This window comes from Megalobrama amblycephala, linkage group LG1 (assembly GCF_018812025.1).
Source record: "Megalobrama amblycephala isolate DHTTF-2021 linkage group LG1, ASM1881202v1, whole genome shotgun sequence".
In the NCBI taxonomy this organism is placed as follows: Eukaryota; Metazoa; Chordata; class Actinopteri; order Cypriniformes; family Xenocyprididae; genus Megalobrama; species Megalobrama amblycephala.
The window spans coordinates 44,040,853-44,185,031 of record NC_063044.1 but is presented as its reverse complement, the minus strand read 5'-3'; the positions used below and the strand labels follow the sequence as shown (position 1 = coordinate 44,185,031).

At 37.8% G+C, this 144,179-nt stretch overlaps 4 protein-coding genes across 9 annotated transcripts; 1 reads left to right on the top strand and 3 right to left on the bottom strand.

The window, feature by feature from the left end:
- The first annotated feature begins 25,334 nt into the window (after positions 1 to 25,334).
- tnrc6c1 (trinucleotide repeat containing adaptor 6C1) lies at positions 25,335 to 89,748 on the top strand. The gene is given in 23 exon segments (XM_048194967.1): positions 25,335 to 26,028; positions 39,881 to 39,983; positions 40,473 to 40,494; positions 62,452 to 62,769; positions 70,746 to 72,971; positions 72,974 to 73,132; positions 73,832 to 74,026; positions 74,312 to 74,475; positions 74,570 to 74,647; positions 74,869 to 74,926; positions 75,010 to 75,158; positions 75,283 to 75,414; positions 76,817 to 76,960; positions 77,083 to 77,202; positions 77,338 to 77,421; positions 77,563 to 77,809; positions 78,145 to 78,309; positions 78,416 to 78,604; positions 79,393 to 79,542; positions 80,526 to 80,741; positions 82,533 to 82,603; positions 82,694 to 82,833; positions 82,956 to 89,748. Coding segments are annotated over 22 exon segments (5,469 nt in total). The 5' UTR covers positions 25,335 to 26,028; positions 39,881 to 39,920; the 3' UTR covers positions 83,335 to 89,748.
- Positions 89,749 to 91,570: 1,822 nt separating this feature from the next.
- On the bottom strand, positions 91,571 to 96,631 carry LOC125271021. Its single transcript, XM_048194955.1, has 4 exons — positions 94,803 to 96,631; positions 94,037 to 94,384; positions 92,411 to 92,511; positions 91,571 to 92,123 (listed from the first exon to the last, which is right to left on the bottom strand). The coding sequence occupies exons 1-4, from the start codon at positions 94,846 to 94,848 to the stop codon at positions 91,953 to 91,955; spliced, it is 666 nt and encodes a 221-aa protein (XP_048050912.1). The 5' UTR covers positions 94,849 to 96,631; the 3' UTR covers positions 91,571 to 91,952.
- A 5,704-nt stretch (positions 96,632 to 102,335) lies between these two features.
- On the bottom strand, positions 102,336 to 112,811 carry znf207a (zinc finger protein 207, a). 3 transcript variants are annotated; one of them, XM_048194936.1, is made up of 12 exons: positions 112,642 to 112,811; positions 111,366 to 111,492; positions 111,135 to 111,273; positions 110,867 to 111,046; positions 110,703 to 110,778; positions 110,541 to 110,611; positions 110,054 to 110,199; positions 108,182 to 108,262; positions 105,971 to 106,192; positions 104,790 to 104,946; positions 102,858 to 103,042; positions 102,336 to 102,659 (listed from the first exon to the last, which is right to left on the bottom strand). In XM_048194936.1, the coding sequence occupies exons 1-11, from the start codon at positions 112,680 to 112,682 to the stop codon at positions 102,882 to 102,884; spliced, it is 1,401 nt and encodes a 466-aa protein (XP_048050893.1). In that variant the 5' UTR covers positions 112,683 to 112,811; the 3' UTR covers positions 102,336 to 102,659; positions 102,858 to 102,881. The 3 variants fall into 3 exon arrangements, with proteins under 3 accessions (XP_048050893.1, XP_048050884.1, XP_048050902.1); XM_048194927.1 differs by having other exon boundaries at positions 102,336 to 103,042; positions 112,642 to 112,810; XM_048194945.1 differs by lacking the exon at positions 108,182 to 108,262 and having other exon boundaries at positions 102,336 to 103,042; positions 112,642 to 112,808.
- A 1,430-nt stretch (positions 112,812 to 114,241) lies between these two features.
- On the bottom strand, positions 114,242 to 126,417 carry slc25a23b (solute carrier family 25 member 23b). 4 transcript variants are annotated; one of them, XM_048194918.1, is made up of 11 exons: positions 125,364 to 125,490; positions 123,142 to 123,253; positions 122,689 to 122,812; positions 121,598 to 121,685; positions 121,286 to 121,397; positions 121,020 to 121,178; positions 118,659 to 118,805; positions 118,439 to 118,552; positions 117,239 to 117,406; positions 115,904 to 116,054; positions 114,242 to 115,772 (listed from the first exon to the last, which is right to left on the bottom strand). In XM_048194918.1, exons 3-11 carry the CDS (start codon positions 122,717 to 122,719, stop codon positions 115,591 to 115,593), a joined length of 1,152 nt encoding a protein of 383 aa, XP_048050875.1. In that variant the 5' UTR covers positions 122,720 to 122,812; positions 123,142 to 123,253; positions 125,364 to 125,490; the 3' UTR covers positions 114,242 to 115,590. The 4 variants fall into 4 exon arrangements, with proteins under 4 accessions (XP_048050875.1, XP_048050876.1, XP_048050874.1 ...); XM_048194919.1 differs by having other exon boundaries at positions 123,142 to 123,250; positions 125,364 to 125,484; XM_048194917.1 differs by lacking the exon at positions 123,142 to 123,253 and having other exon boundaries at positions 125,364 to 126,417.
- Positions 126,418 to 144,179: the final 17,762 nt, after the last annotated feature.

The following is a 144,179-nucleotide window of genomic DNA, read 5'->3' as shown; positions in this document are numbered from 1 at the left end:
CAAGTCCCTAGATGGTTTGTAGGAGAAGGCCTGGAATACAGTACATCATCTCTCCTCTCAAGTCCCTCGAGAGGTTACAGCCTGCATCTCATTGTCTGCATTGATCTACAGACTGCACAAGGATGATGATCAATATCTGGATTAGTGGAGGCAGGTGTATCTTTGTCTGTCTCTTCTTGGCTTTAACCTCATCACCAAAATGCCAATCCAGTCACAGGCTGGAGAAGAGAGGACTGAGCACATACTGATGTCTTTGTGTTAGACAAGGCAGACAGTCCTTTACTCTTTCTGTCATTGCTGAATGCTATGATTTGCTCTTGTCTAATGCCAGGACATCAACAGATCTTAACAGAACTGAATGTGTCTCTGCTCACAGCCACTACACTACATCTACATATCTGTGTTAATTGACGTTTGCCAGGTTGTGTAGCTCCTGCCTGCCGTTGCTATGGCAGCAATCACAGGGCCTCAGCTGGCGAGTTAGTGCTGCCCTATAGGCTGTCTATCTCGGCGCTCGTTTCTCTAAACCTGACAGCCACCACAGCAGGTTCTTTAAGGGATATTTAATAAGGCAAATAATAATCCCAACATTCTTACTTATTAAACATTTTCTAAAGTTAATGTTTTATTTTATTTGATTTAATTTTAATTGAGGCATTTTTAACATCAACTACAATTAATGCTTTTATTTTATTATTTAAATTGATGCATTTGGGCATTCCCTAAAATCTATGATTTTTTTTTTATTTAATTAATTTAAATGGAAGAGTTTTGGGCCTAAAATGAATGCTCATTTATTTAATTTAATTTAATTTAATTTAATTTAATTTAATTTAATTTAATTTATTTTATTTTATTTAATTATTTTATTTTATTTTATTTTATTTTATTTTATTTTATTTTATTTTATTTTATTTTATTTTATTTTATTTTATTTTATTTTATTTTGTTTTGTTTTGTTTTGTTTTGTTTTGTTATTTTTTTATTTGTTTTTTTATTAAGTCCTTTATTATGATTTCACTTTTTTAACTTTAGTTGGTGTGTAATGTTGCTGTTTGAGCATAAACAACTTCTGCAAAGTTACAAAGCTCAGTTCAATGCAAAGGGAGATATTTTCTTTTAGAGAAATTGCTTTCTAAGGACTACAACAAATGGCAAACTACAACAAGCTTCTTCCCTGTCCTCGGGAACACACAACAAAGGGGGGCAAGGCCATGTTAGGCTGCTTTAGAGAAGAGGAAGAGTTGTTGTAGTAGAGTGTTTGTTACCATGCCATCACGAGGGTCAATTAAATGCTTGATTTGCACAAAAGATTAACATGATGGCACATGCTAGTCGATGAGTTGAATCAACTCCACAGCAACTACATAAATTTATCCACTAACTATTCAGAAATGTCCAGTTTCATTCTAAAAGATGTAACTTCTTCCTGAGTCTCTCCATCAGTGTCCAACTCCAGTTTGAACAATGTAAGGCTGAACACCATTACCGACAATTGTCATTTTGGCTGCGTGAGATTCTCCGACTTTGTTGTTGTTGAGCAACCGAAGCACGAGCTGTTAAAGCTCCGCCCTCTTCTGGAAAGGGGGCTGGGAGCAGTTCATTTGCATTTAAAGGGGCACACACAAAAATGGTGTGTTTTTGCTCACACCCAAATAGGGGCAAATTTGCCAAGCTATAATAAATGATCTGTGGAGTATTTTGAGCTGAAACTTCACAGACACATTCTGGGGACACCAGAGACTTACATTACATCTTGTGAAAAGGGGCATAATAAGTCCCTGTTAAATTGATGCATTTGGACATTCCCTAAAATCTATGATTTTTTATTATTATTTAATTAATTTAAATTGAAGTGTTTTGGGTCAAAAATGAATGAATGTTCATTTATTTTATTTTATATTTTTACATTCCCTAAATTTACTATTTTATTTTACTTAACTTTACTTTTTTTAATTGATGCATTTGGGCATTCCCTAAAATCTATTATTTTTTTTTAATTATTATTATTTATTTAATTTCATTTGAAACATTTTGGGCATTCCCTTAAATTAATTTTTTTATTTTTTAAATCAAATTAAAATGTATTCAAATTGAGCCATGTTTTAGTATTGTTTATTGTTAAAGTTTTATTTATTTTTATTTTATTTTTGGCAGTGAGGCCCCCCGGTTGCTCTGTCTGACTGGGGAACAACACTGTCAAGCCTCTATTTCTCTCTCTCTCAATTAGAGACTAATGTACTCTCACCTTCCCAGCTGATGAGTTCAGGGTGCAATCGCACAAGGTGAAAACCATTAATACCATGTTGAGTTAATAGGTGTTTTTCTGAAGAGGGTGTGAAAAAAAAAAAAGTGATATGTGAAGTTCAGAGTATTTCTCATTTATCAGAGATGAATTCACACACTTTTCATAAGATCTGCAGTTTTGTCATTGTACTTTATTCTGAATTGAATAAAAATTGTTAGAATTACTGAAAATATACACAATTGCATACAGTGCGATTAGTATTTAAAAATATAAAGATGTTTTATCTGTGAAGATTGTTTGAAAGTTCTGGTTTTCCTATATTTAGGAGATTAAAAGTTCCTCCCCCCCTCTCTCCCTCTCACACACAATGCCCAAAAGCCTAATTTGCCATCTGATTATCTAGTAGGGAGAGCTGTTCAAGCGGAGTCCCACACAGAGAGAGCCCGAGGCCTGGGAGGGGCAGAGACGGGCCTCATCTCTGCCAGCATATGGCCAACTAAACGCTCCTGTGACCTAAAATGACCTCAGATTAGAGCACACAGGCTCAAACCTCCAGCCAAACCTGAAACCTCCTGACTGCTAATGCAATAATTACCACAGTCTCTCTGCATCTAATGCAGGAGACTATATAATTGAATATTAATGTAATACATTTCCATCATGTAAATATTTGTAAAAGTGGTAATTTCCAAGAAATGTACTTTTTTTGTACTTATTTATTTTTTTTCCCTCAAAATGGCATTGATGATGTGTGTAAAGCTGAATATGTCTGATAAATAATTTTATGAATTATGAAGTCATATTTGCTACTTGGAAACTATAACTATAGTTAGTTACATCTAAAAGTGGGCTTTGTATTTAGCTTGGGCCACGTCCAGTTTAAGCTCCGCCCATGTCAGTATTATTTTTGTATTATTAATACAATTATAGTATTTATTAATATTTTCTAAGTTAGCTTTTATTTTTCTATTTTCAGTTTTCATTTTAAGTAATTTTGTTATGTGTTTTTGTCATTCTTATTAGCGGTTGTTTTTTCAATATTTCTATATAGATTTATTGAATTACCTTTAATTCTATTATTTCAATTAAATACAGATTTAGATCATTTTGTCATTGCAATAGGTACAGGTCTTTTACCACAGATAATGGCTGTGCTGTAACTCTTAAACATTGCTGCTATCATAATTATATGTCAACTTTTACACAAAGGTTTAAAGTATTCATGTCGATAGCGTGTCCTTGCGGTTACCCTCACTTTGGCACATCTTTCACCAACTAGTTTGGTTGCAGTAATTGGTTAACATATCGAGTAACCGTCGAGGCCTGAAGGGAAGAAAAGAAAGAGAGGGAAGGAGACAAGCGAGTTGAAATGCTTCACATGGGACTAGTGGCGAAAGATGCTGCTCATTAGCCCAGTGCTTTTTTGGAGGTTGAGCTCTCCTCTCTGCCTAAACACTCAGAGGAAGGCAGAGGAGGCCGTCCTGTCCCTCATCCTCCGCTGTGTTGATGTGCAATTACGAGCTGGAGCGCTCATCAGCCACACAAAGACATGCTCTGCCTATCTGCTGCCCATTTTAATAGGACACTTTTCTTTATTCAGCACTCCCCCTTCAAATAGAGACATCAAAGATGGACAAATAGAGAAATAAGCAGAGATTTTATGGGTGTGAGGACAGCCTTTGCTTCTATGAGAAGAGGATGAAATTGGCTGACATTTTCACTTCTGGAAAGGTTGATATGAATTCTTTGTCATGGATACTCACCCTGTGAGTGCTTGAAGGGGTAGTTCACCCAAAAATGAATATTCTCTACTAGGGGTGGGTGATATACTGGTAGACATGATAAATCGGTAGAAATTTGTCAATCGGTAGAGATTTCTATGGTCTCTATCACACTCATGTGACATTGCCGGGCTCTGCCTTCAAGTAAGCGTATCATTTGAATGAGTTTATAATCCTTGGGGTTTATAAACAAGTGTTTATAAACCGTTTAAATACAGTAAGCAGCAAAAGAACTCATTTCAGTATATGCACAAGCTGTTTGAGAGACTGTTTCTTAGCGCACGCACCTGAAACACATGCACAAAAAGCTGCTGCTCATACAGCATGCAAGTACTGAAATAAGTTTTATTTTTAATTTAGTTTTTTTTTTGTTATTATAGGATAACCTTATTTAAAGCAAAAATAACTATATCATGATATATATATATATTGTTATTGTTAAAATTATTCACATCGTGATATAAGATTTTGGTCAAATCTCCCACCCCTATTCTCAACTTTGATTATATAAACAAACACAGTTAAAATATATTGAAAAAAAAAAAAAACATTTTTTGTGGCAGTCTCTCATCCAACCATAAACCTTTGTGAAAGACTGAGGTAGATGCTTGAGGTTTGTTTGTTCTGTAATCACATTCCACTCACTGTCTAAGACAATTACTCTGTTTAACGTTTTATGCTTTGAAACTGCGAAATCAATCAAATGCCTAATTAAGAAAATCAATTAAGAACTATTTGGGATAACTTTAACTTGATATTGAATAAGAAATTCTGTTCAGTATCCATCATCTTAAAGGCCCCATCAAATCAGAATTGTAGTTTTGTGGCTTTCGTTCGTCTTTGTTTTCAACTATTTTCTTTAACCTATAATCAAAGTAACATAATTGCATTTTGCCACTTCATTCCCATGAATTTGGAAAAATCAAAATGCAATTATGTTTTTTTTTATTTATTTTTTAATTATTTATTCATTATTTTGATTTTTGATTATTTGAAATGATTTTTTTGTGTATGTTTGAAGGGCTGCATGATTTGGTGAAAAAAAATAGCGATTTTATATATAAATATGACTATAAAATAATCATAATAATTATTACTTTTAAAAAACACACGCTATATTTATATAATTAAATCACAGTCTAAGCCATATCACGATTTCGGTTTTAATTCAATTAATCGTGCAGCCCTACAAGAAATACACATCATAGCTTATTTAGCCCCTTCACTTTTTAAAGTGATTTTTTTCCCCTGCATATTTTCTCCCTTATTTAAAAGAGCACAGAGGAAGACGATTGTTTCAAAGTGCTAACAGTAGAATGCACACCTCTGGACCTCCACCCCTCATACGCTGTCATGCTAATTAGATGCACATTAAATCAAAGCAGCATTGGTGTTAATTGATTTTATCCAGTGCCTCTGTAACTAAATTGTTGTTTTTAAGTGGTTAAACCTCCCTTGTGTCACTGAGTGGTGCACAGACCCCAGTATCACAGAGCCAGACCAGGATCCTGTACTCAGCGTGGCTTTTCAAGAGTGTTATTAACTGAATGGGAGGTGGAGGGGGATTGCATTGCAACGCCACTGTAATCAAACTCATAGATGCCTTCATTAAAGTATAATTGCTTTGTCAAAGGGCTGCTATTCATATTGTGCTTTTCATTACAAACCTCATGGAATTAAAATTCAAGTTTTGTGGCTTGAGCTCAATGTCTATTAGATTCAAAGGCGTCAATATGATTGTGCTGACGTACGCCAGATATTTTGTTGCAATTATGTAGTGCATCAAAATGTACATACACAGTGTGTACACAAAAAGTGGGACAGAACTATGTGCAAAAGTGAACATCAGTGAAAACCAAGTAAATTAAATAATTTAAATAGGGCTTACACATATAAGACTTACATTTAAAATAAACTAATACATTTAAATAAATATTATAAACACATACCTCATAGAGAGCAGATCTTTAGTAGACATGCGAGTTTGGTTAATGTACTGATGAATTGCCCAGATTTTTGCATCTTTGTGTTAAGAGTCTTTGAATTCATTGTCCAGATTATTCTTGAGAAAATGTGCCTTTGGCAACAGAAATGCTGTTTGTGACATCTTTTTTGTCATTTCTATTCCCTTAGGTTTAAAAAACAAAGTAAACTAATATTATATTGCAGTAATATAAAACATTAAAGGCACAATATGTAAGATATTTGGATTAAAATATCCAAAAGCCATTAGAACAGCATTCTATATTTTGTTGACTTGTGTACTTACATCATCCCAAATGTTTCCAAAAATGTTTAAATCCAGAGAAATAAGCAATTTTAACCAGGACACGGACCGTGTCCGTGCGTCGCCTATCAATGACATCATACCTGCGTTATCCTCGATTTCTGTTTTTTGTAGAAAATACGAAAACACTAAAGACGCTTTAATATATTATGTTTTATTAGACAGGTGAGCAACTGTTTGGATACATTCATCAACAGAAAACTAATCATTGTTATATAGCTCAACACATTAAGTCTTATTGTTTAAATCTCGTTTTCTTGATCTACTGCGAATACCATGTGTTACCATGCCTAATATCGTTCTATCTTACTGCAGTGAGTAACAATGTCTCAGCAGCCGCCGAGTGAACGCACAGGGTAGTATTATAACAACTTTCAACACGCAAATGTATCGAATATGATAAAACAGTGCTGCGTTACCCCACATACGCATGACCAGAAGAAGCGGAAACGCTCGTCTGCGGCATAATAAAAGCTCCACTGCTCTCAAGACGAGTGTCACGCTCGTCTCTCATTAGCAATCGCTTCAATGGCCTCGTTCAATTCCAACGGCTTTCAGCCACACCCTGCTTCATACGACAGTAATGTTAATACATCTTTAATACATTAGCTCATCCATTAATGTGATTTCTACCCGAGCCCTGTCGGATTCTTCTCCACCGGCTGTAGATGTGAAGACAACACCTCCCATGATTCCGCAAAATCAAGGCATCTTCAAGCTACGCCTTTGTCTTGAATAAGCGACCTTGGAAAAAAACTATATGCTTTTTAACATTAATGTCCCACTGGACAGGACATAACAAGATTGACTCAACCAATGATGTGAACATACTACCTATTTATTCATAAGTATATATAGTCAAAAAAAAAAAAAAAGGTGCTGTTAGTGGCAGGAAATTACACACTTCACCTCTGAGGATAAAAGATGTGAGTCTGTTACAGTTTTTTTTTTTTAAATAGCTTTGGTGCAATTTTGCAAGCAATTGGTAAATTTTCAAAACTCTTAGTACTAATATCACAACAGATCATCAAAAGTTAACTTTTTTTCAAACAGTTCAGCATATTTTCAATTGTTTTCAAAAGTATCCTTTTCACTACACAAAATAAGTTTTTCATCTATATAAATGTTTCATTCACAGTAACTGCCTTACATAATGCTATTATTGATTTGCATATCTTTTTGTTCAGTTTAATACATTTGTCTATTATTTAATCCAAATGATCTTAATGGTTAATCAGTGAATCATCTGGTACACCTATAGATTTCTATAGATACAGATTCTATATATATAGTTTTTACTTTGTTTGCAATTGACCCTTCGCAAAGACCCGACCCCCTCAGTTACTATTGCTTTGTCCAACAAGCGGCGCTGTCACGCCACACAGAGTGAAAAATACATCGCAGAGCAAAGAGGACACTGACAACATGTCGACAGACAAGACAAAGCAGGTTAATTATGATATGAAACAAAGTCCCAGCTTTCAAATTGTGTAATTTTTTAAGAAATTCAATAAAAACCATTTTGTGGCTCTTTAATGTGTCGTGACAGATTGCTGTAGCGCCTCAGATCAAGCAGCTCGTGAACCGATCACTAGTTCATTTATAGCATCAAATAAATGTGAATGAACATCAGAAGGAATGTTGCTTCAAACGCAGAAAGACGTAAATACACACCATTTTTCAAGTTCAAGTCCACCGAGGTTAATCTCATAACTCCTGACTGCTTTGTCGGACAAAATGCCAGATTCTGCGTTTTGATTGGTTAGATTGCTTGTCAATCAAACTCCCAGCGAAGGGTCAATTTCCGATACAGATAACCAAGAGTAATGAATTCTTTTTACATTATAAGCAAGTTATCTTAGATTATAACCACTATGTTCAAAGTGTGTGTGGTCATGGTATTCCCTACGTTATGGGCAAATGTCCTAACAAGTATAGTAATATCAGTAAATTCTGACCTCATGTGGACATTTTTTTTTTTTTTTTTTTTTTGGTCCCCATGAGAATACAAGCTTATAAATCATACATAATTATGTTTTTTGAAAACTAAAATATCAGAAAGTTTTCTGTGATGGGTAGGTTTAGGGTTAGGGGAGAGAATATACAGTTTGTACAGTATAAAAACAATTACATCTATGAAATATCCCTATAAAACATGGAAACTGTAAACAGATTACCATGATAGAGACTGCCACATTACTGTAAGTCACCCTTATAAAGGTCAACTACAGTATAGATTCAGTCATATGGTTCAGTGAGAACATTTACTGTATTGGCAGCAAACTGTTCTAGCACAGAACATCATGGCTGTTTCATACTTCATCACACCTTTTGATAATACACTGAATACTATTACAAAACATTACAGATTTTATTCCAATTATGTAATTTAGGTAAAGTGTATCTTCTAATGTGGCATCTGTAGCCTGTGTTACAGTATAGGCTAATTATTTCAGCAACAAGGGTGGTTTGAAACATGTATCTTGCATTGTTTGCTATTGAATTAACTGATTGTTAAAAGTACTAAACTGAAAGAAGATCATACTGTTGTGTTTCGGTGATTAAACCAAATGTTCTCATTACATATCACAATGATCTTGTGTTTTGAAACAGTGATTATGTAGAATGAAAATATGTACAACTAGAACGAAAGCATGAGATCAAGTTTTGAAACAATGACTAGCTGTGTTACAAGTGTGATCAGTCTGAATTTTTGTACAAAGAGTTTTGAAAATCTACCTTAGATGTGAAAATAGTACCAAAGCAAATAAAAAAAAAAAAAACTGTATAATTGCAGATGAATGTATGCCATTGAGTGGTACTATAACAAACCCTCGTGTTCTTGATGGATGTGGAGAGGTGGATGAGCAGAAGGAGAGGGGATGTGAGTGCAGTTTCTCTGGTGATAGTGATTCATATCTACAAGCACTGAATGATGGCCAGCACTTCAACTCAGTAATTGTGAGGAGTGTGCACTTTTTTCTTCCCTCTCTCTCTTTGACATGCACTTTTTTGCCACTTTCTTAGCACTCTCTCAATGCACACACACACACTTCTTACCCATACTGTTCCCGCTTTATGCACATTTTCTCTCATAAGGTATGAAAAACATACAGATATATGCTAATTTACGATAAGCATGGTTATAGCTGATGTTTTATAGGGTATAGTGCAATGCAGGAATTGGCTGACATCCTAAATTTAATTTAAAGGTCCCGTTCTTCGTGATCCCATGTTTCAAAATTTAGTTAGTGTGTAATGTTGTTGTTAGAGTATAAATAAAATCTGTAAAATTTTAAAGCTCAAAGTTCAATGCCAAGCGAGATATTTTATTTAACAGAAGTTGCCTACATCGAACGGCCAGTTTGGACTACATCCCTCTACTTCCTTCTTTAATGACGTCACTAAAACAGTTTTTTGACTAACCTCCGCCCACAGGAATACACAAGAGTTGCGTTTGTAGAGTGTGTTTGTCGCCATGTCGTCGAAACGCTGTTATTTTCATCCCACAGTCCAATCACCGGGTCTGACTCCGGCTCAAATTGATAGGGTAAAATTAAAGACATGTTTACAATAACACTGCGCGCGTGCATCTCCACGTTATGGTAAGAGGCGTGACCTTTCCGGGAAAGATGCGCTAAGCTGCTGTCGAATCACAACACAGGAACCGCTGGCACAATCAGAACTCGTTACGTATTTCTGAAGGAGGGACTTCATAGAACAAGGAAGTCATCAGCCCGTTTTTATGACAGTGGAAACAGCGGTATACAGATAAGTAAATTATGTGAAAAATACTGTGTTTTTTTACATGCGAAACATGAACACATGTTATATTGCACACTATAAACACAATCAAAGCTTCAAAAAAACACGAAAAACGGGACCTTTAAATTTTACTGTGAGAGAGGGAAAGGGAGAAGAAACACGTTATGTGAGGGAGGACAGTAGACATTAAAATGAATAACTATCAGACTATAAGCATTAAAGTGAGAGAAAGAGAGAATATAGAATTGTAAGAATTGAAAATATCTAAAGATATTTTAAAATGAACAAAGACATTTGCTTTACTGTTTCAACACCCTCTCTCTTGTTACAAGGGCCATTTGGAAGGCACAAAGGTGCTGATAGTGATCAAGCCCTGTAGGCCAAGATGTGTGTACATCGGGGGTCAACAAATGGTCACACCTTTAGTACAGTGGGGGAAGTTTTAATCTTCTGATTGGTCAGTTTGAATGTCTCACATTTGAGTAACTTTTTACATACATGCTGTGTACAATTAATGGTAGGCCTATATGATTTTATCATCTCATACATCTATTTTGTAATTATTTTAAGTGTAACCATAATCAGATATTGTCATTAAACCCTTTCAATTACAAATGATGTGCTAACTAGTTTTGATTTAGTATTAACATTAATGTGCTCCCTATTGCAATACAATATTGTCACACTATAGCAACGCTCTCCCACATATTTTGCTATTATACAGTAACTGCACTTATTTCCGCCATTGGTATAAGTTGCAGTGGGTGGTAATAGACAAGAAATTTACAGTATTCTAACATCTTACTGATGAAGTTTCTTTAGTCGCTCGGCAAACCTTACAGCCTGAACCGCTGTAGGAGTTCCACCCTTACAGAATAAAAGGGAAGTCTGATATAATGACTAATTCTTCCACTTTCAATGTATTGTTATCTCAGATAAAGACAAATCGAGAGCTCAGAGATTAAGATTCATCAGCTGCTGATCTCTGAACTGTCACTTCACTGTTTTAGTCTTCTGCTTCCCACCTTCATCTCCATCACCTCGTTGCTAGTCAACCAGACACTCCCCAGTTTCCCAACTCAGCAGCTGCTATTACTGAAACACACAAACATATCAAATATACATTTGTATTCATGTTTTTAGCATAAAACAGAATGTAATTTTTTTTTTTCATTATTGCATACACAGTGTGATCCAAACGTCTGACACGTCTAATAAAAATGCTTTTATTTTTTTAATTTAATGCATTTTTTATTTTTATTTGAATAGTTTGGTTTTAGTATTTTGTAATCTGTAATTAATTTATGTGCTATATTAAATCAGTCTACTTATTCCTCATTCCTGACTGCAGGAAAAAACAAGCTCAAGACTGCAAATGCCACAGTCCAGAAGCCGTCACACATTAAAATTCTGTCCTGTTCCTGCAATGCAATTTGAATTATGCAGTCATTGAATACTCATTAGAGGAAATGCACAGACCCGCTCTTGACATTTTGAGCTGAACTGCATTTAACATAAAAAAATTAATATAGAGAAGATGTAATCGTGTTTGCTAATTGTTAGACTTAAAGTGTCCCTTGGCTTAATAGCACATACACACAAGAGCCGTGACCTGGCATTTTGTCATATAATTTCTATCTCGCCAAAGAAGAAAGAACACAGTTTAGGTCTATTGGAGATGTTTGGACTCAGTGAAACATAACAAATGTGTGGTTTATTACATCAAGACACTAATGACATGTAACACTTCAGCTGCAGGGAATGAAGTGGAAAGCACCGGACTCACAAAGGGTATATTTTATTCCGCAAAGACAACAAAGGACAGGACGGACAATGTGGCAGAATTTACCGAGAATTCGCATTATACATCAGACTGCTTAGTCAGATAGTTGTTACATTACTAAATCAGGGCTTTAAGCTTAAAATAGATTATAGATCAGCTAAAAATGAAAATTTTTCCATTTCTCTCCCTCGTTTGTCTTTCTTATGTGGAAGATATTTCAAAGAACTGTTTTTGTGTATACAATGAAAGTCAATGGGGTCCAAAAACAAAATGGGATCGAATTGATTTTCATTGTATACACAAAAACAGTTCTTTGAAATATCTTCCATTTCATAGCCAACATATTTCTAAATATCTTCTTTTGAGTTCCACAGAAGAAAGAGTCATACAGTTTTGGAAACGACAGGAGGGTGAGGAAATGATGACAAAACTTTCATTATCTGATTCACTGGAAGTCCAATGCTCTGCATGTTAGGTCGTCACAGCTGGAAATCATTTGTTTTTGTTCTGCCGAGAACATCCTCTCAATTGCAGGCTGTGCTATTATTTGAAACTGATCTACAAAGTGACAGTCCTCAAACTCTGTGACTCAAGGAGTCTATGAGAATCGTTAATTAGTAGGAAGGGAATGCGGGCTGTTTTGAGAATGAGACTTGTAGCAGTAATGGTTAGTAGAAGAGATGCTGCAATGGTGTTTCTCTCTCTCTCTCTGTGTGTGTGTCTGGAGGTCAGCAGCCTGTTTTCAGAGGAAGACTGCAGCCGTGAGCTGTTCTGCCTTATGTTTGACTAACTCAGTGTAACGCTCATTGGGAGGAGGCTGAGAAACAGAGTGTTTGTCAGAGACGTGCTGCGCTGATTTGGCAGAACTCTGCAGGTCAACACAGCAAGCCGAACACACACACATTACAAACACACACAACTAAAATGCAAAGAAACACTGGAAATTGATTCATTCGGGGTTTCTCTCTCATGCAATTCAAATATCTTTTCAGGAATTGATAGTTAGATAGCTTAGCTTCAGTGAGTTGTGGTGTTTGTGAAGTTGCTAAAGACTTGATAGTGCTGAACGATTTATTCTGTCCCTTTTGTGCTATGGACATGAATGATACCTCAAATCATGTGGTTTGTTAAGGAGAGGTGTGTTATTACTTATGTAAATGATTAGACTGATGATTAGATTTTTTTTTTCCCGGCATATAATAAAATAAAAAAATAAAAAATAAAAAAATTCTAAATAGCCGTTTATGCTTTATAAACAAAATATCGCCTTGAACGTACTTTCCGCTTCCGTATTCTTCATAACGCTTACGCTGAATGTCCTACGCCTTACCTATTCAAGTTACGGAAAAAAACGAAACTGGCGCCGCGTTCTTTCCGTAACTTGAATAGGGAAGGCGTAGAACATTCAGCGTAAGCGTTATGAATAATGCGGAAGCGGAAAGTACGTTCAAGGCGATATTTTGTTTATAAAGCATAAACGGTTGTTTTTTTCCGAAAATGACCGATCGTTTCGCTAGATAAGACCCTTATTACTCATCTGGTATCATTTAAAGCCCTTGAAGCTGCACTGAAACTGTAATTTTGACCTTCAATCTGTTGGTAGCCATTGAAATCCACTGTAAGGAGAAAAATCCTGGAATGTTTTCCTCAAAAACCTTCATTTCTTTTCGACTGACGAAAGAAAGACATGAACATCTTGGATGACATGGGGGTGAGTAAATTTATCAGGAAAAGTATTAAAGGAAAGTCATTTATAGACAAACCAGGTAGTTTTTTTTTTGTTTTTTTTTTGGATTATGTGGACCCACTGGACCCTTCAAATTATTTATTGCTCTCTGTAGAATATATGTCTTGACTAGAAAAGGGGAGAAGAGAAAGAGTGGTTGAGTAAAAGTGAAAGTGACATGATGTGTAGTCAAGTATGGTATCCCATACATACTCAGAATTTGTGCTCTGCATTTCACCTATCCAAGGGTTTCCATTACAGATCTGTGCAAAACTTTTGTGATATTTTCTAAATGTTGATTAAAAAAAAAACTGTTGTGAATGTTAGTAGGTTTAAGTATATCGTAGCCACTGAAGTAGTTGTTATTTTTAATCAAAGGAGACGTAGGCGTGTTATCCAAGCATTTATGGCAAGGAAACTTGCCACTTTTTGCTGAAGCGCCCAGGGAGCGATTGGGACTTAGGTGCTTTGCTCAAATACACCTCACTTGTGGGTAATGAGAGTGGAAGAGAACCCCCCACCTACATTTCCTGCCAGTACTGAGTTTCGAACTCACAACCTTCAGGTTACAAGTCAGACTCTCTAACCATTAGGCCACAACTGCCCTGAGTGAGTGAAGAATAAAGACCGCTAGAAATACATTGCGTTTTTGTGGGGAGGCTGAATTCACAAAACAGTTTTGCCACTTTGGTGAGGTAGTTTAGGGCAAAAACCTTATTTACTAAGCACCCGCAATCCTGTTTAAAGTCTGTGTAAAGCAATAATAAAATATGTGCTCTGATTTTGTCACACCTCAGAAAAAAATCTGTTATTAACCTACCAGCCAAATTTGAATGATTAAAATGAAATAGAGTACCTCAGGGATGACGTGTTTTTGTAGGCCAGTCCAGAAGTTAGCGGCGCACGGGTTCCTTCAATCGAAAGCCAGTGAATTTTTCCCATAGACTTTTGGAATTTTTTTTTACTAAGGGTTATGACACTTACACGTTTTGTCTATCAAGATAATCTTTACAAGTGAACACAACATTTATAGATTTTGAAGCCTAAATAAAGTCGTCAGATATAAAAGGCTAACAGTAGGTTATAAACGGACTACAGCACACCATGGATCAACGTCGTCACCACCAAGCTTCCTCAAACTTTATTTAGAAAACAACTTTATTTAAAAACATGCTCACTGATTATGATCTGTGATGTGTATGAATACTTATCCACTTTTTCATGAGAAACACTGTCCAAATGTCCTGTTTGTCATGATGACGTCTAAAGTCCCCGCCAAAGGAAGTAGTTACTTTTAGCAACTTGTTAGCAACCGCCGTTTTTAAGACACAATAAAGGTTTAAAAAAAATCACAAGCGGGTTATAACTGGTGTGATTTTATGTCATAGATCAAAACATGAAAATATTTAGAGGCTTTGTTAACCACAGACCACAGGTGATGGAACCGGAAGTCCTAAAATGCTTAACTCGCTTCCGGGTTTTGCATACAAAATCACGTCATCTCCTGAGGTACTCTATAAGTTATCAAAATCTTGAAAAAATAAGCAGTATTCTCTGCTCTCAAAGGCTGAGGGCATGTCCGCTGGCAGCTTTGAAACCACGCCCACTTGCGAGAAAGGTGTCGTCTCTCTCAACTTACTTGTCTAATGAGTCAAACATACTGATGCATATAAACAAAAGAATCACCTTAAAGGGTTGAAAAATTTAGTTAGAGTTACTGTGGACTACCTAATTATAACATAAGCACATAAGGCATCTTACTCTCATTGGTGGACACGTACTGCCGACTGTGGCACCAGATGTCGGTGCCGCGAAACGGGAGGATGAAGGCCGGGGCGGGAGAGACTCTGTCCGGCCCCATGCTATCGATTGTCAGTGGGACGAGAGGATTAAGGCTGAGGCGGGAGATTATCGGTTCAGACCCATTCACCAATAACAATGAATTATCAGTGAATCCCAGCTGTTTCTGATGAAAGTTTGTAAAACTGTCTGGTGTAAAATTATCACTGCAGAGGCGGGTGTTGGTGATGATTGTCAGCTCTCCATCAAGATGGCTTTTCACAAAATTGAATCCACCTCTTCTTCATATCACTGTTTTTAAGAAATTTAAATTTCCAAGCTGTTTTGTATATAATTGCAACCAGGTAATATGCATTTGCGTGACGAAGGCACAGCTATAGCTAGCAAAATGTGGGCTGTAGTAACAGTAATGACAGTAACCCGTGATGCTAATACACTGTAGTTATAATAGCGTTAGGGGCGGGGCCATGCTCAGTGGCTCTAGTGCATCATTGAGCCACCGTTTTAGCACTGCCCAAAAAAATCCTGAACACAGAATTGGTGAAAAACTGTTTAACAGTGTATTTTCTAACAATCATTTTCACTCGTCATTACAAACGTGTACTTTCTGTGCTAGTAGGTTCATTATAGATGGCTTTCTCACAAAACCTACTTTTTTTCATCTCTTCTTAATGATGTAAACCCTCTGAAAATCTATCTGCACACAGTCCCATCTGTTGCTTATGACTGTATCTCCTATTCCTGTGCACAGTTCTGCAGTCTCATGTTCACCTTCTTGTTACTGTTTGAATGTAGACAGTTTAAAATAGCCTGAAGACATAATTGACGACATGATTAACCCCAGCTGAACTGAGCAAATGATGGTGCTTCTATGAGACTGAATCATTTCTGATTGTTAATCTGAATTCATAGGCCCTACGTCTGCAGAATCAGTGTCTATTGAAAGGTTGACCTTTTTGGCCTCTGACTCTAGGCAACTGACCAAAGATGCATGGTTATTGTTTTCATACGATTATGAGGTAATTGATTATATTGCAAGGAATTCACTAGGAATAAATTGCATTCTCTGATAGCACTGTGGAAGATGGAGCAGACCTCCACAATCTGGCAGACTTCATGGGACTGTATACAGCATCACTCTACCACTGTGGTTCGGATACCCGATTTAGCTCTTTTATAGAGAAAGTGTGCATGGCTGGATATATGCCCGATTATAATGCCCTTCTCCATCATTTAATGAATTATTGCTTCTATGTTCATTAGAAAATTAAAAAAAAAAAAAAAAACTTAAAGCTGTTTACCACCTGCTTTTGGTGTTTTTAATAGTAATTGTTTGTCAAGTTGTGATGAGTTTTTTAATAGTTTTTGCAATCTATAGCAAGCCTATTTTCAAAGAAATAACTTTTTTATTTATCTGTTCAAAAGTTTGGATAGGATTTTTTCATTCTTTTTTCAGTCTTTTATGGTTACCAAGGTTGCATTTATTTGATTTAAAAAAATACAGTAAAACACTAATATTGTGAAATATTATTGGGTCATTCCGTGTCAAATCAACCAAATTTCGGAAATTTTCTCCGGCTTAAATTTTTGATTTTGTTAATATTTTTTCTGTAGAAAGACAAACATAAATATTGATGAAAGCCAAAATATTAAATGTCACAGATGTATATTTATGCAAAGTGACCCACCATTTTTCTTTCTTTTTTTTTTTATTTCTGAAAATGTGTACAATTGACCAATTTACTCATGGAGCCGCATTAAGATCTCCATATCTCTGGGATTAAACCATCGAGGGCCTTTAACATGCAGATACCAAAAGGAAAGTTTGTTAAGAACCAGAATATATAAGGATATTAAGATATCTTTAATACTTCTTGACTCACAGGCATGCAAACTTTAGGCAAAAAACACAAGAAGTGATTTTTGCCATTTTTGAACTGTCACTGTTGGCATATAATGAAACAAAGATTGCTAAAGTCAACAAATTTTACTAATAGACCTTCCAATCTCTGTGTAAAAATAAAATAATGATGCTGCCATCTTTCTAAAGTCATTTTTACACCCCTTTATTTTGGCTCCAAATCTCAGGTCAAAATTGTCATTTTGACCCTCCTCTACAAAATAGTGGATTACTCAGTAAATATACATCTGTGACATTTAATATTTTGGCTTTCATCACTATTTATGCTTGTCTTTCTACAGAAAAAAATGTTAACAAAATCAAAATCATTTGAGCCGAGGACCTCTGGTTGATTTGACACGGAATGACCCTATTGCAATGTAAAATGCAATGTAAAACTTTCTATTTGATTATATTTTAAAGTGTTTATTCCTGTGTTGGCAATGTCACATCACCCTTCAGAAATTGTTCTAAAACGCTGATTTGATGCCCAAGAAACATAATTTTTTTTATGTTGAAAACAGTCGTGTTTCTTAATATTTTTGTGGAAACTATGATACATTTTTACCTCAGGATTCTCTGAATAGAAAGTTCAAAAGAACCGCATTTATTTTATATATAACATTATGAATGTGTTCACTGTCACTTTTGATCAAATTAATGTAGTCTTGCTTGAATAAAAGTATGTATTTCTTTAAAAAAATACCTCAAATTTTCAAATTATAGTTTAACTACAGTGCAGGATTATTTCAGTACACTTACTCCCTGTTAAACTGAATTTGAGCTGGTTATTTAAAAAAGGTTTTTATGCTGATATACTATACACGAAAGTGACGCAACTGTTTGGATCCTCTACTTTGTTTTTTATGAAGTTCTCAAGTCCATGGACTCAGTAATAATAGGTTCCCAAAACCCTGCCTCCGTTAGTTTCCAGGACCAGGGTAGCATCAACCTTTGTTTCCTGCCTGGCCCATTTTCTTCCCATCACAGTCAGTCAAGCTATTGTGCTCCTGTTGTCAGCTCATTAATATACAGTCTTGTTCTCCTCCCATCCCTACCTCCCTCCCTCCCTCCTCCACTTCCATAAGTCAAGGTCAGACGATTTTACCTTTGGTTTTTCAAATGCGAAAACAGATTCATATCACCCCTCCCCCCAATTCCATTTCTCTGGCCATTGGCATTGAAGAGAGGGAGTGTGTGCATGTCCTCTTATGTGCCCAGTGGAGAAGTTTAATAAATGTGGTGTCACTCTGCAGTGTGGCATGTGAGATTGCTTGGCCTGCAGTCTGTGACACGCGGGGAATGCTTTTGAATGGCAGACTTCTGTAATAAGGCTGCAGAGGGTCTGAGAACAAAACAGCATGGCATATGGAAACTTCTAATGACCTACCCTGAAAAGCTTGTTTTCATTCAGATAGTAAGATATTGTTTCCACTGACTCATCTAACCCTTAAATTTAGTTTTGTTGGTGTAACATAAAATATTTAGGAAAACTCATGAATTAAACAATTTGTGACTTAATTTATATCAGTTAATTTGGAGGTTTTCACATGAACATTTTTAAGTTAACATTTTGGCGTCTGATGGGTGTTGCACTTATTTAATTAAAAAAATAATTAACAATTTTATTATTTATTTTATTAAATTTAAATTGGCAAATATGGCTGATAGTAAATACAGTTTTTCAGTACAAATTAGATTGTTAGCATAACTGGTTACAAGTGAAAAGTTGAACTTTTTTTAAAATGACTTTGGTTAGTCTATCTTTTTTGCTTTAATGACAGCTCCACTCGAGCTGCATGAACTCCACAAAACCTAATGATTATATTCTCCAGCATGATTTGAGAACAATGCAGAGCATCCTGAGCTTCATTGGAAGAGCATCTGACTGTCTGTTCAAAGAGTCACATGATCATTGCTACTACCTTATATATTTGATTAAGCCTAGACATATAAATAGGAAATATAGCTGCAAGCAGCGACGACGGGCCCAATCCCTGGCTCCACCAACACCCCGGTGGCTTTAGGGTAACTCTGCATGGCGGGCAATATGCATTTACAGCAGGGTAAATATAAAAGGACTACTTAATTTTGTTCATTTTACATTATAACTTTTTACATTAAAATGTCTAAACTCCTACAACTTTCTGTTTATTTCAAGGTTTATATGAAAACATCCCTGATATTTGTATTCTCAAACTTTTGGGCCTTCTGTATATGTCCTTCAATCTTTACAATACACTGCAGCTTGAGCACATTGCATTAAAGCCAGTTTGATTACATTTGAGATTAAATGTAGGTGGGAGTGTGAGCCTGATGTTTGTCGGTGAGAGTGAGTTATGCTGTTATTACCTGAGTGGGCTGGGAACATGTCGCATGGTGCAGTGGCTCTACTTCACTATACTCTGTTCCTGTGACCTTGAGGGTCATTGACCGGAGGGATGCATTCATCACTATGATGCTGGGGATGGGGGAAGGGAGAAAAGGGGAGCTGTAGGCATGCAACTGTGGCATGCTCATTACCACCCTACACCTAGCGCACTGTTTCTCTCTGAGCATCTATGTAAGTGTGTTTATATATTGGAGAAGTTGTTTGATATTAGCCTTTGTTTCTGGTTCTAGTGTTTTTAGAGATTTATTTATTTATTTGACACAATAATTATACAAGCTTCTTACTGTCACAGCCTTAGCGCAAGGCGAAAGCATTATTAATAAAGCAGTCTTTAATGATAACACAGGGAGAATACAAAACAATGTAATACAACAGACGAGAACCGACTAGGGAATGAACATAACAGGGAACTTAAATACAAGGTGAACACAATGACTGACAGGTGTAAATAATACATAATCAGACACAAACGAGTAGATAATCATTAACCAGTGAAACCGGAACTAAATGGAGTAGGTCAAACAGGAATTAACAGAACAGAATAACAAAACAGAAGTCTATAGATCACATTAGATCAGATAAAGTGGGGTTCAAAGTCCACATGGGATTCAAAGTCTCGAAAAAATACATTATTAAATGTTTTCAAAATTTTGAAAAAAACCCCCAAATAAATTATGTAAAACGAAAAAAATCTGCACTTCTTTTAAGTCACTAAAAACGTATTATGAAAATGTATCATATGCGTAATAAAGGTAATGTTAAAAAAGAGCAGAGGTCCTAAAATTAAACCCTGTGGGACTAAAAATTGTATTTATTTCTAAAATAACAGAAAACGGTCTGTTCTGTATTTTCTAAAATGAAATGCCCAGTTAAACACCATCACTATCAAGTTGAAGCACAAGATGCTTTTTTTATATCATACTGAAATCTTGATAGAGAACATGATCATCAGCTTTAACTTATGAAATCATTAAAGTAACAGAGGAGCAAACCTCTATATACAAACCTAAATATTGTATAATTTGTAATGGTATGTTGCATTTAATTACAAAAATGCAAAAAGCATTTTCAATACACTCCTTTGGACCCCACTGTATATCCCAGCATGCCTCTCTCTGCATCACATTACACATATACACACTATCCTCCATCTATCTCCATCAATAAAATGTAATGAATAAGAAATGGCAAAGAGGATGCCCCCTCCCCTTTTACTACATCAGACAGAGTATTGATCAGGAAGATCTAAGGTCATGCTCTTTTTCTGTTTATGGTCTGCCTTTTGAGCTCAAAGATATCATCCTTTCTTGTACATAAAAACAGCTAAATAACGACAGAGATAAGGAATTATGCGATAAAAGTAACCAATTGTTCCTAATGCTGAGCAAAAGCTTCATCAACATTTCAAGTGTGACTGAGCAAAATGTATTCAAAGATTTCCTTTTCATTTTGGTTTCAAGAGCTACTGTGGTTAATCTTTGCTCTCAGTGTAGACTGTTTCCTTCCTGAAAGCCTGAAAGCTTGTGCTGATTTCAGTCAACATGCTCTTATGGCAGACTCCAGTCCCATGGAAACACATTATCTGAGCTACATGTATCTAAATGAAGTTTCCCTTGACACATGCATGCATCATAAACAAAGCACGACAGCTGTCACTACAGCTCATGTCAGTTCACGGCTGAGGTCTTTTCACTACCATGTGCTTTTGGTCAGAGCACTTCATCATTTTATTGACGATTGTGACCAGAGGGTTTGATTTCGTCATTTATTGTCTAGGACCAAATTTGAGGTAGTTAAGATGAACAGATTAGTTTTGATTGCTGATGCAAGTTCTACTTGTAGAGAAACTTAATGCATCTTAGAATTTGATTTGATTTTTGAGCATGGCATTGTGGTTTTATATTTGAAAGTAGCACAAGTACAATGTACAATGACCCGTCTGATAAATACCATTTCCATGGTATATATGAAACTGCTGAATGCTATGGACTAATCAGAATTAAGTATTCCAAATAGCCAAGTCTTCGCAGGCTTAAGAGGAAGCTCTGATTACCTCTGTGGGCTTCTTCACAAAACTATTATGGCAGCACATTCTCAGGTTTCCAATGGAAGTGCAACACAGGCGGCTTGTAGTTAATTGCTCATTTGAATCTATAAAGGCAGCCAATTATGGTTATGTGTGCTGTAAATCTGATTAACCTTTCTACACTGCTCTCCTAATGCCATGGAGACCACAAAGATCTTAATGCTTGTTCAACAAGCGTGCATGATTATAAGCATGATTATAAGTAAAGCTAACCAATGGTGATGTATCTCAAATAAACATCAACATATGAGCTGAAGAACTGAGATGGATTTTTTTGTTAGCTGGACGGTTATGGACAGGCCCAAATGGATTTCTGGAGGAAAATCTTTAATAATATAATTATAATTTTATAATTATATTATAATTTTATAACCTTTATGCACAATAATATGTATTTTATCTATGTAAATGGTGAAATATGCTAAACAGAGCTGCAAATGCTACATTTTTATTGGACATTTAAATTAAGAAGAAAACGGGTGCAAAGGATGTGAACTTTCTGAATGATGGACGTGATTGTCATTACAAATTAGTGTTATTTATTAAATAAAACTATTTAAAATTTGTTAATTCAAGTAAAGCTGAAATAAAATAAAATATGTTTGATGAAAATGTAATTTATTAAAAGTGCTAAAAATGACTAAAACTGAAATAAAAAATAAAGCTAAATAGAAATATTAAACAAAAAATAAAAATGACAAAGGCACATAACAAGATTACTAAATAAAATATGAAAACTGAAAACAAAAAATAAAAGCTAATTCAAAATATTAATAAATACTATAAATCAATTCTAATTCTGTTATTCTATATTGACTTGATTATGTATTAGTTATGTATCTGATTATAGCTATATCAGAGAATGCTCTCATTTCAACATTTCACTTGGACATTGTAATTTTTGATGCAGCATGGGAAGCCTGGTCCTGCTCCATCTCCTTACCTTGTCCAGTACATGATCTCAAGGGAAATTAATAAAACTCAGCCATAATTGTGGCAACCTGCACACATCATTGGTCTGTAAATCAACACACATTCCCGATGCATGCGCACACTAAATGTAATTATATTATTGTCTTAAGATGCTCCCGCAAGACAAGACTTGATGCTTCTTCTCAGTGCCTGGGTGAAGTCTGAGTTGCCTCCTTTGCAGCTCTGAGATGTTGCTCCTGTGCTGAAGAGGTGACATGGTGAATAATGAACCTGAATTATCACGACAAGCAAGATTAATTGCCATGAGCTGTGATTAGCCCTCCCTGCCAAGCTGATCTTTTATGCCTCTATACATACTTCATCATTAAACGCACTCAGTAATCACGTTTCTCCTCTGCCACCGCATTACATATCTCAGCCGTAATCCATATGCAGATGACATTAGGGCGGATTGTTATTTAATTGGCCCCTTGAAGGTCTGTCAGCACGTCTTTATCGGCGAGCCCTTGTCTTTTAACTACCTAAAGCGACCCAGCCATCCTCTCAGATTCATCTGGCCAACAGAAGCGCTCTGGCTGTCATTGGGTGGATGAATGCTAATGAGAGCGAGAGAGATGAGTCCTTAGTGAGATCGGGTTTTGGCTCATTGCTCAGCGAAACGTTTGGTCAGCTCTCTGATCATATTTGCCTTCCACAGTCCATGCTGTGATAAAGCTGTAAGCTGGAATGGGACAGAGGGGGATCAGTGTTGCAATGTGAAAATGTCCCCATGGGTGGAGACCATACTTACATGCCCAAATTCTTTTAAGCCTATATTTCAGTGTCCCAAATTGTGGAATCACATAGCTTCTATGAGGAAACTTTCTTTGAGGCATCTCAATTAAAAACAAGCTCAGCAGACAAATAACATTTCAGAGATGTAAAAACAACTGGGTTGCAGACCAAATGTGTTAAAACAGTCCATGTTCTCACATATTTAATTTATAATTACTAAAGTGGTGTGAATAAATACAAAAATTCTCATACACAAAATTACAAATACACAAAATACAATATTTACAATGATCAAACTCTGCAAATCACTATGGAGCACACCACATTTTAAAACAGTAATTGTTTTAGTTTTATGTTTGTTAGAGAAAAATGTGCTTTCAATGCAAATAACCAGACGCTTTTTGCTGTCCACTTAAAGGGATAGTTCACACAAAAATGAAAATTATCCCACGATTTACCAAAGACTATAGAATAACACAAGACGCATCACTCGTATTGTTTTGAATGGGAGAAAGTGCAACAATAAGGCGGAATAAATCCCGCCTTCTAAATAAGAGCCAATTGCAGATTGGTAAAGTCATCGCATCACTGCAGCGGCCGTTAGAAGCTCCGGTTCCTATAGAAACAGTCAGACGCGTGCCTCCGAATTGAGGCACAAGAGACGCACACTTGGGACTGCACATGCGCATTAGCTTGATCCAGCCTGAAAAACACAGATTCAAATCATGATTCAGATCGCGTGTCAAACTGCCAACTGCTGAAATCACGTGACTTTGGCGCTCTGAACCGCTGATTCGATACACTGATCCGAAGCTTCCTGAAGCAGTGTTTTGAAATCGCCCATCACTATGTAAGTCGTTATTTTGTTTTTTTGGCGCACCAAAAATATTCTCATCACTTTATAATATTAATATTGAACCACTGTACTCACATGAACTGATTTAAATATGTTTTTAGTACCTTAATGGATCTTGAGAGAGGAAATGTCATTGCTGGCTATGCAGGCCTCACTGAGCCATCGGATTTCATCAAAAATATCTTAATTTGAGTTCCGAAGATTAACTGAGGTCTTACAGGTGTGGAACGGCATGAGGGTGAGTAATAAATGACAGAATTTTCATTTTTGGGTGAACTAACCCTTTAAGGGTATTTTTAAATATATCTCCGATTGTGTTCATCTGAAGGAAGATAGTCATACACTTGAGGATAGTAAATCAGGGTATAATTTTCATTTTTGGGTGAACTAACCCTTTAGCTTGTGAGCCATAGGATAACTTGTGTCAAGATGTGTCTTGGTCATTTTAGCAGCCCCAAAAAACAGGAATGACTGAACAAAGCTTTAAGTACCACATTCTCTGTCAGTGAGGGATAAATAAATCGGGAATACACAGAATGTTTGCCTTTAATTTGTTTGTAGTTTTCAGTTAATAAGTAGTCATCATTAAGAGATGATTTTCAAGCGTCTAACGTTAGTGGTTTGTTGAAACTGCGCCCTCTGCCAGTGGAACGATGTCAAAAAAACATATTTGATGCGGTACGTAAAAACCTCATTACTAAAATGGATGCAAGAGCTCTCTGGAACAACCATGGTTTTATATATATATATATATATATATATATATATATATATATATATATATATATATATATATATATATATATATATATATATATATATATATATATATATAGTATTGCTGAGAAAGCCCGATTAATGATTAAACAAACGAGAGAGACTCGAGAGATGGCTGGCGGTACGTCAGTCTGTGTTGTTGGGGGAGGGAGGTGGTTCCTCGACCCTCGTTGTCATAGCAACAGTAAAGGTGGAGCGATATTTTAACAGAGGGGTTGGATTGTTTGTTAGTTGAAGTCACGTGGCGTGCCGCTGGGGAATGGGGGCACTTCCTGTTTTACTCTATTGAGACTTGAGCCGCTGTTGTCAGTTTCAACAAAATGGCTGCTGGAGCGCCACAAACGAAAACCCAGTGAACGCTTCACGTCAGTGCAGTATCATTTTAAATGGATGCATTGGAATTTCCCTACCTTCTGAGCATCGGGACATTTACTCGTGTGGACTCGTTTACATATGTACTAGCGAACTGAAGGCATGCTGAAATATTTCCCTTTACGCACTTTATATACACCCAAAAGCATACAAAAGCTCAAACTGCCAGTGTGCGCGCGTCTGTGTGGGTGCGCGCGTGTGTAGCTGCTCCTGAAATCGTCGTAATGTTGACGCTTATCAACCTTAAGCTTTCTTGCTTACGTGGAAAATTGTCGTTTAATGTTATTTTTTGACTTTTTTGCACTGGCATCTTTTGAGGTTTTTTCTCCGCATCTGGATAAATTCCACTGCATATTGAGAGGTGAATTCCTCAACTGGAAAGTCAGCCTCGCCATTGCAGCTCACTGCAAGAGCGAGTGTCCCGACTGCGACTGAATAATATCTGATCTGTGTCAGTACGGGTATCGACAACATCCTCCTTCACCATGCAGCTCATGCATCACATTTGAACAGCAGACCGCAGCAGTTGCTCCTTGTGCAAAATAAAGGTAAGATGAGACATTTTTAAAACGGGTATAATATTTAGGTGGGCGGGGTGTGATAATTTTTGGTATACAGTGATAATAATGCGTCATTTTTGGGATTTCTTCTGAGCTGTTTGGTTTCTGACTGACATTGACATTGAAAGGGACGCAGAATTAGTGAAATCACTAAACCCCAAGGCTCGCCGATAAGCTTATTTAATAACATGTGCGCTCTTTTCTGTTTTGGTGGTTAGAAATGGCTTGCGTGTGCAAATGTTTACTCCCCCGAACATCAACATTGGCCCATTTTCTAAACAGATGCGAGATAAGCCTCCTTTCTTATCGGATGCCAGTCGTATTTAAGATTCATATACGTCTGGAAATGTGACCAATTTTGTGATTTGCGTTTACTTAAAGCCAGAGTTTGGCGCTCGAATGGTGTGTTGTTGTGTAAATACGTTACATGTGTCCATGGGAGTCCCGTCACGTCGTTTTGATGATAAAATGCTGTCTAGGAAGGCAACTCACTAGTTTTTTTAAAGATTATATTGTTATGGAGAATCATGTTACAGTCTGTCCAATAACCCTGGGCGATGAACGATAGAGAAAGAACCGCTGTGGTGTTTATATTTTCATGGAGTTTGGATTAGAAATATCGCTGCTATTATTTCTGGTTGAAGCCCTGTCTGCTCATGACTGAAAGATTCAGATTGAAACGAAACAATTTCGGTTTTAATACTGTTTAAGCTTGTTTAGGTTCCTGTTTTATTGGCAAAATCATGTTTTCTTTAGTTGAGAGTAACTATTTGTTTACTAAAATTGGTGATATGCTAGTTTCCGTCAAAATGTCAGTTATTGTTACTACTTTGAAATCAGTAAATTCATAAGAAATGACATTCAAACATCGTAAGCTGCCAGAATCTTGCTGTCACTGTTTATTTTCCTTCTTTTTAACGATAGTACTACCAAATTACCATCGTTTTGTTGTAGCAGCGATAACTGATGTTTAGACTGACACTGTGGTTACCATGGTAAAATTTCGTAAGCGCATTGAATACTGCTTTTGGTTGTGCGGGATAACGCTAACGTGCTTACCGTCTGAGGACAGCACCAATGTCAAACGTCCCCATGACTGTTCCTGTGGTGGTGCAGTTGCTAATTTGGCAGGGAGAGTTTCAGCTCCCCTCACAGGGTCAGGGTCCCCCTGTCAGAGCCAGACCTTTTGAAAAGGGCTGTGTGTTCTCCAGGAGTGAAAAGGGTCAGACAAAAAGAGGCCACTTAATGCTCAGATTACCATAAAGCTTAGGTCACATTGCCCCTCTCAGCTTGTTCTTATAAAGCCTTACCAGCATTACTGTGGCTTGGGATTTGCACCATGTGGCTTCATGTTTGGTGATTTGTAGCTGTTGGTTATTGAAGTGGAATCATTGTTGCCGAGTCTGGTGTGTGATTTCCTTATGAAACTTAGTTTCTGTATAGAAACTGTGGTATTTTGAACAAGACCATAGTAACCACTGATAAAACCACGGATTGCTTGTCATTTCCATTGTTAGATCAATGATAGGGTTAACTGGCCAAAAATCATGATATGTTACAAAAATAGAAGGAAAGTATAACTAATGCTAAAATGTTTAACAACTTCTCCATCCAGTTACAACTGTAGAGAGTTTTGCTGAAATAAAATGGCAATGATTTTACTTTCCAAACAAATTACTGTGAATGTAGCGTTACATGCAGGTGTTTATCTCTTTGCCTGCGAACAACTATTGTTTGTCAGTTTTGTGTGTGTGCATGTGTTTAATTCTCTGGTTTACACATTTTACATCTGCAGCTATGTTGCTATTTTCTACACTTGGTGATGTGGCACTTTGCACTTTTGGCACATGTATCAGTTTAGCATCTGTATTCTGGTCTAAAATAGAGGCTCCCATCTGAGCTCCTCACAGTCACTGGTGTGAGACTCGTAACGCTTATAGCTCAGCAAATATGTCCTATTAATTCCCACATTCCTTCCTGAGCCACTTCGAAACATTTTTTAATGTTTTTCTAGATATGCGTTTTTGGTTTTTACTGTCTTTGGGTGCTTCTCAATATCCCACCTCGCTCCTCCGTCCTCCATCCTTTGACCCGGAAACCGATCAAACATCTTGAAGGACATCTCAATTCTCTAATTGCACCGTGAGGAGTGAGGAAGCTTCCTGAGGAGTCATGCGCGAGGATACACAGGTGTATCCTTTGCGGAAGTCTTTCTCGTCGAGAAACCTGACGCACGTATACATTCTCCTCCCCCTTCACATCTGTCACAATAATTTAAATGTATTCTTTACTTTTGCAGTTTAAATAAACCTTACATCTCACATATTTCATCGGAGCATCTTGCGTTATTAATATTTATTATTAATTTTTTAAATAACCAAACTTCAACAACATGAGGGCAGATCCCTCGAGCGCAGCTGATGACGCTTTGAAGTGACGCTCGGGTGAACAAGAACGTTCCAATATACAAATAACATTTCCTTCGATTCCTCCTTCCTTGTTTTCTTGCCTTGCATCCTCCCCTCACATCCTACGGGGTGGAGCTGAGACGTGAGGAAAGGAAACGAGGATGCACAAAAAAGAAATGAGAAGCACCCTTTGGCTATGTTTTGCACAGTGCAGATCTTGGTGTCTTCTCAAGCTTTGACATCAGTGCCTTGAATCAATCAACCTGGCTCATCAATAGCATAATCATTTTATTTGTTTGGACAGAAGACACTAACCAACAGCTGTCATTCCCAAAGTGAGATGTATGCTGATCTCTCAAGATTGTGACTGGATCTGTGTCCCACTGACTTGTTCATCATAATAGATGATATTAATGTACTAGAGATACTTTAATGTTTTGCATGCTTTATTCTATGCTGTTTTCTCCATTCATGCAGATCTGATGAAAGGAAGTTGAGTTTTTGAACCTTCAGGATGTGTTTTTGGCATAAGCTTTACATTCTTTTTTTTTATTGGTTAAAAACCGCCAGCCAAAGGGCTGCTCCGATGAGTCTTTCAAGGGCAAGTTTGCCTTTCTGAGACACGCTTGTAGCAGTTATCTTAATTCATTAACCTTTTGAAAGACATGTTTTATTCGTAGAATGCAACATTTCACCTGCTCGCCTTGTCTGCAAAATGGCAGTCCTCAGTTACAGGAGTACAGTCCTTCTTGTTCATCAAACCTATCAGGATGTCTTAATATCATAAATTTTAATAACACATATAGCTGGGAGTCTATAACTATAATGTCCATAATGGAGTCTGTAATTCATACACTATTCTAGAGCAATTGTGATGTGCTGAAAGTAACATTTATTTGATAGTTCATCTGGAATTTATGTTTTATTTAGAATATTTGTGGCTTATTCTGCCCACTTAGACAGGAAGAGGCTCTCTGCCCGACATGTAAAGCGAGCCACAGTTTGTGGTGTTTAGGAGTGGGTAAATCTGAAATGGATGAATACCACAATAATAGACTGGCACAGATAAATCTTATTCAGAGTAAGCCATGATGACAGTCTCCATGAACTGTTGAAATGCATTTAGACTTCACTATCTATGTTTTTGTTTCCTCAAAAGTAGTTAATATTGATTATTTCACAGGCAGAAAAAAAAGCTAGATATCTAATTTGCTTGCTATTAAGTGCCTTAAAACTCTAAATATCTTGTGCTTTTATATTTTTTTATGTTTTTGAAAGAAGTCTCTTAGGCTCACCAAGGCAGTATTTATTTGATATGTTAATGTTTTTTTAAAATGTAATTAATTCCTGTGATGTTAAAGCTGAATTACTACTGTCTTCAGTGTCACATGATACTTCAGAAATCATTCTAATATGCCGATTTGCGGCTCAAGAAACATTTCTTATTAGGGCTGGGCGATATATCGCATGCGATTGTCACGCGCATTTCGTCAGTAAAGCCGGTTCCCTGATTACCGCTAAAGCGCCATCACCTGCTTTAAAAAGGAGCGGCATTTAATAGACAGAGCCGTAGATCACTGATAAGCTACACAATATCGCGTTCATTATCGCAGATGAATCGCCTTCGATAATGAACGCGATATTGCACAGCTTGTCAGTGATCTACGGCTCTGTGTATTAAATGCCGCTCCATTTGAAAGCAGGTGATGGCGATTTAGCGGTAATCAGGGAACCGGCTTTACTGACGAAATGCGCGTGACAGTCGCATGCGATATATCGCCCAGCCCTATTTCTTGTTATTATCAGTGTTGAAAATTGCTGCGATTGATATTTTTGTTCAAACCGTAATAGGTTTTTTTTTTTTTTCAGGATTTCAGTCTGATTAGAGCTTATAATTTAGAGCTAGTAATTTTTAAAGTATTGTGTGCATCATGCATTAGATGCATTAGATTGGACAGTTTGTGGGCATGTCTGGTCTCTTTAAGCCTTAAAGAGATATTTCACCCATTTATATTGTGAACAAATTCAAAACAACATTAGACCCCACTGACTTTCATTGAATAGACAAAAACACTTGAGACAATCTTCACAATATCTTTTTTTGTGTTACATGTTTGGAATGACATGAGGGTGAAGTAATAATGACAATTTAAATTTTTGGATGAACTATCCCTTTAAGGTTTCATAGGTCCAGTGTAAAGCTCTCTGAAGACTGAGAGAATGAAGAATGAAAGGCCATGGCTAAGTACAGGGTTTGTACTAATGTCACTAAAATTCATTTGACAACTTTTTTTTTCCCCCTTGATGCATCACTAATAACCTCAGAACTGATCACTCTTAATTTAGTCCCCCGTTACATGAGTTTCCCCTTATGCTAAGTCCATTAGTGTGCTGAACTGTTGGATGTTTTGCATTTTATTGAGACAAATGTGCAATCGCTGAAAGACCTACGTGATTTGAGTATAATGACAGGGGTCTTTATGGAAGGCATTTGTGTGATCTATTAGGGCAATAAATTGTCAGCAGAGCTTGTGTGAAAGTGCTTTCATTAGTGACTTTGGAGGAAGATGAAAGTCACTGGACTGCTATGACTGCGAGTCAATCCACCAAAAAGCTATTTTTAGCGGCTGTTTGCCCGCCTGCAACTGAACGTATGAAAAATCACCTTTTGCTGTTTTTTCATTGGCATTCAGGCTGGTAGGAAGTTTCCTTCTGCTGAATTAAAAAAGGTGTCTACACATGGTCTGGAATTCATAAAACAGGATTTCACACTGCACTTTCACCGCTATATAGTTGCCTGCGGAAATAAAATCGGACTCCAAAGGTTCTTTCACCCTGTCTTTTGTCTGTTATTTGTTGAGTGTGGCTGGGTGACTAAAGGAGATTTTCGTGTTATCCAGGGGTTTACTGGAATGTCAGGTCTGGTCTTCTCAAATGGCTTGGAAGTTATGGGTTTCTAATGCCTGATTGTGTCTGATGGAGAGGCTACAGATTTCTTCTTCTGTAGGCTGCTGTTGCTAGCCAGCAGGTTCCCGAGAGCTTTCGACTCTCTTGTTTGTCTTGCAGCGCTGCATTTTTTGGCTCTGTGCCCAGAGAGCGTCTAGTCCCCCCCCCCCCCCCTTTCGCCGCATCTCCACCGTCTCTTCAACTTGCTCATTTCCCCTCCTTCCTCCACCTACCGCTATTTCCTACAGTGCTTCATACTGACTGTGACTTGGATCGCATCACTTATAAATACAGAAGAGACCAACAATGGAGGCAGTTATGTTGTGGGATGTGTTTATCTTGTTAATTTTTCCCATGACCTCATACACAGGTAATGCTGATGCAAAGGTCATTAGACATTTAAGTCATTTACACTGATAATTGTTTTCATGTTTTAGCAGATAACCAATAAATAGCCGGTATCAAATTCTATACTATTATATTTAAATAAATAATTAAAAATGAATCTCTTAAACCAATGGTCAAATGCTACAAGTGAATTTATGCATCACACAATTAGTGTTGTCAAAAGTACCGGCACTTCAGTACCAAGTCGGTACTGAAATTTTTAAAATGTGACGATACCAGCTAGGGCTGCACGATATTGGAAAAAACTGACTTTGCGATATTTTGTTTTTCTGCGATTATATATTGCGATACGAAAAAAATTCACCAGATGATTTGAATGGCTCTATTTCGAAAGAATAAATCATTCTAGAATCATTGGGATGATTTTGTAGGTGAGTGAATACACAGAAAGTAATGAAGAAATTACAAGATTTGTACAGAAATTAAATAATCAAATGTAAAATAACACTGCATAGTCTTCACTGTATAAATTAAATAATCTGTGTTAAAGCTACAAAAGTGATTTTTCTTTGTCTTTTGTTTGATTAACATTCATGACAGAAAGCAGCAGGGGCTTCTGTCACTTTAAGACCGAATGCGCGGCGCGGATCCAAAATACTGTTACACATCCGGTTTTCTTTCTCGGTTGTTTCGTTAACCTAAGCCATAATCAGTGGTGTTTATGAGGATAGTCTATCTTTTACATGCATTTTAACTATTTTTCTGCGTGTATGTGTTTGTTCAGGCACAAATAGACGTGGAAGAGAATGAATGTGCTTTTGTGTGTTTACGTGCGTCTGCGCGGCTCTCTGTGTGTTCGGTTTCACGTCTCCGTGCACTCAAATGATTTCAAAATCGCTTGAATGTTTAAACTGGCAGGACCTAAAACATGTTGAAACATGGAAACATTTTGGTTCATGCCAAGTGAGAGAGGTACGCGAGTCCATAAAGCTTTGTCGACTTTGTATTCTTTTTTGCGAATCGCGATCTGGTCACCTGATTATCTTTTTTTAATCTTTAATTTAACTTTCTTATTGTTTAGGTTACCATTATTTGCTGATATTTATTTCATAGTTTTACAGGCTGTAGTGTGTCGCTTCACTGTCAGAATAGATCAAATAAATATGCACATCTGTTACAAAATGGATGTTTGAGCATTTGTTTATTTATTTTTTTATATTTCAAAATGTGTTTCTTTGAGGTGTATATATACTCACACAAACATACACACACATGCTCCAAATATTTATATGTATGATTACCATCATATTTATTGTTTTTAAAATAGGCTAGTTAAATAAAGTAGTAAAATAGTTACAATAGATTTTCCTGTGGTACCAAGAACCGTAAAATTTTAATGGTATTGTTACCGGCTACTTTTGTTACCGTGACAACACTACACACAATTATAATGTGCGGTTTGAAAAATTATGTTTTTTAGATTTGTGTTATTAAATTATCAGGATTTATTATAAAGGAACTAAATAATCTGTTTATTTATTTATTGCATTCACACAGCGACAAGAAAATATTTGTCAGTGACGCTCAGGATCTGTTGCACTTTGATCTTTAACATTAGATTTTTACATCTTTCCCTTTCTTTGAACAAAATGAATGCTTGAATCCTCCGCAGTCGTCTTGTCAGTCACCCTTACCTACTCTTATCACAAGCGAAATCTGACTTCTGTGTAAGACACTTGCAGTTTATAATTGTAGTTTTCTTTGCCCAACTGATCTAAATGGTTTTTATTTAGATAAAATAGCAAAATGGCAGTGGGGGCGGTGCCACGGTGGGCAAGTAATGTAATCATGTACGACTGAACACCATGCAATGCCGGTAACACCAACCACCACAGCAAGCCTACTTTATAAAATTAAAATTTTGATTCCTCTTATCGATTCCTTTGTGTGCATTTTAATGACTTTAAACCATTCAAGCTCAAGAAGACCCATGCTGTTTTCTGTGCTGCGCACACAAAAAAAGTGATTTTAATGGGATTTTAAACACACATCCAAAACGCTCACAGAAAGCCACCTCTCGTAGTGAAAAGTGCGAGTTTTCTTCCACGCCTTTTTGCACTTGAACAGACTAATACACGCACAAATATGTCAAAATGCAGTCGGAACACAGTCGGTTATCTCTTAGGGTGCGTTCACACTTGTAGTTCGGTTCATTTGGTTCATTTGGTCCGGACCAAAGAAGAAAAAAAAACATTTAGTCCTGGTCCGATTAGCGTTCAGATTGGCAATTTTATCACCGAACCAAAAGATACCGAACCTTAAGGCATAGGAATACATTCATAACGTGATTGGTCGGATTTTATGACGTATTGCCTATTTTGAGACGGAACTTACCGAACATCCAAAACAATGCTGTGTGCTGAGATAAATGCGCTTGTTGTGTGTGTGTAGCGGTGCGTAGCCTGCATGTGATAGTATTTTGGCCAGCTGGAAACTCGTGAAGAGCTTATAAAATGTGTAAAGGAGTCAAAACAGCGGCGGGAATCCATCCGTCACACACACAAACGATCTGCTGCGTGGAGACACGCGTCCGATGCCTGTGATGGGCAAACTCACGACTATGACAAGAAAAACCGACATGCGTGAGGATTCTGTCCTTTTTAGGGTCTCGTCTTCCTGTTTTTGGTTCGGTTACATGTCTTTGGTCCGTGTTGCGTTCATATATCATTCGAACCGCACCAGAGTTAGTTTGGAAGTGGACCGAGATCCATCTTTTCAGCGGTCTCGGTCTGCTTGTTCGGATGGCAGCGTTCACATATGTTCAAATGAACCACACTAACCAAGCAATCGCACCAGGGTTCGTTTTAATCAAACCAAACATGACAAGTGTGAACGCACCCTTAAGTGAATGTAAACAGTTGACAAATGAAAACGCATAACAGTATATTGGATCAGTGCAGTTCTTAAAGTGACATCAATAATATTCCTGTTGGCGTCTCTATAATAACGTTAATCAAACAACAAAAGACAGAAAATTCTGTTGCTGTTTTTGTAACTATATTTGTAATGTGTATTTTATCTATAAAGTGCAATGTTATTTTACATTTGATTAGTATCAGTACCTGAATACCTGAAAATCTTAGTTTATTTCAGTCGTATCTTTGTTCAGTTTCTAATTTGTTTATTTTTTCTTTTTTTAATTACTGAATACTGAGTGTTTACTCGTCTTTAATTATGCTTGAAGGCAAAAGTTCTTTGTGTAAGTGCTCTTTAGCCTGTTGATTTTTGTTCATGGTATTCAGCTACAACGAAATGTTTTGCAATAAGACTTAGAATAAATGTGAATGATATCTAAGTTTTTTTTTTTTTTTTTTTTTTTAAACCTGGAATTGAAATTAGGAATCGATAAGAATCTGAATTTTTAAAATTCAAATGATACCCAACCCTAATCACAGGAATAAATTACATTTTAAAATATATGTGACCCGATCTGGCGAAATGAGTCGGAAGTCGCAACGTTCTATTTTAAGATATGGGCCGATAATGTGGAAAAACAATGAAAAAAAAATTATTTTTTTTTTTTTTAAGCTAATTTCAAAGAACAGACTTTCAAAAATAATCTCCCAAAGTTTCGTAGTCCAGATAATTGAGTAAAGGTATTTAAATGGCTATTAAATTTGACATGGTTTTACTAAATTCGCTGGAAATGAACTTCTCAACTCCTCTCGTCACTTATGAGCATTTCCCAGTATCCCCTGAAACGTCATTATCTCTGCTCTACAAATATGGTGTTACACGTTGTATAGAACCAATCAAAAAGCTTAGAAATGTAAACATACTGACCTAAATGCTGATTTTTAACAATGGGAAGCCCCGTTTCGACTGACAGGCACGCGATCGGTCCAGCCATCCTCCTGTCAGACTAGCGCGCCTTATAAAATAAAACTCCCATTTGCGTGTCTCTCTTTAAAAGCCAATAAAAATTGAATCCATATAGGTAGCACAAAAATTCTTTTTGCATACAAAACCAAAGACTTTAAACTTTCATATCAAGCCTCCAACATGCTTCTGTTGTGTTGTTTTCACCCTCTGATGAGTCTGAGTAATATGCGTTTACAACAAAAATAGCACAGCAGCTAACTGAATACAAGTATGTATATTTCACATGCTCATAACTTCATGAAAAATGCACAGATCATAAAAATGGCACATCAATATTTAAAGCAGACTCTCAAGATTAAAACGAATCCAAAATCAATATAATATATTGCGTTGATCACAAGATATTACTCACGAAATTATTTAACATACTTGGCTAAAAACATGTCTCTCATCTCTCCGGGATGCAGTGTGTATCCAATGTTCCCGGACCCATCCATGTTTGTTTTCCAACGTGGAATAACACATAATAGATATCATTTTAAAGCTTAGAATCTCATCTTTTTAACTCCTAAGGAGTGCTGAGAAGCACCTCTAAACCGGAGTTTACCGCCCGTTGGCGCCACCTGGCTGCGGAAAAAATGAACAACAGTTTTTCAAACTATTCTTTATGCTATCACCAAGAAATTTGAACCAGATGCAGCACACATATAGGAGAGCATCACCAAAAAAAGAATTTTTTAGCGATCTTATTGTGTTCCTGAGTTATTCCATGTCAAATAAAAAAAAGAAAAATTATTTTAAAAAAAGTATATATATTTGTGTCTTTTATCAGCTGTTTCTCAGCAAGACAATTTCCAAATGTAATGTAATTTATATTTTCTTAAAATTTAAAATGTTTTCTATCAAATGATACCTACCTTTTGACTCTCCTTGCTAGAGTTTTGGAGTTATGAGTCTTTACTTTTGTGTGTGTCGCTCAGGAAAAAAAAAAAAAAAACAAAAAAAAAAATAACTAAAAAAGCCTTCAGGTCTTAAAGTGTTAATTCAAATAAATACTTTCAAATAATTTGAGCTTCAGCCTGGTTTAGCATTTATATATATAAAAATGTCTTTGGTCATATTAAGCTGTAAAATAAATAGTTTATCCCTTTTAATGCAATGGATTTTGAAAGATATCACCAAAAAAAAAAAAAACGGGCAAAAAACTTTAAAAGCGTTTTTCTCAGGTTTTCAATTTGAAAAAGAGGGCAGACGACCATAATTCAAATGGGTATATCTTTAAAACTATTCAAGGTATGACTTTGACTAGGATATCATTTTAAAGCTTATTGTCTCATCTTTCCATTGATACCAAAATCTCAATTTTGAAATTTGGGTCACTGTGACTCATTTTGCTGGATCAGGTCACATATTAAAATAGAAATCTGTAATTTTAAATTGTAATAATATTTCACAATATTGCTCTGTATTTTGAGCAAATAAATCCAGCCTCGGTGAACATGAGACTTCTTTCAAAAATATTTCCAAAAATTAGTTTGAACTGTATGTATCAGTCAGTATCTGGCGACCACCGGTGTGGCACCAATATATCGTGCATCTCTAGTTTAAAGTAATTATTTAGTGATTATTAGAGAAGAGCATTCATATGCTTCCATCAGTCTTGGTTTTGTGCATCTGGTTCATGTCACATTTGTTTATCTCGGATTCATTCACTCAGGCAGAGTCTACTGAAAACAGGTGGTATAAAATGAACAAAGTTCAAAGTCAATGTTTTTATTCCTAAAAGAAATGTTCCTCTGAATCCCAAGTACATCCTTTTTTCCTGTGAATTTCTTGTTGACATTCCTTTCTGACTATTGTTAACATAAGCACAAAGATTCAGACCAGCTCTTATACCACTGAACTTGGTTCACAGATGTTGTTTTTTTTCACCTAAGCCATAATCAGTGGTGTTTATGAGGATAGTTGATCTTTTACATGCATTTGACCTATTTTTCTGCATGTATGTGTTCGTTCAGGCACAAATAGACGTGGAAGAGAATAGCCTGCTGGTGTTCACGTGCGTCTGCGCGGCTCTGTGCGGCTCTGTGTGTGTGTGTGTGTGTGTGTGTGTGTGTGTGTGTGTGTGTGTGTGTGTGTGAATGTGATTTCAACATTTTTGTTGATCCTGGAACAACATTCCAATCAACCAATCAGATTTGAGGGACAAGTTTACTGTATTTCAAGTTTAGGCTTGCAACCAGGGTTAGGTGCTTCTACATCAATGAGTCCATAAATTTTATTTTTTTCAGCTTTGTATTCGGTTTTGCGAATCGTGATCTGGTCACCCGATTATCAGAGGATTTAACAATATTCCATTAGTTATTCACTGAACATGAAATCTCTTTCTTTTTCAAATCTTCACTCACTCAGGGGATTATAAACGTTTCTTCCTTTGGTTTGCTTTTAGGCCTATCATATTCACATTCTTTACTGTGGTAAAATAGAAAAAACACTGTAGGACAGTGAACTTGGTTCACAGATGTTTTTTGTTTTTTTTTTAAAACTAGAACTTGATGCTTTCATTTTTTTTTTTTTCAAGTCCAGTTTGAATCAGTTGATTTCTGCTCTTGTTTTTGTCTTCAGTCAGGTTGGTCTGTATTATCTAATGAATGTGCTGGTGAGAGAACTTTTTCTGTTTTGGGCTGTTGGTGTTTTTCTCAGTACTAAAGGAGAGCATGTCTTTTGTTGAAGTGTTGTAGCTTTTGTGGCTCAGTCTTATTATCGATGGTAAACCAGACTTTGTTTTAGCCTACTGTGAAAAGCCACACTAAGTTGATTACATTTGTGGGTTCTAGGGGTGTAACGATACGCTCAGGTCACGATACGGTACGTATCTCGATACAGAGTTCACGATACGATACGTATCACGATATTTTGAACAAAATATTATTTGAATTTCAGTTTCATTTATTTTAAAAACATTAACAAATTTCAATACTTTTCCTTGTTGTACATACAAGATCACATTTCAGGTTTAATAAAAACCTTCTGTATTCAAATTAACAGCTGAATAGGGCTGTCTGTCACTGAAAAAAGTTAAATTTAACATGAACTTAGAATTAAGAATCCTAAGGGACCGTTCTCATATCACGTCTAAAACGCATGGAAGGCGCGGCAGCACCGCTTCTCCTTTCTAAAGCGCTTGCGCTCCCGTGGCGTCTGTTGTTGCTATGCAACCATGAACTGCGCTTGCCAAGAGGATCAGGAAGTTTCAGCAAAGGATAAATTGATTTCTAGCCCTTGCATTACCTTTACTACTATATATATTTATCGAGATAAGATATAAAAACCACCCTGTCCAGCTATGATCAGCTGTTCGGCTGAGGTTTTGATGTTTTGTTACGGAAAGGCCGAAGCTGATCGGTTGGTTCATGTCACATGACCTGCGGCATTATGAACAGTTGATCATTTTTCATCTCGATTCGCCTGGAAAACGCACCGCATGCCCGTCGCGACCGCGTTGCTTCCATTATGAGCGCGACTGCCGCGTGGCTTCATTTGAAATAACTGACTTGCACGCGGGAAAGATGCAATATGTGAAGGCCCCCAACTTCTTAAAGCAAAGCATCGCAAGCATCTTTTGCTTTTCTGTGAGCACAGCTGTTGCTGTGGCACTGTGGTGAAAGAAAGCCACGACTTTTCTCACGCGACCAAGCAAGAGACTGGACGCGAGAAACGTTTAAACCTTTAAAAGTTTAAACACTTACTGAACTAGAGAGCTGATTGAGACACACCCTTAATATGCAGCGACAACCCGGCTTCTCTCACTGCCACCTCCATGTTGCAGATTAGGTCACGTCGGTAGCTCAACCAATAAGATTAGACTGCCGTCATATCGTAAAAGTATCGACATCACTCTATGATACATATCGTAACATTTTTGCATCGCGAAATATCGTACTGCGATATATCGTTACACCCCTAGTGGGTTCCCTTCTTTTCATCAACAAACATAGAATATAAAGTTTGTTCTGTCTTTTTTAGTTTTAGTTTTTTTTTTTGTTCTCTTTTTTTTTTTATCAGCTGCTGTATAAAGTAAAAAAAATATGCATACTTAGGTTCTTTTAGATTTTAGGTCATATTCCAATTAGAAAAAAAAAATCATATTTAAACATATTTTTTGTCTTAAAATGATCTATTAGAGTTTTAAATACAACATATTATTTGTTTTAAAGATTGGGACCAAAGTAACTCACAACTGATCTTTTTCACAGCCTTGGGACAAAACACGTCACACAAGAGGAGAACCATTTGATGGAAGAAAAGAAAAAGAAAAAGCAAGAGGAAAAGAAAAAGAAGGAAGCTGCTCAGAAAAAGGTGAGGGCTTCTTTCCTATGACCTACAAGCTTTCACGTAGAATCTTTTGCTTGCGTCCTCCTTATAAAAGCTGCTTAACGGACCTTACCGAGTCCGTCATAAGCTTCTGAGACATCTTTACCAACGTGAAACACGGGTACCAAACTGAAGACTTGACAACCTGTTTAATGTCTGCCTGTGAAACTCTGTTCAAACACAGATAGATATTATGGTGCTCACTTCTTAGACATCATCATGGAGTTCCCGTCTTGTGTATACTAACGTAACATTCACTGATGTTACACAGCTCTTTGGATTGATTTAGAACATCCAGCTTGATCTCTATTTAGGCAAAATACTGAACATCTTATGTGTTCCAAGATTTATGGTCCACTTGTCATTTTTACTGTTTTTTTTTTTTTTTGTGACACATTCTTTGTTATAAAGCTTTTGTACACTAGACCTGTGAAAGTGTTCATCTCTCAGTCTACCTTTGTTCTTCCTTTACAGGCTGCTGAACAGAAAACCAAAGGTCAGTTATGATTCCCTTTGCAGTGCTGCACTAAACCAAGAAGTTAAAAAGTGTTACTTTTTTTTAAGTATCTTCTCCATACAGATATGTTCATACCACATATATATCATCAAACACCTCTAGAGTGGCAACTTAAGTTGCATATGATGCAGAAAGTTTTAAGTGCTATTGTCAGAATCAACACAAACACAATACCATCCACTATAACAGAGGTTTCATGTGGGACTCAGTACATTTGATCAGATTCATGTGGGTAAATTGAATGACTGGCACAAGACGGCGCAACAGTTGGTAAAGACAAATCAACCATGACTGGTAACTTCCGAGAGATTCAGATGTTTGCTTTTTTTAAACGATTGAAATTTGAATGTTATTGAGTGGCTCAAAAATATGATCAGGATTATATCTCTTAATGTAATGTCTAAGGAATTATTCACAAACATTTTACATACATTGTTTGCAGTTTTTTTTTTTATCATGTAAATCTGGCAAGATTGTAAACCGGTGGCATGAAACAATTTTAAGAAGCATTTCTTCAACTATGGTCACTTTTGGTGGAAATGGCATTTAAAATATTTTAAATGAAAATCTCAATTTAGAAAGACTGACTTTTTTTGTCTTGCTAAGACTAATTTCATAGCTAACATTTGATTGGTCCTAAATACACATAATTAAATTACATTTTTTACATTTTCATTTTAAAACTTTTTATTATTGATTTTAGTTTTTTTTTTTTTTTTTTATGTACATGACAACTGAAGGACTTTTGTAGTTTGTGTAAAGATTGGCATAATTTTCACACAGTAAATATTAAAATGTTTATTTATTTTGCGTTATTTGTAGATTATCATAGTTGTAAAAATGTAATAAAATTATGAATTTTCATATTTTTAAATTAAGCATCTGTGACTGGGACAAGTGTGAAACGATTAGAATCTGTATAGTACATAAATGGTGTTTGCAAAGTAGCAACTTAAATGGAGATATAGAGAAAAGCCTAACAATAAAAAAAAAAAAAACTAGACAAAAAAGTGCTTGTAGTTGAAGAAACACAATTTAAAAGAATCTGTTCTGTGTTAGTCTGGTTGCTAGTAGGTCCTGTTTAAATCAGTGTTAAGCAGCAGATCTTAGAATGACAGGAGAAGTGAGAGTGACAGCACTGAAAGGGAGACAGTGGGAGCAGGAGAGGAAGGTATGTGCTGACGTGTTTGGTTCTGGTCTCCTCGCCCCATAGGTCACGCCGCCTTCATTGAGAGGGGTGAGGTATGAGGCAGTAAATTTTAGACGACAGAAAAGGCTTTTTGAGGGTTGTCATGGGGCAGATGGGAGAGGGGCTTATGTCATGTGAGGGACAGACAGTCATAAATCTCATTAGAGCATCTGCTAATGCTGTAACTCTCAAACATCAGACTTAACGCAGGAGGGAGTGCTGGTTTAGTGCACACAAGGAACTTCCATTGCAAAATATTCTGGAGAATTGAGTCGCAAAGCTCTTTCTTTCACACTTTCATCCCCTGAATCTCTGTATCACTGCGTGAGTCAATGTTGAGGATCTCTTGTTTCTTTAATCGGAATGCACTAGGGGCATTCGTGGAGCTTTGCTAATTAGATCTAATCTGGTTTTGCTTTGTTTCACATCTTTCTTTATCCCCTCTTGAGCCATGGTACCTAAGGACACACATTATCTGCTGCTGATAAGGATATGTCTGTTCCTTCCGCCTCTTAGATCTTCTTGAATTTGGCTGACCTGTTTCTGGGTGGCTCGACATGTGTGTTAGATTGCTTCGGTGTAAAGTAAGGTGGACCATAGTGCTTGTTTTTTGGAAAAGGGTTTGTTGAAGGTGATGGTGTAGCTTAACCCTCTTGGATCAGTGTTGACCTTTTTGTGCTTAAGCCTTAAATGCTTTACCCAAGATACTGTCTGTGTGACGGATCTTTTATAGTCCAACAAATGTGATGCAATCATAGATACATCTGTTTGATGTTCCTTGTAATTCAGGTTTTGTTGAAGTTGTATGTTAATGATAAGGATGTTGCAAAAATACACAGTTTAGTGTGTTGTTTGAACAACTAGTTGGTCTTAAAGGGATAGTTCACACAAAAATGAAAATTCGGTCATCATTTAGTTACTTATGGAGTTGTTCCAAAACTGTATGCCAAACTTTCTTCTGTGGAACATAAAAGAATTATTTAAAAAAAAAAAAAAAAAATGTCTTGGTGTTTTTTCTGTCCATACAGTGGAAGTAAATGGTCTTAAACTGTTTGGTTACCAACATACTGTCCCTTTAAGGTAGCCATTTATAACTAGAATGGTTTAGGGTGTCCATCAAATGCCAGATGTGTTTTTAACAATGTTTAGATGCTAGATGCAGTTCTTCAGTGGAGTAATTTACAGGTATTCATCAACCAAAATGATTAAATGATGTAACCTTTAGTGCACAAAATCGTCAGTCATCATAAAAACAGAGACCTACGCATAAACGTAAGAGCAAGCGATTTGAAGACTGACAATTATTGTCTTGGAATCTGAAATTTGATGGCTCAACACAACTTCTGTTAGTCTTTTAGCGTGCTAAAATGCTCTCTGAAAAGTTATGTCCCCTTTAAAGCCCTTCCACTATAAATATTAGTTAAATAAAAAGAAAAAAATGAGTTGACCTGACTTATAACCAAAAATTCGCTTAAAATTATTTGAGCTTTCCGTGCCCTAGTAACAAGTATATTGAATATGCGATATCCTGTGATTGCTGAAAGGACATTTTAAATTTAGCATGATGTAACCTAAAGATCATTTGTATCATTAGAGGAAGGTGAAGGTGAGCTCTAAGGCATGAATCTCTAAAGAGACTTCTGGAGGAAGCAGCGCAGTGCTCTGGTACTAGGTGAGCAGTGACGGCCGCAAGGCCATCTTTCTCTTTTCAAGAGAGGCCCAGGAGGGGCATACACACACACACACACACACACACACACAACCTGGAGAGATTCACATGGAAGCGCTTTTGCCAAACCGACAGTGTTTTTGTGGAATGAAGGGAGAGAGAGAGAGAGAAAAAAGAAGAACAGAAAAAAAAGTTGGAAAACGCTGTGGGTGTCTGTCTGTGTCAATGGAGGAAGAGAGCAGTAGAACTGTGTGAAAGAAAGAGTGAGAACCTGCTTAAGTTTCCTGTCAGCTCAAGTCTTTTGGTTTTGGCCGCAGAGAAGCTCAAAGGCCTCAGAAGATTTTGAGGCAACTGAAAAAACAACCATCCCCCCTTTCACCTCTCCTTTTTTCCTCCAAATCTCTTTTTTTCCCTTTCACTTTCTAACTCATTCTCTTAAACTTCATTTCCATATGTTCACACATAGACACAAACCTCACTGACTAATCAGATTTGCTGCTGATTGTTAATGTGCTAAACCAGATTCCTCAGTTGTTTTTGCTCTTGTTTCGATACAGGCACTTTTTTCCACTTCAGCCACAGGTACTTTCTGTCTTGATCACTTACTGTATTCTTTGCTCCCAGTTGCCCTTAACATAGTGTCAACCCCAGAAAGAACGTCTATGACCCATTTAACTGTGTATGCATATTGCATATAAAATTGTTAGCAGTAATTGCAATCAGTAGTTCCAGTTAGACTGTGCCAATACAATCATATACTTTTCCCCATGATATTGCATGAATTATTTTGATCCTGGTATCAAATTTTTTTGTTTAATTATGCATAAACTCTGAGTCTGCTTCACAGGTCAGTTTTGGTTTAAATTCAATAATGATATTGAGATGCATTGCAATGTATTGAATCATTACATGTGTATCGTATTGTGAGGTAGTTGGCTATATTTTATATATATATATATATATAAAAGATGGTCTCCACTTCCTTCCACTGTAGAAAAATTACGCCTGAATATCACAAAAACGGTTGTTGCCAGTTATGTTATTTAGAGCCTGAGTCTGCTCAGTAGTGATCCTTAGGTGAATCCACTGTCAAGGTCCCGCCCATACTCCCACTTAGCAGACTCAATCGCAAGCACAGCTGTCAATCATGACGTTACACCCTGTTTTTATAGCAACTACCTAAAATGACAGAAACCATCTTTGGAAAAAAGTTATTTGATGTGTAATTGGATTATTATTTTTTTCTTCGTTTGGCTCGTGTGAGTCGTGTCCTATTCGATTACATAGAGAGGGTGGGGTCTATGACCTATACTGCAGCCAGCCACCAGGGGGGCGATCAAAATTCTTTGGCTTCACTTTTCAGGACCTGTGCAGCACACCAGTGTGATTTGAGTGGGTCCCGTTCAGTTTCTAAAGGAAGGACTAGTTGCTGTATTTTGCACTGTTCGGGTCATCAAATCTTGAAAGATACAACAGTGTATATTATACTTTTTCCGTAGAGTAATATCCATAAAAAATATTTACTTTTGGTTGGACCATTAGAATCATATTTTCTACGAATTGTACCTCAACTAGAGAAACACCTAGGTCAAGGGTCCTATTCTCAAGGAGCTCATATACTGTTAAAAATAAATGCTGTAGTTATTGAGAGTTGCCAAATAAATATCATTTTGTCAATTATTCTTTTCAGTATTTTACTGAGACTGCTGCTGTATTTTATTGTAGTGTCATTGATTTCAGATTGTCTTGCTCCTAAACATGAGGAAAGCATCTATCAGAAACTGTAGTTCAGACAGCCCTGCTCAACTTAACGCCCTTTTCACAGTAACTGCAACTTTGAAGTTTTAATAACGATAATGACACAGAGGAACAATATTGTTAGAATCACTTTCAGAATGATTCTTTTTTTAAGCAGATGAATTATAAAAACATTAACAGCCAATCAGAATCCACCTGATTCTAAAGAGCGTGAGCATTTAAAGGGACAGATGATGTAACCGCAGCACACAATTATCGTCTGTTGGTGTGGATGTTAAAATAGTTATTGTTATTCAACCCTCTATGCACATCTTGGCAAAAGATTTGCCATTGGCTAGTAAAATTTAAGTCACTTTTGATACAAAAAGATATTTTTGTAAAAATTCAGTAAATTGTGCTATACATTCTCACACTCAATACGTGTAACAATGCTTACAAGAAAGACTCAGAGAAAAGAAAGCAGGCCGCATCAGCATATCGATGTGGGATTGCATCACCATTTGTGGGATGTTATAAAATAAAAGTTACCAATGAAAAAGTGCACCAATTGAACCACAGTGTGTTTGGATCTCTATGCAAATCAACAGGGATTCTTTTGAGAGCCTGCTGCTCCTCAGAGAGATACTGAGTTGGAAGAGTTTCTTTATGAAATTCATATTGTGTCTGCTATTACAAAGAAGAGACTTTGACGGTGACAAAAGTTGGCACGGCACACGTTTTACAGGACTTCAACACGCTCGGCACATTTTTCATGATCTGAATGCACAAGACAACAAACATATTCACAAACTCTTTCTATTGGAAGCCAGGCAATGAGGTCAAAGCAAACCACAAACTACATGAAGGTGAGGTTCAAATAAACAAATTTGACAGAATTTAAAGGAGAATATTAGATACATTTTCCATTTCCAAATTTCCATACTTTTCCAGACTCAAATTTGAAATTTCTAAACCTCTGTAGATTTTTTTTTCAGACCATATTTAATGTAAATGGTTCATACAGTATTATTTTATTAGTTTCAGATGGGATACTAGCTATAGTACCAGCACCCTGTCGGGGGGAAAAGGGACTCTTGATTTGGTGCCTGTGTTACTGCCAAGAGACGTTTTAGTAACAACAAAGTACATTTCTAAAAAGCAAGTTCAGAGTAAGAAAAAACATCCAAAAAACTATGCTTCATTAGGCCATGAGTCATCCTTCTGCTCGCTGCCCTGCATGCACACAGTGGGTTGCGGCTGCCCTCTCAGATAGGCTGTCTGGGTAAGGACTCATGGAGCAGCAGCTTGTACTCTCAGTGCTCATACAGCGGATGCCAAGGTCTCAGGGGATCAAAATCCTCCCTTACAAACAGAAGAACTCAAGGACGAACAGCCAGACTGAGTCATTAGTAGTAATTAACAATGGCCTAACTTGGCAAATATGGCATTGGAAGGCGCTGTAATGAGCAGGTCCTTAAAGTAGAGCAGGTGATAACTGACAAACAACCTGCGTGAGCTATTCAGCCTGATGTAGGTAACAGACCCCTCAAGAACTGCCCCTAACTACCATACCAAAAACTACAGGATATGTTTTTAACACTTGCTCTGCTCAAAAGAATCCCCTTTGATTTGCATAGAGAACCAAACACACTGTGGTTCAATTGGTGCAATTTTTCATTGGTAACTATTTTTAAAACATCCCACAAATGGTGATGCAAATCCACTTCGATATGCTGATGCCGGCCTGCTTTCTTGCCTTTGAGGCTTTCTTGTAAGCTTTGTTGCATGTATTTGTGTGTGAAAATGGATAGCGCAATTTCCTGAATTTTTACAAATGCTCTTTTTGTATCAAAAGTGACTAAAAAAAAAATGTACTAGCCAATGGCAATTTGTGCCATAGAGGGTTGAATAACGAAAACATCTTAATGGCTAAAAACACATCTGCATTTGATGGACATGCTCTAAACCAGCCTGGTTATAAATGGCTACCTTAAAAGGACAGTACCAAAGGTTGCAGACTTAACACTTACTACAAGGAGGGTAACAAAGAGCCACTAAACAAATGGCCAATCTGACAAATGTACGTTTTGTTTGATTTTTCATCAAAATAATTTTCTTCATGTTCACGTCTTGTCAGGATCGAAGTTGTGGCTGGTGGATGAGTAAATGAATCCAGCACTGTGCAAAAAGTACTTTACTTGATTTTAGACCAATGAGATTTCACTATGGGTGGGGCTACCCAGTGCAACAACACCGAAATGGAAAGCAAGCATTCGACAAAATGCTGTGTGGCTTGTCGCACACTGGTCAACACAGAAGAAAAAATTTTTTCGCATGTTGCTGTTGTTTTATCGTGTTGTGCCTGGTTAGGACACTGTTTGAGACAGGCTGCTGCTGTTGAATTTCTCGCATGGTTGAAAAGGCTTTGGTGGTCGAAGCAAGTGTGTGTTTGAACCGCTGAAGGTGGTGGTGTGTGTGTGGAGAGACAGAAGCGTTCTCTGACTGGGTCAGTATTTATAGCCTCCCTCAGGCAGTGCAGCCTACCGCCATCTTGTCTTTTTGCCTGCCGTGTGTGTGTGTGTGTGTGTGTGTGTGTGTGTGTGTATTCACACTAGCTCAATCTCCCTTTAAAAATGACTCCTTTATAAATGTGCTGTGCTTGAGTGTGTGTTTTGAAGTGTGGTCCATCACTTTCTGAGTAAAAGAACCACCATAGTAGTAATAGTAGAATAAAGGGATGGTGGGAGAAGCACATAATGGCTTGTAATAGAGCTGTCTGTCTTCATAACGGTCCTGCCTGAATGTCAAACAGTTTGGTAGAACGTGGAGCGAAAGAACGCTGGCAGATGGGTACTGGTAGCGCAAGTCAGGTGAGCCAATCTCTGGAATCTGCTCCGCAGGCTGTACCTGCTCGTCTTCACGCATGTTCCTTTGATCATAAAGCTCCTGCTCATAAGACCCGGCCTGGACTAATTCCAGCCTAGGGTGTCAGACACGGCAGGTTACTGTGTGGTTCCTCTGTGTTTAGTAGTTAGCGGTGCTTCATCCCAGATTAGAGGCTTGTGCAAATTGCTTTAGTTTAAGAAGTGGCCTCAGTCCAGAGATAGCAGATTCCCCAGTGAAATTTGTGGCCTCATTGCTATGACGCAATGTTGGGAAAGTTACTTTGAGACTAAGCTAACCATAATTTAAAGTGTTTAAACTATAGTCTACGTCTTTATGAAGTAGCTAGCTGCACTACAAGCTTTTAACGGCTTTTTGTTTTTAGCTAACTACATTTAAGCTGTTTAAGAGGGAAATACTATTTAATTTTTTTAACTATTAGAGGAAATCAAAAGAGCAGAAATTCTGCCACAAAAGCAATGAGGAACTTAAATACAGCTAATACAATAAAAGAAACTGCAAAAGAATATACAAATAAAATAAAGATGCACTACCATTCAAAAGTTTGGGGTTGGTAAGTTTTTTTTTTTTTAATTTTTATTTAATTGATCAAAAAATACAGTAAAAACGGTAATATTGTGAAATATTAATGCAATATTTCTATTTGAATAAATATTTAAAATGTAATTAATTCCTGTGTTGCAACACGGAGCATTCATTATTCCAGTGTCACATGATCCTTCAAAAATCATCCTAATATGCTGATTTGGTGAATAGAATGTTCAAAGGAATGGCATTTATTTGAAATATTTTTTGTAACATTATAAATGTTAACTGTCACTTTTGATCAGTTTAATGCATGCTTGCAGAATAAAGGTATTTGTTAAATCTTTTCCCACTTATTTGAGCTGTAGGGTATATTTTTAAACGGCAGTATTTAAAGGTGCCGTAGAACGTCTTTTTAAAAGATGTAATATAAGTCTAAGGTGTCCCCTGAATGTGTCTGTGAAGTTTCAGCTCAAAATACCCCATAGATTTTTTTTTTTTTATTCATTTTTTTAACTGCCTATTTTGGGGCATCATTAGAAATGCGCCGATTTAGGCTGCGGCCCCTTTAAAGGTCCTGTTTTTCGTGGTTTTTTGAAGCTTTGATTGTGTTTATAGTGTGCAATATAACATGTGTTCATGTTTCGCGTGTAAAAAAAACACAGTATTTTTCACATAATTTACTTATCTGTATACCGCTGTTTCCACTGTCATAAAAACGGGCTGATGACTTCCTTGTTCTATGAAGTCCCTCCTTCAGAAATACGTAACGAGTTCTGATTGTGCCAGCGGTTCCTGTGTTGTGATTCGACAGCTCTGAGCGCACCGTGCCCGGAAAAGTCACGCCTCTTACCATAACGTGGAGATGCATGCGCTCAGTGTTATTGTAAACATATCTTTAATTTTACCCTATCAATTTGAGCCGGAGTCAGACCCGGTGATTGGACTGCGGGATGAAAATAACAGCGTTTCGACGACATGGCGACAAACACACTCTACAAACGCAACTCTTGTGTATTCCTGTGGGCGGAGGTTAGTCAAAAAACTGTTTTAGTGACGTCATTAAAGAAGGAAGTAGAGGGATGTAGTCCAAACTGGCCGTTCGATGTAGGCGACTTCTGTTAAATAAAATATCTCGCTTGGCATTGAACTTTGAGCTTTAAAATTTTACAGATTTTATTTATACTCTAACAACAACATTACACACTAACTAAAGTTTGAAACATGGGATCACGAAGAACGGGACCTTTAAATGCTCGCGCTCTCCGCCCCCGGAGCTCGCGTTTGCCTTTAACAGCATAAACAAAGTTCACACAGCTAATATAACCCTCAAAATGGATCTTTACAAAGTGTTCGTCATGCAACATGTCTAATCGCGTAAGTATGGTATTTATTTGGATGTTTACATTTGATTCTGAATGAGTTTGATAGTGCTCCGTGGCTAAAGCTAACATTACACACTGTTGGAGAGATTTATAAAAAAATAACGACAGTCTTGTCTCCGTGAATACAGTAGAAACGATGGTAACTTTAACCACATTTAACAGTACATTAGCAACATGCTAACGAAACATTCAGAAAGACAATTTACAAATATCATTAAAAATATCATGAATCATGTCAGTTATTATTGCTCCATCTGCCATTTTTCGCTGTTTTCCTTGCTTGCTTACCTAGTCTGATGATTCAGCTGTGCACATCCAGACATCCTGCCCTTGTCTAACGCTTGAACATGAGCTGGCATATGCAAATATTGGGGCGTACATATTAATGATCCCGACTGTTACGTAACAGTCGGTGTTATGTTGAGATTCGCCTCTTCGTCTGAGGTCTTTTAAACAAATGAGATTTATATAAGAAGGAGGAAACAATAGTGTTTGAGACTCACTGTGTGTCATTTCCATGTACTGAACTCTTGTTATTTAACTATGCCAAGATAAATTCAATTCACCTTTAAATAAATATTAAAATTCTCCTTCCAGAAGTTCCTGTCCAGTGTGATGACTCAAATGAGTTAGTCAATCTTTTTGTGAACCAATTCATTAAAATTAACCATCTGAATTAACCATTTCACTAAAATGATTTGGACTTTCCAGCGTTTCTTTAGAGAAATGAAGGCTACTGTTGGAAAGTCCCTTTGAGTATTGATTCAGTTTGCTGATGTGTAATACAGAGTGATATTTGACATTGTTACGTTATACTGCCACTTTTAACTGGAACGACTACAACATTTTGAACATCTGCTATCATGCTGGAAAACATAAAGTTGCATAACTAAAAAAATTTAACCTTATTGTTATTGAAACACATCATTTTGGAAATGAATCATTATATTGTGTAATTAATTAAGAAACGGACAATATTAATGCATTTTGTACAGTGTCAGTGTTATGACGATCCTATCATGTTATTACTCTTTGTATGTGCCAGAGAGGGTGTTCATATGAAGTGCTGTTAATTGAGGGTGATTATGGGAAGGATTCTTCTCTGCTCTGTGCTCATCCCATGAGGCACGTCCCCATACGCTCCAGCTTTCATGTAGAGCAGCTCCCAGTCTCCTTCTCCTCCTCATGCACGTCTTTTCATCTCTCCATGAGAAACCTCAGGCCTTAAATACAGCTACATATTTAAACGCTGCTAATTAAGATCTCCAGACTCTTCTTGTTCGTGCAAGGTTAAACATGGAAGACGATGAGATTAGCATGATAGGCGAGCATTATCATTTCCCTGCAATGTCTTTCACTGATTAATGATCTTATGTGTGAAGCCTCTGAAACATGTCCATTGGCAGGGTGGGGTCACACGTCACTCTCGGTTGTGTAGATCGTATTAGAGCTAATCTCACTGCTGCAGGGTATTGAACTCACTGACCACAAGCTGGCTGTTTTTTTGACATCTAGAGTTTGATACTGTAAAAACAAAAGATTACTAGTCAACGCTGACAAAGCACACACACAGATCTCAAGCCATTTGTAAGACCCCGATATACTTCAAACAAAGTTCTTTTTTGTTCTTCGTTTAGAGGTAAAACGAAGTTCAAAATGCACGACCAGCGATATACTGTAATCGAACATCTGACGCCACCCACATCGCTGAGAGCAACGGTTTCTCTCAGTAATAAAATAAGCACAACAAAAATGAGAACTGCTAGCATTTTTATAGAAAGCATTAGCACGAGCTCTGCAAATTAGCCCTCCAGTCACGTCACTTTTATTTATATAGCACTTTATTCAATAGATTGCTTAAAAGCAAGCAGCTTTACAGTATCAAACATGAAAAACTGTAGGTGCCTCATTTCATCAGAAGCACAACTTCTTTTTGTACTATAAAGCGGCTATCCATTGTGTTCATGTTTTCACCCGCGGAGCTCTTACCTCAACAAACTCTACAGAAATGAGTCAGAGAACAGTTCCACGCAAATGAAGGCGGAGCCTCGGCGCTCACTTCCTATTACGTTATCGTCACGGACCAGTGGTGGTACGAAGGTGTTTTGCAACTTTTCCTGAAAGTTCGCTTTGGCAAGTTGTTTCAAACTTCCAAAAAGAACACAAAACAAACTTTGTTTTGGCCTGATTTTGTTCGAAATGTCACATCAGTTTGTTCTTTGATTTCATTTGAAGTATATCGGGGCCTTTATGATGCTTGATGCTGAGATTGTTACATTTATACTTTGGTATATCTGAGGCCCTGTTTACACCTGGTATTAAGATGCAATCTGATCACAAGTGGTCGACACTAAATACAGGTATAAACAGGGTCTAAAACGTTTCGCGCTTGTCCACTTTCGACCACTTCCAGATGTAGTCAAAAACGCATTCGACCAGATTGCTTTCATAGTGTAGACGCTCATGACGTTGAATGTGTTCGAACAGACACAAGAGACTACCTACTGACCTAATGCGTAAACATTATGAGAAGCGTGAAAGCAAGATGGGATTTAAACTTTGTCGGCTGGAGACCCAAGTTTGGTTAGAAGATGAAAAACGCACCAAGCACAATGTTATCTCACCATTCCTGATTTCTAACAGGCACTCATCGCTTTTGCCATGGTCTTGCAGCTTTTCCGTTGTCTCTGGGCATGTTCATATGTAAAATGGAAAAAAAAAATAATATTTTTTTTTAAAAAGCTTATTTTATCCATTCGAACCCATACATGTACCCGCCCATAGACCCTCTCTTCAAAGAAATCATGACAAGAAGTGGTTGAAAGTGGACAAAAGAGACATATAAAACACCAAGTGTAAACATGAATTTGTCTCCCTCGTCTACTTGTGAGCCGATCGACCAAAATGCATCTTAATGCCAGGTGTACTGTAAACAGGGCCTGACACCTTAGCAGAAAATTTGGTTTGCTCATATAGAATATTTTACGATTGTTAGTCATACTTCTAATTTATTATTATTTTGAGTCTTTTGATTTGAACTGATGCTGCATAATGTGAATCTGCATTAATACTACACATATCTTTAATTTGTTATAAATAATGTTTTTTCGTTTGTGTCTGGCAATTTCCAATTAAAAAGTATAAAGTAAAAGTTTTTTCTGTTAATATAATTGAAAATGCAATTTATTCCTTTGATGGTAAAGCTGAATTTTCAGCATCATTGATCCTTCAGAAATCACTCTAAATTGCTGATTTGGTGCACAAGAAACAAAAGACATAGTACGTTTTTAGACATAATAAATGTCTTTAGTATAAATAATAATAGTATTAATTTTCTTTTTTCTTTTTTTTAAATCGTACTGACCCCCAGACTTTTAAATGGTTAAGTATTTATTTTGCTGAATTACCAAAAAGGCTTTGCTATGGGGTTAATGATTTAGAAATATAATATATAATTCAACTGAGTTCACATAGTTATCCAGTTTTTTTTTTTTTTTAAATTGTTGCTCTGTATAAACATGAAGAAGGATGTGTTTGGTTATTGCATCTGCTCTTGCTGACAAAGCACAAAATGCAGTGTCCCCATAGCCATTCAAATTACATAGTTCCTAACATAGCAATTATCATGAAAAGCATTACCCATCATTTCCTGTGCCAGCTGCTTGGTTAACTGCACATAAAGCTGCCTCACTTAAAACTATATTATCTGTTAACATCTGCTCACTCATTTTGACCTGTCAGTTTATTACATTTTGTGCGTCCTGTAGCCTATGTGAGGTTTGTTTGTGTTGTGAGGAAGTGACAGATGCTCTGCTGTGATGAGATCTGGGAGAGGCGGAGAGAAAAAAACAACTGCAAGGTGTGTATCTCCATAGCAACAAGCTTAGTCTGGGACCCGGGGATGCACAAGGTGTCTGTGTAAGTGCCACCCTAAGGAGAAATGCTCCATGTGTCTGGCTCCTGAGGACATGCACAATTAGAGGATACCCGTCCCTCTGCACTCTGAGGCTGAAAATTCTCTCTAATTTGCTGAATTTAAAAAGCGTTCACGGATTAATCATTTTTACAGATTAATAAAAAGAAAAAAGATATCAGATGTTTCACTGCTTTAGAAATATTCTCTCAGTAAGTGATACATGAGTCAGAATTTGGTTAGAGAAACTGGTTGACCAATGACAAGTTTCTGTTGTCTTTTACATTTTGAGAGCCAAAAAAAAAAAAAAAGTGTAAGAGCTCTTATCACATAACAGGGTTTCTACAGTCATGGAAATCCTGGGGCTATCAGGCAATTTTACAAGTATTGATTTGTTTAATGTAAGCATTAAACTAATCAGTGTGTGAATTAAAAAAAGAAACCCCCTCAGCTTTTGTTTTTGTTGTTCTTTTAAGAACCTGGCTTCACACATACTCCTTTTTCACCTGAATAGTTTGCGTTCTGGAGCCAGACGCTGTTCTCGGCCAGGTGAACCTGCCGCGTGTTTCCACAAACTTGAGGAACGAACGCTGACGTAACGTTCTGTGTTGTTTACCTCCCTATAACCAGTCTAAAAAAACATTGCACCTCCCTGTGTTTGTGCAGGCAGCACGACACTTCTGTTTTGTCGTTTACAGTACCGGGAGTAATTTTAGCGAACTGGCAGCTCGCATAAACTGCCGGTACTTTCATTTGTCCTTTTCGGAGTTAAACTGAAACTGTGGATTTACTCGCTCACTCGCATACTGGGTCTCTCTCGTGTGTATAGTTTTGTATGTTTAGATGTAAAGAGCAATGTAGTGCAACGCTATTACATTGCTCAACAAGACCAGTATTTCTCCGCCCCCTGGCTTCGTTTGAGACCAGCAGGTTTTTAGGAATGGAGTTTAACCGATCTATGCGGGGTTCTGACAATTTGTGCTACCCTGTCAGATTTTGCTACCTCCTATTACCTCAATCCTAAACCTACCCTTACAATAATGCAAGTACAGTATTGTTCATTAGAACAAGTACAAATCAACAGCGAAAAATGCTACCTATCAGATTGTGCTTTATTAATGTCTACACCTACCCCAACCCTAAACCTACCCTTGCAACAATGCAAATACAGTTATTTTGTATTATTTATCATGACGAAAATTAAGTAATATTGATGTGTGCACGCACAGTAAGCCCGGGTAGGATAAGAACCCCCCATGTTCTGCAGTGGAAATGCACAGAACGGTTCAAGAATGGGCACAGGCCAGGAAACCGCACTGGAACTGTGTCGGTTGAAAAGGGGTAACAGTATAGGAAAACCTGGATATATATAAGGAAGCCTAACGGTAGGTGTCCATTGGCGCGGGGCGGGCGGAGCAGAGTGAGCGTTTTCAGCTCATTCCTATGGAAGTCGAGCTTCACAATCCCACAACGCACCTCGACTTCCATAGGAATGAACTGAAAACGCTCACTCTGCTCCGCCCGCCCCGCGCCAATGGACACCTACTGTAACTGTAGACCTGAAAAAATCATGAAAATTAAAGCTTCAGTCCGTAAGTTTTGCCTCTTTGTCGCCATCTGTTTTTGAAACCTGCAATTGCAGTTATTTGCAGAATTATCATCTTTACGTGGGTTGTGAATCGCCACGGCTCCTCAGCGCTGATGAATCTAATGTTTGTTTGATGTCAGGCACCTCACCGGTGTGGATAGTATACTTCGGAATCACAGATTGTAGTTTTGAAGTATGGCTAAAGTAAGAATTTTCACTGGAAAATGTTATCTGAACAAGTAACATGTCTGCCACTTTTGTTCTTAACTGAGGAAAAAAAGCAAAAATTTGCACTGCCAATAGTGATTAAATCTAACAATCGCTTAGCTCGGATCATGTCAAACCGTGCAAATTATTTGTGCAAAAAGATAAACGGTTGCATGCTCGAATTACCTGCGGAAACTCACCAGTACCATCCGGATTAGGAAACATTATTACAAGCTTACCGTTGTGAATCGGGCTAAGATAGTAATGAACACTAGCTGGTTATGTACTTGCTCAAAAAAAAAAAAAAATGTATGGACTGCAGCTTTAATAAAATATTATAATATATTTTATGAATATATATCTTTCTAGTTATGCCAAGCTCTTTGTTTTTATCAGGTAGAAATTGAGAAGAAAATCATTCAAGATCCTAATCCTTATTGCAATGCAGGTCCTTTGAGGCAAAATGTTTTAAAACAAATTTCTATTTGTGTTATTTTCTCTTTTTTTTTTTGTTTTTTTGTTTTTTTTGAAAACCCTGTCCAGTCACAATTGACTGAAAGTCATGGAAAAAACATGGAAATTCACTGGTCAGAAAGTGTGGGAACTATGACAGGCTTGTGATATTATCACATTAAAAATACCATTTTCTCAACAATATCATGGTAATTTGAGTTTTTGTATAGATGCAAGTCATTTAAATGCTTAAAAAAAAAAAAATCAAATGTTTTTTTTTTTTTAATGACTGAATAAATATAACTTTTTCTTTTCTCCAAACTCTCTTGTCAGTTGTACATGATTTTAGTTCCATCATTGTAGCCTATGTTTTACAAACTCTATATAATTTTCGGGAAAACAAGAACGGTTTAAAATAGAGCATGGCAAAACATTTACAACAGAGTCTGTCAAAGTGACAGATAATGATTTGGTAGCACAATATCTGCCTGTACTCTCCTCCACAGACAGCCGCTAATGTGCCATTGAGAGAGAGCGGCGTTCAATTATATTGACCTAAAAAACCTATTCTCTCTGTGAGGTCTGATTCACATCTCCACATCACAGTGCCTTTGTCTTGTCTCATAACTCACTCACAGTCTGAAATCGGTGCTGGAAAGTGCTTTTGATCAAAATAAACCCACTCAGCGCTTTTTGGCCTCCGTTTGAAGTCACGGCTCATATTGGAAAGCCTGTCATTACGTGTTAGCAGCATGTGCGGAGTGTGTGTCTGTAGTAGGAGGCGCAGTCAGTGTGCTGTAATTACATTTAAGGTGTCTCCTCTGTACTTAGACTGGGCTCAGGTCCTGTAATTTCAGCCTTCCAAGACATGTTACACCATTCTCGTACTTTTAGTGCTTTCATCTGTCCTGTGAAGTCGAAGAATTGAACGTTTAATGCAGGATTTAATTTCTCATCAGTCAGTAAATGAAGCTGTATTCGTGAAAGCGAGAGAGATCTGTGGCGCACCGTGAGATGGAAAATACTCCCTCGGGCTGATATAATATGCTTTTTTTTTTTTTTTTTTTTTTTCTCCTATTTGAAATGAAATGCTTCTTAATTCGCTGAGAATTCAGAGTGCATTTGAGCTGTTTCGCAAACGGATGTCTTTAATATCGAATGCGGCATCCCCAAAAGAAGCTGATGTTTGTTGTTTTCCTTTCAGGTTTTTTCTCTCTCTAGAGCAGTGCCTAGGTTTTTGTTGAGACAGCATCCCATGAACAGCCCAGGCATTTTTTTTATGATTTATCTGAGTGCCTTTTTTGTTTAAGTAAAATAATATTGGTAGATGAATAAGCTTTTGCATTCATGCACAAGCAAGAAGTGTTTGTTCAATGTTGTGGTTGCATACAGTAGAAGAATGGCGATTTTAAAAGAATTTTCCGGGATCAGTAAGTTAATGGTTATCGACAGTATTAATAGCATAATGTCCATTACCATAGACAATCATTTCTTTCTTTCTTTTTTTAAGTAACAGTAAGGCACTTGGGGTCATGCACCTGCACAGTGTGGGTGTCAAAGCAGAAATGTGAAATGTTTAGTATATCATTATTACTATGCCACAAATACTGTTTGATAGAGCTTAACTTGCTTTGGACCAATAATATAACCTAAAACAGATTCTTGCCAGAACTCTGTATCTTTCGATTTGCTTTTACACATGAGAGTGTGTATCAGAGCAACACAGCTTTAAAATAAGTATCAGTAAACTGGTTAGCAGTTAAAGCATTTCACGAATCTTCTAACAATGTAATTGTTTGAGGATTTGCGTTGTGTATCTGTATCCAGTGTTCAGAGAGCTGGATTTAGATACGTAGACCTTTTTTTCCCCCCCCTTGTCTTCCATTCGAGGACTCATTGCATCTCCCTCCCCCTTCCACTCTCAAACCTCCCCTCGCCAGTGCTGCATTTTGATTGGACGAGTGCTGACAGTTTCCACAGAAGCTTCTAGAATACCCTTCATCAGAAGGCCCTGACTGCAGCCATTTTTCACGGCCCCAGGGTGAAAGTGTGAATGTGCAGGTACTTCCATTATAATCAAGAGAAATTAGCCATGCGTTTAGCAGTCCATATGCTTCCTGAAACACGTTCGTAATCGGCTATAACAATGGACCGACTCAGACACGTATGTGAGAGGAGTGGAGGAATCTGTCACGATTGGTCAGCCAGCTCGTGGCAGGCAGGCTGAGCTGGACTTAATCAGGGATTGGCGTCACCGATTCCAGCTTAGCACTGCGGCTGCGCCACTGGAGAGCGTCTGTGCTGCAAACATGCCATGAAAGAGAGCAAGGGGCCACGACTGGGGGAGGGACTTGCATGTAAGGGAGAGAGAAAGGGAGAAATTGAAAGGACGTGTTCACGATCAGGATTCATGTTTTCATGTAGTGTTCAGGTTACGTCACACTGGGCCTCTCCAGTGCATAATCTATAGTGTTATGTGAGCCTCTTTATCAGCCTGTTGGAAAGAAGCAGTAGATCCTGGAGAATGTAGTTCACCTGATTACCACAAAATGAGGAACTTTAGCCAGTGCTTTAAAGACCTGTGAGGAAACGCCAAATTTATACTGACACGAATGTGAAAGAGGCTGTGAAGGAGAGATGAGTTCTTATGTCAGGCCCAGTTTCACTCTTCATTGTACACTTTTAAAAAAATAACTATTTTGTTGTCTACTTAAATTCTTAGAGGAATTGAACTAAAGTTAATAAACCCAACTAAGCTGATTGTGTCAAAATAACGTTTGTATCAAATTGTTTTTAAGTAAACTGTTAGCTAATAATTACACACATTGTCAAGCTAAATGTAAATTTATACATTTGATGTTAGGTGTTGGCAGCCAAAATATGGAACTGGTTACATCCATTGCATTTCCAAGTATTTGCTTTTTTATTAAAGGATTAGTTCACTTTCAAATGAAAATTACCCCAAGCTTTACTCACCATCAAGCTATCCTATATGACTTTCTTCTTTCTGATGAACACAATCGGAGAAATATTATAAATATTATAAATAAATATCCTGTTGCATCCAAGCTTTATAAGGGCAGTGAGCGGGATCAACAAATATGAGCTGAAGAAAGTGTCTCCATCCACTCCACACAGCTTTGGGGGGTTAATAAAGGCCTTCTGAAGCGAAGTGATGCATTTGTGTAGAAACAAAATCCATATTTAACAAGTTATGAAGTAAAATATCTAGCTTCCGCCAGACCGCCTTCTGTATTCAAGTTACGAAGAAAGTGTAAACTGGCGTCGCGTCAGTTACACTTTTTCCATAAGTTGAATAGAGAAGGTTTAGGATGTAGCGTAAGCGTTTTGAGCTGCAAGAGTTTTACACTTTCTTCGTACGCTAGATATTTTACTTCAAAACTTGTTATATATGTTTTTTTTTTTTTTTTTTTTTTTTTTTTTTTTATACACAAATGCATCGATTCGCTTCAGAAGGGCTTTATTAACCCCCCAGAGCCGTGTGGAGTACATGTTTATGATGGATGGATATGGATGGAAGCACTTTCTTCAGCTCATAAACATGACCCCTGTTACTGTCGTTATAAAGCTCGGATGCGTCAGGATATTTATTTATATTTCTCAGATTGTGTTCATCAGAAAGAAAAAAGTCACATACACCTAGGATGGCTTGAGGGTGAGTAAAGCTTGGGGTAATTTTCATTTGAAAGTGAACTAATCTTTTAAAGCACCTTGGATTCTTGTTAGCAGGCCTTCATCCCAAGCACATGCTCTACACTTCACCGCAATGGTAACACCCTAAAACACCAAAATAATGGAACACTAAACATGAATGAGTCTTGCCCTTTTCTCAGCTTGGTACAAAATGCATAAAAGAACACTTTGTAAACATTTACTCTCCCTATCCAGTTCCATGCAAAGCATAATGGATTGTGGAAATCCTGTTCCCAGTTTAAACAATGCTACTTCAACACAATAAAATCCACCTATAATGGATTAAGTGCTTGAACATAATGAAAGTAAAATCGACAACATCTTTTTTTGTGCAATTAATAAAGGTTTTTATTGTTTTAAGTAAAGTGAAAAAGCAGCATTTTTTGCATGTATTTTTAATGTACCTGAACCGTGCAAAAGTTTCAGTTTCCGAAAACGGTTCTGGTGTGATGGGTTGGTGAAGTGCTCATGAATATTATAGCAATGAATGCTCTGAAAAGCCCTTGCGGTACTCATATACATCAGATATCAATGGAGAGAGAGAGAGGTGCACAAAGCTGCATGATTTATTTTGAAAAGATTGCGTTCTCTATTTCATCACCCACATGATCTAATTCCTAAATGACAACGATTTGCCCATGTATATCCTTTGACAAAAATAAAATCACGACATTCAAATCTGTTCGTGCTGCCGTTGATCTAGAGAGAGTTCTAATGTTTAGATATAAACAGCTTCATAATCTTTTCAAACACACAGTATCATTATTTCTGTTACAAATATTCTAATTATCACAAAAGTATACAAAAGTTTATTATTCAGATATAAACGCTGATGTCTACGTTACCATAACTGGGTGCTTCAAATAATGACTGTGTCAAATGCATTGTTATGCCACTAGGAACAAATTACTGTTAAAAATGCATCGATCACCGGATCATTCTTTGAGAAACAAGTGAAGTCTTTATGAATCCAACTTACAAAAATATTCTCTTTCTTCTGTCTGGATCTTACATGCGTGTTGAAGCATCTTATTTGTGTTAAATTTGTGGTAACGCTTTACAATAAGGTTCATTTGTTAACATTAGTTAATGTATTAACTAACATGAACTAACCATGAGCAATACATTTGTGACTGAATTTGTTAATCTTTAACATTATTTAATAAAAATACAGCTGTTCAAAGTTTGTTCATTTTACTTCACAGTTCATTAACTAATGTTAAAGCTGCTATCTCCTTACCTTAGCCCGTTTCACAACAGTAAGCTTGTAATAATGCTTTATAATTCGGGTGGTCCTGGTGGGTTTTCGCGGGAAAATTGAGCATGTCGCCTTTTGTCTTTGCGTCATTACGTCACGTCTGTATAAATAAAGGAGTCCCAGCTAGTAGGCTGTATCGCATGTGAGGCAAATCATTTATAGGCTTTTTCTTACAGCGGCTGCAATAATTAAACTTATCATTTTGATGGCGGATTGTATGGTATGACAAATTAACGTTAGTGATTAGACTGTACAGAAATTGAAATCTACAGGTAACGTTAATACACACTAAATACACATAGTCATGCAATGCTGATGTTGTTAACATTAACAATTTGAGAACAAAGTATAACAGTAATAATAATTTGCATGGTTTGATGTGATATGTGCTAAGCGATCGTTAGATTTAATCATCATTGGCAGCGCGATTTACTGTAATGCTTTTTTTTCCTCAGTCAGAACAAATGTAGCAGACATGTTACTTGCGATTTACTTACTTGAATCGTGGTGATTCACAACCCACCTAAAGATGATAATTCTGCAAATAACTGCAATTGCAGGTTTCAAACAGATGGCAAATCTTACGGACTGCAGTTTTAACAAATACAACTCTTGATTTTAATAATGTATTAGTAAATGTTGCAATTAACAAGGATTAATAAATGTCGTAGAAATGCAGTTCATTATTAATTCATGATAATGTATTTAACTAATGTTAACTAATGAACGTTATTGTGAAGTGTTAGTGAATTTTTTGAGATTAGCAGTCTGTTAAACTAATTTTATGTTATGTCCCAAAGCCCCCCCAAAAAAGCCCAAAAACCCACGTAGTAGAGTTATCATAGTTTTTTTCCCCCTCCAAGCTTCTGCTCCACTACCAGACAGGTTTATCCCCCAGCAGAATATGCATCTCCCCCCGTCTGCGAGATAGGAGTGCGTTACGTAAGTCCGGCACTCATTCACACAGATGTTTGTGCTCCCACTGCTTCATCTTTGCCTCTGCCTCAGGCGGAGATCTGCCTGGATCAGGCTCTCTGATGGCTAATTGTGTAACCGTTTCTACCTCCTCCACAACACTGAGGCATTAAGATAAACGGCACTTTGGTTTCTTTTCGTCTCCCTCCCCAAGAGCCCCTCTGCGTCTAGACCTGCTGTGATTGGTAGAGACAGGAAAACCGACATCCTCAATGGTCTTGCACCTGCTCATCCCTCCCGAATCCTCTTATAGCCATCCCTCTAAAGACACTTCCTGTTTGCTTTCATTATGGCATGTGCTAAAATTAACTTTATGCTTCCCTCTCCCCCTTCTCTCTCTATCTATCTCTCTCTCTCTCTCTCTCTCTCTCTGTCTGTCTGTCTTTCTTTCTCTCGCTCTTTCATCTCTGTGTCCACAGTGCCAGACTCTGCCAAGCCCAGCCCCACCCCTCCTCCCCCCACCAACCCCAGCACCGCCATCAACCCGTCCGTGCCCTCAGCCAGCAGCAGCACTGGTGGCAATGGCAAGCGCGCACCCTCCGGCAATCAACAGCAGCAGCAGCAGCAGCCAGCAGCCCCTCGCTACCCGCCCAGAGAGGTGCCCCCTCGCTTCCGTCAACACGAACACAAGCAGCTACTGAAGCGGGGCCAACCTCTGCCCGCCGGGAGCACGGCTCTTGCGCAGCCAGTGTCTGCCAGCCTTACGCCTCAGCCCTTCTCCTGCCAGACCCACCCAGGTTAGCCTCTCCTCCATGATACACACGGGACAGCATGCTGAATCAGGGTGCAGCCCAGAAAACACTCACACCCTTTGTGTCAGCCAAAGTTGGTGACCATGTGGTCTGTTTTGTCATTTTGTTGTGTAACGTTGAAGGAAAGTGGAAGAGCTGGTTGTGGTGGAGGTCCTTTTGATGCTGGTTTGTACGGGCTGTTGGTGATATTGGCCCTTGCTCATACAGGGTATGATACAATAATATAAAACTGCATTTTTAATAAGCGATACGTGGAGAACAAAAAAAAAAAAAACTAATATGCAGAGAAAGTAAAAGTAGCTGATGAGAAACAGCTGCCATGTCTCGTACTGCATGCACTCAGTGGCCACCAAGAAAATAAAATTGGCAATTCTTATTTTTATGGAACATTGCAGTATTTTTTATTGAATACGGAGTATAATAAATGGGGATGGGTTAAAAAAGAAAGGATTTTTTGATTAATTGCACTCTTAATGTACCCAACAATATACCCATGAGTGAAATCGGAGTTGAATTGAAATTGTTAATCGTAAACCGAAACAAATCGGGAAATCTGCATCTATATTCTGTTCTAATATTTAATTAAAAATACAACTTTTAAGTTAGAACTGGCTATAAAAAACATGTTGTCAAGCTATTTTTTAATCTAAGGGTGTCGGCCATTCACACAGATGCAGAAGAATTGAGGGCTGCATTTTTACAACCCCATGTTGTGCGAGACACTGCAAGAGATGCGAGAAGCATCTCTTGAGTAGAGTGGCGTCTAGTGCATGTTTACATTAAAAAAAAACAAAAAAAACAATGCAAAAGTAGCACAATTGAATGAAAAAGTGCATTCTGTGTAAACAGCCCCTAATGAGTGTGGCACAAAACATGTGGTTCAATAGGCAGAAAAATTGACTTATTTATTCATCACACAGGCAGGGTCTTGTTGAAATCTCCTGTTGACATTTAATCATGGTCTTTTTGTTATATAGTGTTGTTTGAACTCATTCATGTGTGCATGTGCAGTAGGTAGTAGTGGATTTTTTTTTTTTCCTGTCACTGTTTTGCAAGTAAAGAAAGCTAGGTGGAGAGAGAGAAACAGTCATGCTGAGCTGTTCTTTGCTACTTCCTGTGTTTGGAGGCGCGTGGGTGTGCCAAGAGTGTTGTAGTTTGTATGTGGACTTGGCAGTCTTCAGCTGTGTCTGTGGCTTCTCAATTGCTGTGGCGGAGTGAAAAAACGAGTTTGAGAGGAGAAGAGAGAGATGGCAGACGATCAGCTCTGTGGGCAGGGGTGATTCACAGCTTACAGTAAATGTGCGTGAAGGAGTCTCCTTTGAATTGGGAGGGCCCATATATGTGCCATCCATGCCAGAGTATTGATTGGCTCTGGTCTGAAGCAAGAGTCTTCAGTGTTTTTCAGGGCAAGGACCTCTTAGGCGAAAGAGAGAGAGAGAGCAGGGACCCCCGAGACAAAATGTCGAACAGAGCTACATATTAAGCATATAGCCTTCAATAATAATATAAACCAACCATATAATGATATGCAAGTTATATTATGTCAAGACAGTAGATTTGAACTATGCACAATATTGTTGTTGCACATGCATCAGTGTATGTGTATCTGTATAATGGAGCATTTGCCAGATCTGTTTCGCCAGTATGATATTATCACAGTTTCAACTGAGGGTGCTTTTGCTTTTTTGTTTGAGGGTGCTTATATTTAAATTTGACTCTGATGTTTACCCATGTTTTAATTTTTAAACAAAAAATTATTTGTGATCAAACATTAATTGGCAGTACCGCTGCAGACAACCGGTTGAAGACCCTTGCTCTGAAGGAATCCTGTAGGAGTGATTGTAAATTTTATTTGATTTATTTTTATGTAAATATGATGGTGCTTGTCTGTGCATAAACTTTGTTGTGAATAAAATCTAACATTGCAATCAGTAGAGTTCAATTCCTGAATGAATGAATCTTATAAGTCAGTTCTTTTTATTGAATCAAACACATACATCTTACAGCATTGTATTTCTAGTGCTTCATATGATCATGTGTAGTTAAAGACTTTTGTCAGTAGTATTTTGTGAAAAATAAATTACCACATGTAAATGAACATGTTTTAGTATTATTTAATATATAACTTCCTAATTGAAAAAGGATAAAGTAATTAAAGGATTTAAGTAATTAAAACATCTGAATAAACAGATTTCCTATTTGTCAATGTAGTTCACAATCTTCAAAACTACTAACTGAACAGGTATCTTTAAAGCCTTATTATCACCCCTAAGGATTAGGGAGCAACAGTAATAACATAGCTTACCAAACATTATTATTTATGCATTGCTGTGTAAGAAAATATCATGTTTTGTGGCCCTATTCTAAGATAGCCTTGCATGTATGGCAGGGCCAAAAAAAAAAAAAATCCCAGTTTAAAAAAAAAAAAAAAAAAACTTACCTACATTTGCACTTATTTTCCTGCTTCCTTCTGTCTGTCTCCTTGTTGAGTTTGCTTTTGGTTATGTTTTTGAGCCGACACGTGCACTGAGCTGTGGTTCCGCTGAATGTTACTTAACGGGAGCCTAGCAAGTAATAAGAGCTCCCAGCTTTCTGTGTGTGTGTGTTTTTACAGGAAGCCGCTGGAATGCAGCCGAATGGCCCACAGCTCTGCTTTAAGCCAGCAGCAGCAGCACAGAGGCTGTATTCATTTAGCTTGTCTCTTTTGCCCCCCCTTCCCTTTTTTTTTTCCTACAGTTGTCACATGGATATCTAATGTAAAAACGGCCCAAGGGAATGCTTTGCCTCTTATCCTCAAAAATTCTAGAAGATGAATTTTTACTTTTGTGTGGCCTGATGCCCCATTTTCATGCGTCTATGTGTATACCCAATCACGCTTGTAATAGTCTGATTAGGTATATAGCTTATAATGGTGTGAATGGGTAACAGTTATTAAGAGAGCAACGTGAATACATCAGAAATAGGGCTGCACGATTTATCTCGATTAAACCACACGTGATTTGGCAGAGGCTGTGATTACATTTTGTGCGCAGCTTGTCAGAGCTGTACGGCTCTGTGATCAATAGTAAATGCTTCTCCATCTGAAAGCCAAAGGGCACTCTTGCGCAGAAACTCCAATATGCCCTGCCACAGAAGAAGATAACATGCGTCATATCGCTGTAGCTGAATAAATAGAGGATTTATATGCTTTGATTGATTAAACATGACTAATAAATACACGACTGCCTTTTTCTGTGTAAGAAGCTACATCATCTCACAGAATGATGCTCAACTGTCGTTATAAAATGAGTTTAGAGTAAAAACATGTTATTAAATGTTGTCTTTTGTTGGACAAGATGCTTATAAATGCTTCTCATGTCTGGAAAGATGTTTGACGTGTATTGCTTTTTCAAAAGTACATTATAAGTGACTCAAACTCGCAGTGCTTTCAGATGAATTAGCATTTGAAGCCATAGTTCATTGACAAGCTGTGCATACAAAATAATCACAGCCTCTAAGAATCGCTTTTAAGTTCAATGTTATTTTTCATATCGTGCAGTCCTAATAAGAACACAGGGTCTTGAGTCGCTATTTTGCAGTTTTTGCTAGAGGCAGATAAACTTCACATTTAAGACCTAGTGTATTTGTTTCTAAATGTAGATTCGAGGTTTATGTTGCACAGTGTGGCCGGCTGCTCTGTGGAGTTGCATTATACATACAGGCCTGCTGTTGTAGAGGAATTATCAGCTCATTATGGGCCTGTTTGCCTCAGTGAGTCTTGTGTTCTCTTTCCCCAACCACCAAACAGACCTGAGCACTGGCACTGGTCCCAGCCTCAAAAACTTTCTCTCTTTCCCTGTCACACCCATACAACTTGCATGCATCCTACAAACGCCAACACTGTTGTGACCAGGAAGTGAAGTGGAGTGACTGGGCTGAGGAGGCCCAGCTCAGGGAGTGATAATGAGAACTTTCCCTTGTACAATGGTGTGCAGCCTCCCTTCTTCCCAAAAGTAATGTAAAGTAAAAAGATTCTGGCAGACTAGTTTCCTTCAAGCCAGTACAGCTAGCTTTCCGTTTCTTTGGTTTAAAGAGAACATATGCACATTACAGGCATTGAGATCCGGAAAATAGGATTTGTCAGCAATATATAATAAAACCTGCACTGTTTGATTAGTTCTTGGTTGAGTTGTTATTGTCATGCCTGTGTTATTCTGCTAACGTCTCTTCTAGTCGCCCCCTGCTGCCCGATGCTGGTGGTCGCTTAGTGTCTGCCTGTTCCTGATGTCACATCCTGCCGAGGATGAGCGGGAGTGTGGTATAGTACATCAAGACGGATGGTTGTTGCATAAGACCCTCATGCATGCTGGCCCCTCCCTCCTCTCTCCCACCAAGCATCTTTGCAACTGACAAACGACAACGTCAGCAAAGCCCCCTGTTCTTCGCCCCACAGTATTGCTGCTATTGATTTGTACATGAATGCACATAAACACAGAGCAAAAAATTGTAAGGATGCATATGGTGCTGTTCGGCATGACAGTTTATGCTTCCTTTCACACTGAATACAATTTTTTTTTTAATTTATTTTTTTCAGTTAAAACAGTGAGGAGGATTGCAGTGGAAAGGAATAGAATAAAAAGGTTCAGAGATTGTGCTGCAATGCTTAAACCAGTGTCGTTATCGCAAGTAACTAAAATAAATAAACAAAAAAATTAAAAAAGAAATGAATATAGAAATGATGCCTTAGCAACTTGCTGATATAAGTGGATGTATTAATACTTGAAGAAAACTAAAATTGAAATAAAAGTAAATTAAAACTTTTCAAAGATTTTTTTTTTTAAAAAGCTTAAAAATATGGCAAGCACAAAACAGTTACTAAAAATTAAACTAAAATTACATTTAAATCTGAAAGTATAAAAATAAAAGCAAACTCAAAAATTAATAAGAACTATAATATATAAAATATACTAAAACAACACTGATTTAAACAATTAGAGCATTTTATATAGAGAATTGAATTGCAGATGCCATTTTTAGCATGGTATGAATATAGTAATGGGTAATTTATATTTAGGTTAATTACACATTTACACTCAAAGTGTTCAGATTAAATTAAGATTGACAATGCTAATACACAGGAATCTTCCTTTCAATTTGAGGAAACGGCAACATTTTGGCTATTTAGTGTATATTTTTCATATAATGTATAAATAACAATGGAAGACCTCTAATCATAGTAAAAAAAAAAAAAAAATCACATCCTTTTTTTTTTTATAAATGTTCTTCAGTGTTGCCAAGCAATCTTTAGATAGAATTCTAAGTAGAGTTCAGAAAGTATGCAAGTGTGCTACTGTGTGTTTAAAAGATGTTTGTAGTGCTCAATATTCAATTGGCAGAAATTTGTCTAGTGTTTGTCTGGACTATTTTGTGTCTAACGAGGGATGGTAAACTCCATCCTTTCCTCTTCCTCAGCTGCATCGTGCTGCCCGGATAGTACTCTGGCACTCTTACTGTAATAGTTACTACAGAAAGACACAACAAAACCTACCAATAACTATTTAGGTAGTAAAACCCAAAGCTATCATTTAGATTTACTTGTTTGAGGGTTTTCATAAAAGGGTCATTTGCAGGCAAGCGAATAATCAATAATGAGGCTTTGATTACATCATTGCATATTTGGCTAGAAAAAGCTGGCACTGAGTTGGAGTATAATAAGAGTCTGTTCTCTTCGGACTTTGGTGTTTTGTGTATATGGGAGGCGCTGGGATCATTTGTAAACAATGCTCTCCTTGATGCCAAGAGAGCTAGTGTGCTTTTGTAAGTGTTCATCTCATTTTCTGTTTTTCTATCTCTCCTGTACTGGAGCCATCCCTTCTTTCCTCCCAGCATGCATGCTTTCCGGTCGTCTTTCTGTCTCCTCTGCATCATTAAAGTGCGGGCACACTCTGCACAGACATTTAGCCCTTGGCCACCTGCCCGCCTACATGTGAGCCTCATTTGGTGTGTTTATCCTGTTTCCCATTCAGCCATTGAAGTGTTGTTTTCCTCTAAACTTGGGACCGCACCTCTGGTATGCAGAGCTACAAATTCACACACCCACTGTACTTTTAATATTAGAAGAAGAGCGTATACTAAAAATCAGCCAGTATGACAGGGAGATGTGAGGTGTGTGTATGTTTCTGTGTTTGCAGTCCTTGCAGTCCTTGCAGTGCAGCCTATGCTCGGAGGCTGGCTTGCTTTTGTGCATCTATTCAGCTCGCTCTATTGTGAGCAGCGGTGCTAATTGCAGTCTGAATGGTCTCGGCTAAATGTTTTGTGACAGTTTGAAAGCATGAAAGAAGAGAGGGGCGCACAAGAAAAGGAATCTCTCTCTTTTTTTTTTTTTTTTTTTTTTTTTTTTCCTCCCTTCTAATGGCACAACGGAATGCTCTTGGCTTTAACCTTCAACTCCCATGCAACCCCTTTCCCCTCCCTCACGAGAGAGTCTCCTCTCCGAATCAGGAACAGAGGTAGATATAAATAAAGCCCGGGTGAGGGAACAGAGATCGGATCCTGCCGAAGCCGTGTGGGACGAACGGGGCGGTCGCTCGTGTACTGAGCTGCAGCTCCTTGGCAGCATTTCAAATATGAGCCTCAGAAGCCTCGCGAGCAGCAGACATATTGTAACAGGGATGGCCAGTGCTCTGCACGCAGCCTAGCGCTTCTCTCAGGATGGTCGGGCGACATCTCTCTTCAGGTACTTTTCCACTTCTCTGCGACCCCACCCCCTCCAACCTCATAGTACGATCCTCCACGCTTTGATGACAGGCTTTTCCTTTGCTTTGCTCTCTGCTGTACTGCTGCTGTTTGATTTGGAAGTGTACCATTCAAATAACTGCAAATAAAACGCAAATCCCTAAATCTATTGCATTGCTTGTTAGAGATTAATGCAGGGCAGAGGTTTGCTGCGTTCATCTGATAAGCTTTCTTCAGCGAGACACTGTAAGATGTTGACGGCAGCTCTAAGCTTTTTTGGCTTCAGTTCAGATTTGATAAAATGGCGTCCTTTACTACGCAGTGACTCTTCAGAAGGACAGCATTTGTGTTGGAAACACACTATCCTTTCTTTTATACACTCCTCCGTTTTTATCTTTAGTTGAAAGTGTTTTTTGTGTGGTTTGTGACCGAAAGCTTGGTGTGCACAAACGCTGCTGCTTTGCTCAGATCTGACAGAGACTGAGCTGTGCCTGAGCATGCAAAGCCACACAAAAACAACAACAGAGTTGAGCGAGTGCCAGGAGGCTGGGCAGCATTTGCCAGCTAATTAACACAACAGGATCCTGGTATCCATATGTGGGCATTTGCACTGCTTTCAATGTTATCAATGTGTCAGGTCAGGTTTAGAATGAACATCTTTGAAAGCAAAGTCTGCGGTTTTAACCTGTCAGTCCAGCAGAGGGAGATATTTGTGGTTGCTAGAACCAAGGCTTTGTGGGGACAGCAGTGAAAAATAATGACTCCAGGCTAGCACATACATGTGAACCAGAACATGAAGTTACTGGTGCATTTTTATTATATTTTATATGTTATGACCATGGCTACTGTGCTGATGTAAAACCAATTTGTCTAAAAGGAAGCCAAGAAAAAAAATCGTTTGATCAGTTTAAGAAGATCTTCCTGTAAATGGTAATTTAGATGAAAGATTTGAAGTGTTTTTATTGTTTTATTGTAAATGTTTCATAATCTGAGAATGTTGTATTTGTATAGAAAGTGTTTTTATATATTTTTTTAAATATAATTTTTTCACCCAAAATCTAATATAATCTAATGATTAAAGTATTGAGGTATTGCTAATTGCATTTATACATATAATGTATTTAATAACATGTAGCCTATAAAGAAAAGTATGCCTTGTTGGGATAATCTTATGAATAAATTAAATTTAATATACACTGCAGGCACAGTATTTTAATAGTTTCTCTTTCTTTCTCTTCTTTTTGTAGAGCTGCCCCCACAGAGTGCCCTGGCAGCGCAGTATGAGAATATATCCCTCAATCGCAGTGCCACTACAGCCTCTACCAACAGCTGCAGCGGCTGGGATCCACTGATTATTGACGAGCGCGATACGGAGGCGTGGCCTTCCATTTCATGCAAAGAAAGCCACGCCCCTGCAGGATGCCCCTTGGACACTGAAAGTATCAGTGACATCAGCAGCATGAGCATGGCCACAGGAGCTGGCCAGCAAGGCCATTTCTCAGCCAATCACCCCAGCAAAGCCAATGCCAGCCACTCAGGAGGTCTGCTCTCTAGTCAGGGTGGGGCCAGCAGAGGCTGGGGCTCCGGCCCTTCTCCTGCCAGTGGAGGAGAAGGGAAGAATGAAGTCTCCAGCACATCAGTGGGAGCCAGGGGTTGGGGCTCCTCCAACTTTAACTTGAACTTAAACCCCAACGCCAACCCCTCTGCCTGGCCAGTTTTGGGACATGAAGGGACCGGCATGGGTGGCGGCAGCTCTGGAGGAAACAACCCTCCTCCTCCTACTCTCTGTAGCCCACCGGGCACTTTGCCCAGCCAGGGCTCTAGCAGCAGTGGCAGTATGGGTGGTGCCAATGGAAATTCTGCAGGTAATGGTGGCAGTGGCAATGGCAGCACCACATGGGGTAGCATTGTGCCCAGTGACTCCTCAGAGCCACACTCCACCCCATCCACGAATGTGTCTTTCAGCTCCGAACCTCAGAACCTTAACACTGATGGACCAAATCACACTAAGCAGGAGCCCAGAAGCCCAGGCCACAGCCTGCCTAACTGGGGGGTTGGCCCTGCAGGCATGGGCTCGTTTGTTCAAACTCCAGGAGGAGCCTCGCAAGTCAATGGAGATGAGGAACCTGTTTGGGGTAATGGAGATACCAAGTCTGGTGGTGGCTCAAAAGACTCTGGTTGGGACTCAGGGAGCAGCTGGGGACAAGGTGGGGCCTCAGGCACTTCTGGCTGGGGACAAGCTGCTTCAACTGGGGACTGGGGTAAGCATTCCAACAGTGAGGCCAAAGGATGGGATTCTTCAAGCTCTCCCACCCAAGAGCAGCAGCAGCTCAGTTCTTGGGTCCGTGGGGCCAATGCTACAGCTAGTGAGGGAAGCAGTGACAGCATGGAATGCCGTCCTCGAAGGAGGGACCGCTCATCAAGAGATGAGGCTCCCCCTATTCTACCAGCCCAGGATATGGACCCTCGGGTTCTGTGCAACACAGGCTGGGGACAAACACCAGTGCGGCAGCATACAGCTTGGGAGACCGAAGAAGCTGCACGCTCCAACCGCAAGAATGACATTGGAACTGATGCCTGGGGCTCGTCCTCAAATGCAGCCAATCTAGGACCAACACCAACTTCTGGCAGTGCCAACCCAAACTCAGGCACTACATCCAGACCTGACTCTGGAGGCAAGAATGAGGGCCCATGCCCTAGTACTGGAGCTGTACCTGGATGGGGCACAGCCATGCCATCACCCCAGGCTAGCTCTGGTTGGGCTGATCCAACCAGCAACAAAAAACCTTCCAATGGTCCTGGAAATTGGAGCAGTACCCCAGCCGGAGGCTCAGGTGGCAGCCTGCAGAAAAGTGGTCAGACTTGGAGTTCAGAGGAGAAGTCTCCTACCTGGGAAGACAGTCACATTAAAGCCAAATCACAGGGCTGGGGTGAGGGGTCCAAACCATCTCACGGATGGGGTAATGGACCTGGTGGAGAAAGTGGGTCTGGAGGAGAATGGGGTGAACATGGAGATGTAAAGAAAAATGGTCCCTCCAGCTCTACCTGGGAGGGAGAGGGTACCAGCTGGAACGAGGGCTCCAGGGGTTGGGCAAAGTCTACCCCTGCAGTAGGGGGAAACTGGGGTGATACACAACGCACCAATGTGTCACAACAAGGATGGAATAACAAGCCTCAGGAAGGCACCAATGGCAATAGTGGCAGTGGAAGCATGGGTTCTTGGGGAGGTCCTAGCTCTGTAAAGCAGAGTGGCTCTGGGTGGGGTGGAGGAAATGGTGGCGGTGTTAAACCTGACCATACTGGAGAGCCCACTGGATGGCAGGAGCCCTCTCCACCCTCCATCCGTCGTAAGATGGAGATCGATGACGGTACCTCAGCTTGGGGTGACCCAAGCACTTGCAACAAGACAGTCAATCTCTGGGACAGGAATAACCCTGGGATGCAAGGCAAACCAGGACCTGGCAATACCAACAATTACCCAACAACCATCATCATCATCCCCACCATAACCAGCCTCCCATGCAGGCTCACAGCCATGGAGGGCCAAACTCAAACAATAATAACATTTCCCCTGATAACGCTGGCCCACATCAAACGGGACCGCCTCACAATAGAACAACCCTCATGAATCCAGGTAAGAAACGACTTTTTACTTTGACATGTATTGAAAATTACCTTTAACTAGTTAAAATGTATCACTACACTTTTAAACATAATGCCATACAAAAAACAAAAACCAAAAAAAAAACTACGTAACAGTTCATGCTAACAGAGTAGTGTTTACTTTCAGTCTTGAGTGTAGTTCAACATAATGTTTGAGCCAGGAGGAAGTGTGTAATTAGAGTTGGGCCGCCATCTGTGGGGAGTATCACTATTCCTCAGCAGGATACTTGGAACAGACCCGACGCCCTCTGCTGTTTGCGTGTAGCTTTGCACTCCCTCTGCCAAAGCTGTATTTAACATGGCATCCTCAGTTCTCCCCTGTGCCAAGAACTAAACAGACATTTAATATTGCAATGTATTATTCCATTTTAAGACAGAGGAGCCTACAAAGTAACATTTGTTTTTGAAAGAAAAAAACAAAGTTTTAATTAAAATATGTGTTTTAAGAATTAATAAATTCTTAAATTCATGGAATTTTTTCAAATTCAACTTTTTACTCAAATTGTTGGGCTGGTAATATAGTTTGTAGAGGGGAAAAATTAAAATTTGAAGATATCTAACTTTTGGACCCACTGTATATACTACATGGTGTCCACCTTAAAAGCATGGACCATTATACAGTAAAAACTTAGGGGACACTTGTCCTTAAGTTTGAAATATTCCTCTGCAGGATGGAATGAGATGACAAATGTCCATTCAAAACCTGAGCCCTCATGGGGGGAGCCAGCCGCCCCTCCAGCAAGTGTGGACAATGGCACTTCAGCATGGGGCAAACCCCCAGGTGGTTGTGGCAGCTGGGGTGATAATGGCCCCGAGGTCTATGGTCGAGGCAACGGACCCCCTGGATCTGCCCCCTGCAAACCTGGTTAGTTTTATTAATTTACATTTATTTGAATAAAAATATTTTTCAGTGCTTTAATTGATTTTGTGTGGGGAAAAAATCACATGCTATTATCACATGCAGTTATCAGAGCTTTGAAATGTGTAACAACAGGGCCCCCTGTTGTTGTAAATAATGCATTGCAAGATTGTACATGCTTTGCTATTTCATTAGGGAAAAATTGTTTGTTTCTTTTAATTGTTAACACAACCAATTGCATATATTAATCTGTACTATGGACACTTACAATAATTTGTCATTTTCTTCTAGCCCCAAAATCTATGCAAGATGGCTGGGGAGGTGGTGAGGACATGGGCCTGTCTGCAGGGCAGTGGGAGCAGGATGAGAGCGACATGTGGAACAGCACTGCATCTCAGGAGAGCAACTCCTCCTGCAGTTCCTGGGGTAACCCACCCAAAAAGGGCCCACCAAAGGTATTAAAAAAAAAAAAAAAAAAAAAAAAAGCTACATGAGTTTAATGTAGGTGTTAGTCATATTGAGTTCATCTGTCTCTGTTTTTATTTAAAGGGAAAAGTCCCAAATAAACAGGATGATACCTGGATAATGAATCGTCTCATCAAGCAGCTGACTGACATGGGCTTCCCTGTAAGTGCTGCTTATCTTTGCTAATATCCAAATATCCCTCTGTTTGTTTGACTGTTGTGCCTGGGGTTTATTTTGTGATACTGACTGGCTAATTGTATGTTATTGCTTACATATGGCTATAAACGTCGAGTTACAAATGCGTTGGCTTTTTAACGTTAACATGTGTTATTGAAAATGATTAATATATGGGTTTTTACTGTGTGTTTGTGTTGCCTTTGCAGAGAGACCCTGCAGAAGAGGCTCTCAAGAGCAACAACATGAACTTGGATCAGGCCATGAGTAGGTGTTGAACATGCAAAATCTTCAATTCCTTCAGAGCTTCTTTGCTGGAATATGGTATTTAAATATTAGTTGTGTTGTAGGCGCCCTTTTGGAGAAGAAGACCGAACTAGATAAACGGGGGATGGGAATCTCTGACTACAACAACGGCCTAGTCAATAAACCAATGGGATGCAGGCCTTCAGTCATCTCCAAAGAATCCTCTTCAGATCGCCCCCCCTTCTTGGACAAGGTTTGTGCTTCTCACAATTAAAAATCAGCACATTCTGGTTATTCCATCTAGAAGACATTACATTGTGGTGGATTTTGTTTGACCTAAGTTTTTTTTTTTGTTGTTGTTGTTCTTTCATCCTTAGGATGCTGGGCTAGCAGATGATGCCCAAACCTCACCGTTTATGCCTTCTCCGAGCCTGAAGCTCCCATTGGGTAGTGCTGCACTCCCTGGCCAGAGTCTTGGAGTTGCAATGCAAAACTTGAATAACCGACAGGTGGGTCTATGTATATTTTTCTTCAATGCTAAATCATATCTCTTGTTTTTGTATACTTTGAACTTGTTTTATGTCCATATTAGTTTGATGTAATTCGGTGACATTCATACGTTAATATTTATTTTTAGGGATGCACCGATACCATTTTTTTTAAGGACCAAGTACGAGTACTGATATTTTTTTTTTCTGGTACTTGCGATACCAATGCCTATACATTTATTAATTTCTGTTTGTTTGTTTGTTTGTTTGTTTGTTTTTTGGGTAAAGTGGCGGTTTTCCAAGCACAACACAGTGAGACTAATGAAAGTAGGACAGCTTCTTTATTATTACTCCAATGGAAAAGTAATAATTTTTATGTGCTTGTCACAAACTTAAAGCACAAATTTCACAGTGTCCAATAACCTTCAAAGGGCATAATTACCAAAGTCATAATAAAAAACAAACATCTTTTTTAACCTGCCTTTCAAAAAGTGAACCAATGTAAACACAACCTAGGCTGACCAGATTTCTCATGGTGGAATACGGGACGAGTGGGCAATATGACCAATTATATGAGAAACTTTATTTCACTCACACACACACACACACACACATATATATATATATATATATATATATATATATATATATATATATATATATATATATATATATATATATATATATATATATATATATAAATTTAACATTTTTTGTTGTTTTATGAACATTAATGACAGACAAATATTTAATTAGGCTACTGTCATTTTAAGATTGAATCCATGGATATAATATTTGCCTACTGACATACCCTTTTTTCACCCACCTGTTTATGTCCACTTAAGCCATAACCTATTACATGAAATACTCCACACTATGGACTTTTTGACAACTATTTGTGCATTTGACCATTCAGGTGCAATGAGAACTGTTCGCGCTCTGTCTGAGAGAACTGGGATCACGCGCTTCTGGTCTGTGTTATTCGGCACGATTTGCATGCAGTTTGCAATGTGTGGGTTGTCATCATTAATTTTGAAGTATTTCCACACTCCTGAAGCTGGCATTGTTTCTGCCTCTGCCGTCGGTGTCTCTTTACACAGAAAATTCTGCCAGTTGTGTCACATAAGGTATCGGTCTTTGGTATCAGGGGTATTTGTACGAGTACGAGTACAAATACATAAGCTTGGTATCGGCCCAATACTGCTACTGTTATTGGTATTGGTGCATCCCTATTTATTTTATAATTAATGTTTTAATTATATAATATTTTATTTTATATAGCATTATATTAGTCATCGTCCACCTAGCTGTATAGATATTGGTATATTGCCCATATTGAACCAGCAATATGAGGGCATGACAGCTTTGAGCATATCCTCATGAAGTCTGTTTCCGAATGAATTTTTTGTGTGTGTTTGTGTAGATGCAGAGTGGAGTATTTGGTAGTAGCGGAGCAGCACAAGCCCGGGCCCTGCAGCAGCAGCCTCCTCCCCAGCCGTCAGTGCCACCTCTCAACTCGTCCCAGCCTAGTCTACGCGCTCAAGTGCCTCAGTTTCTCAGCCCTCAGGTGTGCACAGACATGGACACAAGTGGTTTAGCACCTTGCTTACATTTGTGACATTTTTTCACCATTTGAGTGTTGTGTGGGAGTGTTGAAATCATGCTGAACTCTGTTTTTTTCACTGACAGGTTCAAGCACAGCTTTTACAGTTTGCAGCAAAAAACATTGGTCTCAACCCTGCACTTTTAACCTCACCAATAAACCCTCAGCATATGACCCTGTTGAACCAACTTTATCAGCTGCAACTGGTAAGTGCCAGTTTTTCGACATCTTGTTGATATTTTCACCTGTAATTAAAGAACATATTTTTATTTGTCTGCATATAATCTTATATTTCACTCCTAAAGTCTCATCGTAATGTAAATTTGTCTATGATTTTGCAGGCGTACCAGCGTTTACAAATTCAGCAGCAGATGTTGCAGGCACAGCGCAGTGTTTCTGGCCCCATCCGTCAGCAAGAGCAGCAAGTGAGCAGTTCCCTCCCAATTAGTGTCGTCATGATACCAATAAAAAATTTTTTTATGATTCTCAATAATGATTTGTTTCTTTGTATTTTAATATCAATTTTTAGATCTCAGTTCTGTGTTCACAAGCATGTCCTCTTGCAGGTTGCACGTACAATCAATAACATGCAGCAACAGATCCAGCAGCACCAGCGGCAGCTGGCTCAGGCTCTGCTGATGAAACAACAGCAGCAGCAGCCACCCCCCTCACACCCGGGCCTGCATCCCAGCGCAGGCAAATCAGCTCTGGACACATTTCCATCCCATCCCCAGGTCTCCAGCCTCTCTGTTTCCGACCTTCAGACCAAAGAGCCACAGTCTTCTCCAAACTCCTTCTCACCCTACCCTATTTGTGAGTTGCCAACACTGTCTGTTATTGTATGCCTATCCAAATGTTCTTCTAAACACGGTTCCTACAGTCTTAGAAAATCTGTAAAAGTCATGGGAATTTCTGTAAGGAATATATATTTCATGTTAATCTCTGCTCTAAAATGTTTCATTAGCTAGATATTGCTGTTTGGTACATTTGTTTTCAAGCCTTATTGAGGTCAATAGTGATTTTTTTTTTTAAAAAAAACTCCTATTCAGTAACAAATGACTAGAAAGGTCATGAAAATGTTATGGGAATTTATGGGAACTTATTTTAAAATCACCCTCGCTGATCCTTGCATATGTGCTTCTCTGCAGCTGGATTGAACCCCAACATGAATGTAAACTGCATGGAGGTGGGTGGCCTCTCCATTAAGGACTCTCCTCAGCCTCAGTCACGCCTATCACAGTGGACACACCCTAACTCCATGGAGAATCTATCTGGCAACTCCTCTCCTATGGAGCCCAACTTTAGCAAGCATGGTGCGCATTGCTATTACATTTATCAGTAACCGTACTGTGAATATGTGGCATAGTGGTTAATATCTGGCCTGATACGATGATATTCCATACCACCTATGTTATACAGGTGCCATCTCTGCAGGCCCCAATCTGGGTCCCCCTAGTAAGCCCCAGCTGGATGACTCCTACAGTCCCTACAATCTGATTTCCAGCTCCGAGTCTCCTGCCAGCCCTCTGGCACCTCATGATAGCTGGGGCCAGGGAAAGAACAACAATGACAAGATCTCCAACGGGACTAATGTCAACTGGCCTCCAGGTGACTAACTGGCATCTCTAAAATCTCTTTGGACTAGTTGTAGGATTATAAAAGCACTGAAAGCATTTAAAAGTATTTGGATACTTTTGAAAATTTAGGTCATACTTAAAGTAAATGAATGTCATTACCACTGGATTAAAAAAATACCAAACCAAGTAGCATCTGCAAAAAATAAATACATTAATAAATAGCCATTTTTCCACTGACTTTTAAGTTTGTGTAGGTGTACAACAGAATAACCACAGGTGTAGGTCTTCACATTAAGATAATGCACTAATGTTTGACAACCATAAAATATTACAATACTTTATTATTTGAACAATACATCTATTATTTTATCATTTGAATCCTAACTAACTTTGTTTTTGTGCTATATTTTATTTTATTAAATGCCATTGATTAGATCTAAGTTTCCCAAACTGGGGTTCACAAAACCCTGGGGCTTTGTAAGGGAACTGCGAGGGGTTTTGAGTTGATGAAAAGCATAAAATGTCAAATTAAAATACATAATTAAAAAATAAAAAACAATCAAAATAAAACACTTAATAAAAAAGATCATTAATCAACATCAGAGAGCTGTGAACATGTGAATGTGTTAAATTATTGAAATATTAAAAAATCAGGAGGATTTCAAGTGATTTTGGTCAGAGGGGTCAGCTGATGAAAATTCCCTGGATTGGATAATTTTTATATAATGAAAAGATAATTAGAAATTTTAAGTGTGTCCAAATACTACATGCATCTGTCAGTGTGTCATACATGATCTGATTTGTATGAAACTCCTTTAGAGTTTTGTCCAGGAGTGCCCTGGAAAGGACTGCAGAATATTGACCCTGAGACTGACCCCAATGTAACTCCAGGGAGTGTTCCCAGTGGGCCCACCATCAACACCAACATTCAGGATGTTAACCGTTACCTGCTGAGAGACAGGAGTGGAGGTAAGAGGACCAATCACCTTTTCCCTTCAAAGAAATGATCTTTCAGTGAACATCCTTTCAGGTGACACTGGAAGCAAAAAACTTTAACAAATCCCATCGTACCATCTCTAGTTAAACACTTCTGTATATATTGAATAAATGGTATTGCATATTGCAGTATTGTTTGTTTTTTTTTTACTTTTTTTTTCACATAAAGCAACCACTACGTTTTTTTTCTTTCTTCACATGCATTATTTTTCTTATTTCCACTTTGAATTCTTGCATGCTTTGTTCGGGACACATTGTAGGTTCCACCCCAACTTCCTCACAGGGTGAGGCTCTGCCTCCCTCCAGCGATTGGCCAGTCACTAGCTCTTTCAGTCTGTCCTCCCCCGAGGCAGACAGCACAGGTACAACTCCCAGAATCCCTTTCCTGCCCTCAGTCCTCCCCATCACACTCTTTTCTTACAGCTTTCTATTCAACCTAGCATGGGGCCCCAAAGAGTGGTCGCATTCCTGTATATCTAGTGCATCTGACTCAAGTGTGGCCCTTTCCCCCTTAGAGAGCTCTGTCCCACCTACATTCATCCATACTTCCCCTCAGTTGTGTTAGTTACACACTGCCCCTTTGTTCAGCATGGTCACCTGCTATCTGTGATTTTTGTGAGGTGGAAGTGGTGAGAAGGCACTTTTTTTTTTTTTTTTTTTTTTTTTTTTTAAATGAGGCATGTCATGAATATAGCCTTTGAAGCTGGTATGGCGTTAAAAAAGAAAGAAAGAAAGAAATGAGGCATGTACTCTTATGATGTCACACATGGGCCTGGACCCTGTCTTTCCTGTTTGCGGTGGTGCCTCAATGACTATGACTGCTGTGAGAACACCTTTCACCACAGTATGTCTAATTCTGGGTTGCACAGAATTAGAAAGAGGAAATAAGATGTCTGTTAGCATACTCTGTCTGTTTCCTTCTGACCTTTTCACACTTTCACTTCTCTGATCTACAGGCAAGCTGTCTGACATGAAGTCCACTTGGTCCCCAGGGCCCATCTCACACACCCAGCCTTCTCTCTCTCATGAGCTTTGGAAAGTTCCACAAGGACCCCGGAACACAACAGCTCCCACACGGCCACCTCCGGGCCTGACCAACACCAAGCCCTCGTCCACGTGGGGCGGAAACACCCTGGGCCTCGTGGCTGGCTGGAGCAGCTCGTACTCCTCAGGTGTGTGTGTATGTGAAAGGCGCAAGTTTAATCCGAGGTAGCGAAGATGTGGGCGTATTGAAACAGCAGTTGAATTTTGTCAGTTGACTGTTTTATGTGGGTGTGAATGCTAGTCAAAACGTTGGGGGTTAGATGAGGTGAGGATTGGAACGGTCGGAGCGTTTGCGAGCATGCATTTTTTTTTTTTTTTGTGGTCTTGCATACATCGTGTGTTAGTCAACATTCCCGAGCTGTTGCTTGATCACACTTTTAACTGAAGCAGTTGTTTATCATACAGTTTTGCTGTAGAAAAATGAGTTTAACCAAAAATAAAAATTCTACCACTGACTCACCCTCATGACAATCTAAACTCGTATGACTTTCGTACTATGATTTTCAGCATAATGTTCACATCGCTCTCTTTCTGTACAACAAAAGTGAAAGGTTGACCAGGGGTTGTGCATCATGACAAATTGGGCTGAACCGATATTAAAGGGTTAGTTCACCCAAAAAATGAAAATTCTATCATGAATGTCTCTCATGTCGTTCCACACCCGTAAGACCTTCATTCATCTTCACAAATTTAGATATTTTGGTGAAATCCAAGAGGTGACTCGTCCATAGACAGCAATTTAATTACCACTGTCAAGGTCCAGAAAGGTACTAAAGACATTGTTAAAAACGGTACACGTGACGACAGTGGTTCAACCTTAATTTTATGAACTGTGCAAGGAGCATGACACGAAAGAGAAGAGATTGTTGAATAAAGTCGTTATTTTTGTTTTGGTTTTGCACATAAAAAGTATTCTCGTCGCTTCATAACATTTAAGGTTGAACCACTGTAGTCACGTTGACTATTTTAACGATGACTTTACTACCTTTCTGGGCCTCAAAAGCTGCAGTGTCGTTGCTGCCTATGTTTGGTTCAGAAACCCTCGGATTTCATCAAAAATATCTTAATTTGTGTTTTGAAGATGAACGAAGGTCTTACGGGTGTGGAACAATTATGTAACAATTAGTGACAGAATTTTCATTTTTGGGTGAACTAACCCTTTATAGTTTTGGTCAATACCAATAAGCTGTTAATTGTTTTTTAGGTTATGGCCAGTATTAAACTCAATACTATTTTGTCTAAATAAAATTAAAATTAGAACCCTAAAAATGAAAATCAGTCAGTTTAAATGTGACATCACATTATAATATACAGCAGGAAAAATTGATATTCATCTAATTTACTAAAGATTACATTTAACAATGTTATTAAAATTAGTTTTTTAAATGCACATTAGATGATGGCAAATGTAAAGGAGTCCCACTATATAAATGATATAATTTAACTTGTATTATCTATATATCACTCCATTTATATAAGTTATAAAAGATAATAATACATTTTTAATAAAAGCAAATGTTTACAGAGGTGCCCTTATAAAAATATATAAATAAGATTTTATAAACCATGTTTTTTTTTTAATAAATGCAAATATTTACAGAGGTGAACATCAACATAATTATGTGAATATTACTACAATTTAAAATGACTGTTTTCTCAATGTTGAAAACACCTGTTCTAATATTTTTGTGGAAACTGTGATACTTTTTTAAACAGAAATATTTTCTAACATTATAAATGTCTTTACTGTCACTTTTGATCAATTTAATGCATCCGTACTAAATAAAAATTCTTTAAAATCTTGCTTGCCCCAAAGTTTTGAACAGTAGTGTATATGGTACTTTAATTCTTAGACTATGTTGTAATGGTATAATATAGTAATAACGGTATAATAAAGTGTTCTTTCTCTCTATAAGTAGGTACCACATGGAGTACAGACAGCTCCAGCAGGAGCACTAGCTGGTTGGTTTTGAGAAACCTCACACCACAGGTATTCTTGTGGCTACTGTTGTTCATTGACTAATTTCTTGGTTAATTGTTTACAGCGTTATAAATCTGCTCTTTCTGTTGTGACATTTAGATCGATGGTTCAACACTGCGGACACTGTGCATGCAGCACGGCCCGCTAATCACATTCCACCTCAACCTGACACAGGGCAATGCCGTGGTGCGCTACAGTTCTAAAGAGGAGGCTGCCAAAGCCCAGAAGTCCCTACACATGTACATAAATCTTTCACCTTTGTCACTTTTTTTTTTTTTTTTTTTTTTTTTTTTTTTTGCGGTACCAACCTCAACTATATGATCACAGTCATCTGTTCTCTCTCTAAATACTTGCGTTTCAGGTGTGTTCTGGGAAACACCACTATACTGGCAGAGTTTGCTGGAGAAGAGGAGGTGAACCGCTTCTTTGCACAGGGTCAGTCCCTTACGCCCACCACCAGCTGGCAGGCCAACCCCGGCACCAATCAAACTCGGCTGGGAGGCGGAGGGACGGCGGCCACACACCCCATCGGCCACTGGAACAGCAGCAGTCTGGGAGGAGGAGGAGCAGGCGGGACGGGGTCCGGCGGTAAGGCAAGCAACGAGCTGCTGTGGGGGGGCGTACCGCAGTACTCCAGCCTGTGGGGCCCGCCCAGCACCGAGGACGGTCGAGTGGTCGGCAGCCCCACCCCAATCAATACGCTGCTTCCTGGAGACCTGCTGAGCGGAGAGTCCATGTGAGAGCGCCAAGCGCTCAACACCCTACCGCAGCGAAATATGAAACTTAACGAGCAAAAACCAAGCAAATCATTTGGCGATAATCAACGTCAGTGGAACTGTGAAAAACCAAGAGACAGGAGGCTTAGGCCACACTTGCATAGAGGCTGCTGACCTTCTTCCTCTACTTTTTTTTTATTTTGTTTTGTGACTTTTCATCTGTGTTCTCTTGATCATTAGGCTTGGATTACAGTATTCTATAGACTTCTTACGAAGATCCGTGACTAAAAGAGAAGTGAACCTTTACAGAAACGTTTCTCTATTAACTGATACCAGTGTGAAAGTGTATTTTACTACAAACCGATGAGACAAGCTGCCATTGTTTTAAATTCCTCTGGCACGAGCACATCTTGTCAGCCCTATCACAGCATATTGCCCTCTCCCCGAAGAAATATGCGTCATTCCAAACTAACTCACTCCCTGTGTTTTGGACTGGCTTTTTTCGTTCTTCATTTGTCCTTTGGATCATTTGGATTAATTAACAGCACTAAACTTTAGCCTTAACTGCTGATCAGTCCCACTCCACTTGTACTCTGAAGAAACATCTTGAGAATTGCACATTTTCTCATTTCTGAGCCAGGACTGTCATGGGTTCGATCTCAGCTGCAGCATTCGTCCTCCTTGTTTCCCACGATTGCCATCCTGTCCTCATTACTCTCAAAAGGACAGACATGTATATGACCCCTCTGCACATTTGAGGCATTTATTCTTAAGCTGAGAGGACATGTGGACAGCTGAGGAACATATTAACCACTTCTCACAAAAAAAAAAAAAATGTACAGGAAACACTTTTTCAGATGGACTACTTTCATTTTCCTAAATGACCTCGGTCCTCATTGTCGTTCGTCTGACGTGCAATATATGCCACAGACTCTTCCGTCCATCTTTACGCAGTGCTTTTTTGCCGGCGGAAAGGTCGGAGCTCATCTGGGGACGGAGGGGATCAAAGACTCGTCTCCAGCCCCATCCACCAAGCATGGGACTGAACAGAAGAGGACTCTGTCAGTGTGTAAGCCCATGGTGATGAAACATTCACTAGCACTTCCTCTACACACTCAAGGACAAGTGTGACTACAGGGGCAACAGGGGCTTCAAACCAAATAAGAGGTGTTTCTTTGTAACCCAGTAGACAAAGTGCTTTTTTTTTTTTTTTTTTTTTTCTTTCGTTGTTGTTGTATTTGGTACAAAAGTATGGAAAAAAGAAGGTGTGGTTTCTTCATAGCACTTAGCAAGAGCGTCAAGCTCCGACTTTAATGCCAACAAATCACACGTGTAAGTGTGAAACTGACAAAAAGCGACGATGAAAAGCAATCTACCGAACTTCTCCTCCATGCTTCTTTTTGAACTCTACGTCTTTCCACAGTCTTTCAACTTTGAAATTAGACATTTCAAAAATGGTAGCAAAACGAAGGGATGTCTGATGAGGGGAAAAAAAACACCACAACAAGACTGAAGCGTTTACGTGTTTTTTTTTCTTTCAGATGATATATATCAAAGTAAATATCACTGTTACAGTACTCCAAAATCATTAGCCTTTTTGTCTGGAGATGCTAGACGTGTTGTAATGTTTCTAATGGATTCTGTGGGGCCCCCTGCCCTGGTGGCCCTGCCTACCTGTATGATAAGTGTGGCCATTGAGTGCCTATCTGCTGTGGCGCCTCGGGTGCCCACGCTCTGACTTTTGACCCGCTGTGCCAGGCCGGCGCACCAGATGCCAGAACGGACCTGCCTGGGCCGGAGCAGTGGCTCCTTCAGACCTGGCCAATCAGTACGTACTACTACTGCGCCAGCACTCGACCTCGTCTCAACTTCACTCTCATAGACTCTCTCTCTCTCTCCTTCTCATGCAAAGATCACTTTAGCTGGAAGTGGACAGGTTCGTTTCAAGTACTTTTTATGATCAATTGGGTTTTTCCCTTCTGGAATTGCCAGTGTTGTTTTTTTTTTTGTTTTTTTTTTTTTTTTTTTTCTGTCAACATTGCTGTTGTTATCGTCGTTGCTGTTGTTGATGTTATATCGTTCTTTTGCGCTTTTTTTTTTTTGGTTTGTGTGTGTCAATGCAGTGGTCTCTATGGTAGCTGCTCTCACCAGCCCCTCTTGCTGCGCATATGCAGAAAACACTCTGATTAAGAGGCACACCTCAGCGTAAACCTTGGCGATTGAAATATGGAATCACTTGTAGTGACGGAAATGGATTGTTTTCGGTTGCGCGTTTAAGGCCGGAGCGCACTTTTAAAGCGTGACGAAGAGTAGGTTGATGGTGCTCAGTTTGTCTTCTGCCTCTCCTCTGAACTTTCCTCCGCTCCGGCGTCAGAGGCCTGCCAGGCCACACGCTCACACTGGTGCTTACGACAAAGGGCAGACAGAGTACACTACTTTACCTGGTCGCCTCTTCTCACAGTAATAAAGCAAACGATAACGGAGACTCCGCTCTCCACTTCTATGCAAAGACCGACCGAGAGGTGCAGTTCACGGCCTTCAGCTTCAATCTGTAGTTCTCTCCAAGCCCACTCTTCAGCTTACCAGTTCATCGTGAGAAGGCAGCTTCCTTACGGTGTGGCCTAAAGAAAGAAACCGGCCCGCTTCATTTGAACTGATTACCAGGCCCTCACTGTTTACTCTCTGAATGATCTCTTACATTATGTACATGCAGTCTCAGGGCAGCCTCAGAGAACCCCAAACTGTTTATCGTTACAAGCGGGGCGTAGTTGTGCATTATCGCATTATCCGATGTGGCTTTAAAGATGCTAAATGGGTGGGCGAGTGGATTCGCAGAGGAAGTTCCTCTGTTTTTTCAGATCCTAATGTTCCTATTCTCGATCGTAGACTTAACCTAGACATGAATCTATCAGAGTGGGACTCCTTATTTCTTGAAATGTGTTTTGATGTTTGGTTTTGTAAAGAGCACATGGAGATGGAGAGGTAGAATGCAGGTTGGCACCAAGACAGACGGGTAGCACCTTGTCCCAGGTATCAAATATATACGCCTGGGAGGACTGCTGAGAATTAAACAGGGAATCCAGAATGTTTAGGTGCACTGTAGATGGTTCACATTTGGGTACATCTTTTTTTAAAACCAAAAAAGGTTTTTGTCTCATTATTATTAATGTTATTGTTGAAAAAGGAAACTTTAAATCTGTAGTACACTCTTTGACTGAAGTGCTTCTCTCTGCAAGCCTTTGACGCCCAGAAGTGGCGGACAGATGACTCTGGGGTTGCTGTATTGATGGTATTATATTCTGTCCTGACCCGCTACTAGGGGAACGGTACAGATTATTTTTTATTTTGTTTTTTTGTCCAGGTCCACATGGACCTATTGTATCAGGAGGCCTGGGGCACATGCCAGTTGATACCAAGTCTTAAAAGGGGAAAATCCCTTTTCTTCTTTTTTTGGGGGGTTGTTTTTTTTTACTTCACACTCGAGTGACACTAGCAACAATCACTATTGCCTGTTTTTGAAGATATATATATATATATATATATGTATATATATATATTAACTGCCTTTCTCTAAGCTGTACTCGAGACCACAGATTGAAAAAAAACAAACAAACAAAAAAAACAAACATCCAAAACTTGTTTAAAATCCAGAGGAATGCCTGTCAGGCTAGCTAGCTAGCTAAAAAAGTGGCCAGTCCTCCACTGTGGGCATACTGAGTCTTATCTGTAGGACTAATGTACCCCAGCTCCATGAGATCGGCTCAGATGCAATTTTTTGTAGATAAGAAGTCCGCTTCGATCGTACAAAATAACAGGGCCTGGGTGGAGATGAGCTCTAAGAAAATCAAATCCTCTTTCTTAGGGCCCTGGCTAGAATATGCACATGCTGGTTGATATACATGTACATCTGAAATCCTGTGTATGTATATAACTGGTTGTATTTTAATTTTATTTTTTTTCTCTCCATTTTTAATTTTTTTCAGGCCTGAGTAACCCCCTGTTTCCTTCTCTCCATGAATTTAACTAGATGATAAATGCATAAACATATCAAAATTATACAAATGAAAAAACACATACTTGAATCAAAAGAAGCGCCAATAATGTAATGTGAAAATTTTTGTAATAATTTTGTCATTCATACACTTCCAAGCTTTTTGATAACATCAGTTCAAACTAAATGAAAAAAATGTAGTTAAAAAAAAAAAAAACTAAAAAAATTTAAAAAACAAAGATAAGAGGAAAAAAAAGCAAAACGACATCGGTTGTATGTGAGTGTTTGCACAAGATTGCGTGTACTGTATGACGGATGAATGCGTTTGTTTGCCTGTTTGCGTGAGTTCAAACCAATGTATGCTAGTGATTACAGTGGATTTGTTTTCGCCTTTGTTTCATCTTAGTGTTTTTTTTTTTTTTTTTTTGTCTGTCTTTTGTTCGCTAGTCAAAAATATATTCGGATGTGTATTGTTATTGTATTTGTTATTAGCTTTGTTATTAGAGTTGCACTGAGTGTCTGCTTCCCCTCATTCAGCTAATCGTACAACATGATATTAAAGTACTAAGGGGACAAGGTGACAATTCATGTGTTAATGTTTACTCAAGGACTTATTGAGAAATATAACAAGTGTGTTTTTTTTATCTGTAATACGATTATCTACCTTATAGTGGCTTTTATTGTGGAATAATCCATGATAAAGAAATGGATTATTTTGAGTATTGCACCATTTTTTGTTTTTGGATTATAAACAGAAAAAATGCAAAATACTACAAAAAAAAGTATATGAATATGAAATGTGGGGAAAAATCTTTTTGAAGAACTGTGGCCATAGATTGATTTAGAGGGACTTGTAACTCCCCATGTTACACCATGATGAGCTGGATAGACATCTGGAGAAGAGTTTCTTACAAGACTCATTTCAGAGGTGCCTACCTTTCTGGTTTGCTTCTTTTTTTTTTTTTTTTTTGTTAATTTTTGTTCACTATCTTTGTGCAAGGCCACCAACAGTTTACAAACATTTCATGTTTTTCTGAAGTTCAAGGAAAAAATGTTGCAATGGGATTGTCATGAGAAGAGAAAAGAAAGCAAATCCTAAAGGATATATACTTCCATCAAATGAATAACAAAAACACTTTACAGAATGAAGATTATTGTGCTACTTGGAGAACTCTGGGATTGATCAGTGTTGTCATGTTTTTGTTTTTATTTATGTTGGCAATGTTACTTGCATAGATTATCAAAGCCTGTTTTTTTTTTTTTTTTTTTTTTTGAAGCAAAAAAAAAAAAAAATCCTTTTTTTTAAAAAAAAAAAAAAAAAGAGAAAAGAAGACATAGTTGTTCACTATCTTGCACACACAAAAAAAGTGGATCATGTCTCAGGAAGGCAAGGGTTCCAGAGTACCAACTCCACGCCATTTAATGTTTGTTTTTAGAGAAAGAGGATAACGGAGGAAAAAAAAAAAAAAAAACATAAGCACTGAAGGTTATGGATTTCAGAAGAAGAAAATACCTTTGTTTCTAAATCCGTAGCAGTTACATATTTACCAAATAATGAACTCTTAATGAACTTTAAAAAATGGAGTGCTTTATATATAAATCTATATATTGAAATTGCTTTACATTTTAAACAAAATGATCAATGATTTTGATTGTTCAAAAGACGGTGAAAGAACATACAAATGCTGTATGTTTGAATCTTTATTGTATTTTCTTAACATGAGGTCCCTTCCTGTTGAAATCAGGACCATTGTGCATTACTATTTCTTTCCTCTTTGTCATTCTGTCTCTTGTGGCGGGTATTACATGATGAGAACTAAAAACGAGGGATTGGGGGCAGGGTTTCTGTATCAATTTGATTGATTTAAAGAGAAAAAAAGCTGGTTTATACGGATCATGATCTATGCACAAGGGGGGTGGGGTTCTTAAAGCCTCTGTGACCCATCTCTCATTGGGATTCGAGGGATTCTTTTTTGTGTGTCCTTTTATTGTGCTCATATGCTCTGTTGTCTCCCTCCCCCACCGACCCCATCTTACTTCCCATTTTTCATGTTTCTTACATACAGTACATCGCCATGCTGTGTATTCCTAAACCAATGAACGTCTCATTCTGAAGCACTGTGGGGGTTTTTTTGTAGCCCATGACTTTCAAGGTTGTCTGTGTTCTTTGTGTGTGTGTGTGTGTGTGAGCGAGTGTTACTGGGATGAGTGTGGATGGAGATACTGGGTTGCTTTTGCCTTTTGATTTTAAATGTTAAGGAATATGTCTGTACTGAGATTTTAATAAGTCAGTGGCTTTTAATGTTTTGTTTTTGTTTGTTTTCTCTCTCTTTTTCTCTTTCCTCATAGAATGTGATTGTTGACATGCACCGAAAAAAAATGTTTTGAACTATGGAGCTTCTTTCAAACAATTAATAAATTGCATTTTTGTTCTTGGCTGTAATGAATTTGGTTTGGTCATTGAGTATTAGTGGACATCACTTGTTATGATGAATACAAAAAAGTGTGACACTTAAGCTTAATAACCTGTCACTGTACTCTTCCGATAGGATGAAAAATGCTTTAGTGAAGTAGTGTGGGTTGACGTTTATTTAACGAATTCGGACTGAATAAAAATAAAGATGCCCATGACAAATGATCAGAAAGTATCCAACTTGTATTGACCCTGCTTTATTTAAAATTACATTAAAGATTTTTTTCTGATTCTTCTTTGATCATTTTATCCCAATAAATTAGGTTATAATATTATTATTATATAACATAATTATTTTAGTACAACACAAATTCTTGAAATGTTGGGACGTTTATTTAATTTAGAATAAAATGAAAACTAAAAGACTTTCAAATCACATGAGCCAATATTTTATTCACAATAGAACATATAACAATAAATGTTTAAACTGAGAAATTTGACACTTTTATCCACTAAATGAGCTCATTTCAAATTTAATGCCTGCTACAGGTCTAAATAGTTGGCACGGGAGCAACAAATGGATGAAAAAGCAAGAAATTTTGAAAAGATTCAGCTGGGAGAACATCTAGTAACTAATTCAGTTAATTGATATCAGGTCTCTAATATGATTAGCTATAAAAGGGATGTCTTAGAGAGGCAGTGTCTCTCAGAAGTAAAGATGGGCAGAGATGTGAAAGAGTGCGTAAAAAGATTGTGGAAAACAATGTTCCTCAATGTCAAATTGCAAATCTCATCATCTACAGTGCATAACATCATCAAAAGATTCAGAGAAACTGGAGAAATGTCTGTGCGTAAGGGACGAGGCCGAAGACCTTTATTGGATGCCCGTGGTTTTCGGGCCCTCAGACAACACTGCATCACTCATCGGCATGATTGTGTCAATGACATTACTAAATGGGCCCAGGAATACTTCCAGAAACCAATGTCTGTAAACACAATCCGCCGTGCCATCTGCAGATGCCAACTAAAGCTCAATCATGCGAAAAGGAAGCCATATGTGAACATGGTCCAGAAGCGCCATCGTGTCAGGTGGGCCAAGGCTCATTTAAAATGGACTGTTTCAAAGTGGAAAAGTGTTCTATGGTCAGACGAGTCCAAATTTGACATTCTTGTTGGAAATCACGGACGCCGTGTCCTCCGGGCTAAAGAGGAGGAAGACCTTCCAGCGTGTCATCAGTGCTCAGTTCAAAAGCCAGCATCTCTGATGGTATGGGGGTGCATAAGTGCATACGGTACGGGCAGCTTGCATGTTTTGGAAGGTACTATGAATGCTGAAATGTGTATATAAAGGTTTCCAGACAATGTCTATTTCAGGGAAGGCCTTGTGTATTTCAGCAGGACAATGCAAAACCACATACTGCAGCTATTACAACAGCATGGCTTCGTTGTAGAAGAGTCTGGGTGCTGAATTGGCCTGCCTGCAGTCCAGATCTTTCACCTATAGAGAACATTTGGTGCATCATTAAACGAAAGACGACCACAAACTATTCAGCAGCTGGAAACCTCTATCGGTCAAGAATGGGACCAAATTCCAACACCAAAACTCCAGAAACTCATAACCTCGATACCCAGACGTCTTCAAACTGTTTTGAAAAGAAGAGGAGATGCTACACCATGGTAAACATGCCCCCGTCCCAACTATTTTGAGACCTGTAGCAGGCATAAAATTTGACATGAGCTCATTTAGTGGATAAAAGTGTAAAATTTCTCACTTTAAACATTTGTTCTATTATCTATGTTCTATTGTGAATAAAATATTGGCTCATGTGATTTGAAAGTCTTTTAGTTTTCATTTTATTCAAATTTAAAAAACATCCCAACTTTTCTGTTGTAGCTATTATTTTTGGGTTGTAGTTATTTAGTAATTATTTTTTATACTTTGTCTAAATAGTAATTTGCATAATTGCTGTGGCAGTTAATTATGCATACATTAATTGAGATAACATAATCTTTATTCTTTATTTATTTGTCATCACAGGACAGTAAACTACAGAAAAACTACAAATTGATAGTATTTCTTGGGGGGGGAAAAGCCATATTGCTTTTAGACATTTTTAATACACAAACTGTGTAGTTGTAAATGGATCAGAATATCACGTTACAAGCTGAAATGTTAATTTTTTCTGATGTTGATGCCACATGATCTGTCCTTGGGGTTGTATAGTTTTGCCAGGGAATCTACAGTTTCCCCAGCATTGTCTTTTTATTGGATTTGGTCCAGGCTGGAGCAGATGTTTCAGGCTCTGTTGGACAGATCTGATGATGGTTTTCACTGCGTCCTCGCACACTTGACATGTCTTCATAAATCGGAACTGTAGTTTGATGCTCTTGCTGAGTATCAGGCTTTTTCTGAGGACAAGTAAGAGGGGTATTTTAACATTAAAGGGATAGTTCACCCAAAAATGAAACCAGACAGATGACTGTAGCCATCGACTTCCGTCAGTGGCTATCGTCAACTGTTTGATTACCAACATTCTTTAAAATATAATCTTTTGTGTTCAACAGAAGAAAGAAACTCGGTTTGGACCAACTTGAGGGTTAGTAAATTGTCAACATTTTCATTTTTGGGTGAAACCTTTAAGAATGACACTCTATTGCTTATATGTTAAATGAAGTGTTCAATTGTGTGACCTTACATGCGTCAAAAAGAGAGCGATGGCTGTGAGTAGGAGCAGACTCACTCCTGCTGAGATGGAGTAGATGAGCAGAGAATACCTCATACAGGAGCACGGCTCACCTGAATCAAACAATGAGAGTGTGTGGTCAGATGTGAGCTTAATTTTCCATTACTACAGCCAAATATATTTAGACTAGCGGTGACCGGTGGGGTCTTATTTCATGTTTTGTTTTTCCAATTTCCACCCGCAAACAAAAGGTGTTACTTTCATCTTTTATGAGCATTGGTATTAGACACAACCCAATAAACTAACAGTACTGGTGATTACCAAAATCATTTGTGTGTGTGTGCGTGTTTCTGTAATGGTTAAACCACATCAGTATGTGTAAGCTCTTTAGTCACAGTATTGTTTCTAATGCTAAAATATAATTATTGTTATCCATGAATTTACGGTTTAAGAAAGGCAGAAAACTAGTAAAGCACTTTATTATTATTATCATTATTCAGATAGGCTACTCAATTAGCTAGGTATTTAGTTGCAGACCTTAATAGAAAAAAGTTTTGATGGTTGAGTGTTACTCTTGATTAATTTCTGGATTCTGAGAGAAGTTGAATGTGCCGGTGCGTCTCTGATGGATCCGAAATGGTCAATATTCATATTCATGCACTTTTATTAATTTTTATTTTTAATCATTTATGGCTTATGATTTATCAGTTTTACTTTTGCTTTCATATATTTATGTACTCATACTTTATAGAATAATTCTTATCATATTTTCAAGTATTTACTTGTTATTGTACCCTTATGGTTATTTTATATTTAAGAGTATGATTGCTATGTTCAATTGTTCTTTAAGTGTTCCAGTGTGACAGCCAGGTCATGCTGACACGTTTGTGGTTAGACATTGGACGCCTGCCAAGTACAGCAGAAGTAATGCTTACAAGTAATGCTTGTATGCTTACATTTAATAGTGCAAGATTTGCAAAACTCCCTAAGGGTTAAAACAACTATTTTTGACACTGGACCAGTGGATGACGTAATGGGTGAAATTAACCTTTTCTTTTAGAACAAAAACATCAGTTTAGAACAAAAACATCAGTTTGTGTGGGTTGGGAATTTCCCTGTATGCTTATGGTATAATATGGCCTGAGTTGTTGATAATTCAGCTTTTTCTCTCCTTTGCTCTCCTTGGCTTCTGCTTTTTTGTCTCTTATCTGCAAATGTCTTAATTATTGCTCTTTTTAATTTTCATCTATTAGATACAATACTCTGGATTTTACAATACTCTAAATTTTATTATTGACTGCTTTTTTTATGGTTGTTATTTTACCTTTTGGTTTTATTAAGTATTTTCATTATCGATTAAAGTTTGCGTGTGAGGCTAAATTTAATTGTAATGAATAAATAATTTTCCATCAACTTTATCTACTGCCTGGATCTCATTTTCCCAAGTTTTTGCATCAGTCTCAAATTTGGGTTCAAAATGTGTTTTGAACTGGAGTGAAGTGTTTTGAAAATGGTGACGTTTCACTATTAAAGAGTCCGTATTAAAGTGAAATATTTGTGTTTTCTCTTTATGACAGCTGGTCGAATAAATGTGTTGTAGTTTCTTTTCAAGTTAAATACAAAGAAAGATTTACCAACCTGCCGCATTCACAAGCAGAAAAAGGGCTGTGTTCGTCGAGTGCTGATCTGATGGATTTCCCGAGAAATCACAGACATAAAGCCCCGTGTCTGTGCGTCTTAAATCAGAAAGCGTCACAGTAATTTCGGCTGTCTTGAGAAAATTCGGCTGTCTGGAGATCTTGATACGTCCCTCAGTTTCTGGATCTGCTCTCATTTCATCTTCAGAGATGTTCAAAACACTTTCTGAATGAGCAAATCTTCGTCGCAGGTACAGAAGCGATGGGTGTGATTTACTTGCTTTTGCAACACAAAATATGTCCACTGATTCACCCTCAAGCTTTTGGACGTAATGAAAATTTTGAGATGCTGAAAAGTGTTAAGAATGGATTAAACTTCTTTTTTTTTTATCAAGCTCTATACAGATAAAATTTGGTTCACTGTTATTGGCCATCATTTTTGTAAATACAAGTAGGCCTCTCAACTACAATTGTCATATATAATAAATTTTACATACTTCAAATGTAGAATATACTTAAAAGCATCATCTGTTGTTATGCTGCATGTACAAAAAGTCTGAAGGGACACCTGTACTATATATTAGCATATAAGTGCGCTCAGTTATTGCTACAAACAAATCTATTAAGATCAATTAAAATAGAACTGAATTAAAATATTTTAGATGACAAGGTACGGCTTATTCAGATTCTGAAATGTTTTTCAAGTAGCCTAGATTGCAATTTAACAGTTCACAACAAACATTGCTATGGTATCCTGTGGGACATACCTAAAGTTTGCTCCAATAAAATCCAGAGAAATAAGCAGGGTGTCATAGTGCGCTTATTAAATTTTTAAAATATCCATGACAAGTTTCACATCTCTCCTCAAGTCGTTGATTCTGCTTCACCTGCTACTAGGACTCTTCTCTTTTCATCTCAGCAGAGCTCCACCCAAGCACAGGAAGTTCAGCAGACACACACATATATATGTCTGTATTTGTGTTTCAGTGTGGTGAGTAATGAAATACAAAATCCTGTTGTGTTACTACTGAAAGTACAATATATAACTTGTAGAGTAAATGTTTGTTTATTTAAAGTAATGTAAATGTAAAGTTTATTTCAAGCACTGACATCATTCATCTTTCATTTAAAGCACATTATTATTTACCCTAAAAAGTTATTTAAAGATCATATATGCTGGAAGCTTCTCTTTTTCTTTATGAAATCTTTTCTTCTGTGCTCTCTTCTTTTTGATGCTTTAATGAATATGCTTGCTATTATTGTTCATTTGTTTGTAATTGGTGTTACAAAGAATCAATTGCCTGGTTTCACAGACAAGGCTTAAGCTAGTCCTAAAATAAAAAGCATGTTTCAGTTAAAACGGCTCAAACTTGCACTGATATATCTTAAAATGTGTCAGTGCCATTGTTTTGTCTCCAGATGTACACCAGTAAATGATTTTTTTTAAAGTTATGTTTATAAAAGCTACTTAATTGTCCTAATTTAATTTCCCTGTCTGTAAAACCAGCCCTATATATAAAATATGACCAAAGAATACACAGCTCATTTGGTTTTATTTCAGCTTTTATTATTTTCAAATAGGACAAAAAGAAAAGGCAAATCACTTTGTGCTGCACTACTGGAAAGAAAAAAACCCTAAAACAGACATATAATAGGCAACTTCAACAAAACAAAACTCAGTTTTCCCTGTAAAATGAGTAATGATTTAGAAAACGAGGACGAAACTTAACTTAGCAGGTAAAAAACTAGTTGACAGTGATCAGGAAAGCAATGTCTTTTGCTTTTAACCAAATCTCTACCCATCAACAGTGAACAAATTTACAAATCCAAAATAATTATACTTACTCAGTCTGACCTGAAAAGGGGGTCCTGGATTACATTTTCCTTAAAAATCAAGGGGAACTGATCAGTAGCAAATGGACAGATAAAAGAAAAAAAGAAAAAAACCCTCACAGACAGTACATTACAAAACACAAAACCACCTGAAGCATATAGTTGGCTACATGCTAAATGATTCCTTGAGGTAGTTCTGTGCATTGAGACCTTTAGTGCCATGCCAAACATCTCCAAAACCAAAGGAAGAGCTTATAAATATGTCAAAGAAACAAATCACACATTACTCCTCAGTGCTACTGCTCAACTGCATCATTTCTTTATTATGAAACTACACTGCATGAAAAGCAGACTATAGCTTACCCCAATGATTTAAATTAATCAGGATTTTCAACAGTGCTTGTGGACAGAATCTGTGGCATTCTGAATAGAGGGTATGCATTGACGTCACTTTCCCACCGGAACGCGCTCCCTCAGCTGGACTGAGTGGCAAAAGAAGCTGCTGCATGACTGGATTTAACAGGGAAAACTGCAGAAACACGAGGAAAACAAACGATAACACTAATGGTTGGGCTCGAAAGTGTTCCTTACAACTTGTCAAAGAAACTTAATCAATGGATATTGGCATGCAGCCAAGAGTCGTGTTTCCTGACATTTATATGTGCCTGATTTCGACGCCAGGGAAATACATAAAGCAAATCTGCCTGTGAACGCTTTATATAACTACAATATAGGTAGGTGTAAATTGGAGTGATCACTTATATCAATGTTATATATTTGGTCATATCGTCCAACCCTAAAACTTGTATAGTTTTTATCAGTGTTCATTTAAAAACACCCAATTATGCAGAATATAAGATGGTAAATATTTAATTGATGAGTTGTCACCACAATGTATAACAATACAATATATAGGGTATGGTTTTACCCCAAAATCCAACATTTTGACAAAATGATAACTGAAAATCCACTTTTCTCTGCCTGGAGTCGTTGTTTCTGTGAATTGCAGAGATCCGTTGCTTCTCTTTTCTATAGCTTTTGGCAGTCTGTAAAAATATATCTTGTCAGACCTATTTGTACATTAAATCGCAAAGCTCTTTCCCATTTTAGATGGGTTCTGTGTGCTTTTCGCAGCATTTACACTGAAAACCAATGCTGTCACTGTCTTTTTGCCACTCAGTAAGCGTAACAGCAGTCACAACGGCTGACGGTGACATCACGTGCATATCCTCTATAATTTCAACTCATCCTTCTGCTTGTAAAAATGGGAAATACGTTACACACCTGTAATATTTATATGCAAGTTGCATTTTCTAAAGACTTACTGGCTAGCATTAACTGCTAAGCTTTCATTAATTACTACATATCCATTTCCCCTTTTTTTATTTAATACAAACTGTGAGACGAGTCATTGTCTATGGTAATTGACAGAATGCCATAGATGTAGTTGAAAACAACATTAACATACACTACCATTCAAAAGTTTGGGATCAGAAAGATTTTTTTTAAATGTTTTTGAAACAGGGGCGGATCTAGAAAATGATTTATAGGGTCACAGGTGGCAAGACCAAAGCAAACAATCATTCAATCATCTATACTATAAACTGCAAAAGTAAAACATAAATTAAAATTTCTGTTACAGATGTGAAGGGGGAGGAGAATGCATATGTGCGGCAAGTTTTTCGACAAGAAAGGCTTCCGCATAGAATACACTTGTGCACTCGCTCATAGTTCCTCTGGAAGCTTCCTCACTCCTCACTCCTCTCCTCCTCATGATGCAGTTAGAGAATTGAGATGTCCTTCAATATAGCTGAGCTTGATCGGTCTCAGGGTCACAGGCTGGAGGACGGAGGAGCGAGGAAACGAGGAAGCATCAGTTTGAGTATTGAGAAGCAACCTTAGATTAAATGGTTAAAAATACCCCTCTAAAAAAAAAGTTTACTGTTGTAAGGCATGTGATCATAAAATAGGTCCATGTGGTGTGATATATGTGCATTTATATTCAACGTTTAAATTTAGATCACATGTCATAAGACGTCAAATGAATGTAAAGCTATCATTTGCAGCTCAAAACTATTTGAAGCATTTATCTTAAAGCCCTTTTCATTTTTATCATTTATTTCTATAATGAGTAGCCTAACGCATGCTTACAGTTTGTGTTTGTTTTATTCATATCACAATAGTTAAATAGGTGTCTTTATATATACATCTTGATGACAAATAAAATTCTCTTCGTCTTAAATGGACAGCAATATCTTTAATCAAGTCTGGCAACTTTGAAAAATGTTTTATTGGGGTCTATAAAAGTTAAAAATGTAATAATATATAAGCATTTCACAGATTCTATGTACACTAATTATATAAAACAAGACTGTCAGTGGTTATACAAATGAACTAGATCAATGCTTTTGTTTCTATTCAAAGAGATGGAAACTGACAGAAAAAACATTAGGCTTAAAAGATTACTTAATGGTACAAGATGCAGGTCAAAATAGACGATGAGAAGCGTTGTGGAAAATAATATTATACATAAACAATGGTAAAACAGTTTATTTGTTTGTGTATTGAGCTACACTGGTTGTGTTGTGTTGTGTTTTTGAGTCACCAAAAAGAAGCGGTTCATGAGAGTCTGTTAATGAAGTTAACAGTGCAAGCAGCCATGCAGCAGATGTGTTTTCTTGACATTTGTTTTGCAGTATGTCATCACATTAAAGCGCAGCTGCTAAATTGTGGTACAGAAAACACTGTGCATATTTATGTTATACTGGAATAAATTTGGGTTGGCAATGCTTTTTCTGTCACTTGCCACTCCGTAGATCCACCCTGTTTTGAAAGAAATCTCTTGTTCTCAACAAGGCTGCATTTTTGATCAAAAATACAGTAAAAACTGTAGTACAGTATTACCATTTAAAATAACTGTTTAATACAATTAATTGTTGTGATCACAGCTGAATTTTCAGCATCATTACTCCAGTCTTCAGCGTCACATGATCCATTAGAAATCAGTTTAATATGCTGATTTGCTGCTCAAGAAACATTATTATCACTGTTGAAAACAAATGTGCTGTTTAATAATTTTTTTTCAGGATTCTTTGACAAATAAAGTTTAAAAGAACATTTATTTGAAATCGAAATATTTTGTAACATTATAAATGTCTTAACTGTCAGATTTAATCAATTTAATGCATCCCTGCAAAATATATATATATATATATATATATATATATATATATATATATATATATATATATATATATACACTCAGTGGTGTGAAAAAGTGCTTGCCCCTTTCCTGATTTTTTTTTTTTGCATGTTTGTCACACTTTAATGTTTGAGATCATCAAACAAATTTAAATATGACTCAAAGATAAAACAAGTAAACACAACAGGTTTTTATTATGAAAGTGCTTGCCCCCCGCTGTTAAAATATAACTTAACTGTGGTTTATCACACCTGAGTTCAGTTTCTCTAGCCACACCCAGGCCTGATTACTGCCACACCAGTTCGCAATCAAGAAATCACTTAAATAGGACCTGCCTGAAAAAGTGAAGTAGACCAAAAGATCCTCAAAAGCTACACATGTTGAGATCCAAAGAAATTCAGGAACAAATGAGAAAGAAAGTAATTGAGATCTATCAGTCTGGAAAAGGTTATAAAGCCATTTCTAAAGCTTTGGGACTCCAGCGAACCACAGTGAGAGCCATTATCCACAAATGACGAAAAACATGGAACAGTGGTGAACCTTCCCAGGAGTGGTCGGCCAACCAAAATTACCCCAAGAGTCCAGCAACAACTCATCTAAGAGGTCACAAAAGACCCCACAACAACATCCGAAGAACTGTAGGCCTCACTTGCCTCAGTTAAGGTCAGTGTTCATGACTCCACCATAAGAAAGAGACTGGACAAAAATGGCCTGCATGGCAGAGTTCCAAGACGAAAACCGCTGCTGAGCAAAAAGAACAAAGACTCATCTCAGTTTTGCCAGAAAACATCTTGATGATCCCCAAGACTTTTGGGAAAATACTCTGTGGACTGACGAGACAAAAGTTTAACTTTTTGGAAGGTGTGTGTCCCATTACGTCTGGCGTAAAAGTAACACAGCATTTCAGAAAAAGAACATCATACCAGCAGTAAAATATGGTGGTGGTAGTGTGATGGTCCGGGGCTGTTTTCCTGCTTCAGGACCTGGAAGACTGTGATAAATGGAATGAATTCTGCTGTCTACCAAAAATCCTGAAGGACAATGTCCCGCCATCTGTTCGTGACCTCAAGCTGAAGTGAACTGGGGTTCTTCAGAAGGACAATGATCCAAAACACACCAGCAAGTCCACCTCTGAATGGCTGAAGAAAAACAAAATGAAGACTTTGGAGTGGCCTAGTCAAAGTCCTGACCTCAATCCTATTGAGATGCTGTGGCATGACCTTAAAAAGGCAGTTCATACTTGAAAATCCTCCAATGTGGCTGAATTACAACAATTCTGCAAAGACGAGTGGGCCAAAATTCCTCCACAGCACTGTAACAAACTCACTGCAAGTTATCGCAAACGCTTGATTGCAGTTGTTGCTGCTAAGTGCGGTCCAACCAGTTATTAGGTTTAGGGGGCAAGCATTTTTTCACACAGGGCCATGTGGGTTTGGATTTTGTTTTCCCTTCATTTAAAAATTGCATGTTGTGTTTACTTGTGTTCTTTGATTCATATTTAAATTTGTTTGATGATCTGAAACATTAAAGTGTGACAAACATGCAAAAAAAAAAAAAAAAAAAAATCAGGAGGGGGCAAGCACTTTTCACACCACTGTATATATACACACACACACTTTACTGACCCAAACTTTTGAAGCATATTTGTGTACATTTAAAATGTTAGGTAAAACTATGAGTTAGTTAAGAAAACTCCCCTGATATTAATAAAACTGGGGGCCATCACCAAACTTGCTTGAAGTTTGGGGACGTTCGCATCCAACAGCCAAATGACTGTGAGGCCCCCTGAATACAGAGAGTAAAGAGAGAAAATGTGAGACTTGCCTCAGCCTGTGCAGGGCAACACTGAGACTCTGCCTCAGCCAGTCCCATGGCATTGCTACAAGGAGAAGAAAAATCCTCAGTTTAGGACAACAACCACAGGGAACTACAGTCACACCCTTACCTGCATCTTCCTGAAAATCACAGTCAAGTAACAAGCTTTATCCTCAACATAAATGATTCTCTGGTTCATATGGGTTATTTCAGTCTTTCACATGACGGTGATCTTCAGGAAGATGGCCATCTGAATGGTTGTTTATCTCTTTGAGAGCCATATGTTCTTGCATAAGGAGCTGAACATTTAAAGGGGTCTTACACATTTAGTTCTGAGGTCCACTGTTTTTTCCACACCAAAATGTCAAAATTGAATTTTTCCATGATCCTTTGTCTTTGATCATTACAATTTAATTGACTTTCTGTTGTAGCACCCTTTAAGCGCTCTCAACCATGACGCTCAAATTGTTAAGATCACACTGAAATGATCAGGGATCTTATTAGTTTTATATTGTTAGTTGTATGTCGTTCAAGAATAACGATATCTATCCTAACTCCAAGCTTCCGAACACCAAAAAGGCATCACTGACTGGGGAGGATGTTTTGAGTTCTGAAATTTACATTAAAGGATTAGTTTGCTTTCAAATAAAATTTTCCTGATAATTTACTCACCCCCATGTCATCCAAGATGTTCATGTCCTTCTTTCTTCAGTTGAAAAGAAATGAAGGTTTTTGATGAAAACATTCCAGGATTTTTCTCCATATAGTGGACTTCAATGACCTCCAAACGGTTGAAGGTCAAAATTACAGTTTCAGTGCAGCTTCAAAGGGCTTTAAACGATACCAGACGAGGAATAAGGGTCTTATCTAGAGAAACCATACTGTATATGCTTTATATAAACAAATGATCGCCTTCCAAGTGGTTCCGCCAAAACCGCACTTTCGTATTCTTCAAAAAGCTTATGCTGTATGTCCTATGCCTTCCCTGTTCTACTTACGGAATGAACGCAGCGGCAGTTACATTTTTTCCGTAAGTAGAATAGGGAAGGCATAGGACATACAGCTAAGTCCACTATAAGGAGAAAAATCCTGGAATGTTTTCATCAAAAACCTTAATTTCTTTTCGACTTAAAGAAAGACATGAACATCTTGGATGACATGGGGGTGAGTAAATTATCAGGAAAATTTTATTTAAAAGTGAACTAATCCTTTAAGCTTACATGATACAAAACTAATTTCAAAAGATCAAAGAATTTGATTCCTCATGGTTTGACCCCTTTAAACTCAAACTTCAACATGAAAGAACAAACGTGGATGCAAACGCTTCCCATAAATGCATTCCAGCACACTGTAAACACACTGCTTTCACACAAACAACTGACATCATGTGGATCATTTGTAGTACAAACCTTACGTGGTTGTCCTTTACTTGCTCATGAAAAAACAGCCGTTAGATTTCAATAGTTTATTACAATTTATAGTGGAACAGTACAGATATCATTCACAGGAGTCCTTTTGTTATTGGCCCTACAGAGAGAACACTGTAAATGTAGACAAGCAGACACAGAAAAAAACTCAGTGACAGCTATCTGAAGCCCTCACCAAGCAAAGCTGGGGACAGGACGTCCAACAGCACCTATGGGTGCTGCGAAGGCTTCATACTTTTAGTACAGTAGTATATTTACAGTGACTTGCCTTGATAAAGGTGCTGTACGAAACTCCAGCCGCTTCAAATTATTACGAACCATATTTACTACACTTCACTTCTAAAAACCTAAACAAAACATGAGAAAAAAGCCAAACTGTATGATCTGCAACAAAGGGTAGATCCAAATAAAAGACTTGGTAAAATCAAATGTCCCATGCGTTACACAGTTTGATTACTCCATCTCCTCATTGCAAGAAGGGTTACGGTTACTGATCTGGATTGTAAAGCACGCCACTAGATGGTAAAATGGTTGAATCACCAAACCTAATGAAGACCGGTGATGACGCTTCAATATCGGCCTCCAGGAGACATTACTGGAGGTCTCATGCCAATGGCAGGCCGAGGGGGAGCGGCCTGGTAAGGAGGAACCATGGGTGGGGCTTGCCCATACGGAGGCATCCCTCCTGGGACGTACCCAGGCACTGCTTGTGGTGGAGCACCATATGGCCCTACATGAGAAGAAATGGATTAGTTGCAATGTAACTTACACTGGGATTCTTCACTAATACACCACCGTTCAAAAATGTGGGTTAGTACGACTTGTGTTTTTGAAAGAAGTCTCTTATGTTTACCAAGGCTAGATTTATAAAAAAAGTAATTGTGAAATATTTTTACAATTTAAAATAAGTTTTCTATTTTAATATATTTTAAAATGGAGTAATGGCTGCTGAAGCTTTGCCATCACAGAAATAAATTAAATCTTTAGTGTCACATGATCCTTCAGAAATCATTCTAATATGATTTATAATCATTAATGTTGAAAAACAGTTGTGCTGCTTAATATTTTAGTGGAAATCATGATGCATTTTTTCAGCATTCTTTGATGAAGAAAGTTCAAAAGAACAGCATTTATTAGAAATCTTTTATAACATTACAAATGCCTTAATGGTGACTTTTGATTAATGTTAGGGATGTCCAGATCCGATCACGTGATCGGAAATCGGGCCCGATCACGTGGTTTCAGACTCGATCGGAATGGGACGTTACCTCCCGATCAGGACTCGGATATATATGTATTAGGGGTGCAACGGTTCTCGGTAAAAAAAAAATCAAACCGTACGGTTCTCCACTTACGGTTCGGTACGCACTTGCACCGCGGTCCATCTCGAATGACGACGCATCTATTGGTTAATATGGTTTGTTTAAAATAGCAACGTGGAAAACAGACAGACAGAGTTCAGATAATGTATGTTTCAGTCGATGGATGCGCAAAACTTTACAACAACGATAATCAGAAAGCGTGGACAAAACAGTTACTCTTTTTAAACTGTTAACTGCGAGTGCCGTCTGCTCTAATGTCCAGTCATTTACGCCGTCATAGCCGTTGATAGCGCGAGCGCAGGTGAGACCTGAACAGCACACGTTGCTATCTGTGTTTAAACTAAACTCATTTAAGCCTTGCTGATTTAAACCTTCAAGAACAAAACGCGAAAGAGAACTCGCACGCGCTGTGAGAAGATTTGTGTGCGCTCATCCGAAGCGCGCACACGCTTATTTCAGTCAGCGCACAAATACTGAGTTCTCTTTCAAGTCTTGCGCTTCAGCGGACAAATTCATACAAAAAATATGTCAACATGCCCATCTTAGCGAGTATCCTAGCAAACATAGTCGGTTATGTCTTAAGTGAACGTATATTAGTCGAGAAAGACAGCGCATGTGTAACAGTATATGTAGCTACTGGATCGTGCATGTCTTAAAGGGAAAAAAACTATTCCTGCTGCCTGTTTTTAATGTTAAATCAAACAACAAATAACAAAGAAATCACTCACTGCTCTTGACTGAATAGTTTTTGTAACTTCAATAATGATTAATCTTTATTTATTTTATACAGTAAAGATAATATGCAGTGTTATTTTATATTTGATTACTTTATCCATTTTCTGTACGTGAAAACTACTGTTAGATACCTGAAAAACCTGAAAAGCACTGTTCCTGGATCCTGGATCTGTTTTTTCGCTCTTCTTTATTCTTTTTTATGTATAATAGAAGTATCGGATTGGGACTCGGTATCGGTAGATACTCAAAATCAAATGACTCGGACTCGAGGGCAAAAAAACGTGATCGGGACATCCCTAATTAACGTGTCCTTAATGAATAAAAAAATCTTTTAAAAAGTACTGTAACAAGACATTATCACTCTTATTTTGATATTCAGTGGGCATCCAAAAAGTTTAAAAACACTCAAATGCACCCTACCTTGCATGGGATGCCTAACACCCGGCTGCTGCGCAGGAATGCCCTGCTGAGGCGGCAACACGCCTCCCATTGGTGTGACTGGTGGGGAAGATACATGGGCCTGTCCCGCACTAGGGATTTTACACTGGTAGCGAGGCAGCTGGGCTCGCAACTCCTCCTGTCAAACACATAATGCAAAGTGTGCAGGGCGATAAGACATAAATATGGACTTTTTTTTACTTCCTTTCTTACTTCTGTGGAACACAAAGGAAGATATTGTGAAAAATTCACTGGGGTCCAGGGTTGTTTTGGACCTTTATGACTTTCACTGTATGGACAAATACATTCAAATTTATGTTCCGCAAAGGAAAGAAAGTCACAGGTTTGAAACAAGACAGTGAAGCCGGGCTCACACTATAGGAGTTTTAGGCCGATTTATCCCTGATTTTTCCCTCCCGAATCTGAGAAAAAATCTTGTTGAGAACCTTGATGATCGGTTCCAATGTTCCTCCCGATCTGCACACATAAATCGGGGCCGCCCCATCATATCAAACATGTTTGATATTTAGGATTTTAAATCGGGAAGTCAGTTCTTTAACAACAGCCAACGAGAGACGTGAATGAAAGCGTTTTTGAAATTGTGACCGCAAAACCAGCTGCTGCATAGATGCGTTGGACAGCGGAGATGGCAGAACGGCGCACGGAAGTGTTGTTACAACACGACTGCTTAACGTGTCTTCAAAAACATGACAACCATATGGACAAAGGGAAAACCTGGGGAGAAATCGCTATGGTTTTGAACATACCGGGTGAGTGTAGAAAGCTGCTAGCAAATGTTAACATTACCCATTTAGATGTCAGCAACAATCTGCTGTGTATATACGTTTACATCTGCTTCCCCATGAGATCACGTGAGAATATTCTGTAGTGTGTGCTGCGCTACAATATTTAAATCTTGTAGTCTGCATGTTTGATATTTGCGAGAAAAACATTGGTTAAGGTACTCCTTATGTGTGTGCTGCAACCAGATTTCATTATCGTTTAGGATTTAAAAACTCCTGTAGTCTGAGCCCGGCTTTAGGGATAATGAACCAGGTGTTTTATTAAATGCAAGCATGCACCGTTCCAAAGCTGACCAGTTATTTCTGCAAAGCTTAAAAAAAAAAAAAAAAAAAACAAAGCACAGAAACAGGTTCACTTACCAGTGATATATCTTCATCAGGGTGGATCAACTTACTGGTTGCACTGGTAGTGGTGAGGGTGGCAGGCTTACTTGTGACTGGGGTGCCCGGTTTGGCCACAGTGCTGCTAGTGTTGGCAGCAGCAGTGGTGGAGGACTGGGTGTAGGCTGGGAACGTGGGTTTGGGAGCAGCAGAAGAAGGTGCAGAGGAGCTCACTGCTACACCAGAACCAGCCTGCTGGACCTGAAGTCAGACAAAAGAGCAGATTAGACACATTCAGTGATTCAACTCAAAGCTGCATTTAAGCACTATAGTTAACAGAAGCAAATCTGATTTATTTAAAAAAAAAAAAAAAAAAAAAAACTGAATACAGTGGCCCCAAAGTATTTAAGTCACACTTAATATACAATGCAAGATATAACAGAATATCAAACCAAGTGTTATTTACGTGCGTTAAGCAAAATGCCACCATCTAACGCTCACTTAAAGCCAATATTTAAAAATGCTAATTTAATAAGTTAAATGTAATATTTTTTCTTTTTTCATACTAAACAATGCTGTGATGCCTGAATTCACTTAAAATGACTGAGGGTATTATTTTTTATTTAGACAAAATAGTATAGAATTAATATCATCCCTAACATTATCCACCCGTATTTCAGCAACAACCTGTCATGCAGGTTCACGCTTTACAACATTAGGAAAATCAAACCCTTCTTGTCATTTCAAGACTGGACTACTGCTCTACTGGCAGGCAACTAAACCTCTGTGGATGATCCTGAACACAGCAGCATGTCTAGGCTTCAATCAGCCAAAGAGAACCCATGTCACACCACTAACTCCCAGTTGCAGACAGAATCAAATTTAAGGTTTTGATGCTGCCATTCAGAACAGAGTACCTCAATTCACTCCGACAAGCATACGCTCCCTCCTGCCAGCCAGTGTTAGGGAAAGTGACTTTTAAAAGTAATGCATTACAATATTGCATTACTCCCTAAAAAAGTTACTTTTTATGGAAAGTAATGCGTTCCATTACTTTTGCATCATTTTTTCTCATCTGGGCTGTTTGTTTGTTTGTTTTCATAACAAAAAAAGTTATATTTTTGGAAAATGTAAAGGCGCTTTCACATCAAAAGTGAAATGAATAAGCCTCAGGCTGAAGGAAATGCAAATTCACTCCTGTACAGTAGAGGGCGCAGTTCAAACAAGCCTTTCAGCTGGAATACAGAAGAACAGGATGCAGGAGATTGAGTAAATGTTTGTTCACGTTTCGTCTACAATACTCATGTTTACACACAGCTCACACGCCGCTCTGCACTTACTCATGATTCTCTCAACACAGGGACAGGAGAGGCGTCAGTCAATACATGGAAAACAAAGTAACTTGCGTTACTCATTTGAAAAAGTAACTCATATTTTGTTGTAAATTTAAAAATACTTTACTAGTTACTTGAAAAAACCCTAACACTGCTGCCAGCTAAGGTCACTGAATGACTGATATCTTGTCGGTCCTTCACAATAAGGCAAATAGTTACTCTCCAAAACTTTCACCCTCCGGTCTAATTTGTTTTTGTTCCTCTCTTGTAAGTCGCTTTGGATAAAGCATCTGCTAAATGCATAAACGTAAATTAAACGATAATTTATCAGCTTAGAACAGAATTTTAATATCGGCGCATCCCTAACAAAATTAGGTTTATTAGGGTTTAGGTAATAAAACAATAGCTATACTGGTTTAAAATGATCAAAATAAAGTATTTAGAACACTTTCTGGTTGTAAAAAGTGGATCAGGATCAAGTGCCCCAATGTGTCCAAATACTTTTTGGGGCCACTGTATATAAACAGTTAAAATCTGACCATGAAGGTATTTCAAAGAAAGAGACACTGAGTTTAAGAGAGAAAATTACACTGCCTATGACTTATCAGCCTCAATTAAAAACCTCTTGACTCTTCTGAAGCACTACACACGTCCTCTACGGCAAAGTCAATTATTCTAAGATGCAGTCTGAGGTCTGTCTGCTGTAACATGCCATCAGTAGTCTTGTTCGAGATGCATCGGCGCTGCGCAGAACGATCTGCGTATGACATCAAAGTACCGCGAGAACGATTGGAGAGCATGCTCGCGGTACTTTGAGATCATACGCCGGTCGTTCTGCGCAGCGCCGATGCATCTCGAACAAGCCTAATAGTTTTATGAAGTAGTTCTTTCACCGAGTCAGCAAGCTAATGCATACTTGGGACAGCGGTTTAGAGGATGCTGACAAAGTGTCCAGACTGGAGGAGGCTGAGCTTGTGCTTGGAGCTCGAGCGCCCATCTGCAGCATGGAGAGAGAGCACACAGTAAAAACCCTGTTTAATTCTGGACATGACTGCTGCTCACCAAAACTATCATGAACACAGGTCAATTAAAACTGCGCTCTAAAACTACCAGCACTGACATGTTTTTTTTGTGCGTGTTGTTTGTTTGTGTTTGTTTTTAATACAGCTCCTCTTAAGTGTATCTATTAATCCAGCTCACAAATCAGTTCACATTTTGGTCTTTTGGGGATTTCCACAACAGGGTTTAAGGTTTAACAACAAGAGTTTTTTCTGCTGGTCCAGTCAGTTATAGTAGATCTTTTGTTGTTGTTGTTGTTTCATTGATCCAACATAAAAAAAATAAAAAAAAACTTTTACATAAAAAAAACAAAGCAACATATTTCATACAGTACAGTCCAAAAGTTTGGAACCACTAAGATTTTTAATGTTTTTAAAAGAAGTTTTGTCTGCTCACCAAGGCTACATTTATTTAATTAAAAATACAGTAAAAACAGTAATATTGTGAAATATTATTACAATTTAAAATAACTGTGTACTATTTAAACATATTTGACAAAGTAATTTATTCCTGTGATGCAAAGCTGAATTTTCAGCATCATTACTCCAGTCTTCAGTGTCACATGATCCTTCAGAAATCATTCTAATATGCTGACCTGCTGCTCAAGAAATATTTAATGTGTACAATTGTACAAAATATTTGTGTACAATATTCTTTTTCAGGATTATTTGATGAATAGAAAGTTCAAAAGAACAGTGTTTATCTGAAATCTAATCTTTGTAACATTATAAATGTCTTTACTGCCACTTTTGATTGATTTAATGCATCCTTGCTGAATAAAAGTATTAATTTCTTTAATTTCTTTTCAAAAAAATAAAAATAAAAATTCTTACTGACCCCAAACTTTTGAACGGTAGTGTATAATGCTACAGAAGCTTTGTATTTCAGATAAATGCTGTTCTTTTGAACTTTCTATTCATCAAGGAATCCTGAAAAAAAAAAAGTACACAACTGTTTTCAACATTGAAAATAATCATAAATGTTTCTTGAGCAGCAAATCATCATATTAGAATGATTTCTGAAGGATCATGTGACACTGAAGACTGGAGTAATGATGCTGAAAATTCAGCTTTGCATCACAGGAATAAATTACTTTGTGAAATATATTCAAATAGAAAACAGTTATTTTAAATTGTAATAATATTTCACAATATTACTGTTTTTTACTGTATTTTAATTAAATAAATGTAGCCTTGGTGAGCAGACAAAACTTCTTTTAAAAACATTAAAAATCTTAGTGGTTCCAAACTTTTGGACTGTACTGTGTATGCACTAGATTTTTTTTAAATTTCTCTTCAATAATAAAATTACTACAAAATTTGTTTTTCACTTCATAATAATTAAAGCAATAAAAGCCTAAAAACTTTGTAATAATTGCTGGATTAATGCAAGTATAAATTCATACACTTTTATTGGAAAACAATGGCTAGTCTCTGGAGAACAGCACTTCACTTGTGGCACTTAGATACTCTGAGTTCGAGACCCCTGGTTTAGAAGCACTGGAAACCTGAAAACATCACTGTCAGTAGCATGAAGTTACACAACAATGTTACTAATTCTGGTCTCTCTTTCTAACCAAATGCTTGATGTTGAACAAAACTGACCGTACAGTATTTTCCTTGGTATGAGTCTAATCAGTCCCTGAAAGTGACATAAGAAGAAATCTTAAACATTTAATTTTACTTAAGATGCCTTTCGGTTCTGCATCTAGCATGGAAGGGCAGCATACCTGTCCTGCACTGGGAAACAGTGGCTTGGAGACACTTGGCTGTGGCGCGGACACTGTGGTGGCTGGCACAGCTGGTCGGGTGGTCGTAGGAGGGGCCTGAGCCATGTGGGGTATGCCAGGGTGATGGCCCATAGGAGGAGGTAATCCTGACCACAACAATAAAATAATTACGAACAACAGAAAAAACATTTCTCTTATATACATATAAATATATATCAATATATACATATAAGAGCCTTAAAGGGACAGTTCACCCAAAAATGAAAATTTTGTCATCATTTACTCACCCCTCAATAGTTCCAAAGATATTTTGGACATTGACTTATCCATCAACTGTTTGCTTACCCATATTCTTCAAAATATCTTCTTTTGTGTTCAGCAGAAGAAAGAAACTCATACAGATTTGGAACTATTGAGGGTGAGTAAATGATGACAGAATTTCCATTTTTGGGTAAACTAACCCTTTCAAATTGAAAGGTTCCTGTACCTGGCGGCATGCCTGGCATCATTGGGGGCATTCCATGTGTAGGTGGCATCATGCCACTCATTGGCATCATGCTATTGGTTACATGTAACAGGAAGGAAAGGTTATTGAAAGAAACATGTTTACGACATGGATGAGCAATAGTCAGACTCTATGAATGCTTACCCTGGAGGCATCCCTGGCATGACAGGGGGCATCCCTGGCATCATTGGGGGAACACCAGGCATCATTGGGGGCATTCCTTTGGGAGAAATCATTTAGGAGACACATAATAAATATACTATGCATAACAGCTTAAACTGGGCGTTTTGTATTATTACAAAGCACACCTGAGTAGCTTCCGGGTGGCATCCCTGGTGCTGGGACAGGGGCCATTCCTGGCTGAGTCATAGGGGCGTAGGCTGCCTGAGGCTGTACAGTTGATGCTGGCTGTTGGAAGGAGGGTCCAGCCTCTTCGTCCTCATCATCTTCATCAGAGTCATCTTGGTTCTGCCTTTTCTTCTGATTATCTGTTCACAAAAAGCAGGGGAATCTAGTTATTATGGGTTTGCATGGGATGCAAAAAGAGCACAAGTAATATGAAGCTAAATGCGCTACCTTGTGTTTTTTGTTCAAGTACACGTCTCCTCTCCTCCATGTCTTTCTCTGGAATACCCTCCATTCCATAGATCTCCAGTTCTATGTCAGTCCTTCCAGGTATCGCATTAGGGACACCATCAATAGTTTCTTTGTGAACCTTCAATAAACAAACAACAACAGAGTTTTGGACATACGGTAAATCAAACATATTACATATACACACAAAATTCAAAAATCCCATCGGCATACCTGCATACAGTGGATGGCCAGACCAGGACCAGTGTATAACTTCTTGTGACATATGTGGCACTTAAAGTGCTTGGCCTTCTGGTGTTGAATGAGAATCTTTTCATCATCAAAATCCCTGTTACAGTACCTGAGGTTACAGTTAAAGTCATATAAACAAGAAAATAAATCATAACAGAGAGCCTGAAAAGTCAGAAATTAACAACATTAAGAAAAGACTATATGCATAAGAATACTTAAATCTTTCAGCACACTTCTTTCACAAACACACCCAAGTACAGCGGTTCTCAACTCTTTTTGACTACAAGTTCACCCCATTTTCCACAATAATACGCAAAAGTCCTGACCTTCTCCAGTTGTGCGCGATTTACTGAATAAGGATTATTAAAAAATACTTTTACTCAATTTCTACCTGATTTAGAGGAAATTAAAAAAAAAAAAAAAAGCTTAAAGAGAGTTTAATTACACTTCCACTAAATTAATATTTTAATAATATAGAGGATTTTTGCAGTTCTAGAAATCATACTTTTAAAAGTAGACTTCCTCAAATATATTCAACACATGGTTGCTCAAAAAAAGCAGGGGTAAATTTAAAATAATTTTAAAAATAAAATAACTAACATTCTTATTTTAATGCTTGTTTTATGGCTCCTTGGTTGAGAACCACTGCCTAGTGACACTAAAATGGGTATGAATACAATAAAAATTAATTGTATTATTTTTATTATTATTTTTTATTATACAGCTCTCAACAAAACTTTTTTGAGAACGATCAATCGAGGAATTGAACAGTCAAATGTCGTTGCATAATAACCACTAAACTGTTCTACAAGTAACAAATAAACATATGTAGACAAAAAATTATATATATAAATTGGTGCGTCTTCTTCGCTTCACGTCGAGGTCCAGGTCACAAAGATCATGTTTATTTTGTGATAATGACAGGCTGACTGTACATTATAATAACGCGTTTGGTCCACCATAAACAGATCTACCATCACCAGTTGAAGGATAAGGACAAAGACTTGGCCTATGACTCAATACCTAATGAGCTAACTTACAGGCGATCATACACGCGTTCAAATGCTAAAATATAACTCAAATGACGCCTATGATAAGCACATAGCTCGGTGTGTTTTGAGAGTGTCTGCCTTGATATCAGAGAGGAACATGCGAACAATGCATTAGCCATCCGCATACAGGAAGTGAGCCAATCCCCACTAATAAACACATCGAAACACTTAAAAAAAACTGTACGATAGCTTTTAAAGAAGGATACCAACACCAGGGCTTCATCTGCTTCTTCTTTTTTCTCCCCATGATTTATTTACCAGCCTTTTCAGCAATCAGCACACTGACACCTACCAAACCATTAGCAGAAATAAAATGGAGTAAACAGGACATGACGACGGCTTTTTCCATGCACTGGCAACTCATCAGTATTGCCGCCACCGACTGGACAGGAGGTGCACAGGTTGTTGGTCAAATGACAACAAAACGTAAAATACTTTTTTAAAATCATTAACTGAATTCAGTTACCATTTACAGTTTTTTCCAACTGCTTACACACATTTTCAAAACTTTGCCTCTTTTTTTCAAAACTTTACACACAAATCCAAGAATTACACACACACAAAATGCCTCACATCTCTATCAAAATGAAGCACTGCATTCAAAATATCATAAACACATCTCGAAAGCAAACATTTGTCTTACGTTGCAAACACCTTTGCCATAATAATCTATTTTTGGATATATCATAGTCATTCAAAACCTAAAGCTCTTCTTTCATGAGCTCCTACGTACATTTATGTTTAAGACTGAAAGTAATTGGTTGAAAAAAAATGTTGAAAAACTCATGGTAAACATGAAAACAAGATTGAAAACAAACTATTATTTTTTTTACTGTAAGCATTTGTGGTTGTGAGTACAGTATTACACAGTACAAAAGAAAAGGAATACATCAACCATGTGTAGCTGGACAGAAACAATGCTTGTGTTTCAAAAAGGAAATCAAGATACTTCCTGTTAGTTTTTTGTGTGTTACATAGAGAATTGTGTGTTGTGTTTTGCAAAAAGTGTTTTATGAAATTGAAAAAACTGAGTTGAAGGCTGAATATTAGTGTATGGTTTTGCAGATTTGGTTTGTTGTTCTGGTGTTTGAGTGTCAGGTTTTAGAAACTGTGTGACAATTAAGGATTTTGTGTGCAAGTAGTTGAAATTTTTTTATTTATGACTGCACATTAAGCCTTTTTTCACTTTCCATACTTTCTTTCACAATCTATTGCTAAGAGTATAATTATACAGAAAAACAGAAAATAGATAGTTCGCCAGATAAATCATTTATTGACCCTCAATAAAGTGTTAGTTGACCTCGCCATATAATTCAGACAGCCTTATCTCATTTAATGGCCTTTTAATTTTAATGACAGCATTTGAAAGCAAATTCTGATTCTGATTAAAGACAGATTTATGAGTAAAACATTTTATTTTGCAGTATATTTTTAATAACCTCTCAAATGTATTTATTCTCACTTATACATGAAAAAGCAGGGATCATTGACAGACTTGCTCAAAACAGCATGCACGTCTTTTAAAGTGAAAACAGCATGTCAAGGCACACTACTCTTAATGCAATACATTCAAGCCAAAAACTATCAAACAAAAAATTCCATTTCCAGAGGTAATTATTTTCTAAGTCAAGTTATAAATGTATTTCTCAAATTACTACATTCAAGCAGTATTTATATCTAAAACCATACGTCATATTAAAAAAATAAAATAATAAAAATTAAAAAGGCAGGCATTTGAATATTCTGATAAATCTGCATTAGATGCAGCAAACCAGGGCCTCCTGAACCCCCCCTATAGGCTATAAAATAACATATGATACAGAAATTATAATTCTGTTCATCCATTATAGAACCAAACAAATGACTTTGTTATTTGTAGTCTAGTCCTGCAATCTAGTAGCATCTAGTTCGTATGTGTTTCTGATATACAGAATCTGGTAACAGTAGTCATGTTTTATGTTAAATAAACATGCATTTCTTGTCAGCTTTAAATATAACAGTGCTTTGCATATTTCTGATATGGACAATCAGAGCTCTTAAAACATGTAAAACATGCAACTTGTGACATAGACATCATGCAAAAGCCCTTTGTGCAGATTAAAAAACTACTTTGAGACACATTTTTAGCATTCACAACAGCACATTCCTTAATAAACACAAAGCATCCGACTCTAATGCACAACTTTAATGATAAACTCCACATCCGGTTGTTGTCGCCACCACCTTTCTCCCCTCTAGCGACGGCCCTGTCCCCATCTCATCTGATGCCCTTGTTTTATGCTCCACTTGCAAGTTGTTCAAGGCAGTAATATCACTTACTTTATTTTAAAACTAAATCCTGTATTTTATCCTCTACACAATAATGAGGCCTGAAATATCAGAAAAGGCTAAAGTTGTAAAAAGCAAAGCAGCAGAGATGTCATGATGAAGATATAAAATCCACAATCATTTGAAGAGTGCAAATCCATGATCATTAAATTGTAGCATATAACATGCTTAACTCTCACTGACCTTTACAAAAATATATGAGTCATACAATAATGTAAATCCCTGCAGAAGCATGCTTTACAATTTATCACTCATTCGTAAATGTTATAAAACATCAGTCAGAAGAGACTATTTAAAATATTCCATGCCCCAGAGTACATTAAAACACCTTCTTCAATGTTTTGGTCAATTTTACGAGGGAAACTTTGGTTGTCATTTAAAAAATATATATAATACTGCAATAGGCCTACTATTTCACCATCATTCTCTGTCATTAGATGTCTTTCTTTACCTATTAGTATTACCCCACATTTATAATCATGCCAATGACATTCCATTCCATGTAAAATGAAGTACTATGTGTGTTCACCTTTGAAGATAAGAAGCTGTTTATAGTGCACAATAAACCTGAGATCTCCAAGCTGCCAGACACAGAGAAACATACTCTCAATACAGCCATTGTTCTTAATGGTTGCCTCGGCCTAAACTGTTTTTTTATCTTATTGAAGTATAAATTACAATGGGAATGTGATTGTGTACAATGTAGAGTAGGTTTTTAGGTCATTCATTGACTATGCCTTCCTTTTCCTGTTCTCTAGGGGTCCTCTGTGCCTCCCTAATGTTCCTTTTATTAATACAGGTTCGTACTTTTTCACTTTGATTCTACCTTAGGATCTCACTCCCAGTGCTTTCTTCATGTGCTCATAAACCACATAAGAGATGCTAACAGCAGGAATGACTTTGAGGAAGTTGGGGGCAATGCCACGGTAAAGTCCAGAAATGCCTTCATGGGACACAATGTGCTTGAACTGGCCAACCATTGTCAGCTGTGGAGTGCCATCTGCTGAGGCTATCCAGAAGAAAGGGGGGAGTGAGGTTATATTTTAATTTGCATTTAAAATAATTGGGTTTCATAAAAGTTACAAAGCAAGCAGAATTATATAAAATAAGGATTATGTGAATGCATTTCATCTCGCTCACCCTGAGCCTGCATGCGTGTGCGGATTAAAGACAGCGGGTAACTAGCCAGTTGCCCACACGTGCTGGATACAGTGCCGCATCCGAGAAGCACTAAAACCCCAGGATCAGCCGAGCCCATGCAGTACCGCTGTAGCCAAGCATTCTTTAGAGTCTGTCAAAATAACAGAAAATACAAAAAATATATTATTAATATAGATGTTATCGATACATAATGGATGTTATCTGTGTCGCGCTTGGTTGCAAACAAAACAAAATAAAGGGCTGGATCTATTCACAGCAGTTTTAGATTTATTAAATACAAACTCAAAACAAAATACTCTGACCACATATTAGTCAAAAAACATGAATGGAACAACCAGAACAATGTGATGAGAACAGACAATGAACTGAAAGAAACACTGGGCTTAAATAACCAGACAAATTAATCAATGAAATGAACGACAGGTGTAACTGATAATCAAACAATGAAAAACCATAGAAATGAACTGAAACATGACAAACCCACCCCAAACAGAAACTCAGATTACCCCTTACAGCCTGTTACATCAATTTATTTTTTTAATACTTTTTACATAATTATATTTCCTCATATTTTTCAATTTTTCCAAAAATATTTTCAGTCTAAATATATATATATATATATATATATAAGCTACAGTTAATTTATGTAAGTGAGGATAGCAAAATAAAGTAAACTGTGACATATTATACTATATATTATATTCAAAATGTAAAAAAAAGCAAAGATTGGATATGTCAGTAAAATTTTCTAAATAAATAAAAAATTACAGTAAAACAGTAATATTGTTACGATTTAAAATAACCATTTTCTATTATATTTTATAAAATTATTATATATTTCTTCAATTGCAAAGCTAAATTATAAGCATAATTACTCTAGTCTTCACGTGATCCTTCAGAAATCATCCTAATATTGTTGATTTGTGCTGTTTAATATTTTTTGTAAACATGATACATTTTTCCAGGACTCTTTGATAGAATTTTCATAAGAACAGCATTTATTTAAAATTGTAATCTTTTTGTAATATTATAAATGTCTTCACTGTCACTTGTAATTAATTTAATGTGTTCTTGGCCAAATAAAACGTTTTTCTTTTTCTTTATTTTTTTGCCACATGGTAAACAATGACAAGACAATCACCTTAATAAAAAGACCTGTGAGTTGTTAGGAAGAGACCATAGAACACAGCAACGTAAAATACATAATATATATTTATTTTACCAACCATGGCAACTGAGAATGATGAATACCCACAGCCTGTCAGTGGCAGCCGGCATTCGCAAACACTTAAATGTGTTAAAATACGCACACACCTCATAGACAGCCAGATCAATGCCAGCATAAGGGATGATGCCAAGTGTGTTGGGCAAATAGCCTTTGTAAAACGCGCGCACTCCTTCTTTACGTAGTATCTGTTTGGCGCAGTCTGCCATGCCAGAATACTGTCCTGTTTTTCGGAGGGTTAGACGTGTCTTCATCACCTGGGAAACAAGAAGGATCAGAGTAAAATTATAGAAAGAAAAAAAATTTAAAGAGAATATTGAGAAATATAAGTTTGGAGGTCACTAGTAACTTTGAGCTGCTGAAACTCCTTTCAGCAGCTCTAGTCAAGATCTCTAAATAAATAAATGGAGTATTTGGCTTCCAAAATGTGATACTGATCTGCCTCATTAAATAAATATATATCAGATGCCAGAAAAGAAACTTGTTTTCTGCATTTAAGCACACCCGGAATAGAAAGACAATCTGTATCTGTAGTTGTCAACTAGGCTCAGCTCATTTTCAACTCTTTTAACATTTAGAACAACATGAGTAAACAGGCAAACAGCAATTAGGAACAGCTTTGTTAAACAACTTCCCTTGTTACATGATTCTGGCGTTTGTACTTTACATTAGCAGCTGTACAAACTACACTACTTGAGACATTACTACTACAGTCAGACATTATATGTATAAGACCATTAAAGGAATGTTCAAGGTCAAATACAAGATTTAATTTGATAATCCAAATAATCCAGATATCAATAATAGTATAGTACACATTTAATGTAAAGTATGCATATAAAGTACTGTGGTTATACTTTTAAAACTTTTAAGTGTCAGTGTCACATGATCCTTCCGAAATCAATCTAATATGATGATTTAGCACTCTTGAAACATTTCTTATTGTTACCGATATAAAAAAAAAAAAATAGTTGTGCTGAGTAATATTTTTGTAGAAACTGTATCTGTACTACTACAATTTAAGTAGAAGTGCTTATGATAAATAAAAAGTTCAGAAGTAAAGCAACTGAATTCTTCAGGTCTTATCTTTATAGAGCTATTTAGTCTTGACGTCAGTTAGTAGGCCAACCCAGAAGGCTAATTTGCCAAGGATTCCCTCAGGAAATCCTAATGCGTTTTTAGAATGCCTGTTTTTGATTTGTGAGTGAAAACAGGTCTGTGGTTACATTACTTGTAAAGCTGAAAAGTGAAAGTCTCTTCACGTCTCTCACTTCCTCCTCTTCTCTTACCTCCATGGGGTAGATGATGGTTTGAGCTGTAGCTCCAGCCAGTGAGCCAGCAATGAAGCGTTCTTGAACCCTTAGAGAACCACCCTCCTTATTGCCTCTGATCAGCCGTTTGATCTACACAAAGCATATAAAATTGCTTACTAACATTAGAAAATATGCCACTAAAAACAGAGCGGCTGTAACATTTAAATGTTTAGCTACTATATTCTGGTTTGTTTACCTGCTCATAAGCCATGAATTTGATAGCTGACTCTGGGGCAATTTTAAGCACGTTGATGCCGTTGCCTCTCCAAAGAGACCTCAGTCCTCCCTCCTTCACCATTCCACGCAAGCCACCCAACAAACTCACACCACTGGAGCCGTGGACCTGTTGAAAACCCACTCAGTTCAGACTCTCTTTCATTATGAGTACTGTAATTTTCACAACAGAATTTATTTCTGTTGAGTTTCTTTGATACAACAACAATTCACAGAGACAATAAAACTTAATTCTAACACTTTTAAAGAGGACCTATTATGCTTTTTTACAATTTCAACTTTCTTTAGTGAGTAATGTTGCTGTTTGAGCATAAAAAAGGTCTGCAAAGCACAAAGTCACTACAAAGGGAGTTATCAACATGTCCTCCAACCAATACGACCATATAGGTCGTTTGTCACTTCCCTGAAATACGACCCATAGGAGCGTTTACTAAAGTTTCGCCCCTATCGACAACAGGACGCTTTCATTTTAATTCATGAAATACGACCCATAGGAGCGTTTGCTAAAGTTGCGCCCCTATTGACAACAGGACACTTTCATTTTAATGCATTGTTCCCTTTTATCTGCATCATATTTCATGTTTCGCGTGGCTCAATTGGCAGAGTGTTGCAATATATAATAATATGCGATCATGCGATCATGGGTTCGATCCCAGGGAACACATGTGCTCATAAAGTGTATATGCACTATAAATCACTAAGGTTAGGTTTAGGGGTGGGTTGGGTGTAGTTGTTAATAAAAAAAAAAAGAGTTTTGCTAAATGGAAATAGGAAAAATGGAGTAAAAAGTCCACACATTGCATTTAAATGAACACGCATTTTGATTGGTAATGACAGTCATACACAGTGTTGGGGGTAACGCATTACAAGTAACTTGAGTTACGTAATCAGATTACTTTTTCAAGTAACTAGTAAAGTAACGCATTACTTTTTCAATTTACAACAAAATATCTAAGTTACTTTTTCAAATGAGTAACGCAAGTTACTTTTTCACATTTATTGACTGACATGTTGTCCCCATGTTGTGAGAAATAAAGTGCAGAGATATTGTGTGCGCTGTGTAAGCATGATGGTTATTGTAGTTCTAGACTAAATGTGAACATGCATTTACTCATCTCACTTGCACAAAAACATTCAGTATTCCTCAAAATGAATAAAAACAGTGAAATGCAATCTCAGAATTTTTGCAAACCTGTAATAATTCACTATATTAAATTACACAAATATACCTTATGTATTTAATCTCAATTATTAACCAATGTCTCTGCTGCTGACCTTCAATATATCTAATTCAGCCATACTAATAAGCAGAAATACTTTAGATTAGATTTAGAAATAAGAACTAGAACTTCCTTCTCCTGTATCCTATTCTTCTTAAATCCAGAACGGCAGCACATCTGAAAGGTTTGTTTGAGCTGCGCCCTCTACTGTACAGGTGTAAATATGCTTTTCCTTCAGCCTGAGGCTTATTGATTTCACTTTTGGTGTGAAAGGGCCTTTTTTGCCAAAAATAGAACTTTTTTGTTGTTATTAAAAAACAAACAAACAAGCAAGCCCAGCCCCGGTGAGAAAAAGTAACGCAAAAGTAAAGTAACGCATTACTTTTCATAAAAAGTAACAAAGTAACGTAATAAGTTACTTTTTTAGGGAGTAACGCAATATTGTAATGCATTACTTTTAAAAGTAACTTTCCCCAACACTGGTCATACATTATTTCATGACGACAGACGTAACACGACACTGTCATTATTATTACTACGCCAGCTAGAGGGCGCATGACTTTAAAACGTAAATATAGGTCGTAATAAGGTGCTTGAAAAACGACCTATGGGGTCTTTTTTTTTTGGAGGACTTTATTCTCTAAATTAGTAAGCACTGTTTCTGAACTCCCTCAAACGCCTCCATTGTAGTGTTGAGTTTTCTTCTGGGAACGTACACATCACAATATCGCTCGTCTAAATAATTCCTGCGCAAGGCCTGGTTGAGTTGCGTTAGTAGTATGTCGAAACTGGAGGTTATTGAAAGGGGCTTGTCATTTTTTAAACACTTTCAAAGCGTTTGACCAATCACAACAAACTGGTCCAGCTGACCAATCAGAGCGCATTGTGCTTTTCGGAAGGAAAGGCTTCATAAAGACAGGAACTAAACAGAGTGTTGCTGACAGACTGGGATGAGAGTTGTTGCAACAAGGTAAAATATATGAAAAAAATGTGTTCATTAATGTATAACATTCAAGCATGAAAACCTATTCTAGTAGACCTCAAAAATAAATTCAAGAATTTGTAAAAGGGCATAAGATGGCCACTTTAAGAACTGACTGAACCTGAAGGAAAACTTTAAGACGATCCAGAGGAGCAGTTCCTGTTCGCGAAACGGCTCCTGCCATTGCCCCGGCCACCAACTGTCTCCACACCACACCTGAACGCCGCTCCTTCTCCGAAAACTCATCTGGCACAGTCAGTTGCTCTCCAATGTCCAACATCTGAAACGCACACATTATAGATTCAAAAGACAGTTGAAGTTTGCATCCTAAAATATCTATGAATATTAAGCCTACAATCTAATTTCTGAAAAGAGCTGGAAGTAAACCAGAGAGTGTTTCCAGTAGTGGGCAATGTCCTCCATGTTGTGCAAGGGGTTAAACAGGAAATGGTCCCGCCACTCATTCCAGTCAATGGTCATGGTGCCGTCTCTGTCTATGCTGACACACAAAAAGAATATAGAATAGTTAAAACAAGCCTTTTCTAAGCCCAATGAAACTATGTGTGACTCAACACATGTGGGTTTCATAGAAACATCTTAAAGTCCTCTGAAAGCACAGCCAGAGTGGGAGGTAGATGTGAACATGGCATTGATTAAGCACTAAAAAAACAGTTTTGTGAAAAGCTGAAGCGCTCTAACCTTTGAAGGATTCTGGAGGCCTGCTCTGTGGATACATTCACTCCAAGGCTACGCAAGGAGAGCTGAATTTCTGCAACATCTATGTGACCTGAAGTCATAAAATACTTTAATGCTTATTCTATATACTTTATGGACAACAGAGGATATACTATTGTTCAAAATTTGGGGTCAGTAAGATTTTTTTAATGTTTTTGAAAGAGGTCTCTTATGCTCACCAAGGCTGCATTTATTTGATCAGAAATACAATAAATAAAGAAAAAAAGAAATACAGTAAAATTGTGAAATATTATTACAATTTAAAATAACCATTTTATATTTTAATATATTTTAAAATGTAATTCATTCCTGTGAAGTCAAATCTGAATTGTCAGCATCATTACTCTAGTCTTCAGTGTCACATGATCCTTCAGAAATCATTCTAATATGCTGATTTGATGCTCAAGAAACATTTCTTATCTTTATCAGTGTTGAAAGCAATTATGCTGCTTAATATTTTTAAGCGTGATACATTTTTGGATTCTTTGACAAACAGAAAGTTCAAAAGAACATCATTTGTTTAAAATAGACAACTTATTTACACTTTATTTCAATAGTCTACTTAAGATATACTATTTACTATAAGCAACTTTACAGTTACATATCAACTAACTCAAAATAATTTGCAACTACATGTCAACTAACTCTCATTAGAGTATTAATGGACTACTAGGTTAGGGTTTTGGCTTAGTAGAATAAATTGACGTACTTGAAAAGTTACATAGTCAGTAGAATGTCTGTTGGGGAGCATCAAAATAAGGTGTTAGTAAATATTTTGTCTACTAATTAGTTGACATGTAGTTGCAAAGTTACTTATAGTTAGTAGAATGTTTAAAGTGGACCATCAAAATAAAGTGTTACCGTAATTTCTCTCTCTCTCTCTCAAAAATAAAAAGTCTTTCTAACCCCAGACTTTAAAATACTACTATGAGGACACATACTAGACAGAGAAACACAAAAGTTATCTTAACACTTTAAAAGCAATTGTGCAAAAAGGAAATCTGCATTTTCAGTGAAGTATTATGAGGTTGCAAGTAAGAAAGTATAATGCAGACCATCGTTGTTGCGGTCCAGGCTGCGGAACATAAGTCGGAGCTCTTTCTCATGTGTGCGCAGATACCGTGTGAACTCCTCGATGTCCAGCTGGCCGTCATGATTGGTGTCACTCACACGTACAATCTGAGGGGTGGAGGAGGTGGAAAGTGCAGTTAAGGGCAAGAATGTGAGAGTTTGATGGAGGAGTTATATGTGAACTTAATTTAACACTGCATCTGTGGCCATGCCTATGTAGAATGAGTAACAAAGAGAAACTAACAGAAAGCAAAGAGAGAGAGAGAGAAAGAAGCATTGCTCTGAGCTTACAGATGCAAGGTTTCTGTTTGTGTGCAAAGCCCTGCCATAAGTCTGGCAGCTCCGATCGCAAACACATTGTGAACTAGAGCTAATCTCACCTCTTACATCACAGCACATGACTAACACAGTCACACAACCCAACAGCACAGACATACCACTGGCACTCAGTGTTGCTCTTCCCAAGGAAACTTGGAGTCTCCAAGTTATGTTGTTAATGGCACTTTCATGGTTTCATCTTAGGACTCGATCTGTATCCTTAGCTACCTGCTGAAGTAATCGCCACAACACAACATACTGTATGCACTGTTCGCTTTGGCAAGAACAAGACTGTTTACAACAGGAGTGAAAATGTAAATGTTGGTGCACTATAATTTGTGTTTTGCATGTTCTCAACTCAAGTTGAAATGCCAACCAGTGATTATTGTTCTGCTTGTATCAAATCAACAAATTGCAGTCTTGTAGGTGGTTTCAGTGGAACCAATTCAACTGTACAGACCATACAAAAAGATTGTAAGTGAATAAATTGGCAATATTTCAAAATCTTTCCCAAATCAGTGTGTTGATCAAGTGCACTCAAGCAGTCTAACACAGTGGTGCAGATTTATTTCTGCTATTTATGTCATATGATTGGACACCTGTGACACTACTTTCTAAAAGATTAAAAAAGATTGTTTCAACATCTGTAGCTCTGTTATTTTGCACCATGCATGTGCCTCAAATGTTGATAAACTGATCTCATATTTGTCTGCTGTATTACATTTTTTCAAATGTACAACCTCTGCCTAAACTGTATGAATCAATATTAAAAACAAGTGCTGTATTAGACCACAAAGCCAATAGTGTACGATTAAAGGTGGGGTATGTAGTTTTTCAAAAACACTGTTTGGAAATTAGTCGGGCAACAAACAACAAACGTCTAACCAATCAGCATTAGGGGGCGTATGACGGTCATGGAGACAGAATGATGAAAGAGGGAGATTTGAAAAAAAAAAAAAAAACGCAGAAAGAGAAATGAAGAGACATAATACAAAAGAGCTCAAAAGAATATCACCGGAATGCAGGTTTATGACTGGGCAAGCACTTTAGGACCCACGTTTATATTAGAAAAGCTTTCCAGCGCTAGAGAGAGCTAAGCGGGAAGGTCTGAAAACAGATGTGGAGGCTGCTTTGATTCCACTTCACTTGTGAGTAAAACTGGGTTTTGATTGACTGGAGCTGCTGTGCTGTTAGCGACAGCTAAAATTTTTTGTGCTCCCTTGTCATTCGTTCATCAACTGCGCTTTATTTTTCATGAAGCATCATTTTGTTGTGCGTTAGCTGCGATAAACAGACATCCACTCGCATTGCGTGTGTAACAGTGGCCAGATAGTGAGAGCTGTGCAGGTAAAACACAGCACACTGATGACCGCTAGAGATTGTGGTGTTTGCATGCCAGCAGGGATCGGGCCGGGGATCGATACCGACTCGGAGCAGGGTGGTTAGGATTGGAGGGTGAGTTTTGGAGGTGGAGCAATGAAGAGAGGGGTGGGTTTGTTTGGGTTGATTTCAAATATCAACGTCCAACAGCGTTGTTGAAAAAATGGATACCCCACCTTTAATAGAAACATGGATGTTTTAAATTGTGTGCAATATAAACTCTCTCTCTCTCTCTCTGTATATATATATATATATATATATATATATATATATATATATATATATATATATATATTCAGCTTTCTGCATCTGGTCAGCGCAGTTTACACTTCTTATTTTTGAACATGTGTATAGTTCTCAATCTTTTGACTCGATGGCCCCCTGTTGTCCAAAACAATATTCAGTTATCTACACTGAGATAATTATGATAAAGTTACTTATAAATTAATTACCCATAATTCATTTTGTGATTGCATGTTCTGTATTCCAGAAGTTCTGTACGTTTTTCATTTAAAACAAGTTAGTGGGGGGAAATAAAAATAAATATGATTTCAGTTTACAAGTTTATTTAATGCATATTGATTTATTTATTATTTTTATTTATTGTATTTTGGCCCTGGACCCCTGGTGGGGAACCTTAACTAATGGCGTCACATCTCGCCCTGCCTTCACTTTCAGGTCACCTAACATAAGCAACGAAATTAGTCTGGAGGTTTGTCAATATTGCAACGTGGAAAGTCTAACTCTTAAATAAATTACACGGGATCGTTTGTCCTTGGTCGAGGACACAGCAGCATTACGCTGAGCAAGTTTCACTCCTGCTGAAAGTAAGCATAAGTTCTTGTGTGGATTTATCAAAAACAAAATATGATATGCTGAGGTTTCAGGTGTTTTCAATTCATCAAAACATCACAGCTCACAGAAATGAACATGAGCAACTCTGACGTCCCGAGCGACCTACCTCGTCTACCTCACTGCGAAGGATCCCCCATGAGGTTAATCCGGTGCGCAGCTCATTCACGTCGATCCACCCATCTTTATTTAGGTCCAGCTGATCGAACAGTTCGGCCCATCGTTTCTCCCGCTCTGGATCGGACACACTGTTATCTTGACAGCGAGCCCATGTCCAACACGAAGGGAACCGAGTTCTCGCTTCGCCCATATGAAACAGCTGGCGGTGTGTTCTCGAGAATCAGAGCTGTGTTAGGTAGTGGATCAGCATCCTACCTCTCAAATACAGCTGCTTCTTCAGCAAAGACCACTTTGAGGATTTGTGGATTGGGGTAAATAAAAAACTGCTGCATGTAATATATATATCCTCGTTCACCTGTCAGAGTCCCGCCAGAGCGTGAAGCGTTTAAACGGGCGCACAATATCAGCAGCGCGTTGCTCTTCTGTCTGTAGCCCGCTCCAATTACGACAGAGTTAATCCAGGAAGTATTAAACCTCTGCCCCTCTGGCTAGAATAATAATCCCATCGTTTCTCTCTCTCAACACAGGTTCATCAACTCGGCAATTGTCCTGTTCTGGTCTCAGATGACATCAAGAGCGCGCGCACCGCCCGCACCGGTTAGTTATAGCGCATCTTAGTGCGACGGAGAGATTCGCATATAAACGCTTAATTACTGCTCACAATTCGCGTCTTTTGCTCATTTTATCGCTCTTCTCTGTGGTATGCAGAATGAACGCGAGTCTCCGCTGCACAAATCGCAGGATAAGGGCTGGGTGTCCCAACTCTATTAAGAAGCGATATGTATGTTGTCATTGATTGCCTGCCTCGTGCAGTCAGTGCACAAATTATTCACTGGCTTCAGGTCGGTCTGTTTCTACTGGATTAGTTCGTCTCGTGCGTCGCTAAAGTCTTGTGGCGCATTTCGATACCAGTCTACTTTTTTAGATTGCAGGTTTAATATAAAGAGTGATCACTGATAAGTAATTACAATAGCCTAGCTACTCATTCCTAACTGACAGCGCTTCAGCAGCGTGTTGCTATAGTAACCTTTTCAGGTGAAAGATCTCGGGAGCGCGTATTGAACTTTATATTTGGTATTTTTGTGGTTTTTAAAACATTGTCTTGTAAACACTGTTAAAACGCTAAAATATTATAGGCCTACATGTAGTATGCAATAATATATTATAATTTTAAACATACATTTATAATACATAGGCTACTTTGTATTTTCCCATTTTGCCGTTAAATTAGTCTACAGAATGCTGCTGTTTAGGTGTTTTCTGAGGGAGTGACAACAAATTAGACATCTTTCTCTCTTCTGATCAACATAATTAATCTCTCGATATATATATATATATATATATATATATAGCGCCTATATATATACACTGCCCTCCAAAAGTTTGGAAACACCCCTGGCAAAGTGTGGTTTTGGATGATATCAGCATAAATCCTTATCATTTTTTGGTGCAAATACATTACAGTAACTTGACATTATCATTGAAGACCAGCAATAATAATTTTCATTTTGATTACATAATAATGGCAATTTATGTCAAAGTCAGACATGCCCCTTCGCCAGCTGTGATGCCTGGTTACTGATTTAAACTTGCCCCAGGTTTGTAAAAGATTTTTGGGTCAGCACACCTTCATAGCTTCAACAGTTGACTGACAATTAAGTTTAGAATATAATGAACCAATCAGAACCCAGTTTAGGTCAGATAGCTGCTAATGCTGGGTATTTTGATCAATCGAAAATTTAAGTTTTTCTATGTATAAACTGTTTATGTAATAAAATATGTTTTCGTCGTTTGTGTTGTCCCTTATTAGTGCAAAATTATCACAAATTAAAAAGGAGTCATGCCAATATTGTCCAAAACCCCACTTTTCTAGGGCGTTTCCAAACTTTTGGAGGGCAGTAATATATATATATATATATATATATATATATATATATATATATATATATATATATATATATATATATATATATATAAATTCAATCATTCCCTCTTGTAGGAAGGTCACCATGATTTTGTCAAGTAGACATGTTCCTGTTGATCCTAGAACAACATTCCTTAACATTAGAGGGAAATGATAAATAATATAGTGTTGAAGCACCAAACCCTGGTTGTAAGCCTAAACTTGACTTAAAGGGTTAGTTCACGCAAAAATGAAAATTCTGTCATTTATTACTCACCCTCATGCCGTTCCACACCCGTAAGACCTTCGTTCATCTTCAGAAAACAAATTAAGATATTTTAGTTGAAATCCGATGGCTCAGTGAGGCCTGCATAGCCAGCAATGACATTTCCTCTCTCAAGATCCATAAAGGTACTAAAAACATATTTAAATCAGTTCATGTGAGTACAGTGGTTCAATATTAATATTATAAAGCGACGAGAATATTTTTGGTGCACTAAAAAAACAAAATAACGACTTATTTAGTGATGGCCGATTTCAAAACACTGCTTCAAAAGGCTTTGGAGCACAAATGAATCAGTGTATCGAATCATGATTCGGATCGTGTGTCAAACCGCCAAACTGCTGAAATCACATGACTTTGGCGCTCCGAACAGCAGATTCGACACGCTGATTCATTTGTGCTCCGAAGCTTCCTGAAGCAGTGTTTTGAAATCGACCATCACTAAATAAGTTGTTATTTTATTGTTTTTGGCACACCAAAAATTTTCTCGTCGCTTTATAATATTAATATTGAACCACTGTACTCACATGAACTGATTTAAATATGTTTTTAGTACCTTTATGGATCTTGAGAGAGGAAATGTCATTGCTCCCTATGCAGGCCTCACGGAGCCATCGGATTTCAACAAAAATATCTTAATTTGTGTTCCGAAGATTAACGAAGGTCTTACAGGTGTGGAACGACATGAGGGTGAGTAATAAATGACAGAATTTTCATTTTTGAGTGAACTAACTCTTTAAACTATAAACTTATGCCTCAAATCTGATTGGTTGATTGGAGTGTTGTTCCAGGATCTATCTATCTATCTATCTATCTATCTATCTATCTATCTATCTATCTATCTATCTATCTATCTATCTATCTATCTATCTATCTATCTATCTATCTATCTATCTATCTATCTATCTATCTATCTATCTATCTATCTATCATATAAATTATACCTAGGCCTATTTGTTTTAATTTCACCACTATAGAAATTTACCCATCTATGATGACTTCCACTTCTGAGAACCCCAGAAATATGAAAAGTTCTATCCATCCTTTGTTTGGAAACCCTGGAACTATCCTCATTCTGTGTCACAAGATTGGGTATCACTGCAGAGCAAACAACTAATAAAACAGAACAAAAGTGTAATCTAATGGCAATGCTCAAAAAAGCCAACTGCATTATAAAATGAAACTATTTTTTTTTATTGTCTTTTATCATGCAAACTGCTTCTAACAATTTAGATGCACAAAATACTTTGCTGAACAGAGTGCGCTTATAGGGTGCATGTGACGTACATCCTCTTTAGTGATGCTATGGGATGAATGGAAAGTACTGAGTCAACACTTGAAGGATAGTTCAAGATTAGAAGGAGGAACCCAGTGAAGGATTATGTCATGACGATAAGGATGTGTGTTGATTTTTAGGTCAACCTCAGTCAAGACGCTGACTGTTATGTAATTTACCATTTATTGATGTTATGGAATTTGTGTTAATATTACTAATATATTTATTCCTATTATATTTAATGGCAAATAGCCTACATCAACAATGAGGTTATACATGATATAGTTTTATACTGGATTCAATTAATTATTTATCGTGCAAAACGTGCAACACATTACTAATGGTCCTTACCCAGGCCTCTTAGATTTCTGTCATAATTGATAGTGCAGTGTGAATGGCAAGGAGTCAATAGCTGCTTTTATCGAAGCTTTAGTCATTTACAGTATAATTCACTAGACAACAATCAACAATTCCCCAAAAAAACCCAGCCTACTCAAAAAAAAAAAAACTGAACAATGCTTTGATACTAAACAAGCAGGAGGGGGTGTTTTTGTGCTTTGTATTTGTGAGCCATGCTAAGCTCTCGTTTACAAACGTTTAGTTGATTGTGCTGTTGAAAGGAGAAAGTACAAAGGTAGACTTCAAGTGCAATCCCAGTGGCTCAGACAGTCATTCTTGGCACAGAGGTTTTCTTGGCCATGAAAAATGATTTTGCTCAATCACACTCCAGACTCCCACACAAAACCATTTGAAGGACTTTGTATTACTCTCCAGTTATTTTTTGGATTTGTCATGGTTACACCATCACTATTGTCGACCAGATAGAACACTCCGTCACATTAAAAGACGAAGGAACATATATATGTTACAAATATAACGGGTCCCTTAGCGCTTTGCAGGCTAGCAGGCAGAGATTATTTTGTCTGTTCCCTTTAGCATGTATCCAGGGCAACTTCCACTGGCACTGAATATCACCACCTGTGAGTGGAGACACACACAGACTGAACAAACACACTATTTATGAATCTGCGTTAATCATTCATGAATTTATGAATCTTACCATTATAGTAATAAAATATGTTTGCTTCCAGTTAAATCCCTTTTTAGCAAACAAAAGTTCAGTAGCCTAGTTAATGTTTACTAATATAGTCAAGGGCTGATATTGTGCAGATTTCCTGGTAATTCATTTACATAATTTTTCTGAAATATAATTATGTTGATATGTAACAATTCAATAAGCCTGAAGGTAATGGATAAATTATTGAATAGTGAGAAGTGCATCCCTCATATGGGCAGGGCTATTGCTAAAATTCACATTTTTTATGGGTGGGCTTCCACTCTCTTCCCTGGGCACAATGAGTTGGCTATACTGATTGTAGGACTTTAGTGAACCTCTCTTCATTTCAGGGACCTGGACAACATTCTCCAAAATAAGATCCATAATAAAAGAAGAGACACTACACAGAAGACATATGTAGTTACAATCGTTCTTTAGTCTGAAATATATACAGTAAAACACAGTGCTGTAGTCTCTCTGTTTAATGGAGCTCAAAAATTGCCTGAGCCTTAAAGCAGAGACTAACTGAAGCCATTTACTGTGGTCAAAATGATGTTGTTTCTGCACAAAGGTGATCCTTGGCCACATTCAAAACAGAATGAAATCAAAATACTAGCTGCTTTGCATGTCTCTCATGCCTCTCAGAGAGTATGGATCTGTTTGCTTTTTCATACTACTGCCTCTAAATAAGCCGAATTGTTCAAAACAAGCCAAAAGGGACAATTATCCACAATCAGTACATATTTAAAGAAATGCACTTGAGAATGTGCATTTAATTTATTCTGGGGTAATAATAGCTATTACATAATTGGCCACAAGGTGGATCTAACAGTTCAAATTTTCTGGATTTACACTTAGATCCTCATTTTGTGAATAATTATTGTGAAGCTTTAGCTGAATTAATGCTACAAACAATTTCAAGCAATTTTCCATCAACAAGCCTCAAGTGTAATGTCACAGCTAAAAAAGTTAAAAAAGAAAAAAAAAAAAAGAGAGAAAAGAAAGAAAAATACTTTTAGTCAGTAATAATGCATTAAAGCTGCTGTCCGTCTCTGTTTGAAACCTGCAATTGCAATTTTTTGCGGATGAATGGATGAATCTCATGTTTGCTGTCAGTCATCATACCGGTGTGGATACTGTACTTCAGAATCACAGATTGTAGTCTTGAAGTATGACCAAAGTAGGAATTTTCACCAGAAAATGTCATCTGAACAAGGAACATGTCTGCCACTTTTTGTTCTGAGGGGAAAAGCATTAGGCCTACAATAAATCGCGCTGCCAGTGATGATTAAATCTAACAATCGCTTAGCTCTTTTCGCATCAAACTATGCAAATTATTATATTGTTGTTATACTTTGTTCTCAAATTGTTAATGTTAACATCAGCATTGCATGACTATGTAGTGTGTGTATTAGCGTTACCAGTAGATTTCAATTTCTGTAGCCACTCCGCAGTCCGAAGTCTTTTGCTTTTTGACCATGGCTGAATCTCCAGTTGTCACTGATGATTGTCATTTGGACCTTTCTGGATTACAGTCCGCCATCAAAATGATAAGTTTAATTATTGCAGCTGCTGTGAGAAAAGGCTATAAATGATCCGCTACCAGCAGCATCCTATATGCATAGTCTAGCCTGGACTTCTTCCTTTCTGTTTACAGACGTGACGTAATGACGCAAAGACCAACCTCTGCATTTCCCGCGGAAACCCACCAATATCGACTTATTATAAAACATTACAAGCTAAGGTAAGGAGATAGTTTTGAACACTGGCTGGTTATGTACTTGCTCAAAAATGTATCATTTTTAATAAAAAAAAGTCACAGACTGCAGCTTTAAATTGACCAAACGTGACAGTAAAACTTTTACAATTGTTACTTTCTATTTCAAATAAATACTGTTCTTTTGAACTTTCTATTCATCAAAGAATCCTGAAAAAAATGCATCAGGCTTCCACAAAAATATTACGTAGCACCACTGTTTTCAACATTGATAATAATAATAAATGTTTCTTGAGTATCAAATCATCATATTAGAATGATTTCTGAAGGATCATGTGACACTGAAGACTGGAGTAATGATGCTGAAAATACAGCTTTGCATCACAGGAATGAATTCCATTGAAAATATATTAAAATAGAATTTAAATAATAGTTATTATTGTAATAATATTTCACAATATTTCTGTTTTTTGTTGTTGTTGTTGTTGTTGTTTGCAGTATTTTTGGCTGAAGATGCCTGCCAACTTGTGGCTGATCCATACACCAGAGCTCCAGTAATAACAAAACCTGATGTTCTTCTGTTTCAGTGAGACTCTGGAAACTGTAGAAGTTAAAATCAATAGTGTGTATTTGAAGACATAAAGCACAGGGAGCATGCTACATAAAAATATATATTTATATTTTAGAGCTTAAAGTGTAGCTAATGGACCAGAGAGCAATGGAAAAGATAATGAATTGAGAAGGAAAAAAAATCCCCCTTGATTATCAACAGAGTTTTGCGCAGTGGCCTCAGCATGGGGTTCGTAAGCAGACTGGATGGAGAAGTTCTGCCTTTCATCCAAAGTGTTCTCTGAGGGGAGAGAGAAGATGAAACATGCCTAAGGGAGCCTGTGAGGCTGGGCTAATCTGGAGCATCAGTGAGGAAATTGAGGCCTGCTGATTACCATGCTGCTGCCTCTCTCTCATTATCTGCCTCCTCATTTAACAGCCCTCGGCCCTCAAAGCTCCTCAGCATGAGTGGGTGAGAGACTGTTTCAACTGTAGGCTCTCCACACTCTGTTCTCACAGCCCTCACTTTTTATGATGCCAAGTGCGCTTTTAAAAAGCTAAAATAGAGATACAGTGCTTCTGAAATTCAAGTTTTGCTGTCCAGCAGCGATAAAGGAAGCCACTTGATCATCAGGAAAAAGTATGAATCTTAGAAATTTTGTATTATAATATCAGTCAAGTATCTAAAAATGACTTTTTAGACTCTGACCAGGAGGTGGCGGTAATGAACTGGAATTCCCTCACTTGGATGCCTCCGCTTTGGATTCCATTTAGAAAAGGGAGGGCCAAGCTCCAGACAAACCATTAAGTTGACTTATGACCTTCATTATTGACTTTATTATTTTGCATGCTGCTTCTGCAATCCATCAGCAACGGTTGGCATCTGGCTTTGCTGTGTCTCCTGAAGTTACAATGGCAGTTTTGGTACAAGACCACACAGATTTACAGCTCTGACCCACATCTACCACAGTCCAGTGCCTCAGGCAGGCACAGATGCTCCAAGATGCCCATCCAGAATGACAGCCAAAAGCTATAGGGGAGAGACTGAGAGGAAAAGAGAGAGAACGAGAGGATGAAAGGGGTGGGTGTATGTGAGCTGGCCGTGACAAACAGGTGGTACCTTGGCTGTCAGGTAGTAATGCCGTGTCTCCAGTCTGTTTAGTTTGGACAGCGGCCAGATTAAATTCTCCTTTAGTGTGGCGTCCAAATACGAGGTTCACAAGTGTATACGTACATAAAAACAGGAAGAACAGAACGCCTGTCTGCATGTTATGAAAGCCATGTTGGTCGAAATCTGAGCAAAGTCATCTACATCATTCCCTAATTAACCTTAATAAGATACAGTAATTTAATTTTTTTAACCAGCTAAAACTTCACGCTTCACAAATCACCGCCTGCACTGCATGACCCAGCCCAGCAAAGGATCAATAGCTAATTCACTTCTAGTCTTTGGAAATGTTTAATCTATAGTCAACTATAAATCAAAACTGAACCAGTGAGATCACATTTATAAAGTGTCTCAGAGCTTTTCATCACGAATGGCATTGTGTTAATGTAATAGATCATGTTGAGTTATGATGTGAATGAGTGGTGTCATCAACTCTGAATGTTTGTGACATTTCTAGGGACTGGAAACTGAGTCTTCGTGACAGCATAACCAACACAAACAGACTGTGGTTGGCGGGGTGTTGTCAGGGTTGACTAAACTCACCATCAGATGGGCCTCTTCTGCCTGTGGTGGATTTGTTGTTTAACGCTGGTATGGCTCATTCAGTGTCAGTGAGATGAATATCTCTTCACTGACTTATTATTTTCTCTTTAAAGAAATGGGTATGAGGAAAAAAACGCAATAAACAGCACCACAGTAACAATTATATTTACTTTCCAATCCCAGGGATCTGTTCTTGTGCCAGATAAGAGATTTCCAAGGCATTCACAGAGTGAATCTTCAATGCCATTTTTCTTCGGGTATAATTCACATTACAATTGATTGATGGCTTGAGGGTTTAGGTTGAGCTTTTAGCAGCTTGTTTTGTCCTAATTCACAAAAACTTTCATATATTTAATATATTCACTGTTATAATATATTCTGTATGGTGCTTTCAAGTCACGTTGGAAAGATTGCATTTACAAAGACATAATTTCGAATGGAAAACTCGAGATTTTGTTGGAGTTAGAAAATACGATAGTATTGTACAACCACGATTCAGTTAAAGCACCTTAATAAACTGAATACAAACATGAAAAAAAGAAAAGGTACATCGTGTAACATTCCAATGCGTAAATACAAACCTACCATATCAAGGTGCAGTCACTTTAGTGAAATTTCAGCAAAATTTTACAGACAAAAAGGTCAATATATTGTCAGTAGTTTAACAATGTATGATCTCACACTGAAGCCACTTTTAAACCAATCAGCTTTTTTAGTGGTCAACAAGGCAAATCCGTGGATTGCATGGATTTTTATTGAATTTTTTTATTTATTTACTGTTTTATACAAACGCAACTGCCGTTATCTTGCATTTAAGTTGCATTTGTTGCATTGTTCCTCTTGTTGTTTAGCTGATTGTTTTCTACGTTGTAGTGGACTACTTTTTCTTAGCAGAAGTCCTTTGTGGGGTTTATTTTGCAATACTGACCACAATATATCCCCAACATAATATAATCAGAGTTGGACTCAGGCCCATAATACAAAATAATCAAAGTAATAGCACAATGAAGACTAATAAGAGAGCTTACTCTGAATCTCCATAATATTTAGATGTGGGTGGCTGAGATAGCGGTTAGATAGGTTTAGTGTATGAAGTCTTGCCCTCTCTCTCTTTTTATCGAATCCTGCCTGAGGACATAAATACATAATTAGACTGCAATGCTTGGAAACATTTATTATAATGAGCTGGAATGGCATGGTTCGATATGCACTTTATGAGAAATCCATAACTTTTTTAAAAATCTTCTTATTGAAGTTTTGTAATATTATCATAAAATCAGTATTGTGTTCAAGCCCCAAGTCTTTTATTTTCTTATTCTTTTTCAGCCCTTCCAGCATCTACATCTGAAAATCTTAACACATTATTATCGTGATCACACTGCATCTAGTACAATAGAGACTTGAAATAAAAATGTATTGAGATCTAAACCCTAAATACTCAGGCTTTTTCTAAGAGATAAAGCGGCAAACATGTAATTTTCTCTCAAGGAGATAAGTACTTGCTTTTCAGCATACAGGACCCCTCTCCCCCACTAGGCATGCCACAGAGGCTTTAATTTCCCCTGTAATGATAGGGAAAGGTGACGCACAAACCGTGAAGCTCCTGACAGAAGCTTTGTGAAGACATTCAGTTTGAGACTAATTGTCTACAGGTAAACACCTGCAGGTGCGCTTCAAGGCTGGTTAATGATATTACACGCAACTGAAACTGAGATAAAGAAGGACTAAAGTAATGTAACCTAATGAGCCAAATCATTGTTTGCCCTTCTGATATTGATATTATTGAAGTTTGTACAGTTATCCAAAGGCAATATAAAAAATACTGCAATATTTCTTTAAAAATATGATTTTTTTTTATGATAATTTTTGTGCATGACATATTTCCAACATTTCATTCAATTGACACCAAGGTACACACACTATTGAACGAACTGAGCTTCAGTCCCTAACTGCACTTGGTGCTGAATTTATATAAATTTGTACATTTTTATTACGATCATATATTTCACTGACAGTTTTCGTGCAAATGACCAAAACGTAGTTCTGTCATGACAACTCTCTGAGTGTTTGGCATGGTAATGGATATCACACTATTGATATGTTTGGTCTTGGCTGTATAGATCTGCGACGCTGATGCTGATGCTGTTGCTGCAGAGCAAGTACGGACTTGCTATGGCCAATACATACACAACCCGCTGCTGTGAGCAAGTAAGACATGCTGCTGCTGTAAATTACCCGTAGCTGATCTATACACTCTAAAAAATGCTGGGTTAAAAACAACCCAAGTTGGGTTGAAAATGGACAAACCCAGCGATTGGGTTGTTTTAACCCAGCGGGGTTAAACCTGCTGGGTAGTTTTATTTAACTCAACTATTGTTTAAAAATTACTGTATTGCTTAATTAAAATTAACCCAAAGTATGTTGGAAATGAACATTTATTAATGTTCAATGAATAATTATTAAACAATAAACATTTATTAAATTGTTTATTAATAAATTTATATTAATAAACTAAATATTAAAGCTTATTAATAAACATTCACCTTTTGTCTATTATTGTTGCCTCTAATTGCATCTGGTTTTTAATTTCCCAACTATTTTGGGTTCATTTTAAGCTAGCCATATAGCAATTTTTAAACAATAGTTGGTTTAAATAAAACTACCCAGCAGGTTGGGCAAACATTTAACCCAACCGCTGGGTTAAAACAACCCAATCGCTGGGTTTGTCCATTTTCAACCCAACTTGGGTTGTTTTTAACCCAGCATTTTTTAGAGTGTACAGGTGGAGCTGGGGAAGGTGGAGGGTTTCTGGACCCATGTTGCAAATGCTTCAGAAAATGCTGACCAGGTATTTGAAAGTTGAGCAGCAAACTCATTGGCTACTGATACAGCAGGAACCAATCAGCAGTGCCCTATGGAGATTGATGTGATTGCAAGTAGATTGAGTTAAGGACCCATCAGCCTGCACCATCTAGAGTTTCATGACAGAACTTATGTGTTTTCTCATGAGATCATGTAGGGTTTAGCGCTAACTGTTTCGTGTCTCTCAGAGCATTTTTCACCTTTTATATTTAGAGGTTTTTTTAGTAATGTAGAAATTAGAATGTTTAGAATGTAAAATTCAAAAGTTTTATATAAAACTTTATATAACTAAACTCCAGTCAAAAATTAATAAACAAACTGAATCATTAGAATTTTTGGTCATTGCTTTTGTGGCTTCTGCATCGCTTCACTAGCTAAAGTGCCTCTGTATACAACTAATAAATCTGCTTTAGAATGATTCAGAGGATATTATTGATTATTAAGATCGTGAGTTTCATAAAAGCCATTTGTTTATTTATGTGAAGGTCCCTGTCTTATCTCTGTGATTAAATACCTGCTATATACATCTGCATTTTAAAGCAGTGAACAGTTCTTATCTTTCAACCGCAAGACAAATGGGTGAAGAGAGAGTTTGTTTTTATTGCACATCTTCCAGCCATCACAAAATGTTTCCTTTTGTGTTCCGCTCATGTGCGGCACTTTATGTTGCGTTGACCCCTGCAAGCTGCCAGAGGGATGAATTATGACTGCGTGCCTGCGATGGATGCCCGCACCGTGTTGTGATGCAGGTCTCTGGTGCGTGTGCAGACTGGGGATGACCGAGTGACTGTTCATCATCAGTGCAGACAGAAGTAACAGCCCTGCAGGCCTGCCCAGATCGCACTCTCAATTTCTTTCTCTCTTCACCAGAACTCTGTTGCCATGATAATGAATACAAATCTATCATCCAACTGTGTGCGATTGTGCCTCAGTGTATTGCTCAAAATTGCAGAAGCTTTGTGTCAGAGCTGCACAGTCTGTTGAAATGTTTCCAATCGTCTTTTCAAAAACTGTTTTTGTGTTCGCACAGTTTAAAGAGTGACCCGCTTTTTGTCCTCTCTCTCAGTCTCTCTTACGCTTTCATGTGGTGCTCAGTCACTATGAAACCATGTTATGAATGTTTATTGTTTTCTGGCTTTACTCTCACCGCGTGCTAAGTTGAAATGATGGCTCCAATTTTAGACAGTCTCTTGTTGACATATGTTTCTATATGGGGCGGCCGAGAGGATTTGCGTCTAGAATTCACAGGAGGCTCAAATTCCTCCAGCCGCGTACCTTCATTGCCCTTCTCAGTGGTTGAAACCAAGTCAGAGCCCATAGACTCTGTGCTTTCATTGTTTTGGGACTGTAGAACTGTACATCTTTGTAGAAGATTATATCTTTGTTCAGAAAAGTTCACAGACTTTGTCCTCTAAATTGAAACTTTTTTTTTTTTTTATCACAGAAAGCTTTCATAGTCTTTATGTACTCCCTACTGTGTTTAGCTGTTACTAATAAGTGGTACACCAGAAAAGTATCTACTGACATGAGTACTTTTCAACATTATCTGAGATATGGATGTGTGTGATGACAAGACAAAGTGTCTCTGACCTCCCTTCACCTCTCTTTCAAGTGTCTAATGCTCTCAGGTTGATAGCGGCATTGACCCGGGAAATGGAGTGGTGTGTGGGTGAAAGCAAAGGTAACACATGACCTGGGGAGACTGCCAGAGAGGACCGAAATTATATAATAATAACTAGCGAAGATTGTACACAACACAGAGATAAGAAAGAAGATAAAGTGTGAAATGTTTGTATGTGGCAGGGAGAGATATTAACATGTGAAAGTATGTTTATTATATATTTATGGTTGTGTCTTATTCTGTTCCTTCTATCAGGGATGAGGATACAGTTAACATTAATTTGGTCACTAGCAAGAACCTGGATCCACTAAACACTGATGATGAGGTTTTGTATTAAAGGGTAGCTGGTATATATACTGCTCGGCCCTCAAAAAGTCACTGTTTGGATTTTAATAGGCAAATACTTAAGAATCTGTGGATGGACATAATAATCAGTGATTATTATGTTTCTAGCATGTTATATGTTTGGCAACGGTTCATTTAACCCTAAAAGATGGAGTGTGTAGCTTTTCATTTCTTAAACTACCATGTATTAAGATGTATCATGGCCATATGACAATGTCAAGATTCATCAGGCTCAAATTGTGAAAGAATTGTTGGGAGGGAGCAAGATCTTGACCAAAAAATTATGCACCTCTTGATGGAAATAAATGTTGTGATGTTATTTCCATCAAAAGGTGCATCAATTTTTGGTCAAGATCTTGTATTGACAATGCAAGAGGTGAGCACTCTGTAAAGTCTCCTCCAGCACATCCCAAAGACTTTCACTGAGGTTAAGGTCAGTGCCAATTCACGTGTGGAAATGATTCTTCATGCTCTCTCCAAACAATTCTTTCACAATTTGAGCCTGATGAATCTTGGCTTTGTCATCCTGGAATATGGCCATGATACATCTTAATACATGGTTGTTTAAGAAATGAAAAGCTACACACTCCATCTTTTAGGGTTAAAAGAACCGTTACCAAACATATAACATGCTAGAAACATAATAATCACTGTAATAATGATCCATTCATAGATTCTTAAGTATTTACCTATTAAAATCTAAACAGTGATTTTCTTTTTGGGCAGTGTATATATACTATAATGGTATTTAGTCATAATAAAATAGTAAAATTGCATAATATACATAAATGAACAATGAAAATAAAACAAATAAAGCATAAAAATATAAAGATAAATCAAATATTTATTTTAATACCTTCTTGCTTTTTAAAACAATTTTAATACCTTTTTAAGCACTTTCAGAGTGAAATACAATTGTAAACAAAATCTCTTTTGCAGGCTTTTTAGATGTTGTTTCTAATCTTTTTTTTTTTTTTACCAGTGCATTCCTGCAAATTTATAAAGCAACTGTTTCAATGCACTGTAGTGCTGTAGCAATTGGGACAGTCTCAATGAAACAGAAGTAGTGACAGTGATCTTTTCTTCCACATTGTGATGCACATCCGTTCCGAGTATCCAGTCAGAAGTGGATAAAATACTAAATACAATAGATTTTATTTCATGCTGACTCTCTCTCTCTCTCTCTCTCTCTCTATATATATATATGTGACCTTGGAGTGACGTCTGAGTAATGCATTCTGAGCTTCTGTGTTAAAGCTGTTGCAGGAGTCAATGTAACAAATGAATGAATTTCTCAGAGACGGAGGGAATACATAGATGCAGATATACTAAGTATTGTAAGTTTCATATTTTTCTGACCGGTAGTGATCAGTCTTTTGAGGGTAGTGGAGAGTGTGGCCAGCACAGAGTCTTGTGCTGCTGATTACAGTGAAGTCTTCAATCAGATCAGACAGCTGACTTCTCCAATCAGTCTCCCTTTCCCTGCCTTTGGACCAATCTGGTCAAACCCAATTACTGGAGTCACACTCTAATTGGCTGCCGACCCCTTTGAACCGCCAGCACAATGAACTGGGTCAAAGACTCACAACAATATATTGTTATGTTCTGATGTAACACAGCATGCGGCATAAATGTATTATTGTTTAGGAATAGGACCATTGTGATAGTAATCGATTGAAGATTGTGATTCACTCTTGCTCATAGCTGTAGTTCTCTAATGACTTGCTGCCAGTGGGAGGTAAAGTGAAGCTCTTGTTCACAGTGTGGGAACAGCTCTGTCACAGAACCCCAAAACATATGGGTTCATTCATTAAATCCTGTTCTCTCTAAGTGCGCAAGGAACCTAATAATAGCACACATTTCCTGAAGAGCTCCTTTATTTAGTCTCAAAATTCAAAGCTTTGTCTTGTGAGGAGTTCAGTACACACCTTCTGTAGAGTCATGACAGTTTCCCTGGTGATCCACCTCTTAGATTCGCCAAACCATTTTTAGCTACATGCACACTGTGCCCGAGGAAGAGCACTGTGCTGTGAGTAATGTTGACTCTGTCTTTGTCTGTACGGGTCACATTGGTCAGTGAGCCGGTTTGCTGGCTCTAGGGTTTTCCTTAGACACTGTGGCTTTCAAACCACTGGCACCATGAATATACTTAAAAAGAAAACATAGTCTGTAGTATTCAAAGGGATAGTTCACTAAAAAAAAAAAAAAATTTTGCCACATTTTTCACCCTCATGTCATTCCAAACCTGTATGACATTCTTCTCTGGAATTTAGAGAAACTATTTTTGAATACTATGGAATAATAGCTTCTTTTGTGTTCCATAAAGGTTTGGAATGACATGAAGACAGAATTTTCATATTTGCTTGAACTTTCCCTTTAACTCACAGTCACACAACATGCAGTAAAAGACAACAACAGATTCCCAATTCTCATTTCACTCCCAGTTTATTGACCTTCTTTGATGTACATGGGTTGAGTGACATGTCTAATAGTGAAAAAGATTAACAGTCCTTATTTTCTCAACCCACAGCTTTGGTGTACATTAGCGCAGGAAGGGCCATAGTTCTCATTCATTGTCCGGCGAGTCAAAGAGATAAAAACCCACCGACAGCAATGAATGTGAATCAGGACTCAGAGCCGTGACAGTAGATGCAGAATACAGTCTCTCGCTTCACTGATCAGCTGGGACAGCTTTAGAGACACTACAGCAGCCATCTTGGCCAGCTCAGCAACAAAATGGACTCGCACATGTAGTTGCTGGCACTCAGAAGGTCTATGTGGTCGGAGTGTGTTCGAGAGGCAGGGTACACTCAACACTCGATGGTTTCTTTGACTTGCAAACTCACCGACAGCGTTGAATGTTCACTGAGACTCGCCTGGGACTGACACATACTTTGGGTACTGCTGGAATTGTGTGATTTTAGACATGCACATTAAAAAATTGACATGAACACAGTTATGTACCTCACATGATATTGCTTACATTCCCACCCCGACTAGTTTCAATTATGTTAACCACATTAACAAATCTGTGACCCATGCCTACAGTAAAAAAGTTGCATATATATATCCCCCCTAAAATACATTGCAATATTGCACTACATTTTGCAGTAAATTTTGTTGATTTGAAAAATACATGTCCTTAAGCATGTATTTAGCATATATTTAGCATACATTTTGGCCAGGACAAATCGATTTTTGAGCCATATGGGACTGTGCACTCACAGTCACTGAGGGGAAGTTTTGTGTGAGCACTGGGGGCTGTGGAGATCTGGTCAAATGCACAGGGAAGTGGGCGCAGAGCTCTGCATGAAGTATAGCATGAGCTCTGTGGGGTCTATTATCTGATCGTGGGGGGAAGGGACCAGGAGCTGAGAGTGAGCGGGAACAGGGGGTTGCTGATTGGAGAGAGAAAGAAAAATGGAAGGGGGAAGGAGGAATCGAGAGAGCGGGCAGAAGAGTGGAGGTGGTGAGTGCATGTCTGGGCAAGGGGGTGTTGATCGATTCCAGGCTCGGCATTTCCAGACAGACTGAATGGCAAAGGTCAAAGGGTCTCATTTCCTATGAAAGAGGGGCTGTCTGAAATGCGCCTCGTCCGTTTGTTGGCTCGATGTGTTTGGAACGCGCTCACGTATGCACGTGCAAACAGACGGCGCGGTGTGTATGCAATCTCAAACATGAAAGCAAGTTTTACAGGACTTTTGAAACTAGTGATGCATTACATGACAACTATTTGCCATCAAAAACTGCAAAGAAACTGCTCTCAAGGCCCATATCTGCACAAAATGGGACCGGCTGTTGGCCTACGAGGCAAAAGTAACAGGCCTGATGTTTGTGTTTGTCCAGCCGTCGAAATGACGGCTGTGTGAGATGCGGAAAAGAAAGGGGGAAGGGTCTGGAAGAAAATATAAGGCTACCATGGCAGCCCCCCTCCCCCACTTGGGACTTGAACTCATGACCCTCTGGTGAATGAGTTCATAGGGATCACAGCCAGTTTTGTGGACCAGACAAGTTCGCTGGGAAACTTTTAAAACGGGATTTTAGGGTGTAAAACACGTAATTAGGAAACTTTAGCATATCTGACAAACGTATTAAACCATTTTTACAAGAATCAACAATTTAAAAGTAGTAAAAATGACATCAAGTTGACAGACATAAAAGCAATACAAATAAGTCATAGCACAAAGACACAGACCTCACATTTCCTTTGAAGGAAAAAGTTCAGAAGTAGCACATGGTAACATGCATGTGAAATAAATTCACATGGTAGTCTGTATGTGTGTATCTGTGCAAAAGCTGGTCATTTCATGAGTTTGCACTTACAAATAATCGGATAGAGCAAATAGAGTTTTGGCAAGGGATGCAGAAAACTGCAGAGGAACATAGGTGAATCGGCTATGTATATATAGGCCTCCTTTCGTGCTGATGGGGTATCATTTGAATGTGCTCCTCCCGAACTTTCATAAACATAATTTCTAGCACATCCAAACAATTCACGTGCCATTATTGTGCTAGTCACTGCTGTTGGTTTAGTTTTGGGTGCGAGAGGATTATTGATGAAGATGTCTGCAGTAATGTGGATGGCCCTTCCCCCTTGTCTGGCCGAATGGGTGTATGTCTACCTGCTCCAGACTAAATCAATAGTTTAATCCAATTGCCATTCACTTCCATAGGGATTGATATCACCTCACATGCATACACAAACATACATACACACACACCATTAGGAGACCATTATACTCTCCATACTTATGTTTACATCCAACAATTAGTCAAAGTTAGTTGAAATAAAAGACATTTATGTTTCTTAAAAAAAAGAAAAATGTTAAAAATACAAGCCCAGAACATGTCCCAAAGCTTTAACTAGCATACAAACACATGCAAACACAACACTCATGCATGCCTTGGTGGATAACATCACATTAAAATGTCCTGCAGTGATGTCTGACCGCATAAGCAACACTTGTCACATTTGTCAAATCAAATTTGTATCACATTCTAATAGCATGACAATGCATCCTAATGGAAAAGTCATCTCCTATGCGCTCAAACAGTCACAGTAGATCACAGGCTCTTCATTTAGGGAGGTGGCAGGGGTTCGAGAAGAAAAACACACTTACCACAGTGACTCTCTCAGATGCATACACCCAGTCTGGCTCCAGTCGATCTCTGCCCCCCTCCATACGTCGAGCTCGGCCGTTCCACCCCTGCATTCCTCCACCTCCCTTTTTCTCTCTTCTATTTTAAAACTCTTCGTCCTCTCCCTACTCACCTTCCACCCTGACATCTCTTTGTGAATTCCATACCTCCTCTTTCTATTCTCACCACTTCCGCCGGTCTCCTCGGGTTTTCTCGTCCCGGTCTCTCACTCTTCTTGAAGCTGTCCTCTAGCCGCTGTTAACTTAACTGCAGACGGTCTGGTGTTTCTCTCTCTCTCTCTCTCTCTCTCTGTGTGTCTGTGTGTGTGTAGGGAGAGGGAGT

Bases quoted from the DNA above. Each gene is read 5' to 3' on its own strand.
- LOC125271021 (XM_048194955.1), bottom strand. From the start codon at position 94,848: ATGACACCCTGCTTATTTCTCTGGATTTTATTGGAGCAAACTTTAG. The intron at 94,385-94,802 runs GTATGTCCCACA...AACACTTTTCAG, and splicing joins TTTATTGGAGCAAACTTTAG to CATCTCAAAATTTTCATTAC. The intron at 92,512-94,036 runs GTTGGTAAATCT...TGTTTGATTCAG, and splicing joins TCTGCTTGTGAATGCGGCAG to GTGAGCCGTGCTCCTGTATG.
- znf207a (XM_048194936.1), bottom strand. From the start codon at position 112,682: ATGGGGAGAAAAAAGAAGAAGCAGATGAAGCCCTGGTGTTG. The intron at 110,612-110,702 runs GTAAGCATTCAT...TGTAACCAATAG, and splicing joins ATGCCAGGGATGCCTCCAGG to CATGATGCCAATGAGTGGCA. The intron at 106,193-108,181 runs GTATGCATTAGC...GTCTGACTTCAG, and splicing joins CCTCTAAACCGCTGTCCCAA to GTCCAGCAGGCTGGTTCTGG.
- slc25a23b (XM_048194917.1), bottom strand. From the start codon at position 125,564: ATGGGCGAAGCGAGAACTCGGTTCCCTTCGTGTTGGACATGGGCTCGC. The intron at 121,179-121,285 runs GTTTACTTCCAG...TGTGCGTTTCAG, and splicing joins ACTACTGGAAACACTCTCTG to ATGTTGGACATTGGAGAGCA. The intron at 115,773-115,903 runs GTGAGCGAGATG...TCTTCTGGATAG, and splicing joins CACACGCATGCAGGCTCAGG to CCTCAGCAGATGGCACTCCA.